The 144,179-nt window shown below is 40.0% G+C and overlaps 4 protein-coding genes and 1 non-coding gene across 15 annotated transcripts in view; 3 read left to right on the top strand and 2 right to left on the bottom strand.

Moving 5' to 3' along the window:
* Positions 1-26,890: 26,890 nt before the first annotated feature.
* LOC147995009 (uncharacterized) lies at positions 26,891-61,139 on the bottom strand. Of its 3 annotated transcripts, none has more exons than XR_015686111.1 (3): positions 60,965-61,139; positions 27,139-27,331; positions 26,891-26,934 (listed from the first exon to the last, which is right to left on the bottom strand). XR_015686111.1 is itself a non-coding variant. In XM_087659586.1 (3 exons), exons 1-3 carry the CDS (start codon positions 61,027-61,029, stop codon positions 26,913-26,915), a joined length of 240 nt encoding a protein of 79 aa, XP_087515712.1. In that variant the 5' UTR covers positions 61,030-61,139; the 3' UTR covers positions 26,891-26,912. The 3 variants fall into 3 exon arrangements, 2 of the variants coding, with proteins under 2 accessions (XP_087515712.1, XP_087515711.1); XM_087659586.1 differs by having other exon boundaries at positions 27,139-27,291; XM_087659585.1 differs by lacking the exon at positions 60,965-61,139 and having other exon boundaries at positions 27,139-27,525.
* An 88-nt stretch (positions 61,140-61,227) lies between these two features.
* Positions 61,228-80,043, top strand: Crbn (cereblon). Of its 2 annotated transcripts, XM_087656809.1 has the most exons (12): positions 61,237-61,307; positions 61,743-61,868; positions 64,671-64,786; positions 65,397-65,599; positions 66,257-66,406; positions 70,205-70,364; positions 75,610-75,672; positions 76,562-76,646; positions 77,023-77,138; positions 77,531-77,595; positions 78,190-78,321; positions 78,958-79,888. In XM_087656809.1, the coding sequence occupies exons 3-12, from the start codon at positions 64,703-64,705 to the stop codon at positions 79,136-79,138; spliced, it is 1,239 nt and encodes a 412-aa protein (XP_087512935.1). In that variant the 5' UTR covers positions 61,237-61,307; positions 61,743-61,868; positions 64,671-64,702; the 3' UTR covers positions 79,139-79,888.
* On the bottom strand, positions 77,584-91,304 carry Trnt1 (tRNA nucleotidyl transferase 1). 3 transcript variants are annotated; one of them, NM_001024261.3, is given in 9 exon segments: positions 77,584-78,377; positions 80,711-80,994; positions 81,134-81,387; positions 82,053-82,246; positions 83,985-84,111; positions 85,558-85,696; positions 86,669-86,862; positions 90,427-90,600; positions 91,135-91,304. In NM_001024261.3, coding segments are annotated over 7 exon segments (1,305 nt in total). In that variant the 5' UTR covers positions 90,575-90,600; positions 91,135-91,304; the 3' UTR covers positions 77,584-78,377; positions 80,711-80,745.
* Positions 91,305-92,026: 722 nt separating this feature from the next.
* Positions 92,027-92,137, top strand: LOC120102573 (U6 spliceosomal RNA). The gene has a single exon (XR_015687415.1). It is a non-coding gene; the product is annotated as a U6 spliceosomal RNA (small nuclear RNA).
* Positions 92,138-114,739: 22,602 nt separating this feature from the next.
* Il5ra (interleukin 5 receptor subunit alpha) overlaps positions 114,740-144,179 on the top strand; it is a 38,334-nt gene continuing 8,894 nt past the window's right edge. The window contains exons 1-12 of one of the 6 annotated variants that reach the window (XM_087655525.1): positions 114,971-115,107; positions 115,967-116,121; positions 116,816-116,964; positions 118,735-118,880; positions 119,260-119,338; positions 119,436-119,687; positions 121,162-121,301; positions 122,578-122,716; positions 124,760-124,913; positions 124,990-125,177; positions 127,082-127,227; positions 130,339-130,477. In XM_087655525.1, the coding sequence (XP_087511651.1) occupies positions 119,513-119,687; positions 121,162-121,301; positions 122,578-122,716; positions 124,760-124,913; positions 124,990-125,177; positions 127,082-127,227; positions 130,339-130,477 (1,081 nt within the window). In that variant the 5' untranslated portion in view covers positions 114,971-115,107; positions 115,967-116,121; positions 116,816-116,964; ... (1 more) ...; positions 119,260-119,338; positions 119,436-119,512. 6 annotated transcript variants of the gene reach the window in all.

The following is a 144,179-nucleotide window of genomic DNA, read 5'->3' as shown; positions in this document are numbered from 1 at the left end:
CAACAGAATATACTAGAAGAAAAACTTCAACGCAAAGAGGTTAACTACACCCAAGAAAACACAGAACATAAATTATCTCACACTAACAAACCAAAGGAAGGGAGGCAAGCACACACACACACACACACACACACACACACACACACACAAACACACACACACACACAGAGAGAGAGAGAGAGAGAGAGAGAGAGAGAGAGAGAGAGAGAGAGAGAAGGGGACAGAGAAAGACAGAGGTAGAGAGAGAGACAGAGAGAGACTGTGAGAGAGAACCACCATCATAAAAATAACAGAGATTAACAATCATTGGTTATTAATATCTCTCAATATCAATGGACTCAATTCCCCAATAAAAGGTATAGGCTAACAGAATGGATGCAGAAAACAGGATCCATTATTTTGTTGCATACAAGAAACACACCTCAACATCAAAAATAGACATGACATAGGAGTAAAATGCTGGAAAATGATTTTTCCAAGCGCAGACACACAAGAACCAAGCTGGAGTAACCATTCTAATATCTTAAAAAACAGATATACAACCCAAATTAGTCAATAGATGGAGAATAACACCTCCTACTAATCAAAAGAAAAGAAATCCACCAAGATGACTTCTGTTTTGACTGTCTATGCCCCAAAAGCAAGGGCACTAACATTTATAAAAGAAACATTACTAAAGCTTAAATCACACATTGAATCCCTCACATTAATATTGGTAGACATCAACATCCCACTCTCACCATTGAGAAGATTAACCAAATACAAACTAAACATAGAAATAATGGAAATAACAGATGTTATCAATCAAATGGATCTAAGAGGCATCTATAGAATATTTCACCCAAACACAAAAGAATACACCTTCTTCTCAGTACCTTGTGAAATATTCTTCATAATTGAGCAGGGTGGGACTGGGAAGGGAGGAGGAAGGGGAAACTGCAGTCCTGATGTAAAGTTAATTAATTAATTAATTAAAATGAAAACAAAATGTAACTCAAATCTACAAAACATTAAACATGAAACACCAAAGATTTCGGTCATCCTGCCAATAAATGTGCTAAATGAATGGAATAGAGGTTTCTTACAAGGAAGAAATACAAATGTCCTGGATGTATCTGAAGAATTGTTTAACATTCTCAGTGGGATTGGCTATTCTTGGTTGTCCCCTTGACTATATCTAGAATTAACTAAACCCCAAAATGGCTGAACACACTTGTGAGAAATTTTTTGCTTAACTGGATCATTTGAAGTAGGAAAATCAATTTTTAATCTTTGTCTTTGAATTAGAGAGACACACCTTTAATTAAGATATTTAGAGATGGGAAGACCCACATCTAATCTAGGCTGCATCTTCTGCTGACACATACAAAAAGAACATGGAAGAAAGATTTTCCTCCACCTCTCTCCCTCTCTCCCTCTCTCCCTCTCTCCCTCTCTCTCTCTCTCTCTCTCTCTCTCTCTCTCTCTCTGTGTGTCTCTCCCCGCCTGCTTCCTCCCTCCCTCCCTAGCAAGTCCATTCCTTCACTGGCATTAAAGCATACTTCTTTGGGATTCCAGTTTAAACTGAAAGACTAGCTGAGGCACCGAGCTTTGTGGGCTTAATAATTAGTTTTCTGGTGTTGGATATTTCCATTCATAGGCAGCCGCTGTTGAATTCACGGCAGCACAGTCTGTAAGTCATTCAAGTAAATCTACTATCCATATACAAATATATAGAGATTCTTTTTATAAGATCTGTTACTCTGGAAAGCCTTGACTAATACACTTAGTCATATGAAATGTAAATTAAGTTGCTTTGAATATCCATGTATCCTATTCTGAATAGATTTCAAACAGAAATCCAACAAAAGATATTTTCTCAATGGGAATGTAAGCTTATGAAGCCACTATGGAACTAGTATGGAGGCTTCCTTAACAGTTAAAAAAAATGGAGAAATCTTGTTTGATATACATTTACCATTGTGGATATATACCAACAAAAAAAGTCAGCAAATCATGAAGATATTTGCACATCTATATTTATTACTGCATTATCCACAATAGTCAATACACAGAACCAGCCTAGATACCCATAATTTGCTGAAGGTTTATGGAAAATGTGAAATATACACACAACAGAATTTTGTTTAGACATAATTATATTTGCATGAAAGTGGATAAAGCTGAATAGTATTGCATTAAGTACAATAATCTAACCCAAATTTTAAAAGACAAATATAACTTGTTTTCCTGAGTGTGTGTGTGTGTGTGTGTGTGTGTGGGTGTGGGTGTGGGTGTGGGTGTGGGTGTGTGGGTGTGTGGGTGTGTGTGGGTGTGGGTGTGTGTGTCATAAAGTAGAAAGGAGACTATGAAAGCAGTAGAAGAGGTCTGAAGGAAGGGAATGGGAAAAATCAAAGAGAAATGGGATGGGTGTGTCTTGAGAGATGAAGAGAAGACAATTTGTAAGAAGACAGAGCATCCAGAAGAGGTTTGAGGAAAAAAAAAACAGGACAAATAAGAACTAATATAAGGATATTTGTATGAAAATGTCATAAGTGCAATTATTACTTTGCATGCTAACTAAAAACTAATTAAAGTAATATCAAATAAAAATCCCACATATTCAAAAAGCATATTATCTACACATGTGATTTCTACTTTATCTAGCCACCTATACTTAGACTTTCTGTTGTTGGTTTTGTTTTGTTTTTTAATAGTTTGTTTGGTTTTTAAGATTGTTTTGGTTTTGTTTGATGTTGCTTAACTTCTCACCCCTAAAGCCTGTCTGAGTTGTTCTTATATCTGTTATCAATTTCAAAGTCTTTTTCTGTTAGTGCCAGGATGGTCTGAAGTAGTCATTGGGCCAGATGGCAGGGGTGATGGATAGTCCATCATATTACCTAGGTGTAGAGTAGTAATCATCAATACCACATTAACCAGCTAGGCTACATCAGGAGGATCAATGGAAATGATCCTTCCAACAGGAAGAAATTGTTTGCAGGTGCAAATAAGCATGAAATAGAACTCGGCTAATGAGTTTCCATTACCAGCTAAATGCATAATCAGATTATTTGGACCTTCCTATGACAGTGACAAATAAATTATTAGTGGTAAATCCTATCATGTGCATTGTCCTTCTTTGAATCATCTGACTCAGTCTATAATGAGTGAATGATTCAATTCTGCTAAAAGTGCATAATTATTAGTACATGCAGGATGAAATATAAAAGTAGCTGAATGCTTCTGAGATCCAAGGCAGCTGACAGAGAAGCCAAAACAATACAGTGGAAAAGAAGAAGCATCTTCAAATAATGGTGCTGGTCCAACTGGCACTCTGCATGTAGAAGAATGTAAATTGATCCATATTCATCACCCTGCACAAAGTTCAAGTCCAAGTGGATCAAGGACCTCAACATAAAACCATATATACTGAATCTAATAAAAGAGAATGTGGGAAATATCTTTGAAGGCATTGGTACAGGGAAAATTTTCCTAAACAGAACACCAATGGTTCAGGCTCTAAGATCAACAGTTTATGAATGAGACCTTCTGTAAGGCAAAAGACACTGTCAATAGAACAAAACAGCAACCTACAGATTGGGAAAGGATCTTCAATAATCCTACATCCAATAGAGGGTTAATAATCAAAATATTTAAAGAACTAACGAAGTTAGATTTCAAAACACCCAATTCAAATATGGGGCACAGAGCTAAACAGAATTCACAACAGGAATCTTGAATGACAGAGAAATACTTAAAGAAATGTTCAACATCTTTAGTCATTAGGAAAATACAAATTAAAATGACCCTGAGAATCCACCTTACACCGATCAGAATGCCAAAGATTAAAAAAAAAGAAAACACCTTAAGCAACAGTACATACTTGTAAGGATGTGAAGAAAGGGGAACATTCTTCCACAGCTGGTGGGATTGCAAGCTGGTATAGCCATTCTAAAAATCAATCTGGCATTTCCTAAAAGAAAAAGAATGAAAGAAAGGAAGAAAGGAAGAAAGGAAGAAAGGAAGGAAGGAAGAGAGAGAGAGAGAGAGAGAGAGAGAGAGAGAGAGAAAGAAAGAAAGAAAGAAAGAAAGAAAGAAAGAAAGAAAGAAAGAGTCCTAACTGAAGACCCAGCTATATGACTCCTACGCATATACCCAAAAGATGCTCCACTATACCACAAGGACATGTGCTCTACTATATTCATAGCATCCTTATCCCTAATAGCCAGAAACTGGAAGCAACCTACATGCCTCTCAATCAGAGATACAGAAAATGTAGTTCATTTACACTATGAAATAATATTTGGCCATTAAGAACAAGGACATCATTAATTTTTTAGGCAAATGAATCGAACTGGAAAATAACATCCTGAAAAAGGTAACCTAGACCCAAAAGGACACGCATGACAGGAGCCTAGTATGGCTATTCCCTAAGAGGCTCCACCAGTAGCTGACTGAGACAGATGCAGATTCAGTCCACCATTGGACTGAGGTCAGGGATCCCTCTGGAAGAATTAGGAGAAGGATAGAAGGAGCTGAAGGGAATGGCAACCCCACAAGGAAGACTAACAGTGTCCACTAGCCTGGACCTCTGGAAGCTCATAGAGCATACGTGGGCTGGTTTGAGGCTCCTAACACATATGTAACAGAGAACTATGGCCTCAGTGAGAGAGGATGTGCCTAATCCTGGAGGGACTTGATGCCCCCAGGGAAGGGGAGTGCCTGAGGGAAGGGAGAAGCACCCTCTCAGAGGCAAAGGTAAGGGAGGATGGGGTAAAGAACTCTGGGATGAGGGCCTGGGACAAAGGCAATATTTGGGATGTAAATACATAAAATAATTAATTAAAAATAGCAACATAACTTGACTCCTCTGGTATAATTTTATATTATGCCTAAAGAGTGAATTTTTCTTTTACTTAAAAAAACAATTTTATTCTATTTTTTGGTATTTATATATTTATTCATATATGTATATGTATATATTAAACAAAATGAAAGAGGCAATCAATTTGACAGAGTATGGGGGCTATTGAAAGGGTTGGAGGAATGGCAAAGGGTGAAGTTATGAATTAAATTTGAGTTTAAATAGTCAATTCAATTTAAAAATAAGGACAGAGGCATTCTTTTTTTTTACAGTATCTACATCAGAAATCCTGTAAGTGTGAATATTTCTTTTTTATCTTACCATAAAAGTTTTATTAATTCTTGGTGAATTTCATGCAATATAAAAATAAACATGTTTATCTTAAAATCTAGACATTGTTTTTTAAAAGCAATAAAATTGACAAAGTAAATATGTAAAGGAGACCAAAGTGATAGCAGTACACACCTATGGCCTCAGAAATCCACAGAATCAACTGATTTGCTTGAGGTAACAATGTTGGATATTGATTGAGGCTGCTCTTCTGACTCCCATCATAAGTGTGGTCTCAGCCCAAGGACAAATGTTACCACACAACCACGTTGATCAACATTTCTTTACAAGTCTTTTCTCAACCCATCTAAGACATAATTTAATAAAAATTATATATTCCATATTTTTAAATCTCTTTGTGCCATACTTTACAATTTTTAACATAAAGATTATGAAATTCAAAAAAACATGGTATATAGTGGTACAAATCTGCAATTCTGGCACTTGGGGCCAAAATAGGAAGAATGGTGATTTGAGAATGTGGGCTACAACCAAACTAGAGAAGATGGATGAAGCAAAGAAGTGCAGGCCAACAGGAGCCGGATGTAGATCGCTCCTGAGAGACACAGCCAGAACACAGCAAATACAGAGGCGAATGCCAGCAGCAAACCACTGAACTGAGAACAGGACCCCCATTGAAGGAATCAGAGAAAGAACTGAAAGAGCTTGAAGGGGTTCGAGACCCCATATGAACAACAATGCCAAGCAACCAGAGCTTCCAGGGACTAAGCCACCACCCAAAGACTATACATGGACTGACCCTGGACTCTGACCTCATAGGTAGCAATGAATATCCTAGTAAGAGCACCAGTGGAAGGGGAAGCCCTTGGTCCTGCCAAGACTGAACCCCCAGTGAACGTGATTGTTGGGGGGAGGGTGGTAATTGGGGGAGGATGGGGAGGGGAAGCCCCTATAAAATGGGAGGGGGAGGGGTTAGAGGGATGTTGGCCCGGAAACCAGGCAAAATGTAAATAAGAAATACTCAAGTTAATAAGATAAAAAAGAAAAGAAAAGAAAAGAAAAGAAAATGTGGGCTACTTAAAAAAATCCTGGGCTACATAGCAGGAAAACAAATAACAACAGTGATAATATAAACAAAAAGTCAAAATGGCAGGAGGCCAATAATAATAATTATTATTTCTTGTTCTCAGAGATGGAGAGATGGCTCAGCATTAAAGAGTACCTGCTGTTCTTGCAGCATACTCATTTGGTTTCCAGCACCAACGTTGGTGGCTAATGTCTGACTATAATTCCAACTCCCAGGGATCCAGTGTCTTCTTTTGTTGGGAGTGATGCCCTTGAAACCCTCCATTATTGATGTTAATATTATGGTTAGAGTTAAGTATGACTGCGCTCATGGAAAACCCCCAGCCAGCTGCAGAAGACTAATATAAATCTGGTGGTCAGGATTAATAATGATATGATAAAATTGTGACCTTGCTGAGAAATATATCTGACATCAAGATGCCCAATGTGATGACCTGTAACCTTTCTGAAAACCAGCATCCTGTTGACTAATAGATATGACAAACCTGTAACCTTTCTGAAAAAACCAACATCCTGTTGACATCAGCTGACCACACGAGTACTGTGTCCTTGGCCTGTGTAAATGTTTCCCACTTCCCCCCTCTCTCTGTTACCCCTGTTATGGTATAAATTCAGCCTTGGGGGAAAAAAATTGTCGCCTTGATCAGACTCTTGTCTTGGCGTCCTTCTTCGTGTCTCTTGTCCCCCATTCTCTTCCAGGTACCCTCTGAGCCCTCATCGACATTCTTTAGGATCTGTATGCACCTGTCCTAAGAACACACATCCCACTATACAGACAAACACATAAATATAATTTAAAATAAAGAAAAATAATGAGTATAAAGCATTTGTTTAGCCATCTCTAGATTTTTGACCACCTAGTGGCCATCAGATGCCATCATTTTTTAATAATGTCTCACCATGGATCCCTGGCTCTTCTGGAACGTACTATGCAAACAAGGCTGCCCTCAAACTCACAGGTATCTGCCTACCTGTGCCTCTTAGTACTGGGATTAGAGGCATGGAACACCATGCCCAGCAAGATCCTTTCTTCTTAACATTATTTACTACTTTTCTTATAAGTAATGCACCCTGAATCAACTCTTGCAAGGCCTAATATGACACCCACAACATTTCCTTGCCCTCCCCATTACTCCTTTGATGTAGACTTCTGTTTGCTTTCAGTCTGTATAGGATCCATGCATCTCAGTTCATGTGAGAGCTGTGTGGCAAACTCAGGTAAGAACAAAGACCTCACTAATGTTTCTCTGTGGAACTCTCATGAAAACACTATATAAAAGTAAGACAAAGTGACTCAGAATTCTATGGAGTTAATTGTTCAAATATGTGTGATATGGCCTTTATCATATGTAATAGTCTCACAGTAGACATGAGCAAATGATCTTCAAACTATCAATATAGAGACTAGAGGGAAAGCTTGGTTGCTTTGAAGAAGTTTTCAATAGAAGGTGATTATGGCCTGGCTTCCATTTGTGGATGACACAGCTGATTCTCTTAGCTATAGTGCTTTTCAGTTCAGGTAGGTAGGCTATCCACTAAGCACAGAATTGCAGTGCATGAGTGTTTCCTTCATTATTCACAGAATTATTGAAAAAAATCCTGGGCTACATAGCAGGAAAACAAATAATAACAGTGATAATATAAACAAAAAGTCAAAATGGCAGGAGGCCAATAATAATAATAATTATTTTCTCTTGTTCTCAGAGATGGAGAGATGATTTTTTTCATCAATTTTTTTGCAACTCTTATCTTCTGTTTCCCTGTATAACAATCCTGAGTGGTGATCATTGTTGTTCTGACTTTTGCCATTTTATTTATAAATTCTGTGTTTGTGGGGGTGGGAGTGTGAATACCCAAAAGTACTGGTGCCCATGGAAACCAAAGGTGTCAGAACTCCATGAAGCTGGAGTTACAGGCAGCCAACCCGGATGCTGGGAACTGTACTTGTACCCTTTACAAGAGTAGAACAGGGCCTTAACCACTGAGATATCTCTCCAATTGTTTGCTATTTTGATTTGAAAGGTGCTGAAGGCATTGTGTTATACAAGCTCAGATATCTCTTAAAATCTGAATTTAAGTGCAAAGCTCTTAGGTTCTGGTTTTTTTTTTCCTCTCATGAGCACATTTATTGTCAGAGAGTTGGGTAATGCTGACAAGAATATTATCTTTGCCACCCAACCCTGAACATTTCGTTCAAGTTCAAGTTCAAGGTTGTCTCAAATGCACACTTTTGACGAGCATGACATTAAAGATTCATTAACATCCAAAAAATATTATCAGGAAGAGCTTAGAGACTATTTGGTCTAACTTTCATTTTGTGGATTCATTGCTTATTCAAGACATGCTTTCTACAAACCTGCTCTGTGCTGGGTAACTGAGAATATTCAAGCCTCTGTGCCTTCAGACTTCACTACCGTGTAGTAAATGATAAAAATACAGATCATTAAAGTTATGACTATATGAGGGCTAGGATCTTAATGGATCTTAATGGAATCCAATGGCAAGTCATTCCATTCCGGTGTGAGCAGTGGGTGACGTCATTGTTTAGTCCTTAGGAGGATTCTAACGAAATAGTAAATAGGAGCTCAGAAAGAGAATTGAGTCGTAGGTGAGTAGGGAAAGATTTGCATTAAATATGTACAAAATGTGTCTAGCTAGAATCTAATCTGTCCTCCTGAGTACCACAAAGACCTTAGACCTATGCAGGCAGAACACCAGGTCAAGGTTATAATTATCACATAAAAAAGATAAACATAAGCAGATGCCTTTGGTGGGTACTATTGTAGCTTATATTTATTTCTCTATTTAATGTAGGGATTCAAAGGAATAGACAAATGAACAGTGACTACAATTGGCCTTTTGGGGGTTATGTAAACTTTCAGGGATGACTGGGAAGGAGGCAGGCACTACAGCCCAAGGAGTCTTTAATATTTTAGAGCTCTTCACTTGAGTAAAATTGGCTTTTTAGCTTTGCAGCAGGAAAGAATTTTAGGACAAACCACAAAGAAGCACATTCGTAGTTTATTAAAAACAACAGCATTTAAACAGACCTATGGCATAGTGATTTTTAGAGAGAAGCATATTTGGGAAGAAAGTAAGACACATAAGAAAAAATAGGTTGAGCTTCTCAAAGGAGTGTTCTACTTCAGTGACCTTAGAGTAGTCACATTGATGATGTATTTTAGTGTGTTAATCTTACAGTATTGCTAAGAAATTTGAATGATATCATGTTCTGAGCTACATCTAGATCTCACGGTTTATCAGATGTTAAAATATCTCCATTGTAAACAAAGTTAATAGTCTTCCCTGTGGGTGTTCCATTGAGCATCCAAAAGAGTAACATTCTTGAAGGTCACACAGGCACAGGTTTAAACCCGATCCTTCCTATTTGGCATAAAATCCCTCTATAGAAATGAAATACTGCACCCGTGTCAGTAATTTTCACAACCAATGTCAACTCTGCTGGAATTCTTGATTTTCAGCTCCCAAGAGGCTTCAATCAGACTCTGGAGTAAGGGTCTCCTTTTCCTTTCCTTGTCCTCATAATGTTCCCTTCCAGCCTATCCTGCTAATAGCCATCTATACTGTGTGCTACTTAACCTTTGTCAACTTGACTCAAGCTAGTTATTTCGGAAGAGGAACTTAAGAGAATGCTTCCAACAGATTGCCTGTAGGCAAGTCTGTAGGGCATTTTCTTAATTAATGATAGATGTGGTAGTTGCTGACCAGAGAGAATTGTATGTAATTCACCATAAAACACTCTCATTAGCTTACTTTTTCATTTTAATTGTTTATTTTTATTCTTTGAAATTTTCATACAGGTATAGTGATTATATTCACTCATTTTTTATTTTATATGTATAAGTGCTTCACCTATACTCCTCTGTAATGCATGCATATGCTTTATATTCATGTATTATATGTACCGTGTGCATGAAATGCATGTGGAAGTCTAAAGGCAGGATCAAAACTCTGACAACTGGAGTTAGAGCCTGTTGTGAGTTGCCAGATGGATGCAGGAAATGAATCCAGGTCCTCTGCAAGAGCTCTTAACTACTGAGCCATTTCTCCAGTCCCATAAGTTTACCTTTTATTGATGTCTTCAGAATGGGCATCCATTCAATCTGAGAGTATTTCAACTACCAAATCTGGATGCTCTGATAAGTTATGGTGGCAGGACTCAAACCCCTGCATTTCCAGTCATTATCTGAATACCTGCAGTGGGAAGTCAACTGAAAACTCGGCTCCGTCTGTGAATCTGCCCTCTCTCCTCGCTAATTCTGCTGTCTACCTTACAGGGATTTTCTCTCACATTTACAGAAAAAAAACTCTTTTGAATGGCTTGTTGAGTTTACTTCAAGGAATTATTAAACACAAAAAGAAGGGTAAGAAATCATATTGAGGTGGCTCTCTGAAGCTTGGGCATGCTTGTCAAGGTGTAAAAGAAGAGCTAAATCAAACAGCAACTCATAAGTTACAAATTGAGAGGGAGCTACAACAATTAAGAATAATGTAAAAATGCAAGAATCAACAGACATCACTTCTGAAGAGGTTAGTAATGTTCTTCAGCAGAGATGATTTTGTAGCTGCTTTGAATCTGGCTATGTTTCACAAGCACCAAAGCAGATGGTTCGATGCAACATTCAGCTTAATGTGTAGAGAAAGCAATCATTACGGAGTGAATCAGTTTCCTAAACTGTAATTCAGGGAATGCAGAGCATTTTATTAAATATAAAATTAAATTTAGTTTTATGGCTACTCTTGATGCACTAAATGTAACTGACATTTTCATTTCATCATTTAAAAATTCCTTGCCTCCAGATATGCTAAGAAAAAAATTAGACTGAGAAGAAAAGTTTAGAGTCAGTTTCCTTTATATTTTTGTTCAGCTTTTTCATTTTCTCATAATTATTTCGGTTTCTACCCACTTATTACTTATGTTGGAATCACAGAGAAGCAAAGCAAGTATATAATATTGTATTTCAGTATAGATGAGACAGAAGTAGAAAGACATAATATTAATTATCATTTTTGGTGGTTTAAATAAGAATGGCCCCATACGCTCATATATTCGAATGCCTCATGAACAGCGAGTGGAACTATTTGAAAAGATTAAGCGGTGTGGCCTTATTGGAGGAAGTGTGTCACTGTGGATGGGTTATAAGGTTTCAGAAGCACAAGTTAGGTCACGTGGCTTTCTCACTGCTGCCTGCAGATCCAGAAACTTCTCAGAAACATCTCTAGCACCATGGCTGCCTGCTGCCATTCTCTCCACCATGACAATCATTGCCACTCTGTTTGGCTTCATGAACTAGGGAGAGTGGGTCCTAAAATAAGGTGGACTAAAAGTCTCGTGCAACAGCTAACTTTGTTCAAGGTACCAGACAATGTATATTCTGAGAGCATTTTCAGTGTTAGGCAAGGGTATGTGAGCAAAACTCACTTGAGTTCAAGCTATGTACAGTCACAAGAGCAAGGTCACATGAGTTTAGACTGTATAGGGTTATGAGGGTAAACCATTCTTAGAAACATCATTCATTATAATAATGTATAACATGAAGGGTAATATGAAGTAAATCCTTTCCCAATTACTACACCTTGGAGGGGCACAAAAGTACATTCCCAGAACACATCCATGTTATGAAGGAACAGAGGTCAGAAGACTCTGTCTTGTTTACTTGGGGGTGTTCTCACAACTCTGAGAAACCTCCTCACACAGCTACATTGATTCATGCTCCAACAGATGACAATGGGCTGAACCGTTGAAGCTATAGGCAAGCCCCAAGGAAATGCTCTCCGTTTTAAGAGTTGCAGTGGTCACAGTGTGTCTTCACAGAAATTAAGACAGCCACCTAGTTCAAGGCTTGATCAGCCATTCATTGCTAATTTTGAAGATGGAAGAATGGGTCATTCTGAAATCTGGACTAGGCAAGGAAACAGATTCTCTCCAGAGCATCTAGAGGAGATTCAGTCCTGAGGAACAGCCTACTGTTCTCACAGGGAAACATTTCTAACTTCTAGAGCAGTATCTTATTTTAAGCCATTAAACTGGTGATAGTATGCTATAAAAGCAGAAAAAAAGTAAAAGATTCTGAGATTTTTTTCTCATTTGCCTCATTTTGTATTTCCTTTCTATTGTTATTAAAGCTCCTAATGGTAAATGAAATTGTCCTGATGGATTGCATTCTAATGTACATGCTGGAGGCACATCTCTCAAAGGTGATCTACCACTTATTGCTTATTACACATCCATGGCATAGCACTTATATACTTCATTTCTCTGGATAACAAACAGCTCTTAGAGAGATTAAATAACTTGTCAAAGGCAATAAATGTTATGATCAAGTGCTTCAATGCCACAGGGCAGACAGCATATGCATACAGGAATAGCCACATGGAGGGATGTCATGCCCTAAACCATATTCTAAACACTCTGGTAAATCTCACTGCAGAAAAATTTTAGCAAAGCTAAAATCATAATAAAATATCTTAAAGATTTATTTTAATTTGTAAATCTGTATATAGATGTACGCCTGTGGGAATGAGTGCGGGTGCCCACATCCTCCAGAGGAAGGTGTGGAATCCACTGGAATTGGTTATACAGGCAACTGTGAACTGCCCAGCATGGGTGCTGGGAACTGAATGGGGGTCCTCTGTCAGAGTCGTTCACATTCTCCATTGCTGAGCTCCTAAAACCACTCACAAAACATATAAAATATGCATTCATACTTTTTCAGATAAAACAGATATATTTCAGACTCATATGCTTCTATGGCTTCAAAATGGGCCAAGAAATGACAGGTTGAAGCAATCTTACCAAATAGCTTAATATCTATCTCCAGAGTGGCTTTGTAAAGTAAGCACAGTAAGAAAACCAAACGATTTTTAACTAAAGTTTTCTGCACCGTACGTGTAATAATTACAGTTTACAGGCAATTTGTTACATTATTTTCCCATAAACTTATTTTGTTCAAGGAACTACTAAGATCTTAAGTCATTTAGGACTACATGAATTTTTACCTTTAGAAAACAGAACGGTAGCCTGCTCATACTGGCCAGAAGAATGTGAAATGATGTATGGACTTCCTAATCTGACACTCTCTGCTCATTTCACAAAGGGGATACATAAACATTAAATGGGAATAACACTCGAAATGTATATAAGAAATACTCAAGTTAATAAAAAAAATAAAATAAAATAAAATAAGAAGAAAATGGCTTGCCGTTTTCTGATATATTTAACATATATATATATCACTCTACTCAAAAGAACTGAAAATGAAAAAAAAAACATTAAATGGGAAAGTTCCTGCTTACCACGTATGTATCTTTGGGGATGTCTGCACTGCTCCATATAAGAGGATTCATCATTCCTTTTCTGTCTGTCTGTCTCACAGGTGGCGATGGAGTCTTGAAACAGTTCTAACCTGTAAATTTCCTGAAGGAACTGTTCTACTGAAGTAACATCCAAAAGCAATTCTTGTTAGACTTCAGTGATTATTGGAAACACACATGCATGCACGCACGCACACACAAATTACACAAATTTAGCTCTTCAAATCCAAAGCCTCCAAAAATACCAAGTTGATTGCTTAAGGGAAGGAAGACAGACATGGAATCTGTTTTATGTTTCCCTTGTAGGAGATGGAGTCCCTCTCTGTGTGCTGAGAGCCTAAGGGTAAATGAAACAAGAGGCTGCTGAAGCTTTGCATGCACCTTGGTGTACATCTGGTTCATCTTTGTGCGATGCTAGATTTCTTGAGATAAGAAGAAGCCTGGATGCTTACATCTGCTTTAACACCCCTGCCACTGTCTCAAGATCAGTATGTATTAAAATATCTCAAACACTCCCCTCTGTAACCCCTGGACGTTAGCCAGAGGACGACTTCCTCTTAGTCACTCTGAGCCAAGTTCAAGCATCTGCTCAGGGAATATAATGCCAGAGCAGGTATGTTCAGAAGGAAGCTGTGAGTACTGAGATACAGCATGAACACCCAACCTGAGGACAGAACCTAGCATGAGACAGGCTTCAAATAAATGTTAAATGACAAAAGAAGACAGAGGAGGGCTGGAGAGGTGGCTCAGAGGTTAAGAGCAGTACCTGCTGTTCCAGAGGTCCTGAGTTCAAATCCCAGCAACCACATGGTGGCTCACAACCATCTGTAATGGGATCTGATGCCCTCTTCTATTGTGTCTGAAATAGCTACATTGTACTCATATACATTAAATAAATAAATCTTTTAAAAAAAAAGAAGAAGAAGACAGAGGACACAAGCTGAGGTACATATTCAAAATTCAGGGCATAGTGTTAGTCAATTAGGCCAAGCATGAAGAAAGAAAGAAAGAGAGAGAGAGAGAGAGAGAGAGAGAGAGAGAGAGAGAGAGAGAGAGAGGAAGGAAGAAAGGAAGGAAGGAAGGAAGAAAGAAAGAAAGAAAGAAAGAAAGAAAGAAAGAAAGAAAGAAGGAGAAAAGGAGAAAGGAGAAATCAGTACAGAAACTACCCTCTCTTTATAGTAGGCATCATTAGCCAGGTATTGGCATCAAATGCTGAGCATCACAAGGCAATAAGGATGGAGATTAACCAGAAATATGAATCCCATTTGCAACTTAATTGGATTAAGTCTCTTCTAAATCGTAGTTCCATCACTAATCAGCTGTGTGACCTTAGTCACATGCCTTATCTTTGTTTCACCTTCCTCATTTGTCAAATGAAGAGGGTAATAGAACTTCTACTCTCAAGGATGTTGTGAACAGTAAATGAGTTAGTATACGTAAAAGGATAGCATAGCACCTAGAATTTAGTACTTGCTGTGGTAGGCTGATAAAGAATTTAATTCCAATGGTATGTTTAATTTTGTGTGTCAATTTGTCTGGGCCACAATGTGCAAATATTTAATGAGATGTTTTCGTGCAGGTGTCATTTTGGATGAGATTAATGTTTAAATCTGTGTGTGTGTGTGTGTGTGTGTGTGTGTGTGTGTGCGCGCGTGTGTCTCGAGTAAAGCAAATTACATGTCATAATAAGGGTGAGCACTATCCCATCCTGTTGAAGGGGTTAATATGAAAAGCAGCTGAGTTCCTCTGAGCAAGAAGGAACGTGCTAGAAGGTAGACTTTGTATTTGATCTGTAGGTCTTCCCAGTGTCACTATCCTGATTACCTCCTTTATCATGTTTTAGACTATTTCAACCTCTACTTCCATAAGCCAACTCCTTAAAATCCTTTACTTTCACCAATACCTCTGGCTCCCTTACCTTCCTCTGCTCCCTTCACTTTCTTTTCCATAATACTGATTGCATTTCATCAAATCTGCCTCTTGTAAGAACTCTGCGATATTGCTATGGTCGTCCTCATAACAGGTCAATCTCAAGTTGTCAAATTAATTACCTTACAAAGGCATTTTTGTTGTGTGAAACAACATAGTCCAAATCTTGGAGTTGGAGTGTGAGCATCTTTGGGCACTGGCTAACATTAAGAATGATACAAATTATCCCACATACAATCGATGAAAATAAGAGACTAGATCGTGGGTCCAGGCTCCATCTTAGAGAACCTGACCTAAGGTTGAACTCGAGTTAACTAACAGGCCAGTATCTAGCACTAGTTTCCAATTACTCTCCAACAAATCTGCACCTTCAGGTTATAGGCCTGGCTCTGGCACTTCACTTCCTAACAACCATGAATTGGGAGAAAAAATAGAAGTTTATGATTTGGCTCCAAGCACCAGTCCATTCTGTTAAAGACAATAATGGCTCCCATCAAATGCATACCAGGCTAGATACCCCTTCTTGACTCTATAAATACCTGCTTAAAATTGAGGCCGCTGCTCCTTCCTGTTCTGCTGATCACAAATGGCAGTGTGGCCCAAGCTTGAGCTTGCACATAAAGATCCTAATGTGATTACACTGGAGTTGACTCAAGGTTGGTCTTTGGGGCTCAGGAACCTTTCCTGTTGGGATTGAAAACTGGTACAACTAGGAAAACAATTTGGAAGTTCCTCAGAAAACTGGAAATAGACCGACCTAAAGACCCAGAAATACCACTCTTTGGAATATACCCAAAAGATGCGCCACCATGCCACAGGGGCACATGTTACACTATGTTCATAGCAGCCATATTTGTGAGAGTCATGAAAAATGTGGTTCATTTACACAATGGAATACTACTCAGCTATTAAGAACAAGGGCATCTTGAGTTTGCAGGCAAATGGATGGAACTAGAAAATATCATCTTGAATGAGGTAACTCAGACCCAAAAGGACATGCATGGTATGTTCTCACTAATAAGTGGATATTAGCCAAAAAAGAAAAAAAGTACAGAATACCCAAGATACAGTCCACAGAACTCCAAAAGGTCAACAAGCTGAAGGGCCCAAGTGAGGACCCCTCAGTCCCCCTTGGGAGAAAGAAGAAAGCAACCACAAAGGGGGAGGGAGAGAGGGACAGGGGAAGAAAAGGGGATGAGGGTTGGGGTGAGAGGGGATCATGATCTGGTATTGGGTGGGGAAAAGGGACTGAAACCCTGAGGGCCAACAGAAAGAATGGAAACAGGTGACCTTGAGAGGAAGGAGGTTGGGAGGACCCTCCAGAACGTACCAGAGACCTGGTAAGTAAGAGACTTTCAGGACTCAAAGCTGGGGCAGGGGATCCTAGATGAAATTCTCTACAGTGTGGAGAGGGAACTTGTTGAGCCCACCTCTAGCAGAAAGACAGGGCATCAAGTGAGGGATGGGGTTGCTATCCCACAGTCAAAATTCTGACCTGTAATTCTTCCTGTCTGAAAGAAATGCAGGATGGAAATGGAAAAGAACCTGAGGAAAAGAAGTTCCAGCAACAGGCCAAAGTGGGATCCAGCCTAAGACCTGACACCATTACTGAGGCTATGGGGTGCTTACAAAAAGAGGCCTATCATGACTGCCCTCCAGTAGACCTAAAGAGGGACCTATTGCCAGGTCAGCCTTGGACCAGCATCTTTTTGTCCACTTGAAGCTGACTGAGCAATTGCCCTATCCAAAAAAGCTCAAACACCCCTGCTCCAGGAAGCCTCCCTGGATTGAGATGGCTTCTCTGAGTGTTGGAAGAGACCATGTTTTAGGCCTAAAGAAGAGGCTTGGTTGCAGTTCAGGAGAACCAGCAGCAGAGAGAGCCAGACTGAAAATCTTGTTACCATGAGGGAAGAAGGAATGTTCACAGTTATCCTGCCCCAGTTGCTGCTCAGCAAGCAGCAGAGGGAGTCAGATGCAGATCCATGCACCCAAGCAGTGAACAGAAGTTGCTGACCCCTCTGGTTGAATTAGGTAAAAGCTGGAGGAAGCTGAGGAGGAGGGCAACACTGTAGGAGGACGAGCAATCTGGACCCCTGAGATCTCCCAGACATTGGATCACCAATCAGGCAGCTACACCAGCTGAGATGAGGTCTCCAACACACACACATACACACACACACACAGAGAGAGAGAGAGAGAGAGAGAGAGAGAGAGAGAGAGAGAGAGAGAGAGAGAGAGAGAACGAACAGAGGACTCCCGGATCTGGGTTCAATCAGAGAACATGCACCTATCCCTCAAGAGACTGGAGGCCACAGTGAGTTCAGAGGTGTAGTGGGGTGGGTGGAGTGGGGATATCCTCGTGGAGAAGGGGGCTGGGAGCAGAGAAGAGGTATGAGATGTGGAACAGTTGGAGGGTGGACCTGGAGGGGAATAAACTCTGGCGTGTAAAAATAGATAATTAAAATGATAAATAAAATAATTTCCTAAAGATCTATAGGGAAAAGAACAAGGTCTAGAGAGGGCCTTAGCATCTGACATCACTGCCTTCATCTATCTTGACTTAAGAAGTCATAATGTGCAGTGAAACTTATTCCCTGGAGATCTCAGAATTACTACACAATTTTCCAGGGTACATTGAAAGGGACCTACCTACAACTTTTGCAAATAGAACTATTCTTGAGTTTACAGGGGACCAAGAAATGCCCAGAAGGTTTGTTATTCTTGCCAACCTGAAGAAGTACTAGCAATATTATTTTAAATGAGGGAAACATTTCTTCTTCTTTTTTTTCTATAGCTAATTATAGATGCCTCTTTGTATCTGTGGAGAATGGTTCCAGGACTCCAACTCTGTGGTATCCAGAAGTTAAGTCTCTTCCAGTATATTTTATAAAACTTATACACATCTTCCTGTATACTTTATTCAAGTCTGAGTTACTCACAACACCCCATATAATGTAAATGCTAAAAAAATTTTTTTTCTATAATTACCTTTCAAAGGAACTAAGGACAGGAACAAAAGTCTACATGTGTCAGTAGAAAACATTCTTCAAAATGTTTTCCTAGCAGAATTGGTCCAAACCACAGCTCCGGAATCTAAACCCTGACTTGATGTCCAGGGATACTAGGTATTGAAAGAAGAAAGAAATTTTTAGACGAGGTTGGAGTATCAGGTTGCCTTTTCTCTGCATTTGGGGACTAGAAAACACTAAACTTGAATGCAAAATTGCCACTAAGTTCCTTGGAGTCACATGGTGAAATGAAGCAATAGCTTGGTGAGGAAAGGAGCAAGTCAGCATTTCTCAAGAAAATACAACTTCAGCCTAGGTTATACATTTTAAAGCTTTGTGCAAACAGCATCATGATGAAATTTTCTACACCATCATTTTGCATTGTTCTAAAATAACCTTGCAAATATTCAGTAGCCCTGAGTCCATTGGCAAGAGAAAGTATAGTGCCTGATTGAATTCATGCAGTTGATTTAATGACATTAGTGCAGCTGAGAAGTATTTTGCTCTTCTGTTTTACATTTTGTTTATGTGACTTTCAAGGAACTTTGAGATTTTAAGACTCAGAACCTATCTTAACCTGAGAATAAATCAGCACAGGATGAAATGCTTAGTCGTACAAATAAATGTCTTTTCTGTCTCTGGACTTGCAGTGTCTGGTTTGAATGACTAGGGGACACTTAACAGAATGACAATTGCCAACTGCCCAACTATGTAAAGTAAATGAGACTACTAGTTATTAAGCCTACTCTGAAATTCATTTTTTCTTGGCCCAGTGTAATGGTATATACACCTGCAATTCTAACACCCAGAAGATAGAACTAGAAGACGAATTGAGAAAACCAGGCTGGGCTGCATAGGGAGCTTAAGACCAATATGGGATACATAACAACTCCCTGTCTCAAAAAATGGAAGAGGGATAGAGTTATGACTCAGTGGCTAAGAATGATTGCTGTTCTCCAAATTCAGTTCTCAGTGCCCAACTCACAATCTTCATGACTCCAAATTCTCGGGACTCCAACATCCTCTTCTGGGCTCCATAGGCACTGAATAGGCACAGGAATCCACATATGATGAAAATAAAATATGTTTAAAATAAACCCAAATTACTTTCTACAGAGTAGAGGCTGTGAAGTAACTGAATCTAAATGAATTACTAGATTCATACACCATACTATCTTTAGAAAAATCTAATTGGATGGGGTTTTTTCCCTTTTGTTGCAACTTCTTACTTCTTTTTCGTTGTGTGTGTGTTTGTGCGCGCGTTTGTGTGTGTATGTCTGTGTCTGTGTCTGTCTATCTGTCTGTCTTAAGTGTCTACCCTTATTTTCTTCCTGGTTTGAGACTGTTGTGTACTCTACAATAGGTGGCCTGTAAGCTTCCAGGGATACTCCTATTCCCATCTCCCATCTCTCCACAGGCTACTTAGGCTCAGAGATGCACATAACTGAATCCTGCTTTACAAGAGATCTGAACTTGGGTCCTCCACTTGTTCTTTTAAGTGACTCTTTTCACTTTTTTCCAGTTTTAAAACGAGCCTCAAGCAAGTGGATCTGATCGGTGACTTTTCATAGGTATCATTTTTAGCTTGAAAAAGAGCTAAAAAAAATCTCCCTGCCTATTCATCTGATTTTTATGTTTTAATTTATCCTTTTATTTGTAATTTATATTTTATTTTGAAAGTTCTTTCTCTAATGAGGAACAATATCTTGTGTGCTATTAGACACATTTGGTGTCAATATTTTGAGCTTTGGTTCTTACAAATGAAAAATGCTCATTCTGAAAAACTTAGGTCCATGCATGAAAAACAATATTATAAACTAATTACTTGAGCTCCTTTCCTAGTCTCTTTCTTGTGAACATAAGCTTGAGAAAATAAACTTGGACGCTGGAATGATATTAATGTTCAGAATTTTACTATAAAGTTTATCCTTTTGTAAGTAATTCTAATGAGTACCACTCAAATAACGATGGGTCAAGTCTGATTATTAAGTCTAATTGTTATTGTTAGACAGGAATGAAGGAATATTTATTGTTTTTCATTGTAGAATTACTTGAGTATTGTACAATATACTCAAAGACTGCCTCTGTTTTGGGTGGTGCTTCAAGAGTTCCATGTTTGTCAGTTTTGTGTTTCCTTAATGTAAGACTATATAAATGTTTGCACACAAATGCAAGATTTTATAAAACTTGTGGAAGAGGAAGAAAAATGGTCTGGTTCAACACAAGTCTCTTGTCAAAGAAACGACTAGAGTCAGATGATTAACAATTAGGAGAAAAATAGACAGGAACGATTATAAGGTAAATGCCTCAGAAGAGAAAGGTTTGAATACAAAAGATGAGGAGAGGTGCTTTGGGAAATTGACTGAGTCTTCACAGGCTTCTCTACAACAGTGTCCATCATGATTACCACACAGAGAAGTTCAAACATTCAATAAAGGATAGTGTGCTCTGTACCAGTCCAATTAGTCAGAAGAAAATCATGCTTGCCTCCCAATCAATCTCTGCTTGGATTCTGCTGAGTTCATTCTTATATTCTGTACATAGTAATGTTTGTAACTTAAATGTCGATAGCTTTGGAATAAAACTTTATAATTTCGATCTTTTTTTTTTCAAGAAAAAAATCTCCCATCACATACTTCCCTGCTTGCTATGGATTCTTGTTCCCTAGTTTAATTGTGTTTATTTAGGAATTTTTTCCAGTGCTCCCACCACCTTCTACAACAGGTGTTGTAGGAGACATCCTTCTCTTCCAGTAATATGTTGGGAGAAATTTCAAAAGCCATCACCACATTTTTCCAAGTGGGAAAATAAAGATCAAATGAGACCATTACCTATCCTGAGGTCACAAACTACACATAACAGTTTAGTGGTGTGTAAACTCACTCTGTGGCCAAAATAAACAGGACACTTCTTCTGAAATACTCGAATGGTGAAAGTAGTTCTTCACGTAAGAGCAGTAAGTTTCACAGACTTGGCCACACTGCTGTAGCCATGTGCTCGTACTCATATTCTCAGGGAGAAAATGTGAGAAGAGGGATTCTGAATTCCCCATCCGTCACTTTCTCAAGATTGTCCTTTTCTGGGGTTCCCACCGATCTCGATCTCTTCCAGCTCAGTGTTTACTTTGATTTTTCTCTTTCACTTACTGTAATCTGTGGTGGATCAGTATGTAATTAATTCAAATTGCCAACATATCATTATAATAATCTTTCCAAGTGCCCTGAAGGGGCTCTGATTTGACACATTCACTGTGGGTGACACAGGAAACTGTCTGGCTGCATCTGCTTTCCTTGAGCTTTGTAGAGGATAAAATGAGCTAAGCTCCTGCAATTCTTTCCCAGCTCCCTCTTTGACTCCAGTCACAGTGTAGAGTTCCAACCTTCCCATTTGGCCTACACTGGAGAGCCAGACAAGGACTATAAAGTCTTCTATCTAAACATGTGATTTTTAAAAATTTGAAGTACTGACTACTTAAAAAATGAGTTATTTTCTTATAAAGCTAGATTTCTAGTTTTTCTTGAAATAAAGGGGGGAAATGAGGGGATTGGTGAGGTGTCTTGGTGGGTGAATGCTTGTTTCACAAGTGTGAAGAATAGAGTTCAGATCTCCATGTAAGGGACATGTAGGCAGGGTGGACTGCTTGTAATGTTCTCTAGGCAGAGATAGGGTACCCCCAGAACAAGCTGACTAGGTAGACCACTTGAAACAACTGACTCGGGGCCCATTTGAGAGACCCTATTTCAGTGAGTAAAGTGGAAAACAATTGAGGAAATCTGCCTTTAGCTGTGGGCCTGCACGCACGCACGCACACACACACACACACACACACACACACACACACCACAACTTGTGCTTTTTTAACACAGGGAAGTTTTGGATCGCAAAAGTGTATAGGAAGCCTTCTGAACAATACAGGCATCTCTCTTATATTTTATGCATAAAATTTACCCCAGAAAGGTAAGGCTACATCATACATGTACATGCACACATACATGTATGCATGCTCACATCAACACACACAAGTGTACACGGCTTACACACATAAGTATCTGGATCTACTTATGTTCAGCTTCCCTCCTTCTTTTCCATGCTTCACACGAGCGTCCCAGGGAGCTGCCAAGCCTTCTTAAACTGATTCAATCTTAATAGAAATGTTTTGCCTGCTTTATCTTGATAACAGGACCCTAATGCATTTTTCTTCTCCCTAGCAAAGAAGTCTGCAGAATGTGCTATATATTGATAGTTTGGCCCTGTTCAAATGTTGGGGGTTTTTTGTTTGTTTTTGTTTTCTCTTTTTGTTTCTTAAAATATTATACTTCGGGGTTACACTGAGAATTCCAAAGGTCAAGTCTCACAACTATGCTCTAGTAAAATAAGTTTTTGAAAAGCCAGTAACCACCAGAATAACAATTGCAGCAAGAGGGTTAAAAGCTTCTTGGTATGTTTATCGCTGACCTTCATCTATTAACTTCAAGGAAAGGTAATGAAACCTAAGCCCCAGAGAGATGATATTATCTACTTCTTGATAAATCTGCTTAATGAATAAGTAATGAGGAAAATTCTTAAAGAAATTGAAACTCCAGGGGAGTCTTAGGGAAAAATTTGAACGTTGCAATTTGGGGATTTGTTTACCTCATAATTAGGAGAATGATAATAAGCCCACAGTTTCTGAGCTAAGAGGTTTCTTCTTTACTAAATAATTTACTACAAAGAAACACTCATATCCTGGAAGTTTGCAATGACTAGTATGAATTTCAAAAATCTTGGCTGCAGTGATTTGAATAAGAATGCCCACATACGCTCACTATGTGAATGCTTGGTTCCTAGTTTGGAACTGTTAGGAAAGGATTAGGAGGTGTGGCCTTGTTGGAGAAGGTATATTACTGGGGGTGGGCTTTAAAGTTTCAAAGTACAAGCCATTCCTAGTTTGTTTCCCTGCCTCCTGCCTGTGAATGAAATGTAAACTCTTAGGTGTTGCTGATGCCATGCTCCGCACCATGAGGGTCATGGACCCTAACCCTCTGAAACCATGAGCAACCAAATTAATGCTTTCTTTTATAAGTTTCCTTGGTCATGGTGTTTTGACATGGCAATAGAAAAACAACTAAGATGCTTGCCTTGCCTAGCCCTTATCATACTCTTAACACAATATCAAACAATAAGGAACACACGAGGAAAGAAGCATATAATAGAAAGGAACCAATTAAGAGTGACAGACATCTCTTCCTTCCAAATGATCTGTGGGATAATGAGAGGGATAGATGACAGTATCAATATTGAAAGATTCTAGTTTGTATGTGTGTACCTGTTTATACTAGGGAAGAACAGAAAGTAAATGAGAGTGCTGATTAACTCCATGGTAAACTTTATTAAAATGCTCTGTCTCCATCCCTAACCACTGCTCACTCAGAAAATGTGGAATTAGTTTTTATGATTACTGGCTTTATTGCTGTGTGTATGTGTGGCTACCTGTATATGAACACAGTGCCTGTGTGATGATCAGAGGGCAATTTCAAGTATCTGTCCTCCGATTTCACCTTATATTTTGTGGATTCAGTTCATTTCGTCAGGCTTGTGTAGGAAGCTCTTTCTCTTGTAGAGTCATCCACATTCTTGTGGGTCCCAGAGTCTAGGATGATGTCATACGGGTGAGGCAGGTACAGGTTGGAATGGGGCCTGTCTCTGGACAAGAAGGAAGGGTGGGTGGGAGAAAAGTCTGAGGGAAGAGGAGGAGACGGGAATGGAAGGAGACTGGAGGAGGAAGCCAATGAGAAAACATGGAGGCAGATGTTAAGATTCCACTCTGTACCATTACAGGTTGTTACGAATGTTCTTAAGGGATGGATGTGTACTGGGCTTTGTATGTTTAGGTGGGCGATTATATCTTACCAATTGGATCAGAGGTTATTGTGTTGTGTGTGTGGCGGCTGGGGCACTAAGCCGCCATGGAGTTGGGATGTGTGTTTCTGGCATGGTGAAACGTGCCTTGGGAACTAGATGGGTAGAGAGATTTCTGCCAGGCTCAGATAGAGGCTTTCAGCAGTGTGATGTGGGACGGAGCAGAGTGAATGAGAAACTTGGCTGACTGAGATTAAGATGTCTACCAGATATCTTGGGGCACTGTGATACTGGACCTAGTTGGGGCAAAAGACAGCATTTTATTTCTTATAATTTTACAACACCAAGAGCACAAGACTCAATCCCCACTCACAATTCATTTCTTTACTTTAAACTGGGTTTTCAACCATTCCCTTCAGGATAGACTAAATCTTAAAGGTTAAGGGGATGAGTTCAAATCTTATTTCTTTGGAAGCAGTGACCTCTGTCTTGGGAAGGTCATGGACCAGTGAGAACCCCAATATACAGAAGTATTAAAGATTCATTCTGCAACAGCATGAATGAATGTATCTAACACCACTAACCCATACTTTAAAATAAACAGGGTGGGGACTAAAAGGTGGCTCAGTGGGTAGGAACATTTGCTACCCAAGCATGAGAGCCTGGGCTCACACTGTAGCACTGTGATGTAAATAAAAATGACCCCCATAAGCTCATATATTCGAATGCTTACTCACCAGGGAGTGGACTAGTTGAGAAGGATTAGGAGATGTGGTCTTATTGGAGTGGGTGTGGCCTTGTTAGGGGGAAGGGTGTCACTGAGGGTGAGTGAAACCCAGGGGCTCTTCCAACCACTGCCTGTGGACCTGAATATAGACCTCTCAGCTACTTCTCAGTACCATGTCTGCCTGCATTCTACCATACCTCACTTTGATAAACATGGACTAAATCTCTGAAACTGTAAGCTACCCTGAATTAAATGCTTTTCTTTATAAGGGTTACTGTGGCCATGATGTCTCTTCACAGCAACAGAACACTAAGATAAGCTTCATCATGATCATGAGTGTGCTTATAAACCTATGGTAGGGGCAGATGAGAAGCTGGCTGGGAATTGCTGGTAGTCAGCCTAGCTCCAGGTTCAGTAAGAGACTCTGTCTCAAAGAAGTAAGCTGGAGATAGAGCAGAATATGCACTTCACACACACACACACACACACACACACACACACCACAGACAAACATACACACACAAACACACACACACACACACACACACCACAGACAAACATACACACACACAAACACACACACACACACACACACACACACCACCACCACCACCAGACAAACAACTCTTAATGTGAGCCAGATATAACAGCATATGCCTGAAATTCCAGTGATTGGAAATCCCAGTGATTGGAAGACAGAGGCAGGAACATTGTGAGTTCAAGGTTAGCCTGGGATACACAGAAATTCTGAGACCAGCATGAACCACATAGCAAGACCCTGTTTCAGAAAACCAAATGGAAAATAGTAACTAATTTTATACTATGTGTGTTGCATCATACTTTTTATTGCTTGTGTGTTATTTAGAGGTTCATGGATCTCTTCCAAAACTATAATCTCCCCACCCCCACAAACACACCAAAAATGTACTCATGGGAGCTTTATAAGTTTCACAACCCATAAAGAGTACGGGTTTCAGGTTGAAATTCCTGGGGGGGGAGCCTTTCTCAGTTCCATTTCACATCTCATACTCTGTGATTTACCTGGATAGATCTGAGGGGAAATGGGTATTTGCAGTGGAGAGGAGATAGCACCTGAGAGCTCTATGCTCTGCAAGCCTGTCCCCATGGGCTGTCAGCCTCTGCTTTTTATCAGCAATAAAACTTGCCCACAGACATTTTTATCATGTCCTGCTGGAAGAGATCAAAAACGTATATATCAGGTGGATTTATTTCCATATATTTTCAATGAGTTGGCAGCCTCTTCTTAACTGAAATACGGCCATGGTGATTTCATCGTGTTTGTAATGCAGCCCACTTTGTGCATCCGAATGATAAATGGGCGATCCACAAGTTGGTAAATAAGGAAACAGACATCTGCTGTGCCATATAGTTTACATGAATTAGTTTTTATGTGATGTGCCTTGCATCCTAGAGCTTGGAAAGAGGTTACAGTGCGTCTTGGTTACATCACTGACTCACGCGGGTGTTGGGGCTCTTGTGCTGCCTGCTACAAGTTTGTCTATTAGGAAAAACCAATCTCAGGTCTTTGTGTTAAACAGTTCATCTCAGGAAACCCAAACATCTCTTTCCATTCCCCAAGGGAGCATTTGGGAAGGCAGGGGTGAGCACTGCAGTCTGTATGCAGTATCTGAGATTACTACTTCAAACATATAATGTTACAATGTGTGAGGTCGGTTTGGTGGACTCCTTATGGGCCAGAGTCAATGGAATGTTACTTCTGAAATTAAAAAAAGGTCAAAGGTTATGCCCACCTTCAATACCTTCACTTTCAAGAATTTGTGTGTATCTCAGATAGACAAAGTAGATTGAGTGTTGGTTTCAGTCATAATCAGCTTTACTTGTCAACTTTGACATACCTGGAAAGAAGAAACATCACAAGAATTACTTCTATCAGACTGGCCTGTCACAGCTCTTGTGGGGCATTTTCTCAATTGGGAGTGTCCAACCCACTGTGGGCAGTTGTGGGACCGTGAACGGTAGGGTTATGGGGTCCTGCATCCACTCCACCACAGGGCACGGCCGTTCGTGGAGGCAGAACATGGGAAGTTGACTGCAATTACCTCACGCCGTCCCTGGGGCTGGTGTTGGATTGTAGCGAGGCCACAGGACACTGCTTCGAGGTGGTAAAGCGCAGTCTCTGGGCCTGCAAGGAGGCCAGGGCCATCTGGTTCTCAGTCTCTCGGGCATCCCATCCCGGTGCCTCGGTGGAAGAGCTGAGAACAGAATGGGGGCCGGTGGGCTTGTAGTCCTGGCCTAGGGGGAAAAGAGGAGGAGCTCCAGCTGGTCCAGCAGGGGGAGTCCTTGGCTTGGTGGTGGCTGTAGGCTTGGGCTTGGCTTGGCCCTGGTGACTGAGAGTGCAGGGAGACCTTTTATGGGAGATTAAACTGTGACTCCTTAGGTGAAAACCTTCTCCGTGGCTCCCCATGGCGGATCACAATGAAAAGAGACAGTCCAAGGTTTTAAGACATTTACTGTCATGGCAGAAAGTGGATGAGTAAAACCATACCCATTTCTCAGAGTGGACCTGAGGTTAAATTCCTTTTGCTGGGAGAAGTGTCTAGGAAGAAAAGCTTACTGGCTAAGACTCCAGGCCTTTAGGTACTTCATTAAAATGGAGATCTGTCTTGAACCTACATGACCTGCGGTCAGGTCCTCTACCTGTGGAGCGGCTTGGGGCATTGCCCTTACTGATGGCCACAAATCTATGGAGGGCTCTGTCTAGTGTCAGGATCTCGTTCCCCGGAAGTCGGGTGAAACACCTACTGTCTCTTCAGGGTTGCTGGGGTTTCCAGCCTTAGCTCAACCAGGAACCAGGCTACCTTTCATGGTCCCACAAGCAGTGGCATCCCAAGACATAAAAACAGTTAGATGAATGTAAGCCTGGATGCAGGCCAGTGAGCACTGTTCCTCCTTGGTCCCTACTTCAGTTCCTAGCTTATCGTTTCTGCCTTGAGTTCCTGCCATACTTTTCTGGATGAAGGATTGCTACCTGTAAGCCAAATAAGCAGTCTCTTTCAACCAAAGATTGTTTTGCTCAGGAGTAAGAAATGTATCATGGTATTACACAGAGGTTACATTTTAAATCTGACAAACAAAGCTTTCCTCTTGAAGTCTACAAATAAAAAACAAAAACAACAAAAAATTTAATAGCAACAACAACAACAAAAACCCACAAAAGATCTGGGACATGGAAAACCAAGATTTGTTCCTCAGAATGTCTACCATTACCTCTTATTTTCCTACAAGTTGAACTAGATCATGGTGATGACTTTGACTGAGCATTGTCTGGACTGGCATGCTTTTTGCTTTTCTATTTGGTCAGGAAAAGAAAACTGAAACTGAGTCAGGTGGCCCTCAGTGCTATGTCTCTTATGGTTGCTATACTTGGTGGATTCTAAGCAGTGTCCCTCCTTTTAATCAAGGTTCACTATGGGAGCCTTTCCATACACACTAGTATTATAAAGATCCATGCCTAGGTTGCAAAATGTCATAAGAACAGGTCCTTAAGGTGAGCATTAATAAAAGAACCAACAGGTCATTCTTGTCTCCATCATAGGCTCTTCCAGAGGACAGACCCATTGAACGGTATAGTCTATAGAATAGCAGATAGTATAGTTTATTGTATATAGTTTTAAAATAGTCTGTTAGTACTTCTTATTTTATCATTGGCTAAATACACTTTTAAGAAAGATTTCCTTTGATTTTGCTCCATTCGCAGAGATGTATTTCAGGCTAGTTTGTGAGACTGCTATAAATGGGCAGTCCAGTGTAAGAAGTTGATGTTGGATCACTGGGAGAATAGAAGTTGAAAAGGACCTGGGGAAAGGTGATGCTTAAATATTCAAAGACTGAAAGACTTTTTCTGCCAAAGGAAAGGACCAAAAAAGGCTTGCAAGTGGCTACAAGTTGCCCGCATCAAAGTACCACCATACAGCTTGTCTGTAGGCAAAGGTACAAAGGTTTGGAACCTGCAACTTCAAGTCTTGAAGACCACATTGGGGGGGGGGGTTAATAATTTTAAAGAGAATTTGTGGAGTTTGGTTTTTCAAGTGAAAGAGAAAGGACGAGCACTGAAATCTTACGAGTATTAGAAATAGCAAGTCAGGAGACTGATGGACGAGAAGCACAACTCCAAGATCACCAAGATGTGGAAGTATGAGGTGGAGTGGTAGCTTCCTAGTAAAAAAGTGATTTTTTCCATTCCTTGCACCCACATGAGGCAGCTCATGAGCCTGCATACTCAGCTCTGGGGAATGCGATGCTCCTTTATCGATTACTAGGGCACTTGCACTCGTGCAGTTCACATTCACACACGTACATATAAGTAAACATAAATTTTAAGTGGTGTAGAAAGAAAGGCAAAGAAAAGGAAAAGATATTCTGTATAGACAAGCACAAATTTAACAGTGAGCTGCAAGAATGAGGGACTCAGGAAGAATGGAAGGTAATTTAGGTTGATGTGTGTTTGTCTCTCTGGATAACATTTTGTGTCCCCAGAGAGGAAAGACTCTGCATTTCTGTCTTTTCAAGTGTCATTGGGATCCTTGGATCAAATCAGAAGGTAAACAAATGGCAGGCAGTGCTGTAACAACCCGCTCCCGCCCACACATCAATTTTCTGTCTGTTGCTGGAAACTGTTGTTTTGAGGTGGGAAGACTATAGGTCAGCATGACCAAGGAACTGAAGACTTTTTCTTTATTTCTGGGTTGTATTAACATGGATGACCAGTTAGACAGAAAAATGGAGAAGGGCATTGCTAGCAGACTGGAAAATTGGTTGGCTGTATAGGTAGCAGCTTGAAGGATTTCTATGCTGTGCTTTGCCTAGTTATTGCCTTTTAGTAGTTTGAAGAACAGAAAGCTAGAAGTGATCCTTTGATCCATCTTTTTAATATTATGAGACTCCATTACGCTATGGCTAGATTTTCAGGCTCTTTGCTTATAGCTTTCTGAGGTCAGGGGATCACTCTTCTATCATGCTTCGGCTGTTCTCACTGCTTAAAACTTCAGCAGCTGTTAGCTTTCTCTGTATTTTCTATGTCACGACAACACACAGAGACACACACATACACACAGACACACAGACACACACATACACACAGACACACACACATACACACACACACATACACACACAAACACACACACATACACACAAACACACACACACACACACACATACACACACACACTGTCTACTACCATCTTCCTACTTTTATGAGCCTTTGAAAACCTTAGGTTACTTAAATGAATCAAATGGAAACTATTGGAAAGTATCTTGGGAGATTTGGTTACCATGTCACCGACATGCAATTGGAATCACACTAAGGTCAAATCCAAGCCTAATTAGAGATGAGAAAACTTCCATTTCTTTATTTGCTTCCTTTCATTCCTCTATCCTTTTCTCTCTGAGGCAGACTCTAGATAGATATCCCAGGCTGACCCAAAACTTGCAATTCTCCAGCCTCAGCTTCCAGACCACTCGAATTATAAGGAATTCAGTACTAGGGCTGGCTGTCACATGAAAAAAATTAAGCTGAAATTTTAAATTTGTTGTAACTATCCCCAGTCACCATGGCAATTCACACAGCCAAAGGGACATGGGAGAGTCAAGTGTCGTCTCATGCTTTGGCGATTCTTGGTTTTTCACGTCACTGATTACCTCAGCTTGGTATTATTTGACAGTCTGCCCTTTACTTATCCCTGGAGTCATCTGGGGATTGGCTGATAACATGAAAAATAGCAGATACATCATGAAACATTTAGCTAGGGAGGAAACAATTATAAAAAGCCACATTGTAAATCTATCATTTCAGGAAAAATAATTCCAGGTCCTGTTGACATCTCCAACCTCTTCGCACAGATGATAGGGAAAGAAGCAAGAAGTAGAAAGCTTTCGACAGTTCTGAGTTCACTTCTCACACTGGGCCCTGAGATGGAAAGCGTAATATTATGCCACCTCATGCCGTAAAGATAAGAGATTATCCACCATATTTCTTTTCCCTAATATGAGGAAGTTACTCCCCTCCACAGCGGAGTCAGCTGTGACTTCTCTACGGCTTTCTTTGTCGGCTCATGCGTTCTCAGATCAGTCAAATAACCAGCTATTGGATATATGAGCATAATTAGGCATGGTCTCAGAATGGCCACAGTCCCCATATTGTTAGGTTTTCTAGATTTCTTGTCCCCTATCAGTACTCTGTACAAGCCCTGATTTATCACAGTCTCTGTCAAACTATAGTAGTTGTATCAAGCAAGCATTAATGTTAAGTAGTGAAATGTGGACACCTGGCATGAGCTACATACTGTGCTCTCACTAACAGAATCAGAGAATGTGTTGGCTTGCAGGAGCACACACTAACCATTTCCTGGTCCACATATCCATGGTACATTTGTGCAGTTTTATCGTTTGGACTTCAGTGAGAGTCTATATCTACATCCCCAGACAATTTTATTTTAGCGCTGAAAGTTCCTTAATGTTCTCTAACTTGTTAATAGCAAAATCCTATTTAAAGTTCTAAAGTGATTCAGTACCTAGCACAAGGTTCTAAGTTCAATCTCTGAACCACTACCATTGCAACAAAAAGTCCTTTTCAGGTGCCTGACACAAGCTTCTGATAGAGGACAATACTCCCCAGCCTGCCTGATGTTTGGTCAGTCCTGTAAGAAGGCACTTGATGTCACCATTGAGAGAATTTGGAAAATCAGCAATGAGTCCAGCATGAACAGAACACCTGACCAATATCTCCCTTCATTGTGAAAGGGATGGGACTTCACATCAGGCATTTAACTGTAACCATTCAGAACAGTTTAAAGATATAAATCTAGAGTTGGCCTCATAACATATCCGGGTTGGCTTAATACCTGGTAGAATTGGCTCACAGGATGCACTGCTCTGAGCCTGCTGTGGATGTTACATCCCCTGGAGGGACCAGCATTTCCATAAACTCATTCAAGGAATTTAGTGCTCCAGAAGCGCTTGTATTTTTCAAGCTTCCAAACTTGCCCCTGAGGTGCCATAAAAGATTAAGCTTCCCTCATTCGAAGGAAGTAGATTTCTTTTAAAATTCTCATTTCAAATGTATGTAATAAACCATTCTGATCTGCCCCGTGTGGAAAGGAGAAACAAAGAGAATAGAAACCATGAAACAGAAAATATTTTTTAAAAAATGCTTCTCCTCCAGTGTTGGGGGGGAAGGGAAGTCCCATTGTGTAATAATTATGTTTTCTTGATGTTTCCATAGTAAGTAGCCTGGCTCTTGCAAGACTTCAGTATTTTTGCAGTATAATGGTTGCTTTGGAAGGGATGAGCACCCATTATAACCAGAGAGGGAAGATCTCAGAAAAATGAAATTCAGAAAATGCAAGGAGAATGTACTTTCCATTGCTAATTTGTTTCATAGATGTCTTTGTAAAAAGAGAGAAAAGAAGAGCTTTGTTTCCAGCGAAAAACATGAAAAATGAAAATGAATTAATTTACAAGCATCCTAAGATGCAAATCCCTCAAGGTCTGAGCCTGTACTTGAGGTCTCACACAGATCCCTTGGGCTGCATGCACCTCTGTACCTGTGCCTGTGATGTAGTAAAGTGTATGCCATAGCACACAATCTCTGCACAGCATTAATGGATGCTGTCTGTCTTTTAAAAGTCCTTTTGGCAAGTAAATATATAAAATGCACTAAATTAAACATTAACCAAATCTTAACCCTATAGAGCCGCTCCTGCACATGCTAATTAGCCAACAGTTTTCCTCTAAAGCCACATAAGGAGTAAGAGAGATGGTGCAGTCCATAAAGTCATAAAGTGCTTGCTTCAATCATGAAGACCCAGAACTCATATTTTAAATAAAAAAAGGCAGGACATGTTGGTATACTTGTAATCCAAGGACTGGCAAGATGGGAAGCCTCTCTGAGGATCAAGGTCATCCAGACCAGCTGAGTCAAGAAGTTGCAAGTCAGTGAGAGACCTGTCTTTAAAAAAATATAAAAGGTGCCTTAGAATTGACAGTTGAGGTTATCCTCTGAGCTTTAATCACACACACACACACACACACACACGCACGCACGCACGCACGCACGCACGCACGCACGCACACACCAGGAGGTGGCAGGGAGATCACAAATACTTTGAAAGCAAGAACCTCTCATGTCAATACATTCAAGGATGGGTCTTCTAAAGACACCCTCTAAGAAACCCTGGTTTTGTCAACCCCTAATGTTAGCATCCTGTAACTCAGGATAAAGTTTCTTCCATTCTTCTGAGGACATTCAGGTGATGATTAAATAGGAATAAAACTGCAGATGTGATACAGCTGGTTCGTGATACAGCCCTTTCCCCCATCCCCATATATGTTCATTGCCTGCCTGTTTTTTAGAGTCTCCTGTGATAATGGCACCTTTGAAAAAATCCACTCTTTAAATATTTGAGAAATTGTCTATGAGGCCCAAGAGGTATGTAATACCCTAATTTATGCTTTCCATCTCCTATATGAATGTTACATTATTAGAGTGCTTATGTACTTGCAGTGTCAATACATCCCCATTTAGTGTGATTCAACTCAATGATTTTGCTGTCTTAGTAAAGGTAATGTGCGTTCCGTAGACACTACAGATGAAATGTTGAATTTTGACCTTCTCTTAGGCTAATAATATGTGGTGAGTACTCTCCTGAGATACTGGGCAGTCGCAGTCAGCCATAGCACGCAGTCAGCCACGTGAGGGTTCAGCTGACTGTATGCAGTTATGTATGTTTCGTGCTGCCAAACCTGGATACTGAGTAGAATGAGTATTTTGAATAGGTTGGCTTTATGAGCTTTTCAATGTCTAATGAGTTTAATGGGAAGCAGCTCTCTGATAAATTAGATGTAACTAGAACTGTATAAATAGATGTGACCCATTGCAATAGAGCTCGAAATCCTGATTGCTTCAAGGGTCATAAGTTAATGCCAAGGAAATGCAAGTTTCATGACAACCTGGGTTTTCTGTTGCTAGTTATGTTTTTTTTTTTTAAATACAATCATTAAGTTTAAACTTTGGTGCGGAGTTTAGATTAAAATATAAGATACACCTACGGGCAGGATGCAGCATGTTGACAGCCCATCTGTCTGTCACCGTTTAGCGTTTGAAAATTGGCGTGATTCTCTTTATTTACTCTGAGGGTCACAGTGGTGAGAAGACTCCACATTTCTTCAGGACAATCAGATATTCAAGAGACCAGGACTTAGCATTGTAGGAAATTGCAAAACTGCCTTCTAACATGTCTATACCAGTAGTAAGGAATAAACTTCCTAACTCTACCTGTCACTGGGAATGCCCTCACCAAGTAACTTGGTACAGAAAATGATTATATCTGGGCCCTGAGTCTCAGAATACCCAAGGACATGTATCTGGCCAATTTCCAGAGCCCAGTATCACAACGTAAGGCAGCTTCTCACAGGAGTTTGGCAGGGGACAACAGACCATCATGAACAATCTGTTCTCACTTTGTTAGGCAGAAATTCATTTCCTCACCACCATCTCTGGAGAAAGCAGAGCAGCCTAGACTGGTAAAGATTTCTCCTTCCAGCTTTAAAAAAGCTCAAAGCTTAATCTTTAGTGTTGGCATAGGAAAATTGATCTGAGTTCAGATTCAGACAGAACTAAAAGTTCTAAAACCTGAATGGTGGCAAACTATACTTTTTAACCTTTGTAACCATCTTTGTATATAGCTGATATGATCACACAGTTGAGATCAGCCTAGGCTGTATGACAAGACCCAGTTTCAAACATGGATTACACCAGGTGGATGAACTTTTGATCAGATTTGAAAAGTTATCAGGGCCATTCTCACATAGTCAGAAAATCTTCTCAGAACTCAGTCCCCAAGCAACTACAGTTTAATGAATTTGCAATCACCAGACCCCAATTTCTTACACGCTTCCAGAATTCACAGCCCCCAACTCAGCGGTTGTGATGCTTTGAGTATGTTTGGCCGAGGGTATGTCACTATAAGGAGGTGTGGCCTCGTTGGCATAAATGTGTCACTGTGGATGTGGGCTTTTATACCCTCATCCTAGCTGCCTGGGAGCTAGTCTTAGCATCTTCAGATGAAGCTGTAAGACTCTTATCTCTTCCTCCACCACGTCTACCTGTGTGCTACCAGGCTCCTGCCTTGATGATAATGGACTGAGCCTCTGAACCTGTAAGCCAGTTCCACTGAAATATTGTCCTTGTAAGTCACGGTGTCTGTTCACAGCAGTAAAACCCTAACTAAAACAGCACTGCTTTAAGATTTCTTTAGTTTTGCTGATATCTACAGAGACAATGAATGACAAGAGCTCTGTATGGCTTCTGGGTCTCTTGATCCCCACCAGTTTGATTGCAGGGCCTACAAAAAGATAGGACAACTCCAGCTGTCTTCTACACCCCCCAAAAGCCCCCCCAACACACACACACACACACACACACACACACACACACACACACACCAGGCAGGACGTCTGTCTGTTCTATACCTCAGGTTTCTGTTAATAATTATGATTAAGCATTGATCTCTTAATTTTGGTAGCTTAATATAGTCCAAATCATATACATTCTCTTAGCTTGTTTCTTTGTTGCTAAATGCATGAGGCAAATGGCCCACCTCCTTATGGATTTTTCATAAATATAAATAATAAATCAGTGTAAACAATCACAAGATGACCTCTAGTTCATTCTCCTAGCTGAACTAACAGTCTTCTGTTGACCAACTCTATGTCCCAGGTGCTATGAACCAATAGACTGTTGCTAATATCCCCGTTAAAGAACTAAGTCAACTCCAGTATTTCTTCAGGGTATCTTATTATTGGAATCCAATATATTATGCATGTGTGATTTGTACTGGTTAATATTAAGAAACAGCTAAGGCAGTAAAAAATACTCTTTCAGATCGGCATGTTCAGTGTCTCTTCTAGTACAGCCCAGTCTCCACACGAAATGCAGTAAGGAGGTGTACATTCAATTTCCTTCCTTCCTTCCTTCCTTCCTTCCTTCCTTCCTTCCTTCCTTCCTTCCTTCCTCCCTCCCTCCCTTCCATCCTTCCTTCCTTCCTTCCTTCCTTTCCTTATTTATTTATTTATTTATTTATTTATTTATTTATTTATTTTGGTTTAATACAAACTTTCCTTGAAATCCTTATCTAGATGAAGATAATCTTGAATCTCTGACCTTCCTGACTCAATGTCCCACGTGTTTGGTTTGAAGGCGTGTACCGCCACACCTGGGTTTATGCTATGATGCTGGAATTTGGGGCCTGGTGCATACAAGGCAAGCCACAATGCAGACTTAAGCATCCAATTTTATGTTTTTACATTTATGTGGCCCCCTTAGTGGTTACCATATGGGTCCATGCAGAGCTCCTAGAGCCTAAGAAGAAAGTAGTTCTGGCAGAAAAAAAGAATACAGGCCCTGAAGTCTTATTGAAGAGATGTCTTTGCAACTTGGCACCAGCATGTATTGGACTGTCTGTGTTTTTTTTTTTTTTTTAAATTTCATTGTCTTTCTGTAGTTAACCTTGGAATTTGGTGATTCCTGGATAAGCAACCAAAAACTCTTCCCTAAAATGAAGTGAGAAATAGTATCAAAGCCTTTGGTTCTTCAGAGTAGAATTATGTGTGATTTGCAAACAATGAAATTCAAAGATTTGTTAGACATGTTTTGTTCATTGGTGCTTAAACTTTACATTATGTATGTGTATGTACGTATGTAAATATGTTTGCCATGGAACACATGTAAGAGTCAAAAGACAAGGTGTGGGAGTCTCTTCTTTCTTTCCATGATATGGGGCCCAGGGATCATACTCAGGTGGTCAAACTTGGTATCAAATGCCTTTCTCACTTAGGTACCTTGAAGCCACAAATTGGATTAAAATGGTTAAAACCATAAGGGTATTCAATGAAAACAAATGCATTTCCTTCCAAGTGCTTCACTCTTGGGCTGCAGTGGTGAGTTATTGGGAAACAATGTATTTGGTGCCTTAAAGCCTAACAATTCCCTACAGCAGAAGTTGCTGAATGGAGCTATAGAGAGCAGGTTGGGACCTGGGCCTGGCATTTCCAACTTTGTGGCCTCTTATTCAAGCATAAAATAAAAGCCCACACAAACTGCAAGGCACTAAGGAAACTTTATTCAAAGTAAAACAATAGAAAAGATCAGAATACACTACAAGAAAGCAGTGTGGCCATGAGTGATGACACTCAAGGGCCCTGATTATTCTTTTGGGCTTCCTTCTATGAGGGTTGAAGAAGAGGGAGTTTGGTTATTAGGAGGTTTGGTTTGGAAGTTTCAAACTTTTGAAGCTTTATTTATTAACACATTAGATATTAGGTTTATATATAATATTAATATATATTTATATATAATATTTATATAATCTTTCCCCTACATGAAATATCCCTTCCATATGCATCTGACTTTTGACTATACTCTGCCTAATGATGTCTATGCATGAGACGGTAAGTAGGGGAATCTCCCTAATTTACTTTAGGACACAATTTTACCTTACCGTGCATGTACTCAAAACTAATTCAGGCCAGATTGACCTTTCCATCTTTGTACTTAGACAGGAATAGAAGATGACTAAATAGAATCTGTCTAAGTTTGATGGTTGTTGAAGGCAAGAGAAATGGAGTCCATTGTTCTGAGTGGAGTGTGTGCGCGGCTCAGTACAGGTGCTGACACCTGTATATGTGTGTGCATCCCGCTGCAGATGTTCCCATCTGTACATGTGTGTGCAGCCCGGTATGGAATCATGCTACCAGGAGTGTTATTAGATGAGGCATGTGCACAGCTCAAGCCAAGTGGAATCCGAGGTGACTATTCCCATGTCCTCTGCCTCAGAATGTTGGCTCATCTTCCTGAGCACTCGCACTCTCAAAGGCCTGGTATAACTAAATTGACTGGGAGCTTCACAAACGGTCTTTGCCAACCCAGAGCAAGTTTTACCTACCGTGCAGGAAAATGGTGAAATTTCTCTCCTATTAAAATGAAGTATCGTATGTAAGAGAGGCCAGTGTGCTTAAGATGTCTGCCCAGATTTGAAGCCTTGTTATCATTTCCATGTGTGCCTTTCACCAAATGCTCCTGGGCCTCGGTTTCTTCGCGCTCTAAAGTGTGGTCCTTATATCACTGCACACATTTATATAGATAATGTGCATAAGCCTTCCAGAGAGTGAGGACATGCAGCATGTTTCCTAATGCACTCTGACAAGAAAATAAAAACACAAATGAAAATAAGTACAATTCAATGGAAGATTATAGATTACGTGTTTTCCACTAGCTTAGAGTTGACAACTGCTGGGCAGGGATAGCTTGGTGTCAGGACTTCCCCTGTTGTGCTAATGAATAGGTTTTAGCCCATCCCAGGGTCTCAGTGGAAAGAAGCTAAAGGAGGCAAAAAAACCAATTCTGTCCTCCACTTTCTTGCATTTTCTCCTGGCTTCCCGCATTCCTTTGGCTTGTAGTCCCATTTCCACATCACATCAACTGTGCTTCTATGGAACCTTCTCCTTCCATTCAGACAGACAACCCTACCTGTCTGCTTTATTCAGAGTGAAGGTTCTTAGAGAGCAAGCAATTCAGGATAAGCATCATTTTGTAAGTACTCAATCTTTAAAACATAGAACGGGAAGCAACAGTACCAATGCACAGCTCCAGGGTACAGCTGGGGAAGGTGGGGAGTACACAAAGACCCTTTCCTGCCCTTGGGAGCAGCTGACTTGCGTTTATCCTTTGTCCAAGAGAAATGTCACTAAGATACCTATCCGTTCTTTGAAGGTTAAATTATCATTTTTAATATCACTCTGTATTTAACTTGTTCGGTCTTACCATTCTTTGAAGCAGGACTTAAAAGACGACTTGCAAAAGTCACTATGCCACTTAAACAGGATTTAAAAGATAAGGTGTTCATTCTAATTGTGTTGTCTCTGAGTAACTTTTACAGAAGAAAGGACACAGAATATGTAGAAGGGGAAACTAGAGGACTCATCCCTAGCCTCTACCCAGCCACCCTGCCACCTTACCACCAACACACAAGAGCAGTATACATAAGGTAGAAGTCAACAAAAAGCTGGGCAGAGATGGCACATGCCTTTAATCCCAACACTCAGGAAGTAGAGATGGGCAGATTGGATCTCTGAGAATTTGAGGCAAGTCTGGTTAAGTTTCAGGACAGCCAGGCTATTCAGAGCAACCCTGTCTTGAAAACAAGAAGCAAACGAACAAACAAAATGTCAACAAAAAGTATATAGGAACTATATAGGAAAAGGTTGTGTAAAGTACATGTCACCTAGTTACCAAATTATAAAATGCTAAAAGCAAAGTGCTCTCTAGAACAGCTTGACTTTCTAGAGGCCTCAGAGGACTCAGAGGGTCACCAAAAGATCCCATAGAAAATATCGCAATCGAGACTAGTGGCTACATTCCACAGTGTGCACTAGTCAGGTGAACTCCAAGATGCCAAGTAGGAATTATGAGCTGTTTCAGACCCTAAATCAAGAAACTTACCCGCAAAAAGGTTCCTCGGTGTGAGGAGAATCAGTTAGCAAAATGTGAAGATTTGGTTATTCACTCTACTGCCTGCATGGAATGGAACTGAAATTTACAATTTACAGGAGGTACATCCAGAGCAAGGGAAAACATGAGAAGTCCTTGTACCTCTATAGGGATGACGACCTGCTGCTGGAGGACAAGATCATGAAAGAAAGAAAGAAAGAAAGAAAGAAAGAAAGAAAGAAAGAAAGAAAGAAAGGGAGGAAGGAAGGAAGAAAGAAAGAGAAAGAAAAAGAAAGAAAGGAAGAGGGAGGCAGGAAGAGAGAGAGAAAGAGAGAGAGAGAGAGAGAGAGAGAGAGAGAGAGAGAGAGAGAGAGAGAGAGAGATGAATAGTGGCAGTAAGCTTTATGATGCCAACAACTAGAGCAGGCTGTGTTGGTTGTGTTGGGAGAGGGATGGAGGCTCATATATACAAAGGGAGACCACACAAAAGGACTGGTTGAGGAGCAGTGAACAAATCTATATGCTAAATTCTAAACACAAGTCTAAAGGTTCCAGAGAGTTATCTACAGAAACAAAGAGGGAAAGAGCTCACCACGACAAAAGCAACCAGTTAGAGTGAAGAGCAGAACAAGCATCTCATTCCCTTAGTGAGAGGTGACAGGGAGAGTGTTTGAGCAGGGAACTGTAACACAATACCAGTGCATCCAGTGCAGTGTGGGGAAGGGGAGCCCGGAAGGGGCTGAAATCAAAGGCACAAATTTGTTATATTTTGATCTATAAAAAAGATATTTGTCAAAGGGCAAGGTCACTAACAGCCAAGCTAGTTTCCCTGTTTTGTTTCTTTGTTTGTGAATTATTTAATCATTTCACTAAAGAGAAAGGAGACAGGTTGTACAAGTGGCAAATGAATTTTAGAAAAAAAGAGGAATTCATACTATTCACATCATTTTGTAAAGTCAAATTTTCGAGTAGAAATGGCTCACACAATTAACACCGGTTTTCATGTACAAGTTTGGGGGTGTTTCCTTTTTTAAATTTCCAGGTAAGTAGTCTTAAAAAGGAATTCATTTTGTTGTATACTTTCATTTTGTTATCCATTGAAAGAAAGGGGAGGGGGGATGGAGGGAGGGAGGAAGGGAGAGGGAGGGAGAGAGAGAGAGAGAGAGAGAGAGAGAGAGAGAGAGAGAGAGAGAAGAGGAGGAAGAAGAAGAGGATAAGGAAGAGGAGGGGGAGGGAGAGACAGAGATCACAGTCCTCAAAATGTTACCACTACACACACACACACACACACACACACACACACACACACACACACACACACATATGCCTTTCTATGTAAATACCAACCATGCCATCTTGTGGCTTGTAGATCTCTGCATTCCTGATTTAAGTCACAGATTGGACTGCGCACACACTAAAATTTCTCATTACCTTCAATCATTAAATCAAATATGAATTCAGATATGATGAACATTGAATCTTGTGCAGTGTTAATGAACTAGATTCCTATTGTAAAATATTTATTGAGAAATGAAGGGCAATTACAACGATAGCAGATACAAACCCTTACTAGATATTTATGACTTAATATGTGCTCATGAACTTGGAAGCAATTGTTTTAAGTTCAGCCTAAAGCCACTTCATCTTCTCTGCCTCATCTCCTCTGCTTCTTTGTGATTATTGCTTATGTATTTTCATTATTTTGTTTTCCCCTCTGGTCTATATTAGAGCTTAATAGACTACTTGAGTGAGAGATTTTTATTTGAGTGTTTCACCATTACATACCCTACACCTAACATTGTCCCTGACACATAGCAGGCACTCAACAACTATGTGTCAAATTATGATAATTAGTAAAGAAAGCTAAATAAATAAAACTTATCTTTCAAATAAGACTAATGAGAGCACTTTATAGGAAAGTACAAATTAGAAAAATCTCTGTGACTGATGTGAACTGATGTTTGCTCAAAAAATTCAGTAAAACTGGTTTAAATACATACCTCTAGTGCTTTCAAAAGATGCAGCAATTCGGGGCATGTTGCTGGAAGCGAGACTGTTAGGATAAGGCATTCGTTATTCAGTGATGTGTCTTTAGTCATGAGAAGCCCTCTTACAGAAGCTGTGGTCTTTACCAATGAACTGGTACCTCACTGAATCAACAGTCAAGTCAGAACATCTGGGAAATTCACATTTTGATGTTTGCCAGAGTCTATGGGGTTATTAAGTGACATTTGGACAACCGATTTAAGCCCTGCCATTGGGAGGCTTGTTATGACTGAGCCGACTTCCATGCATAGAAAGAAAGTGCCAGGGTCTGTCTTCATGAATATGAAGTGAGATCACATCGAACATGCCTTTAATGGTATCCGATTTATACTTTGAATTCTGATTAGTGCTGTTTACACGCGCGCGCACACACACACACACACACACACACACAGAGACAGAGACAGAGACAGAGACACAGGGAGACAGGGAGACAGAGAGAGAGTCAGAGAAAGAGACAGACAGAGAGACAGAGAGAGATAGCAACAGAGACAGAGAGTGGGGGAACATAAAAAGAATCTATTTGTGAGCAAGAGAACATGATAGAAAAGTTTCAATGGGAAGGGTGGCCCTTGGTCCTGTGCAAGCTTGATGCCCCAGCATAGGGGTTTGCTACAATAGTTAGTCCCGAATGGGTGGATGGAGGAGTACCCCCATAGAGGCAGGGGAAGGGGGAATGGGATGGGGGATTGAGGAGGGGAAACTGGGAAGGGGAACAACATTTGGAATGTAAATAAACAAAATAACCAATGAAAAGGTAAAAACAGAATCGTACATAGGTTCAAATTTGACGCTGCATAGAATTTCAGCTTGGGTGGACTTTATTGCACTTAGGGTGTTTACAGGTTCCCAGATGTTCATTAAGGGAAATGTTCACTTCATTAGTGACATTGGCAATCTTCCCAAAGAAAATAAAGCACAGACAGTTGGAATGAATCCTTGGAATATGAGGGGGCATGCCCTAATTGGCTGTTTGTCCTGCTCCTTATCCTCTCCGAACTCTTGCTCAGGATCCCAGAGAACTGTGCAGAACACAGGAATGTGGTGACCACCAATCAAACTGTTGCCTCTAAAACAGTAGGTCAATATCATCCTGAGAGCTTGCTGAATCGCATATACATGGTTGCTTCTGTCTACCTCTGTAGATGTGTAACTGCAAAGAATCTGACATTCCTGGTGTCCTGGTGTAAGTGAGCTTCAGGAAACACTTTTGTGTACCTTGGTGAATTTATATAAATCATGTAAGAGCACACAGTGTCTTTTGTTCATCCATAGATCACAGGGCCTCCTGACACACAGTCTGTGTGGGTGAGTCACTTATGGGTGTGGATGATGGATAAAAGGTTACATATTCACACACTTGAAGAATGGACAAGAGCAGAAGGCAGAATCTTAAATGTCCCAAGGTCCAAAGATCATATTTTGAGCCCCTCAATTTTGTGCGACCTTTTTTTTTAAATACCATGTCCCTTTGGCAACTGAGTAATTTTGTCACTTGGGATTAAAATGGTTATTTTGTAAAATGGCAAACATTCTTGACATTTCATCTTCAAACCTTTTAACAAATTCCTATTCTCAGAAAACTATCCTTCTAGGAGAACAGAGATGTCTACCTGTGGTTTTATAAAACAAAACTCATTTATATAGTGAGCACCCATTCAGAGGAGCCACAGAAGAGGAAGCTATATGAAGAAGCTTGGGTGCCTGGGTGACTTGCTGAGCAAGGCTGAGCAAGCCATGCACTTCCCCGAGTCCCACTTTCCCCATGGGAGAAGTACTTCCCCATGGCTCTCTGAGCTCTGTTTATTTTTTATCATGGAAGTTTTAAACTTTCCTCCCACATCTCATGTCTGATGTAAAAAGGTCCTCCTACAGACTTCTACTAATGATAGTGTCGAAATCCTATTTTACCAAAGGTATCCACACTGTGATCCTCGGAAGCCATGAATGCCTTTCCTTACATAGGGAACTTCACTCACTCAGTGAGGTCACTCCTCATCACATCTAATTACGAAACTAGAGAACTGTTCTCAGCTGCAGCCTGAGGGAGAGGAACGCAGGTGGACGGAAGAAGGGTCAAGGAGAGGCAACATTTGGTAACCTTGAACATGGAAAAGGACAACTATAGTCCAAGAAACATGAACAGCCTCTCAGAGCTATAAAAGGCAAAGTCTTTTATTACATTTCCAGAAAAGAAAACTACCATCACTTTTATTATAGCCCATTCAGACTATAAGATTATAAATTTGCAGTGCTTGAACTTATAAATCACGGTTATTTCTTATGACCATAGTAAAAAAAAAACTAATAAACAGGTACTAAAATTAAAAGAAATAGGCTGGAGTTCAGTACTGTGTACCATTTACTGGGCAAGCCAGGACCTACTATAAACACTATCAACAGTGTTGTTTGACCTGAGCCTCATACTTATGATGGTTCCAAAATTTAGATTTTTAGTACTTATTTACAAGTAATTGATTTAAAACATGTATACATATAAACTGTGTGCATAGAAATATATATAGTGTATGCACATATGTATGTAAATATACATGAGTTTAATCCCCAGAACTTCACATTTAAACAAAATATAGGCATGGTAGTATATATTTATAATCCCAGCACTAGAGAGGTAGAGACAACTGAATTTGTGAGACCTAATGACCAGCTAGCATAGCCTACTAGGGAGCTCCAGGCCCATAATAGACATTGTTCACAAAAAGTGACAAGGAATAAATGCATCTTGAGGAAAGACAACTGAGGGTGACTTGTGATTTATACATACTTACACGCTTACACACACATAATCAAAAATAGAGAGAGAGAATAGAAAGAGCTTGGAAATATCTCATGACTGCCTTCATTAAGAGACTCAGAGGGTCAAGGGACACTCCAAACCACACTCAAAGTACTCTCACAGCTACGGGAGTTCTTATCATTCAAAGAGAAGCAGGATTGCTGGGTAAGCTTATGTCAACAGCATTTTAGAATTTGTATTATTTGAGCTTGTCTTAAAAAGCAATTAGTGTATCAGCTTTGGCAGGCTTTTTAACCAAATGAAGAAGTTAATTCTTATTTCGAATATATCAAGTGGAAGGGAAGTATCTTTTCTATTGCTATAACAAAATACCGTGACTAAGGCAACTTATAAAAGAAAGTTTAATTGGGCTTATGGTTTCAGAAGTTTAGTCCATTATGGTAGGACACAGGCATAACAGCAAAAAGCTAGCAGGAATCAGAAAGCAACCTAAGAATAACTCAAGTGTTTTGAAACTTCAAAGCTGACCCCTTAGTGACACACCTCCTCCATCAAAGATACACTTCCTAACTGAAGCATATTGAATCAAAATGGCCCCCAGAAGCTCATGTATGGAATCCTTCTAATCCTGTCAAAGAGTTGTTGTCGTTTAAAAAACAAAAAGCAGATTATATACTTCTAACATACAGTGGCACAGAATATACATTAGCATTGCAAAAGGAAGGAATCTGGGAATAGTGAGAAAACAATATACCAAAGAAGAATGAAAGCTCCAGGGAAAACTCCAAATTCTGTATCTCCATGTCTGATATCAGAGAACTTAGATGGCTTTATCCTAGCTTTGGTACCTACAACATACTTCTCTGTCTTAGGATGGTACCACTTCCTGTTCTCCTTGGAAGACATCCCACAGATCTGTCACCTCTAAAACCTTAGAGTTTTAGCACAGCTCTGGCTTCATTTTCATAGTTTCACATAATGATCCCTCAGGGCTTTTATTTAAGGACTCCTCTTCCACACTGCTAGCCTCAGCACCTCCCCTCATCAATGGAGGAAGATTTCAGAACCTCTTTACTTATGTATCCTTTATGACTTTAAAGCCAACAATTATGCAGAGTCCTGCCAAGTTTAGTGGATTGCTTGGGATGGAATTTGCCCTCCTTTTTATTTGTCTTTTCTTGTTAAGATCTGAAATTTTCTTAGGCCTTTTCCTTTCACAGGAGGAAAGCTTGGGTGGATGGTTCTTGCCCTGAGTGTGGCCCTCCCTGTATCCCGATATTAAGCCTCCTCTTAATTTTTCACATCTTTCAGCATAAGCTTTGCTGACAGCATTAAATTTTCTAATATTCTTTATCTCTTCAGGATCTACAGTTTGAATTTCTCTTTTCCCCTACATATACCTTTTTCATTGTAGATCTGTATAAAAATGATTACTAATAATCTCATGACAGAGTCATATTAGGCTATCTTTAAATCTCATCTACCAAAGAAACTAGTCCATTACTTTTAAGTTTACCATCAGAAAAGTTATTAAGCACATTCTTTTATTCTTTGTAAAAATATCATAATATTTCTCATAGCTTTCTCTTCTGAAACCTCTTAAGCTGGTCCTCCATAGTCCACATAGCTCACAGCTTTTCTAGTCCAAAGCTCAAAAGCCTTGCACATCCCTCCCTCAAATCACTTGGTCAGGTCTGTCACAGAAATAGCCCACTCCCTGACACCAACTGTCTTAGGTAATCTTTGATTTCTGTGATAAAACTCCATGACCAGGGAAACTAATAAAGAACGAGTTTAAATTTCTGAAACTTATGGTTTCAGAGGTTAGAGCTCATGATGGTAGAGTAAGGGCATGATGACAGAAATAACTGAAAGCTCACAAGTATCCTGAGTCTTTTGAAAGCTGAACGCCTACCGCCATTGACACACCCCCTCCAACAAGTCCATACCTCCTTATCTTTACCAAACAGTTCCACAAATGAGGACCAAATATTCAAACACATGAACTGATGAGGGCCATTCTCATTCAAGCTACCACAAGAAAGCAACAAATACTAATCTAAACCATAAGTTCATGCCTCCTCATACAGAGGAAGGTACTCTCATCACGAAATAATAGGTATAGTCTCCTTTAAAATATTTATCTTAATATGTTTAACTTTTATTGTTATTATATAGAATAAATAGATTGATATACCACACATATATACATATATAATTATGTATATATTGTACAATGCATTAATGTGTAATGTATATATGTATAATTATATAGCACATAAGCAAATATATAAAATATATAAATATTATATAATTTATTGCATGTTTATGCACTACTTGTTTGCCTATTATCTACAGAGAACAGAAGAAGGTGACTTATCTCCCTGAAATTGGAGTAATAGATAGTTGTCAGACACCATTTGAGTGCTGGGAATCAAACTCAGGTTCTTTGCAAGAGCCACCAGTGCCAGGAGCCAAGCCCACTTATACACACTCTATTTCAGGAATGTTCTCAGGAATGTTTCGGGAATGTTCTTCTGGAAAGAACATTGAGAAGGTGATGACAGTAATGAGTTGGCCTTGGGCCCTGTGTGACCTTTCCACTTGCTTGCCATTATAAGCCACTGCCCTGAAATAAAGTTTGAGAGCTTGATCAGACAATGACTTGCTTTCCTTCTTTGTGCCTCCTGTCCCTCGTTCTTTCACCCCCTCCTCAGGTTTCCGCTGAACACCCGCGCAGGTTGGGGCACACCAGTACTCTTAACTACTGAGCCATCTCTTCAGACCCCTCCTTTAAAGCATTTTACAATTCACTCCATCTTAAATTATTTGGCTAACTTTTATGTTATCTCTGATGTATTTGTTGAACCTACTGAACTTTACTGTCTTCTATGATGTTAGAACTGAGAGAAACTTGGGTTACCTTATTTTGCTACAAAATTATACAAATGGAAACATCCTACAAGGTTAAAAGTTGGACTTAATAATACAGTCAGAATGTCAGGTGTTTGTTAACTCTCAGTCCTGGGATATTTCTCCTTTGTTCACTCTGACTTAGATGATGCCTTCTTTATATCAATATCTTAAAATTTTCATAAACTGCATTTATAACTCGAGACCATGCACAGCCGTTTTCTAACCTCCAATCTGAAAGTATGCTCACTAGGTGAGAGTACACGGTCCTGAAGGGAAGAAATTATATTCTCCCTCAACTCCGGTGACTAAATGGAAGACAGTCCTTTTTCTTTAAGGAGAAGGAGATAAAAGGCCCTCACTATTTGCTGGTGCTCTGACAGTCTCCTCACCTGCACTTTATTTGAAAACTATGGATCTCTAATTTTCTTCACATCTACCATATACTACCATATTATCAAGTTGTCAGCAATTACTCAGACACTCAGTGTAATATACGTAATATTGGATAAAGTTAGTGATTCTGAGCCATTTTTATATTAAACTTAACACAAAGGTATCATTAAAACACTTAAGCCCCCAAGACTTTGCTGGGGCAATTTCCTAGACCTTTGTTCCTGATTTCTACAAACTCAGTCCTTGGAAGAAGAAGCAAGCCAAATGTCTACCTGTCAAGTGACACAGTTGTAAGAAAATTCATTTCTCCGTTGATACTCCAGGGACAATGGAATTTCAGATTGAAGGCATTTGCATTCCATGGGGACACTTGTTATTTGTCCCTGTGCTAATTTTAAATCTCATTCTGGAAATGCAATGTGTAACTAAGAAGAATTGTGTTAAATGATTGCCGCACAATGAATAATCACTTGCAAAGATTGATCATTTAATAAGCTAACTGGAAAATGTGAAAAATACAGTGTAATTTTTCTTTGATGATTCTGAATTACTTGAAGACTGTGCAATGCCTTGAAGTCATCACAGGAGACAGAACTTTGGAATTGAAAGGGTATGTGTTGGGTTATATCATTTATGGCAGACAACCAAGCTTTGCCAACTTATTACTCTCTAACTATAATTCATTGTGTGCTCTGGTCTACTAAGCTGAAAGTTCTAATGTGTTATTGATTAGAGATGTCTACCTTGGATAGAGACAGATTGACAAGCTGGTACAGAAGTTACTTACTTTCCTTCACAGTTCCAGACCCATCCAATTTAAGGATGAGTATCTTAAAGTATGTATTTGCCAGAATAAACCTGTGATCAAGCTGACCTGGCAACTACTATCATTATCACAGCATTCGAGTTCTGAAATTATCAATAAAAGCATCCCGAAGATGGAAAAGCAAATGACTTTATTTTCTTAGATATCTAAAAACATTTGCAGCAAAAAGTAATTTAAGCAGAAAAATGGATTTGGAGAGTGGCATTCATTACCTAGAAAATTAGTGAAAGTTCACTGCCTAGTAAAAAGAATGTAAAGTCAGTTTTCCTGTGAGGCACCATGTAGCTTAAACTGTAATTATGGTTTCAGAATTCATTTTCAAATGCTCAACAAATATGTTTGAATGTCTTCACTGTACAAGATATTATATTAAAGAAGTGAGAAGAGTAATGAAGATATTTTAGGTAAATATTCCCTAACCTTCACTCAACAGACATTTATTGAGCATTTGCTGGAATCAGGCAATGTCTTGACCCATGGAAATTCAAAACCAACTAAAATCCCTCAATAATAAAGCTATAGGCTTGCTTGGCTATATGTAACAAGGAACTAATGAATTAAGCACTTTGTTTTGTGACTTAGACTTATAGGAAGGTGGAAGAAACTAATGACAGGCCTCACATTCTAAAGAAAGTTAAAACTTAGTAAGAGAGAAACTTCGAAAATAAATTTTCAAAATAAGTTCTGAATGAAGTTCAGAAATGTCAGGCTTTAAATACTTTAAAAACGTTTTATTGAATTTAACACATACATAAATCAAAATTTTAAAAGTCAATGAATTATTATATAATGAATGGAATCATTACATCTATGAAACTATCAATCTTGCCTAGAAATAGAATCTTATCAACACCAATGATCCCTTTTCCTCTCCCACTCAGTGCCCCTTACACCAGGTCAAGGTTAACTACAATGTTGATTTTCAATACCAGACTCATTTTTCTTTATCTTCTTTTCTTCTCTCATACAATACATTCTGACCATAGCCTCCACTCCTTCCACAACTCCTAATAACCTGATATACACCTTCCCTCTCCCCCAGATCCACTGTTGCTCTGTTCCCCTTGTTTCCCTTCAAAAGGGAGCAGAGCTCCCAGAGATTTCAACTGAACATGGCATAACAGGATGCAGTAAGACTAGGCACAAACCTCATATCAAGGCTGGATGAGGCAATCCAGTAAGAGGAAAACAGCCCTAGGAGCGAGAAAAAGAGTCAGAGACACCCCTGCTCCCACTGTTAGGAGCCCTCCAAACACCCCAAGATAAACAACTATGGCATATATGCAAGCACAGTATGTACTCAGAGGACCTAGCACAGACTCCTGCAGTCTCCATAATTGCCACTTGAGTCTCTGTGAGCCACTATGAGCTATTCTTAATTGGTTTTGTGGGCTGTGTTCTTCTGGTGTCCTCAACTCGTCTACCTCCTATAATCCTTCTCCTACTCTTCCACAGGTTCCTCAAGAACTGCCTAATATTTCAACATGGGTCTCTGCCAGATTCACTGTTTTAAGTTTTTAAGTTTCCTTTTAGACAGAATTGTATGTACTGGTCTTCTTATTATATGAAGTGCTGGCTTCTTTTACTCAACAGTATTTTGTCCATTACCTACACTATGAATACTTGTAGATTGTCTATTGTTTTTGTCATTTAATGTCACAATGTACATGTGTACTGACTCAGTATTTCAGTGAGTCTGAAATAACATTTTTCCATATTACTAAGGAAGTGGCATATCCACTCATATTTTGGGGGTATTTAAACATCATCTCTTATAAGGCTTTGACTCAGTTTTCAAGTCTTTCATTCAATTTTCTGTATTATAGTCTCATTTCCCTTAACTGTTTTTTGGTTGGCTTTTATTCAAAGTAAGAGCTTATCCTTGGAAAGCACACACATACAAAATACAAATCAATCAGGATAAAGACTCAAAACACTTGTGCTATTCTTGCTATGTGAAAAGAGAGGTTGCATCAGGAAGAGTGGCTAGATATATGCTAGATATATATTTTTAAGTAGGTAAGTCAAAACCAAAATGAAAACATTAAGACATATTGGAGGCAGCATTTTTGAAGAAGTAGCTGCCTCCAAGAGAACCAAATCGATGATACAGAAGTCAGAAACTTTAAGTAGGGGCAAGTTGAGTTGAATTTTGGGCCTCAAAAGAAGGGTTACTAGTCAACTAGTGCTAAATCTCTGAGGGAGTGCAAGTCAACCTTTGTGAATATTCAAGATAGTTGCCTAGAAAACACATTGGCACTATTGTGAAGCAAATGAGGAATTAGACTGGTGCCTCCACATGCTAGATGAAGACCAGAAAGTTTTGGAGTCCTTTCCACCTGCAAGTTCCATTTTAGCACCTTGTAGGAGCTCCAATGTCACAAAATAAAATGGGTGTTAGAGCAGAGAGACCACAGCTTAGTTAGTGGCAAGAGAACCAAAAGGCAAAGCAAGTTCGTAGAAGAAGTATTCATTCAACAGGGGATAGCTGTTTAGCAGTTGCTAATATCTAAACTTTGATGGTGCCTGCTTTGTTCTCCTCTACATTAGTGCATTTCCTGCCACAAGCATCCTGGAAAATATGAACCACCCAGGAATTGGGATAACTCAGCAACCCAGTGGAAGAGTCCACAATAATCCAGCCTACCTCTATCTTAAGCTTAAAAGCCATAAGTTCATCTTTATTATGATTAAATCTCTGCTTTTCAAGGAGAGGCCTATGTCCCTCCAGTAATCTTAACTGCAAATGGTTCTGTACTACCTGTTCCAGGAAGTGACAACTGTGCCGTTGTCAAAGGATTGTTATGATTACCTGCTGTTATGACAACCTTGTTATGACCAATTTGCAAACATGTCTTGGTTTCAAGATGTGGCTATGACCAACTTGTTAGGCTTATGCTGAGTCTATAACCCCACCTGTTTGCCAGCTAAATTCCCCATTTGGAAACACCACCACCCTAAGTGTTCTCTCTCTCTCTCTCTCTCTCTCTCTCTCTCTCTCTCTCTCTCTCATTCCCAATTATAAAATCCCTAATCTTACCAATCTATATCCAATGCTGATCTCTTAAACCCCACCTTTAGGTGGGAGGCAATCTATCCCCATATATAAAAATAGATTTATTTAATTAAATTGCTTGCTTTAATTAACTTGGCCATGATAATTTGGATCAGTGCTCTTTCTCCTCGCTCTTATGGGGTTAATACTGCTTAGCATGCACAATGCATTGTGCTCCATCCTTATCACTCCCTACCCTAAATCTGAAATATCATTTCCACTGAACATTTTGATGAGGAAACAGAGACCTGGGGTTAAGCAGCCTGTCCAAGGACATTCAGTCCAGAAGGATCAGATACAGCAGATAACTCAGATAAATTTCACTCACTTTTATCTTTATGCTCATATTCAAAAATAAAGGTGATTTACTGTTTTAAAGTGAGTATTAAAATATTTGGTAAATGAGAAATTTAACAACAGGTTTCCTGACTTAAGGGAATTTACAGTAGTCAATACTTTGTGGTCATATGAGTTCATCGATACATGTTTAATTACATCAACATATTTCATCCTTTACTGTCGGTGTAGTCTCTCTCAGCATTTACTTGGTATTTAGGAATCTTTGTCACTGCAGTGAGAATAACCACAGACTCTGTGGATGTAGATTGTGCTTCCAGACAGCTTTTCTTTTCTGCACTTGGCTGTTGCGGACAATAATCATCTTTGAGTGAGAATTTTTCTTTCCGTGCTCTAGAATCAAAACTTAAGCCCAGTCTGCTCCCAATGCATGGGCCAGGACTTTGTTCATTTCCCATGTGTGCTAGGTTGGTCACAACTTACCTGAGTGTAGGCGCACTCATAGCTTTGCCCAACTCCCTTTTTTGCTTACCTGTGAGCACTGATTGATGGGTATATGGGAAAACTCATTTGCTCCTTTCTGCTTCTACTATAGGATAAGCGGAGGTAAAAATACCTTTTAGAAGTAAAGGTAAAAGATCTCTTTTAAAAGTCCCATTAGTGGGACTTTGAATCATGAACAATGAGAGGATTCAGCCAAGTCAATATTTGGATAGAGAAAGACATGTTTTTGAGCATACAGTAAGAGAACAGTAGGAGGGGTAATGTCAGAAGAACTATGTGCTCCAAGAATGTGAGGCTGTAGGTTTTATCTGGTAGTTACCTTCCTTTTGGAATAAGTTTTCTCATGACCTAATTCCTGACAACAGACATACCAGGAATGAACAATATTTGATTCTTGGCAGAGGCAGAATTTGTAGTTAATGGGCATAGTCACATGATTCCTCTACTTGTAGTATAACTAGAAAACAAATCCTGGGTTTTTTGTTTTTGTTTTTGTTTGTTCATTGTGGAAAGGATAGCTCAAAAATCTGGAAGCTTTTGAGAGACACTTCTTGCCTTGCAACTCTTGGCTCCTGGTGTCACATCTCTGAACCTGTTTCTACCATCACATTGTCTTGGACTCTCTCGCCGTCCTGCATCCTTATAAGGACCCATCAGACTACATTGAGCTCACCTGGACACCAACTCGAAATTTCCAATTTGGCACATTTGCAAGTCCCCTTCTGTCATGAAAGAGAGCATATTGATAAGTGAACATATATACTGTAATTCTCACCTCTCTTTCCTTTCATACAACTTCCATGGAAGAAATTCATCTTCCTACCCTGACTGTTTTTCCTATCCCATATTAATCCCTTTCACTATGCTCAGTGGTTGAGGGCTGCTTTATTTTGGAAATAGCCTGGCCTAGATTTGCTTTCTCAGCTCTGTTTATTCAGCTGTGCCACCCTAATCATGGGATATCAGCTCCCTGGTACATTTAAGTTGATTTATAGATGCGTCTCTTCTGGACTACCGGCATCATTACATAATATTATGAAAAGAAGTTTCTCCCAAGGCTTGACAAATAGTATTCTGTGGATATAGTTTATTATAGCCATTACCTTCAGTGTTTCTTTTGTTCTGCCCCAGCTTGGATTCCATAGGGCCATACTGACCTGAAAGATGGCTGAGTCTTCCCTTCCTAGCTTGAGGTAAATTCAACCATCTCCTATCAGCATCCTATGCTTCACCGTTTACTGAACATGAAAAGATGAATAAAGCATGATCTCTAGCCTCACTGCCCATTCTGCAGAGCAAGACAAGTAGAAGAGAAGAATAAAGTTTCATACGGTGTGGAGGCTTTATGCTATAAGTCCAGCACTCAGGAAGTAAAGACAGAAGATCTTAAACTTGAGGCCATCCTGGTCTTTGGAGTCAACTCAAGAATAGCCTGGACGATAGAGTATAATCCTGTCTCATGAAACAAAAGAAGAAAGGAAGAAAAATATAGGAGGAGGATAGATGAAGGAAAAAAGAAAGAAATTCAAAATAATATAGGGAATATCTTTCTTCCTTGAAAAATATCAGAAAAGATTTCCAGCTAAAAGCCTATTAATCTGAGTGAGGTAGAAAGTAACTTTTTGGGAAAGGGGTTAAATAATAAGCATTTTGTAGTCTCTGTATTCATCGATTATATCCAATTTCTGTCATCAGCAAGATTTCAGCATCAGTGTTTCAAAATAATCTATGTCTCACCAATGTTTTTTTTTTCAACTCAAGTCTAACAAGGAGAAGGGTTGTGAATGGAAAGAGTAAATTTCAGGATGCTCTGCTTTGCCTGTGGCAGTGTCTTATTTTTGGTTTTGTTGCTATGAAGAGATACCGTGACCACAGCAAGTCTTATAAAGGGAAACCTTTCATTGGGGCTGGGTTATAGTTTCAGGGGTTTAGTCATGGTTAAAAAAAAAAAAACCATGGCAGCCTGCAGGCACACATGTTTAGAGAAGGAGCTAAGAGTTCTACATCTGGATCCACAAGAATCAGGAGACTGTGTGACACAAATGTGTCTCAATTTGAGCATGTGAGACTTCAAAGCCTGCCCTCACAATGACCTACTTTCTCTGTCAAGTCCATACCTACTCCAACAAGGCCACCCCTCCAAATAGTGTCCGTTTCTATGGGCCAATCATTCAAATACATGAGTCTATGGGGCCATTCCATTCAAACCATCAGCCTATGGAGATGCCAGATGACAAGAAAATGGTCATATGGCAAAGCTCAGAAGACATCAGGCTGGGCTGCAAATCACAACTCTCTTATTCTCTGACTCAGGACAACAGAGCAGTAGCTCTAATTCATCCTGTGCTGTGCATGCTGGCTCTATAAAGCAAAGAACCTCTAGAAGACGATGGACAGGATAAGTGCAGCACAGTCTCTGAAAGTCAACCCCCTCAGTAATCAACCCAGGCAAATCTTTGTACATTTTCAGCTGCATCCAACAAGAACACTAACTAAAGCCAAACCACCTTAGGACTGCGCCGATGCTGGAAAAGTAAGAAGTGCCATAGTAGAGCTTTCTTCCAAAAAGTGTTGGGAATCTCTCTGCTTCATGCTTGTACATTCTCAGTAGATTTATAGTATTGGTAAAACATTGGGTGGCTGCCAGACTTCTTGACAGACTGCAAAATTAAAGTCTGTGGCAAACCTTAATCAAGCCCTAATTTAATTTTGTAAAAACCAAACCATGAGCCTCTGCATTTTTACAATTCACTAACAAGTAGTCTTTAGATAAACATCAAAACGATAACCTATGACATCTTCTATGTATTGGTCACTTTTGCTGTTGTAATCACATAGTACCTGACAAGCAGAGTGAAAGAAGAAAGAGTTTATTTTGCCTCATAGTTTGAGAAGACATCCCATAGTGATGGGAAAGTCATGGCAATAGGAACACGAGGCAGCTGGCCACTTTGTATCCACAGTCAGGAAGCAGGGCAAAATGAATGCTATTGCTCAACTGAACCCTAGCCAATCAAATGGTGCCATCCATAGTGAAAGTAGGTGTTCCCACTTCTGTTAATAAGAAACTCATATTCAGAAGTCATCTCCTGGGTGATTCTATATCCCATCAACCTGACAGTCCGTTAACCATCAACGTGTACAATCTTCAAATGAAGGCTGAGAGTTCACTCATAGCCTATTGTGGTTTGGCTACACACACACACACACACACACACACACACACACACACACACACACACGTGCGTGCACATGTTTTGACACTTGCTCCCCAGGTGGTAGTCCTGTTGGGGAGATTTTGTAAACTTTGGGAAATTGAGCCTACCTGGAAGAAGTAGATCACCAGGTGGCAGACCTTGAGGTCCCACCTTTTCTGGTCCCATGTCTCCTCCCAAATCCACATAGATATGATCAATCAGCTCCACTTGCTCCTGAAGTCGCAGCTGAGAGATGGTCCCACCATATCTTCTCTATCATGGTGGATTGTATTCTCAATCCACTAACAAAATAACTTCCCCCAAGGGACTTCTTGTTGGGTCACAGCAATGAGAAAACCAACTAATAGTTGAGACAAACAAAACAAAACAAAATGTACAACAGTGATTTGAGTGACACCAACACTTGTGTAGTATCCAGGGCAGGGATAAGGAATGGCTCATAGGGCAACAAGAAGCAGGAATATGGTTAGCACATCCATCGGAAGAGGAGGATGCTGATGGGGTTGATGTAGACAGTTGAGCGGGATCCAGTAGGATAGTTCAAAACTTAGGAACACAGAGTGAAGAAAGATGTAAGGAGGCTGAGAAGGGCAGAGGTGTAAATACTTGGACCTTGACTGAGATGTTGAAAATCCTTACCATCTTCCTTACATGGAAACTGACTTGAGATCACAACACGCTGGGATAGGCTGAGAACAGACCTCTCAAGAATGCCATAAATTCAAAGAAACCACATACAAAGCCCACATGTCAATCTTGAATTAATCAGAGTTAAGTGTTTAACAAACACTTGCTTACCGGTGAGTGAAAGACCAGGAGTAACCCTTCTGATTTAAGACTCAAGTGCTTGCCTGGCAGTCGGGAATCCCAAATCCGTACCGGCCTGCTGGACTGCTTTTGTTATAGTGACTCATGAAGATATGATGTAACTGAAGAACTACTGCCATCTAGTGATATTCCAATGTCATAGCACAAAACTTTGCTCTTGACAACAGGTCAGATCACCAGTGTAAACCAGTGCACTGACAGTCAATTGTTACATCTCTAATAGACAACTGTTGCATTGTATATTACTGGTTTATATTTACTGTAATATACATTAACAGACACTTAAGACTGTATTCCTTCTACTTGTTTTTTTTTAATTAAATGTAAACAGCTCCAGGCAGGTCCTTCTCAAAGACTTTGTGATCACAGGTCACACTCCAAATATTATGGCCCCGAGGACCCTCCAATGGGACATGATACAGAAAATGTAGAGCGCAGTGATAGTAAGCCTGACCCTATTTAGGCATCAGCTAGTGTGTGTGTGTGTGTGTGTGTGTGTGTGTGTGTGTGTGTATGTGTGTGTGTGTGTTTGTGTGTGTGTGTTTCTTAGTTTTAGCCCAAAGAAAATAAGCTTGGAAAATTTAAATATATATTTTAAAATATAAATGTAAATAAATAAAATCCAAATTTAAAAAATAACAGTGTATGGTGATACCATGTGTTTCTGTATTTAGATACAAATACAGAACGTTTAAAAAACGTTTAAAAAATAGCTCTTAAGGTAAACAGGTTTCAATATGGTAACCTTTAATTACTGAAGCAAATATTTTGTATAACGTTAGAATAGCCTGTGCATATTGTGTTTACAAAGTCCACAGAGCTGTGCACAAGCTCTCCGGTCTTCATATACATTCATCACTCACTCGCCAACTCACCCAGAATAATCTCTAAGTGCTGGAAGCTTCACTCGGGGAATTGCCTTTGCATGGTGTGCCAGTTTTCATCCCTGGCACTATATCCTCAATATGGTTAGATCCAAAAGTACTTAACATGTACTAGGAGTGCCTATCAAATTCAGGATAGCAACATGCTGTGGAAGGTTTAGCTTAGGAGTGATGGATTAGACCACATAGTCAAGGTGTGTGTGTGTGTGTGTGTGTGTGTGTGTGTGTGTGTGTGTGTGTGTGTGTCATCCTGAAGCGAATGTTCCTGATACGACCAAAGTCCACTTCTGTTATTAGAATTATTCTATCACGACAACTTTGACAGAGTCCTAGGTTTAGTTTTGGACAAGTAAATATGAGTAGAGATTGTTAGGTTTCACTCTGAACAGAAGACATTTAAGCAACAGTGATTCATTCTCCAGCTAGTGACTGTAGAAGAAAATTCCAATGGAGAGTTACTGGAAGTGGAAAGTAGCCTAATGGTTCATCAACAGAGAAGAGTCCCGGAGAGCCCCCATCTCCACCTTAATTGAGCCAAAAGTAACCTTCTGTTGCATGGAGCTGGTGGTATTGTGTCATTGTAGCAAGATATGGAACCACTTGGATACAGTCAACAGTTACAGCACCAAGAAAACAGAACCAGGAGAAGGATGGGGAAATTATGATCCAAAATGTGAGGAAGAAAGTAGAACCTAAAGTCACTTTCTGTTTTGTGCTCAACTTTCTGCCCTGGTCCTCAGCTGTGGTGGAAGGGTCCCATGCCATTGGAAATATCCAGGTGAGTCATGAAAACAATTTTGTATGAAAGTCTAAGAGCCATAAATTGCCCGACATTTTACCATCTTGCAAAAATCTTCTCTACTTTACCTGTCAAGTCAGAGATGGATGCGGTGGTAGGAGGTCGAAGTAAATTGCAGCCCTAAGTATTGTCCCAAACAATCATTTCTCACAAATAACACAACCTCTGTGGAACCTCGATACACTCTGGAGGACCAGAAAATATTACAGCAGCTGTGAAAGCTGCATATAACAATTTCTTCAAACCCTGTATTATTCTACATATAACTGAAATATGAGAGTCATTAATAAAATCGTTGACACTGAGGAGACTATGAAAGATACCCTGCCTCTGATTATATTTCTGCTTACAGAACAGGTTTCCCTCTTTTCTCCCCTCTAGACCTGTGTAGAGCAGACAAGATCTTTTATCCACCTGTAACTGGGATTTACTGCACGAGAAATGGAAGTACACATCTCAGGGCAATAGCTGTCAGACCCAGCATTTGACAGAGTACACTAAAGAAAAGATGCCTTCCTACCTGACTTACTACACACACACACACACACACACACACACACACACACACACACACACACACACGCAGACTCACATGTACATGTACATATACACTCACTCACGCACACATGTGCACATCCATGTGCACACCAGTATATGATCATGGTTCTTATTTACTTCTAGTATGTAGGGCTTTAATACAAGAAGCATGCTTGCTTGTGTACTTTTTTCCAGTAATTTCTTGTGATCCTTACTGAAAGGTGAAGCTATAGATAAAGGAGTTCATGTTAGAAGGATGAACTGAAGAATGAAAAGAACTGAGTAGTGAATTTGAAAGGAAGAGAGATAAAAGACAACTGAGGAAGACAAACATATGAGAGCTCTGATGACACTGGAGCTAAAAACAAGAGAGGGGAGAAGGGAGAGAGAGTGAAGGAAGAGGGGAGAGGGGAGGAAGAAGGGAGAGAGCAAGCTAGAGAAAGGGAGAGGGAGGGAGGGAGGGGAGAGTGAGAGAGAGAGAGAGAGAGAGAGAGAGAGAGAGAGAGAGAGAGAGCAAGAGTCATCAAGTGAGAGCACTTTTCTAGGATTCAAATGGTTCTTTCTCTCCCAGACAGTTAATCGAAGAGCACTTTTGAGAGAAGCCTAGCAAAGTAAGAGCTTCCTTATTTAGAAACTAACTACTTAGGGTTAGGGAAGTGGCTCAGGTGGTAAAGTGTTTGCTATGCAAGCATGAGGACCTGAGGTTAATCTCAAGAATCTATATTAAAATACACTTTCTAATCCAGTCGTGGTGGTAAACTTCACTTGTAACACCATCCAACGCAACAGAGGCAGAGACAGTGGATCCCTGGGGTTCACTGGGGAGCCATCCTGGCCTAATTGTGTACTCCCAGGCCAGTGAAAGACATGGCCACAATAAACAAGGTGGACTACTCCTAAGTAATAAAAGTCTAGGTTGATATTTTGGCCTCCACACTCACTGACACACTTGCTCCCCTGTGAACGAAAAGATGTGAACAACACATGCACAGACAGACATACAAAATAGAAATCAGATGCTTGCTGTATATAGAAAATTCTGCAGCTAAACAATTTATTTAAATTGTATTTAAACTGTACCTAAATTGATCCAGCAACAACAAAAATACATAATATATGTGTAGAGCTATGCACTTTCTTTTATCACTTGGTTGAACTTTTTGTTCTTTCTTTACTAGCTGCCATCTATGCCCAGTGCTCTATGGTGGTATAGAACTGACTCGTCCTCTCTCTAACTAGAATAATACCTTAACACCAGTTACTCATTACAACAGCTCATGCAGCCGTTTTAACTTGAGGATATAAAATTGGCTTAGACAAGGCCAGAATGACTCAGCGACAGAAGGCTGAGTGATATGGAATTGATTGTGTTAGTCTAGAACCCCTGCTCATCCCCTGCACAAGCTGGGAAACCCTGCCTATCCTCCTTCCCATACCACCAACCACAGAGTGAAAACTCTGGTTAACACATCAGCGTCTCCTGGAATCCACCCATGTGTACCCGACCAGGGGCTCAGTTTTTCACCAGGTATGGGCACAATCCCAGCTCCTAGCTGACAGCTCATCATCATGTTCTATAAAATCACATTGCTTTAGCATGGATGTTTGACTTCACTGACCTCTACCTGTGAGATCAGTGAACTCACCTTAGAGCTGTCTCCTAATAAACAAGTCTTTACCTACTTTTAAGCTGTCCTAAGCTGTCCTGAATATATGTAGGTCACCGAGGGAGAGCCTATCATATTGAGCTACCATTCCAAAATGTTTTCAGATTGTGACTTTTTTAATGCAGCAATTCTTCTTGTGGTAAACTGTCTTAAAACTTTATTAGTTTACTGTTTTCTCCTTCCCCTGCCTACTGAAATTACTTCCTTCTTTAGATATCTTTCATCATTCCTTTTTTTTTTCAAATTTTCTTTCTTCAATGTAAACATGTTGGAAATACATTGTATACACTCTTGAAATTAAAAAAAAAATTCACCCACGATTCCAGTGCTAGAACAATTTTCTTTCTTCTAGCATATTGTAATTGTTTTACGCTACATTGATCCATTTTTCTCTTAGTGAAGCCATTATGACTGGGCTAGTTTATATACTGACAGTTTTATTTTCCAGGTGATTATGAGCCTTTTTCTGTTCTTGTCAGTCGGCTTCATATTGATACATGTTAATTTGAGGCTATATACGAGGGCTACTGAAATTGTTTTAAAAAGCCAGCTATGGCCTCTGGATCAGTCTATTTTTCCAGACAACAGGATGATGTATAAGGAGGTGTTATTTGCTACAAGTGGACACTAAAAACAGACTTGGGTTCCTCACCTGTAAAACCGTCTTCGTGGCTGGGAAGAGAAGAGAGCTGTATAACCTGTGTAAGGCAGTGTCATGAATGGCTATGGATAGCATTGGGTCTCTTGTTCCTCCTTATACATGATCATCCTCCATGCCTTCAGATCGCTCGGCTGTGTCGCTCTCGGCTCGCCTCGTTGGAGCCGCCAGGGGGCGCTGTGACCCGGGAGCGTGGCGGCAGCGTTGCGCAGATCCTCCCCCTGCGTCGCGGCACCGCCCTTTCCCAGGTTCCTTTGCGGGTAAACAGACATGGCCGGCGAGGGAGATCACCAGGACGCTGCGCACAACATGGGAAACCACCTGCCGCTTCTGCCTGGTAACCTCGGGGACGGGCGCCTAGTCATGGGTGGAGACCAAGACCCGGGGCCGATTCCTCAGGGAGGATGGGGACAGCTACCCTGGCTCAGCGGCCAGTGGGAGCCTCTCGTGAGCCTCCCCCGCCGGAGCCCTGCGCTTTCCTCCCGGCCTGTCTCCTGGGCTGTCCGGGATGTTGGGGCGACGGTCTTTCGTTGCCCAGAACAGGTTTCCCATTCCTCTCCATCTTTCTCCCAAGCTAACGTCCGTGAAAATATTCTGGGGCTAGGCGAAGTTGGGAACCGGGTCACATTAGCAGCCGTTAACTTTTATTGCTCTTATGCCTTTGAATAAGACTGACAGCTAACGTGTAGTAGGAACTTGCAGGTCATGGGCCCCCGCAGTGAATGCTTTGCATGCATTTCTGCTTTTATTTTTACACCTGTCATCTGTCCAGAGCCTTGCTCGTAGAGGAGAAACTTATCGACGGATTACTAAATGTGTACCATTCAGTGACGTGGAAGGTCTGCAACACAGTTGCAGAGCGAGGGCTCCGCAGTGGACTGGTCTGTCATCACAGCTGGTATCTCTTAATTGTCTCTCTGTGGGGGCACTTATTTGGTAGTTTTTCACAAGTCTGCAAATAATATACTCAAGGGAATTAGTATTACCGATTTCTCTTGCTTTATATGCTTTTGTGGTGTTTGACAACGTATGTTGCAATACTGAAGACTCACTGAAAGGTCTTGAACTAGTGGTACACACTGCTCTTAGAATGCTGTAGACAACACAGACTATGTCAGAGCCCTTTGGTTATGGCTATCAGCCAGGCAGTGTGTTAACCGTTGTATGAAAACCGTCACTGTGCTACTTTGAGGAGGTTCACAGTTAGGGTAAGTCTGTTGAGAAGAATTACAACCCCAGGTGCAGTTCACTTAGAGCGGTATAAGCAGCTGCTGTTAGGGTGTTCTGGGTTTGTATTTCTTTGCTGGATTGGAACCAGGTACTCCCAAATCCTCTGAGCTATGTCTCCAACTCCTGTGATTATTCATGGGTAGGGATAATTCTGGAATTTGGAAATCTTCTGATGGAGACTTACTTAGGATACAGTTGTGGACTAGGTTAGTCCTGAGTAGTTGAAAACTTGGCATCTGTAGTCATTTCAGTTAGGAACTTTTTTGTGGGATAGTTCAGATTTTGGTTAGTTGCCTCAGGAAAGCTGTGCTTCTGCTGTTGAGTCTGTTCCTTGGTAGTAGTGTAAACAGAGGGAGAGAAATTCTGGATGCAGGGCCAGTGCTTAACGTTCTAGGTGTGAAGAGCCTATATTGGACAAGATAATTGCTCAAAGATAAACAGAACCAAGTGGGAGAAGTGAATTTTAGCCTTGTTAATAAAATGGCCACCATACAGAACAAATTCTTTTAAAGAATAAACATAGGAAATTTCAGGTGTATTAGACCTTGAGCTAATAGCAGGTATTTTAAACTTGCTGTAGTAAAGAAGAGATTGTGTCTCTCCAATTGTCAAGTAAAATATATATTCTCAGAGTTGTGAGTGAAAAAAAATTAAATTTAGAATGTTTTTCTTATTTTAGTTTTGTCTTTATCTTTTGATAAACTTCCCTAATGTCAAGAAAAACGTTTTCAGAAATGTTATACATAAAAACTATATGCATACAACTTGAATTACATTCTTTCTTTGACAGAGCCCTATATATAGGAATTTATAATAAAAATAAAGTGAAATCTTTGTGTATTTGTTAACCTACTTACAGATAACTTGATATAAATAATAATTTCCATAAATCGGAAAGCTGACCAATTTATAATGAAACCTTATGCATTTAAAAAATTTTTGGAGGTTTTAATCTTAGATTAGGTCATAGTTTCCCAACTTTGAAACTGTCACCCTTTCAGGCTGAAGAACCCCTTGTTATAAGGTGTATCTTAAACAGTGGCATGTTTAAGAGCATGCCTGGATGACTCCTAGTCTGGATTACCAGGGCTTTTATAGTTGTGACAGTCAAAGATATCTTCAGACAGTTCCAAACACCACAAGGGACAAAGTCATAGAGTGGGAAATGAATCCACAGTTGGCAGGAGAACAACTTGAACTTGTTTGAACACCACTTCTAGAAAGTCGTGTGGTATGTTTTGATTTTTTTCATCTCTGCCCTTCATAGCATCAAGTTTTCAAGTGGATCAGCTTAGCTTTCATTTCAAACAAAAAGTACAGTTCTTAAAGACATCTCTTTTAAAATATATTTTCTTTGTGCCAACTTTATTTTTAAGTTTAAAATGACGAAGCAATGTTTTATGAAAATAATTGCAAACATTTCATTTTTAAATATGATAGTACAAGCCAGGAGGGAAGTCACTGGAAAAGCAGCGCCCTGAGCCAAGTTTAAATGGTATTTTTCCCCCAGTTTCATTAACAGACCTTTCTTGCCTGCTCATTTCTTTCTTGCTTTCTTTTTCACAGAGAAACTCCTTGTAGCTAAAGTTTGAAAGAACCTCAGAGATTATTTTGTTCAAGCCTCATATTTTTTTTTCAGATGAAGAAGCTAAGCTTTAATCAATTGGAACTTATTATGTAAGGTGTCAGAATTCATAGTGATAGAGAAGATAAAAATCATGTATACAGGAGATTGGCGTAGTTTATCTCTTGTTGGACTGGACCTAGTAATCTGCTTTCTAATAATGTAGCATGGATGGGGTGGGGAGGATTTTTACAGTGAAGGAGGTTGGTGGCTGTTTCTGATCAAAAATCAAGGGGAAGAAACATTGCTGTCCCTCAGCAGAACTCTGAGAAAGAACATCTAGTCTTCCCCTATTGAGGGATGCTTTGTTAAGTCCTGATAAAGAAGACAGAATAACCAGCATGCACCTACCAAGGCAGCACAAGAGCCATGGCACCTAAATATAATGTGATGTCCTGGAGGGGTAATAGGAAATGGAGAATAAATAGCTGAAAATCTAAGGCAATCCAAATAAAATAAGGAATTTAGTCAACAGTAATTTGCCAATATTGATAACTTAGTTGTGACAAGAATACCAGATGAATGTACTGTGCGATAGTCTTGACATGCTAGAGTTCTATTTTTCCAGCATTCCTGTAAATCTTAAAAGTGTCCTAAACTAGTTGATTATTAAAAAACAAGAAAAAAGAAGGGGAAAGGCAGGAGAGGACAGGGAAGGGCAGGGTGGGGCAGGGCAGGGCAGGGGAGTAGTACCATGGCAGAACAGTCACCGACCCAGCCTCTGCTGCTGTGTCTATCAGCTTTGTCTTTCCCCAACTCAGGGTGTGTGAATGGGAACAGAGTTGGCTTTTTTTTTTTTTTAATTATAATGAATCTCATTTTTTTCCCTCTATTATTCTACTTCAGCTGACAGTGAAGATGAAGATGATGAAATTGAAATGGAAGTTGAAGACCAGGACAGTAAAGAAGCCAGAAAACCAAATATCATAAACTTTGATACCAGTCTGCCAACCTCACATACAGTATGTACTTTAGTCAGTGAGCAAAACAGTAGGTGGACCTTTAACTATGGCTAGGATTTTCTCAAGGGCTCCTGAATATTAGCTGATCCTAGAACTCATGGATGAAAACAGACTTAGTTTCCAGTGCATAAGCATGTAATTTTAACCATGGCAGCAATGTAATACTGTATCCTCATGTGATTCTTACTATTTTCTAATATGTAAACATAAAACTTTAATTTTTAAACCTATTGTGGGTAGGACTCTTTGAGGAATTGCCTTTTGAATGGTTCTACTAATAAGTGAGGTATTAAGTGTTCTTAATGTCATCTCAGAACTGTTGAGATGTGGGGCAGTATTCTCGGTACTAAAATTCTGCTCTGGCTTTGCCACCTTTGGACATAGAGAAGTTTTGGTTAAAATATTTTGAACTACAACATAGTGATAGATTCTTCATAAAAATGGGAGTTCTAATAGGAAATACTAGGTAAAAAATTAGAGTTTGATGGAGGCCTGCATATGTAACCAAGTTTATTCAAATAAACGACAGCTCTGTCTGGTCTCCTTACTTTGCTTTATTCTTTAGTGGGTTGAGGTGTAGTAAGTGTGTGTCCACTCTGTTGTTGACCAGTACCTGGGAGCTGATATGGAAGAGTTTCACGGCAGGACTTTGCACGACGACGACAGCTGTCAGGTGATTCCAGTTCTTCCTGAGGTGATGATGATCTTGATTCCTGGGCAGACGTTACCACTGCAGCTTTCTCACCCGCAAGAAGTCAGTATGGTTCGGAATTTAATCCAGAAGGACAGAACCTTTGCAGTTCTTGCATACAGGTAAGAGATGAGACAGAGGCGCTTACCGCACTTCCAAGGTCGGTGTGGCAGCCAAGGCCAGCTGGGATTCTGCAGATGCTGGACAGGGGTATGAAGCAAACAGCCTTGTTTCACACCTGGGTTTCACTACTTTCACAGCTTAGCTGTGTCAAAAGCTGCCCGAAATCTGAGTGCAGAACTATCTTTATTTAAAGCTAGCTAAGCTTTTAAATTTTCATGTAAAGGTTACTTTTCCTTTTCAAAACTCATGTAATGCCAGTACAAAAACCGTACTGCACTGAAGCAGTTCTTCAAATATCCTGTGGCAAATGGGGGAAACTGGTGGAGGCAGGAGATGGAAACAGGAAGCCTCCCACCACTCCCCTGCCCCTCCCCCACATATGCACAGTACTGCTAGTTAGCCTATCGAAGCGAAAGAATGCTCATTTTGTGAAATAACAATTTAAAACTCTTTAGCCCTGGGTTATTTCAGTGAAACCTAAAAGTCTACCTTTCTTCTAAAATGCACTGTTTGCCTTCTGGAGCCTTGTGTGTTGGCTTGACAGTGAGGGTTGGCTGCTGTAAGTTGCTGAATTGTTTGCCCTTCTGTGTGGCTTTGTCCAGTTTTGCATAATTATAAACCCACGCTAAAAACTCTGTACATTTTTGTCTTGGAAGTAATGTGCAAGAAAGGGAAGCACAGTTTGGAACTACAGCAGAGATCTATGCGTATCGAGAGGAGCAGGAGTTTGGAATTGAAGTAGTGAAAGTGAAAGCAATCGGACGGCAGAGGTTCAAGGTCCTTGAACTTCGAACACAGTCAGATGGGTAAGAAACATTGAACATCTTACGGGAAGATGAGCTTGTCTAACTTACTGTTTATAGTTTACTAGTTACCTTATAACTTCATCAGTTGTTCTCTTTGCCTTCTAAGGTGAAAGCCCATACAGAGTTCCAATGTTGATGTTTACCAGTCGCCTGTCAGTAAAACTGTAGAGGCTTCACTTTCATCTCGCAGTCCTGAGTGTGACTTAATGTGCAGTGAGGCTGTGGCATCATTTACAAATATCTTTAGGTGATTGTAATGCCACTCCAGGCTGGAGAACACTAATACAAACCCCAAAGGTAGTAACGCTGGGGGAAAGACTTTGGAATTGAAGAGCTCTCTGCAGCATATGAGAGTCTAAGGCAGGCAAGAAGGCAAAAGCTGTAATCAGTATGATCATCAGGACAGGTGTGGGATTGGCAGCGTTCCTGCGCTGCCTGAAGGCCACACTGAGTACACTTGCCAACTGCTACACTTCAGCTGTACCAGCTGTGGAGATCTGTGGCTGTTTGCAGTGTCAGTTGTATATCATCCCAAGATGTCTTTTATATGAAGAATGAAGAAATGCTGTTGTTTCTTCTCTGTGAAGCTTAGAAGTTCCCTCGAGATAGCAACAGAGTTAACATAGCTTTTCATATGATCAGGAAATATGGTGTCCTTTTCCCATCAAATTCTGCTAACTTAACCCATCTTCTTAAAGAGGAAATGAATTAGAAGCAGGCATTTGTCTTACCTCGTGTCCTGTCTTGTCTCTGGCACACAGGAAGCACCTGTTCTGTCTTAGGAGACAGCCTCTAGGTTCCATCTGTTTCTGGGGAATCGTTCACTAGTGTGTGCTCTGGCAGACCTCTTTATTTCCTGTGGTATTCGAGCATAGGAAGGCTTTTGAAGATTGTAGAAATCAACAAGAAAGCAAACTGCTTGAGGACAAGATTTACTATCCACTGTGCTCATATTGTACACAGTGTAAATATTAAGTAACTGAAGTAGATACAAGACAGGCAGCAATTTGGGACAAGAAATTGTGTGAGATGATGTCACAGGTGAGGCAGGTACAAGATAGAAGGAGGTCTGTCGTTGGACGAGAAGGAAGGATGTGCGGGAGAAAAGTTTGAAGGAAGAGGAGGAGACTGAGGAAAAAGGAAGAAACAGGAGAGAGGAGAGGGGAGAAGCCATGGCAGGTGATGTTAAGATTCTGCTCTGTGTATTTACAGGTTGTTATTAATGTTCTCAAGGGATGGATGTGTATTGGGCTTTGTATGTTTAGGGTGGGCCATTATATCTTACCAATTGGGTCAAAGACTATTGTGTTGTGTGTTCTTTTATGTGACGGTTTGAGTGTAGGAAAGTGTGCGGCTGCTGGAGACACTGGGCCGCCTCTGTGGAGTTGGGATGTGTTTCCGTCAAGATATCTAGCAGAAATCTTGGGGCACTGCGGTGCCGAACCTAGCGAGGTAAAAGACAGCCTTACTTTTTTATTTTTTTATATTTTTACAACAACAAAATTGTGTAGGGTATCCAGTGTTGAGTGACTTGGTTTACTCCTGGTCCTTCTTTAGAACATTTTATTGAATCTGTATAAGATTCAAAACCTTGATAAAGTTCTATGCCTGAGTCACTTGGCAGACAAGCTGGTGGAGGAGTGACTGAAGCTTGTGTGGTCTACATTTGGGCTAGCATTGTGTGAGTGATAGCAGCAGTGATCTATATCGTAGTAACTGGCTGCTTGTTTTGTTACTGAGGATTTCCTTGACACTAACAATTTTTAATTTACTTCCTGTATACATCTTGATACAGATTGGTTACTTTTGAATATTACTTTCTAGAAGCTACAAAAGAAACTGACTTGGGAGATAGTGTATTTCTGTATGTGACTTGAATGATTAGTTGTGTAAAACTCTAAAACATAAGCTAGAAGTAGTCACTGTCAGAAAGTAAAGCAAGAAGCATGGTTAAAATCCAGAGAGGATTGGCATCACACTGGCATGCGGACAGGCCTCGGAGAGGACACTCATTTCTAGTACTCCATATTCCACTGTGTACTGTCTTCTCAGAAGATATGTCTCCGCTAAGAAGCTCTCTGGAATAAGAGTCTGTAGTCCCACTTCCACCCTTGTCCACTGTCACTTAAAATGGTCAAATGATAGAACACCTTCAGGTGGTCTAGGACAGTCTTCATTTGGAAGTGAGTAAGCTTAAGTACCAGAGAGGTTATTTACTCAAAATTATAAAAGTAAGTAAGAAATAGCTGGTTTCTTCTGTATTCTGACTTTCAAACTAGTTTTTGACCATTATACCAGAATTTCTTTTTAGCATATTGGAAACTTAATCCTATGAAATCTGTAGTTTAAGATTCAATTTTTGTGGGGTTGGGGATTTAGCTCAGTGGTAGAGCGCTTGCCTAGGAACCACAAGGCCCTGGGTTCAGTCCCCAGCTCCGAAAAAAAGAAAAGAAAAAAAAAAAAGGTTCAATTTTTGTTTTTGTTTTTAGCCTAAATTACACTTCATATATGAAAAGCAGTGTTACATTCTAGTCTTCCCTGTTAAAAGTCTGTTTTTTATATATTATATATTATATATAATATATAATATGATAACATATAGAAGGGTATGTTTGATTTAGAGCAGGACTCTTCAGAAACTTTCTTAGAAGTATACAGAAAAAGAAAAATTCATATCCTGCTGGAATTGGAAGATTTCTTATCTGTCATATCTGAGATAAGTAATTTGTAGTTAAAAACTTTGAACTATATACATCACAAACACTTCAGCTGAAAATTAAAGTAGTGTAACATTTTGGTTTTGAAGAGACGGTGTTGTTTTCTTTGAACTACATTTGTCGATCCATTGAGATGTAGGTAGATGCTCTGGGACTTTCCTTATACATTAACCATCTACACTTGTAGTTCCTTATTAAGTGTTATAAAAATAGCCCCTCGTCAGTGTGAATGCAAAATCCTAAAGTGTTCAGATTTTCCTTAGTTTCACACGCTTTTATAACCTTTGTCATAAAACAGTGTTACTATAATCATAAAAACTGTCATAAACACATTAGGGAAAACCAACAGACCCCCCCACACACACCCTCACCTGCATGCATGCCCACACCCACAGACATGTTGAATAGAGACCATGAAGGCTCTCTCATCTGCAGTTTGGAAAGCTGGTGCTAGAAACAAAGGTCTGGGATGATATAGAAGATGTTGGCTCCACAATGTCTTTGGTACAATACATTTTTGTTTAGGAACTGTGTGTCTGTGTCTGTGTGTTGGGGTGGGGGTGGGAGGGTGGTATGCTATAGTCCTGCTGTCCAGAGTACATTTGTGTGAGATTTTGTCCATTCTTTCTCTACCTGTGTTTGGCCTGTGACTCTCTGGATATTAATGACAAATAATGAGTGTGAGGCTTCAGTCTAGAGATTAGGGAATGGAAAGTTGTATTGTCTAAGAATATTGAAGAAATTAGATGTATCAAGATAACCTGTAGCCTATATGATGAGTTTTTAAAATAAATTTTGCTTCATTTGTGCCTGCATATTTATCTGAAATGTATAATCTCTTGATTATAATTCTGAGACTGAAGTCCCTATCTAAGACATCTTATACTTTATATTAAGATTTATTAAAATTGTGCTGAGAATATATATATATATATATATATGTATTACCATTTGGTCAATTTGCTTACTAGGGGGAACTTGGAAAAATCTTAATATTTAAAATGATCCTATGTCAAGAAACTTACAGTTTAACTTAGTGCATCTTAAAAATGAACAACATGCTTGATTCTCTTTATTTTAGAATCCAGCAAGCTAAAGTGCAAATTTTGCCAGAGTGTGTGTTGCCGTCAACCATGTCTGCAGTTCAGTTAGAATCACTCAATAAGTGCCAGATATTTCCTTCAAAACCTATCTCTTGGGAAGACCAGTATTCATGTAAATGGTGGCAGAAATACCAGAAGGTGAGATGCAAACTTCTTATGCGTCTTCTAGATCTGAAGACAGATTGCTTTTAAAAAAGTCACAACTCTTATGTCATTGTATAGACACTGTAGCTCCCTTGATTATAGATGGATTTAAACATAATTCCCCAGCTGTTATTTATGAAAAGTAGCTTACAGGAGTGGTGAAATGTCACACAATTGTAAGACGTTCTTGATTTTATGCCTATCACACATGTATTAATGGCCTGTGGCTCTGTTTCCGTAGGAACCAGAGTTCCTATCATATTTGGCTTTGAGTTAAGTGCTGCATAGAAGAAGGGACAGAATTACTTGGGCTAGCATTCAGTGGCAGTAGGAAGGAATGCTGTCCTGGGACTTTTCAGAGGAATGATTTTGTCAGTTGTTTTTCTCCATGCTTCCTGCCACTCAGAAATTGACCTGAGAGTTGAAGGTGTTGCTTCCTTGCTGCTGGAATGTAGCTCCGTGGTTGAGGTCTTGCCTAGCATGTCCAAGGCCCTACATTCGTTCCCAGCTGAGGAAACCCAGCTGTGTTTGCTTGAGCATTACTTCTTGTGTATTTCTTTGGCTAAGTGATTTCACCTCTTAGGACCAAAGTGAAAGCTCTTCTCCCTCATTGGTGAGGCACTAACCTCACTGTAGGTGGACATGTAAATACAACTGTAAGTACAAAACACGCTTCCTAAATTTACAATTTCCCCAAAACTGAGAAATGTACTAATTTGGAAGTTGAAAATAAATTTTTTTTAGTACTTTGTAAAAGTACAAAAGTATTATTTCCATTATAAAAAATTCCATGTTTGTTGTTAGTAGCTTAGGGAAACTTTACATTTTTATATAAGTAGCATGGTATCATAAACTGATTTGAATTAATATGTAATTTTTCTTTTCACTATTCTCTCACATTTAGTGTTTAGTTTCTAGAAAAGTTTTGTTTGATTGTCTCATAACTGTTAGGGTATACAGTTAACTTTTCTTCCTGTCCTCCATTCTGTTAGCCATTCATGAATAATACTTTACATAGTGCTTTACGTAGTGTTTCTAAAAAGTATAATTAAACTTCTTAAACACATGAGAAAGGATAACGAAAGTAATATATTTTGAAACTTTGACATTGTTATTGCCTTGAGTCATAGGCAGCTTTTGGTTTATCTGCACAGCACTTACTTTTCCAAACTGGGTATAAAGAATTTCAGTGTATCTACCCTTTTAAAAAATAACAGTGGGGAATTATGTTCACAATGGTTTTAAAAATAATTCTTAGACTAAGTATGTCAAAAGATAACTCTACCACGGAGGTTTTATTTTTCATTAAAATTAGGCTATTTAATGCTTACTCGTGTCTCTGCCTCTTGTTTCCTAGTGAAGTGGTTATGTGGAAAACTCCTCCTGTCAAGACGCATGCTTACTGCATGCTATGCCCATATTTAGTTGTCCATTCAATGGCTCCATACTCTTTCAGGAGGACTTACATTGAGATTTATAATTCAAACTGGGACGGTAATGGGAATCCTTAATTATATTGATTTTCTAAACTAACTCTTTGGAAAGTTCTGAGTATATGTTGGGACTGTGGTTAATAATGGATTTGTTGACCCTGTGTAGCAAATCCTGTCCTGCCCACAGGGCCTTGACATTCTAAACTTGAACTTCAGTTAAACACATAACACAACTTAAGAACTTGAACTTTTCTGTTACTTATTGTTTAAATTCTTCATATTCTATGGCAAAAGTTCCTTGATATGTTTACATTGAATACTGATTTTTTTTTTCCTGCTACTGAATTGCTCACTGGCTCAAAAAGCAAAGATTGGTTTCTGCTCGTCTGGGGACAGATTCATGACATTACTGCATTACTGAGTGGTCTTCTCTGTCATCCCGGACTTGCCCTCAGGAGCCCTTTGCTGATTGTCAGAGTTGCCAAGCCCTCAACAGAAGGAAGTGTGTGTGTGTGTGTGTGTGTGTGTGTGTGTGTGTGTGTGCGCGCGCGCGCGCGAGCGTGTTTGGGGGGGGTGTGAGAGGTTTTAAGAGAATAAGAAAAGAAAAAGAATCCTTCAGGTTTTGAATTTTTCAGATTATTTCGAAGGTTTCTTGGTTCAAATAAAAAAAAACTTTTTAGAAAATGACTTGTAAGCTCTGCTATACCTCTTAGACCCATTCTGTGTCTAAAAATTATAGACTTTAGAACTGGAGTGCTCCAGGGAAGGGTAGTCAGCACTTCCTGTTAAGTCCGCCTCCCGCGCTTGTAAGTAGATATTCATTACTCTGAAATGGTGTGTGCGACTGCTGGCATGATTTGAAGGTAGTTGTCATACCTCTTATAAGGAAGATGAGGATCTTGGAGAATATGGTCTTCCTGGGATACAGTTAGTTAATCTTCAACATATATAAACTACTCCCTCAATAGTGTTGAAGCTTCCATAAGTATTCTATCTATACAATGTCCCATTGTGACAAGTGGCAGACACCTGATAGACATACACACTGCAACATGGTGGATGTTGAGAAGGGGAAAACATTAGCTAAGTTAATTGAGAAACACTTCAAGCTCATTCTACTAGAGAATTCATTCCTGATATGTGGGCTTTGAAACCAGCGTTTACTTTTCTTTTCCTGTTACATTATGGCACCTTTCTGAGCTCACTATAATGTTTGGAAGAGATTGTCTCAGATGACAAACTTGAATTTACCTCTCTGTCCTAGCTTATCCATGTTATTTACAAGAGTTCACTGAAATAGGAAGTAAGTGTAGTACTGGATTCATCCACAAGGTTGTTCCTATGCATCCCGTACAGCAGGGTTGTAATGGGCACTAACAAAAGCTTGGCCTTCAAGTATTCTCCCAAAGGCTAGCTTTTAGTCCTCTAGAGTTTATAAATACAGGGAAATTGGTTGTTGTTCTTATACATTATGTAAAAGGATAGCCACTCTCCTTCTCTTTGCTAACAGTGTCTTTCAGGAAACTTTTCTGTATCCTTTGATAGACATGGTCTTCCTTTTTTAAAGCTGCAGCAGGCTGCTGTGTGGTTACATTCTAACAACACACCAAGGCCTCCTTGACCTGCACTAAAGGGACAGATTCTTTTTGCACAGGTACATATGCTCACCCTTAGTGGTGAGTTGAAGTGACAGCAAAGGCTTGGGGTTGACTTTAACAGCTCCCTATGAAAGAGGTTCATACTGTTAAATATTCTTTGTTCCCATGGTTTCACAGTACACAACCACATTTGTTGAACTGATAAATGTGCCTTATGAATTTAACTTGCATAATTAATTACCTTTAGCATTTTATTTAAGGGCCTTGTGTGTTTGTGAAGTTTCTGTTTAGATTTTTCCTACTGGCTCTCTGGCTTCTGAGAACTTGTGATTTTTGTCATTGTAATCACACTTGTTTCCTCTCGGTTGTCATCAGGTATTTTTGTTTTGGTGTGTTATTTTACAGGGAGTTTTTGATTTTATGTAAGTATAGTTTAGTGTGCTGCCTTAGTATTCTTCATGTGAAGATGGCCCTTAGCTTTCTCGCTAGTATTACAGATTATTAAAGGGTAAGCCTTTTACAGATTAAACCTTAGGAACACCCATGAACTGCTGAAGGTTATCAACAGCACTGACACGAGAGGAGCCACTCCCTTTGCCAGCAAATCAAGGACTCATGGATGAGTGTTGAGTTCAGGCAGTTGCTCTGTAAGAACTAACAGCTCTCCCTTCTGTTTGTGTGATTGCTGTTAAAAGCATATTAAGCACATTTCAGAATAAAGATTTTTAGAAGTCCTTTGCTAGCTTGTTTATACATCGGGGCTGTACAGAAGGATGGCATGGTTCAGTGTATCCCCATTACTTGTTAAGATGCCATCTATCTTTTGCTTATGATTATGTGAATAAATGCATTGAGCTTGTCTTTATCTTGTAACAGATTACACTTTTGCACTACACTTTATAATGCTTGCTGCTACAGAAGTGATCATCTCAATATGAAAGTATGTTTTACTACCTAGTTGGATGTGTCAGCAACTCCAACAGAAACTGTTATTTGTAATTTAAAGAATTTCTAATTTTAGGAAGTAGACTTCTTTCCCAAAAGTATAAGTGTCATGGGCTGTGATTTACTTTTTTATGTTACTTATAGATGTATAATATCCCAAAGATACAAAAATGATCAACACATTGAGTAAGCACAATCCCAGCTGCTTCCATTACGACGTCTGTGACCTCCTGTGCTTGGGTTTACTTACCTTCAAAATGGAGACCCTTCTGGTAGCCGTCTGGTATTATAATACATGAAAGTCTTGCCATAGTATTACTAGTTTTCATGGCGATTACTCCTTAGTCATGTGTTATTAGTAGCACATTTTTAAAAATCTCTAATTGAACTATGACAGTAACGCATGGCCTTAGAAGCAAAGGACAGCTTACTGGAGAGGACCTAAGTTTTTGTTGTGGCTCATTAGGCTAGACCCCTGAGCTAAGCATGAGTAGGAAACCGTCCAGATCACTTTTAGGTAGGCTGAAACAGAAGTTTATACCAAGCTGTATTTTTTTTTTCCTTTTGAGTATCTACTTTGAGATGTAGTCCAATGGGTGCTTCAGAAAATCTATACCATGTGGTAATTCCTAAAATATTTGCAAACAAAAATCGTGTCCTCTTGAAATACACCTCTAAACCCTCTACTTGAATTTATCTTGGCCAAGATTGCTGAAGAGAATAATTTATATATTTAATATGTATTACATATAGTCTATAGCAATATTTAGACAGTAATAGCCTAGGTTTCCTTATTCCTTCTCCCCCACCAGAACAGTTAGTAGTTCTGCATAATCCATCCATGGTAAAGATCCCTTATTAGCACATCACTTATTCTTTTATACTTGTTAAAGCTTAGTTTATAATACACTCTTGTGTTTAGTTGCCTACCGTATTCAGTACATAGCCATGGGAGCTTGTAGTCTCGCAGCAATAGCGTGTACCATGCAGCATGGGTGTGTGGCTTCACCGCTCAGGTCATGTTGAGTGTACTTTGTGAGCAGCATTTCTCAGAGGGGATCCTTGTCACTATGGTATTCAAAGTATTTATATCTCTATAAGAATAAGGATTCCAGAGATCTAGTACATAAAAGTATAACTGTCAAGCATTTCAGATTGTGAATACATTTCAGGTAATTGTTGGTGATTATCTTTTTAAAATTTGAAGTGTTTTGTAGGACTAATCATTTTCAGATTTTTAATAAGTGACACATTTTGTTTCAGAGGAAGTTTCACTGTGCAAATCTGACATCATGGCCTCGCTGGCTGTATTCATTATATGATGCTGTAAGTAACTTGACTGAAACTTGTATGTTTCTTTAGTATTGTAATTTATTAAAGTAAAAACAGGCAGGTGTTTCTGGGAGTTGTCTTTTGTTAGAATTTTCATAGTCCTATAACATAACTTAGCAAAGTATGATGACAAACTTTGGTTACTGACATTATAGAGGGTCATGTGAAAGTAAGAATATAAGAATTGTTACATCTCAATACTTATTTCCCAGGAAGTATATTCTTGCATATCTCTGGCAAAGGCTTGTGTTTGTCAGGTAAAAGCATACACTGCCACTGCTTACAAACACTCTAAGAAACAATACTAGGGTAACTAAAAGAATCGTGATTTGGAACAGACTGCCTTCAAAGCCCAATGTCAGTTACACAGAGTAAGCACTAAACATGTTGTATTTCTTAGTGAATCCCTACCAAGCAATCCAAAACCTAGGCAAAGTGAACAAGGACTTTGAGCACGTATGCTGTGACATACCACTGAAGGGCAATGCGTGGCCTCTGCCTTTCTCAGCAGGCTTTTGAGTCATCACAAAGGCTCAGATGCAGTCTGTGTAAGTGTGCTAATGACTGGGAAAGGGCAGAGAGCACCTTCTATAAAAACTAGTTGTCAAGAGAAGTCTGTAGATAGCAGCAGATGTTACTACAGGAGCACACTGCCATTTGCACTACGTCAGAAAAGGACTTGAAAAGTCAGAAGAGGGACCAGTCTAGAAGAGCATCCAAAGGCTTTTACAATCATACTCCTTGGGATAGATAGCCTAAAGGCAAGAAGCCTGGGAGTTAAATTCAACCAGTTTTACCTTAAAAATACAGACCTAGTCTTGGGTTTACTACCAGTGTATGTTTTTAAGGGCTGAACCTTATTGCGGCTTTTGTTTTAAACTAGGAAACATTAATGGATAGAATTAAGAAACAGCTACGTGAATGGGATGAAAATCTCAAAGAGGACTCTCTTCCTGCAAACCCAATAGGTATGGCAAGTACTTGGCTGTCTCTGGCATGTTGTTGAAAAGGGGGAAAAGCCTTAAATATTACTCAGTTTAAACCAACCTTTGAATTCTGAAAAGGTATCTACATTTCTTTTACTTTGAACATCTTTTTCTTAAATTAATATTTCAAGCCACAGTATCTAGTTATTTTTCTAACTTGAATTGTAGAAGTGACTGTCATGTAGATACTTCCTGTTCTTTACAGAGCCTTTACAAGTGAAGCTGGCTCCAAGACAGCTTTATATCTTATCTCTGTTTATAAGTCAGTTCAAGTATGTTTGACTTAAAGGAAAATATCTTAAGTGTATAATAATGATTCCTAAGTTTAAAGCCTGAAAACCTCACTCTGCCTTTTAAGACTTTTCTTACAGAGTAGCTGCTTGTCTTCCTATTGATGATGTATTAAGAATTCAGCTCCTTAAAATTGGCAGTGCTATTCAACGGCTTCGCTGTGAGTTAGACATCATGAACAAAGTGAGTAAAGCATCCATGTCTGTCGCTTAGATGTCAGTCAGGCTACATAGACAGTTGAGATCACAAGATACCTCAATTCTGTAGTAATACAGCCTGATACTAGAAATACTTGCTTACCTGCTACAGTTTTTATTAAAACATCTCTATCTGAAATGCTCTGTAACTTATATCATTTCAAGTTTGATGAATTAGCAATATATAAAGAAAGTCTTGTCCAACTTTGAATAAGGTATATTCAGTGTGAAAATTTAAACCATTTCATATTATTTTTGCAGTCCATAATGTAAATTTGTCTGCTTGCAAGTGTGACCTACAACTCAATACATTAGTGCCCTAGAGAAATTTATTCATCATCTGGGTAACATGCCTACTTTTCCCTTTCACCTTTTTAGTGTACTTCCCTTTGCTGTAAACAATGTCAAGAAACAGAAATAACAACAAAGAATGAAATATTTAGGTAAGATCTTTATTGCATTTTAATCTGTCTCAATATATCTCCATCTTCCCTTTCAGAATCTGTGGTTCCACTTTCCATATTTCCTCCAGTGAGGATGTAATATCCTCAGTAAAGCACATAAACACAGGGAGGCCACCTTCCAGCCTGGAAACATCTCTAATGTCTATATAACATTTCCCCTCAATTTATATTTAGAGATAGCCATCTTCAAGCAAACGTGAATGCTTCAATTCACATAACAATTCACACAGGACCAAAATTGAGTGGGTCTCGAACTTGTGCCAATGCTGTTAAACATAACACTTAGTTAAGGAAACTGACATCTGGGGAAAGTAGCTAATTGTCCAAAGATAAAAACGTGACCTCACTAGGCTTCATAAACACTAGAATATTTCCCTTTGAATCATCAAAGAACATTTGCAAGCCAACAGAATATCTGCCAACCTCCTGTACTGGTCTTACATTTTGCACAAAGTACTGTATAATACCTAAAATTCAAAGGTTAAAAAGTATAACTTATATCCCAAATAAGTAAAAATCTGGAATTACTATTTTTCTTTTGTCTTATTCTCCACATTGTTTCTTTGTTTGTAGCTTATCCTTATGTGGTCCAATGGCAGCATATGTGAATCCCCATGGATATGTACATGAGACACTGACTGTGTATAAAGCTTCCAACCTGAATCTGATAGGCCGGCCTTCTACAGTGCACAGCTGGTTTCCCGGGTAATACGGCTGTTTACTTTTTTTGTTGACTCTTCATTTAGTGTTAAACGAAGCGTCTAGAAAGGATACAAAACAAACAAGACAGGAATAGTTTGATCATTTCATCAATAGATTAAAGCAGGGACATATGAGATATAGAAACCGTAAATCCTGCTTTTCTGGCTTGTTTTTTAATCTGTGTCTCCCTTTTACTTTGGAAGTGGCAGAAGAATTAGTGACTTATCCTTGCTCTTGAAGAAGAAAATCCTCTTATGTGGCCTCATCCTTGAGGACTATAAAGCTAGCATTGGATTTAATCTGCTGATGTTAAGTGCTATATGCACAACCCTTCACCTGAGAAAAATAGTAACTTAAGAGCAAAAAGTGCCTTGTTTTTGAGGAGTTCATGCTCTCCTTTATCTACCTCACCTGCATTTCCAACAAAATGTAAAAGAAAGCAGTGAGCTGGAGCAAAAGGCAACATAAAGATGGGTACAGTAATAAATTATGAAATCATTAATATCAATACAGTATCAAATTATATATAACAAGGTAGTTTTATAAATTTGAGGTTTAGGAGAAATTTCATGACAAGCCTAGACCAAAGGTTAAAACCAGGTAGGCTTCATTAGCTTATGTCTTTCCTTCCTTTTATAGGTATGCATGGACCATTGCCCAGTGTAAGATTTGTGCAAGCCACATTGGATGGAAATTTACAGCCACCAAAAAAGACATGTCACCTCAAAAATTTTGGGGCTTAACTCGCTCTGCTCTGTTACCTACAATTCCAGAGACTGAAGATGAAATAAGTCCAGACAAAGTAATACTTTGCTTATAAGTGCACCTGTAGGAGTGACTTTCTGACATATTTTCTCAAATCAGATCTGCCCAGACATCACTGCCTCTGATATATATGTATAATGGGTTACAGCATTTGGCTACCAAGTTCAAGAGCAACCTGTTTAGGGAATGAGAAAGCAGTATAAAATGCAAGGTTGGATTCAGAAGTACTTGCTGTTAGTCGCTTGGTCCCAGTGATTATCCTGTTGGATATATGTCATTGATAGGAAAAGAATACACAAGTGAAATAATGGGAATGGCTATGGAACAGGAAAAAAGCATCGCTGCTCTAAATGATGAATGTTCCAGAAGCTGGTTTGGTAAGCACAAGACAGAGGCAAGGCAGTGTAATTGTAAAAGGACTTTGCTCCTTTCAATTTTCTTTAGCTTGTCTAAGATACTGATTTGTAAATTTTGAAAATATTAAAGAGTAAAATAAGCAGTTTGAGCAGAAAAAAATAATAGCATTCGGTGTATTTGCACTATTTATTTGATGAGCCTGTCATGTGCTAGATCCCTTTAATGTATATGTCCAATTTGCATTTCATTTGCAAATATAAGTGAATAGTATATATTTCTAGGATTATACCATTCAGGAAATAAAGTTAAAGCAACTGAAGGGCATTATTTAAATAAACCTGGCCAACACTACCTATATCCAAATCTATTCTATTTAGGTGAATTATGTCAAAGTAATCAGGTAAAAATACTTAAAGTGTAAGTACAGTAATAAAATGTAACTCAAGAATAGGCTTCTCCTCAATGTCATTTTTTTTTTAAAGTTCTACTTCTCTACATTGAAGCTGCAGTAATGAAGTGGGGGGATTATGCCTTACTGCTGCAGTATGACCTGAGGAGATCCACATGCTGGTTACCATTACTTTCAGATAGTACCATTTAAAGCAATTTTACACAACAGAGCAGCTTTGATGTCACTCCATCTGTGCAGATGACAAGGCAGGAATGCCATAGTTTAAAATCCTCCAGGTCTTTACTGACCTGGGTGAAGTAGATTTTGACACCCCCTTTTATACAACATAACCCTATTTGACTTATAAGAAAATTCAAATCCAAAAGCTGCTGTTTGCTTACACAGTACACAGATATTTACGAGTGGCTATGCAGTAAGTAGAGTTAATTATAAATTATAAAATATCAAAAATCTAAGCCATATCCATTTAATTAGTAAAATAAACTGTGTTCACTATCTGTGGCACCTGATAGTTATAAAGGCAGGAGTCTCAACACCACCCTCCTGTTATTCCTGCAACTTTCTGAAGTCAAACAATCCTGTATAAATAGATGTCATTATGGACTACTTAATTTTAAAATTCAGGAAACAGCTAAGACAACATTTAGCACACACATTTTTTCTTCTACAGTTCCCACATTTTAAGATCAACAGTCTAAATGAGTTATGAAATGAAAGCTATGACTTTCTCACGTGGCACTGGCAGTTGGAAAATTCAGTTAAGCTGTATTAAGAGAAGGCAGGCTTGAGCTTAGTTTGTCTATGTATACTCGTGCTGTTTCTTAGGGTTTCAGTAAGACAGAAGAAAACCAGTCTTACCAAGACTTCCCACTGTTTCATACGGAGCTCGTTTTTTATGTCTTCTTTATGTAACTTAGTAGTTCATCTTTTTCCATTTGGTAACCACTTTTCTTCCACTGTTCACGCAACTGCTGTAACAGGGCCCCAATTTCCTTCCCTGAAGAAATGCCCACTTTTCTGATGTCGTGTCCACTCACAGGGAATGGCGGCACAGACCACTGCTGCATCTCCTTGAGAAGAGCATGCTCTCCTTGGTACTTCAGCAGCTCACAAACACGGGCAGTTGCATCCGGTTCCCTAGACTAAGTGACACAGTTTTATCACATACTAAGCACTTACAACTTCATTCTACTATTTAAATACTTACATCAAATCTACAGTTTAAAAAATTACTTCTCTCCAGTGAGAACTATTTTCTGATCAAACTTAACACATACTTACATCTATAACAAAGTCTTGATATGGTTTCAATGGTTCTGAACTATCTGTTGCTTTAATCAAATCTTTCCTGTTTTTAACTATAAATAAACCCAGATTTTTCTCCTCTTTTGAAATTTTCAATCTCAAATCCAGTTTTGTGACATCATCTTGTACTTTGAATAAAGAGGCCAAAACAGTCATTGGTTTCGGTGAAAAGCCTTCAACATTTTTACTGACTTTGTTAAATTCTTCTAAATTTGCATTAGCAGGTAAACCTGTATTAAAAAAGGAAAAAGTCATGTTTTTGTTAACTACAAACCTCACTCATCTCTTCAACTATGCAGACTTTTAAGAATGTACAGTGTTCTTTCTCCACTGCCCACTATCAGCCCATTGGCCACTCCCTTAACTCCTAGAGAAAATCTTATGTTCTTGTGTCCCACAGCAAAATGTAGTTCAAAGCTTAGGAGCTGTGATCATGGCAGGTACACAACATATGCCTTCTTCGTCATGGTCGTGTCTGCACCCATTCCATACTCAGTAATTTTATGTTCTTGTGAAATAGTCAAAGTTACTGTCTAGAATATATTGGCTATAATTATGAATCTCCTTCCTATAAAGTATGCTTGTAAAAGCGCTTATTATGCATTAACTTATTGCTTCCTCCTCCTTTCTGTGAAGTAACTTTTATTTTGGACCTTTTGATGATAAACCAACCCGACCTGCAAAGTGGCACAGCTTCATCAAATTCAAGTGTTCTCTCAGCTATTCTTTACCCATAAATAAACAGTTTCCATCCTTACTCCCCAAGTTTATCTCAGAATTTCATTTCACTACTTTAAATTCCTTAGGTATGTAACACAAAACCCAAGAGTAAGAGTACTCTTTACACTAAGTATTTTGTTGCTAGAAATTCACACATTGTATAACCCGTTCTCACCTATGTGAGAAGCCACATCAAGATCATAGATCAGGTGGATCAAATGGTTTACATGGTCACCAGTAAGAATTTTCTTCAGTTCTACCCAAATCCTCTCTCCTGATATTCCAGCCAAGCCTTTGGCATTTTCTGCAATTGCTTCTAGAGTCTCACGGTCATGGTCACCGGGTTTGTCGACAATTCTGCCATAAAATCTGTAAGACATTTGATGTGTGACTTTTAAGTTCATTACAAAGAAAAGAGATATACCCTCAGAGTTTTGTTACTTCTGTGCACACCTGGATCACAACTTCCAATATTTTCCATTTTTATTAGGGTTGTCCTCTCTAAATCTAGGTGAGGGATCCATCAACCAAGCATAAACAGTGCTACACTTTTAAGCCTTGATGTTTGGCCTGTTTAAATAGACTGTGTGCATAGACTCAAGTTTAGAAAACTTGGACTTATTGACAAAGTATGCTGTACTACATGGCTCTGAGCTCTCAATCAGTGACAATGAATGTTCTTAGGTGTTTACTAGCCAGGAACGGTTTGTTTTTTTTTTTTTTTTTTTTTTTTTTTTTTTTTTTTAAGGGGGAGGGTAGTTCCCTTAGAATTTGGATTTAAAAAAAAAAAGTTATTGGTAAGAAACTATCAAGATCTAACTTAAAAAATATGTTTAAAATGGTACATCTGATGAGGCATTATTTATACAAGAAACTCAAATGCACATGAAATTACAGGATCTTATTCCAATAAGAATAGCTGTTATCAAAGTTAACAAGTTCAAGAGAAGTGGGGTTCATACAGAAGCCCACTCGCAAAGCTAACCAGAACTAAACTAGTACAAGCACTGTGAAAACTGGGGAAGCTCCTCTGAAGACTGAACAGAGATGCACCCTAGAGTTTAATATAAACCAAAGGAAGTCAGGTCAGTGTCGGGGGTGATCTGCCTCTCCTGTGTTCACTGTGGCCAAAAAAATGAAAATGGACTGATGGTCAACTGACAGGAAATGAAACACACCAAATGTGGTGCAGTGGCCTCAAAGTCAGTGTGTGGCCAAGGCTGGTGTTGACCTTCCTGCCTCAGGCTCCCTCGGTGTTAGGACTATAGGCACATCTACCACTCTAGAAGCAATATCCTGTCGTTGATAACAATAAACAAAGTTAGAGATAAGAGTTAAATAATCAAGACACGAAAAGCTAAGTAATGCATAATGCACATGCAACCAAACTAGGTTAAGCTCACAAGCCGAGGACTAGGATGTTAGGTGATATATTCATGAGGACAGGGACAGGGACACACGGTGACATTCTCATCACTGCTGCAGAGTAGAGGGACTATAGATAACCAAAAAGTTCAGAAGGGGATTGAATGCTTTTGTCATAACATGATAGCTTTACGGGAAGAGATGTGCTTACCTTCAATTCCAATTTATCAAGACAGTAAGTACATACACATGTATAGCTAGTGTTTATGCATCAGTTAAAAATCTACAAAAATTAAAACCACTAACAGCTACACAATTATCAATGCATTTCACACTTAGCAAGTTTATCCAACTTTTAAGTATCTTTATACTCTGATTTGTTGTAGCACTCACTAATAGCATCTCTTTTTCTGTGTTACTTTGTGGTGAGGCAGCAGGTATGTTCTAGAGCATCTGGACTCTTAAGCTTGTGAGGGCAGACACTTTAAATCATTTCTCTGTAATCAGAGCACCTAGCACAGTACCTGGGCTGTGGTAAGGACTCAAGCCACAGGATCAATGAACAAAAAAGGCATTAATGATTTAAAGCTTTTATACAGAACATACCACAAAGATTGGTTTAATTATGTTTACTTCAGAATAAAAGCCAAAGGGTGCTACTCAACACTGAAGACAGAGACTTAGGGTGCCTCAAGAAGTGATACGAAAAACAAATTTTCTATTGAAATTTATAAGTTCTTACCTGAAATACCTTAAAATTCGAAGATAATCTTCCTGAATTCTCTGCTTAGCGTGTCCAACAAATCGAACCTTTTTATTCTTTAAATCTGCATAACCATTAAAGTAATCAAACAGTGTACCATCAAAACCTATTCATCAGAAAAGAGCGAAGAAACATCATTAGCAAGTATTTAGTGGGAAGAAAAAATCATCTGAAAACTACCACAGCAGTAAAGTTCAATAAGAGTAAGACTTAAAAATGAAAACCTAGGTTGTAACAGTATTCAAGTATATTACTACTAAATGAGAGACAGAACCTTCAAGAATAAACAAAATCAATTTACCACACGTCTGTAAAGTAGGATGGAGGGGAAGTTACCAGATAGACACAGAACATAGGCAGCAATAGATGATCTTCTAAACATAAGACTTAATATTCCTAAAATAAGAATACCAGGAGAGACCCTGAATAGGTGGAAGTAAAGCAGAATGGTCAGTGCCTTTCCCAACCTCTGCACACACACATCTGCATACACTAAGAAACAAGAAACTCTTAAATCACTGGAACAGACATAGTAGTAAAAACATCTACCCCATCTCTGACCTGCTGGAGCATGTGAACAGGCTGGTCCTACAAAACCAAGGCTGCAAGATTTTCATGACCCAAGGCAACAACAGGATTTCCAAGAGGAGTCCCAGTGGGGTTTCAGTATTGATGGTGCGGCACAAGCCAGAGGCCTTGTACCAGACCAAGGAATCATTGGAGTGAAGTGTGGATAAAACAGTATACTGTGAAACAGTATAGCTTCCACGAGGTTTTGTTTTTCCCCCTCTGGTTGAGAGGTTACAAGGGTGGAGGGCTGATATAAGGTGAGGGGGAGATGAGTAGGATTGGGGTCCATGATGTGAAATTTACAAAAAGAATAAAAAGGTTTAAATTTTTTTGAAAATATAAATGAGTTTATTGGCAAAAAAAAAAAAAAGGGAAAATTACAAATATCTCAGTACTAAGATACTAATGGTTAATTTCCCTAATATGCAAAAGCTATTTTGAAAAAAAAAACAAAACAAAACAACAGACCAAGATGGCAAAACATATTAATTCAGCATTCAAGACACTGAGAAGAGTTTCTAAGATAACCTGAACACATTCAAAATTCAAAAACAAAAAGCAGACCATATAAATAAGATACCCAGAACTCAAAAAATAACATTTTAGCCTTAAGTCAAAATACAAGTTTTTGAAAAATTTTTCAGATTTCCCTCACTCTGGGTTCCACTGAACTCTGTGAGCCTATTAAAATCTCTCAAGCAAGCAATCTCTCTCTCTCTCTCTCTCCCTCCCTCCCTCCCCCCTCCCTCCCTCCCTCTATTCATCTCCCCCTCTCATTAAGCACTGACATTTGCTTAGTCTTCACTATAGTACTAAAATGGAAACTGACCAAAACACTCCATTTACAGCTAGTGATGTTCACTTCAGCCATCAGACTCTGGTAAGTTCAGCTTATTAAATGTTGGATAACATCTTCATAGCACAAGGTTAACACAGAAAGGAAGCACTCAGACAGAGCTGTCCCATCTTCTCAAGAGATTACCTAGAAACATGGAGTTTATAGTGAGGTCTCTTCGTTCGGCATCCTTCTGCCAGTCAGTTGTGAACTCTACCTCCGCATGTCTTCCGTCAGTGCTAACATCAATCCGGAGTGTAGTAACCTCAAAATTTTCTTCATGAAGCTATAATTAAACACAAGTTTTTGTTGTTATTGTCTGAACTTTTAGTTAAGTATCCATGTGCATGGCACAGCCAAGGTACCCAAATCTGTTGTCTCCTTCCACTACTGGGGTTCTGGGGACAAAAGTCAAGTTGTCAGATTGGGGAGCAGGTGCCTTTCCCTACTGAGCCACGACACTGGCCAGCACAAACTCTTTACTAGTTTCTGTATTTACCACACTACATTTCTTACAGTTACTTTAATGTATATCAAATGTCATTCATTTAAAAAGGAGATATATTCTAAGAAAGTTGTTGTTAGGCAATGTCATATCATTTACTTAAAACTTTTTACAATCGTTTTTGAAACTTAAGATACAACTATAAAAAGTTTATGTCCTGTTGTAAATCATACTCCCTCCTTTTAAAAAAAGCCCAGATTGGTTTAATTCTATGGGGAAGGAAAGAGTGGAGAGGATCAGCAGCATCACTGCGGCCCAGGGAAAGGTCTTATGGAGTTATACAGTTGGAGTTGTCCTTCCCACGATAAGAATAATGTCCCGTGGAATGGCCCAGGAGACCTGCCTGAATACATTTCCAGAATGCAACTATTAATAACTCATCATAAATGCAAACTCTGAACCTGAATTAAAAACTACAGTATCAATACCCTAGAAAGATGGGCAAAGGGGAACTATATGGGCTTGCTGTGGAGAAAGGGGTGGCAAGGAAGCTAAATCACAGGAATGAAGAGCATCTTCCAACCTACAAATTAAAAACATAATCTACAACAGAGAACTTACTTGGTTTTTCCTCAGAAAATGTAAAAGTGAGCAAAGTATCAAACTTACGTAAGTAGCTCCAATGGAAGAATATGGAAGATTCCAGAGGGTAGGTGGCATGCACATTTCTATTAAACTTTTTAGAAATTGGACAAAAACGTTACACTTCAATAGTCACAGACTAGCACAGCCAGTGAGGCCAGCTTCACTCACCCTGGCAGTGATGGTCCCATGCTTCTCGCCTTTGTTGTTTATCATGCGAATGCCAGCCGCCTGGAACATCTCCTTCATCTCAGTAGGGGTGGCAGTGGTGGCGAAATCCACATCCTGAGGCTTCACCCCATTTAGTAAATCTCTCACCGCCCCTCCTGCTATTCTTAATTCATGATTCTCTTTGGCAAATAATTCTGAGGAAAGAAGGATTTTCTGGTTTTTGTTTTGTTTTAGCACAATGTGTGATTAAAGACTAAGAATCATATAAGGACAAGGTCTTGTCATATATTACAAGTAATCCAGATCACTGAACTGAGCAGTCTGTGTGAGAGTGAAAGCACGTCCTATCTCCAGAAATGGTTCTCCTTCTGTAGACTGGCCCTTAGAACTGCAGGAGAGGTCTTTGAGATTTCTTTCTTATTGGGAAGACAGTTCAGAATTCCAAGAGGCCTTAGAATCATCACTGTAAGTATGATTATCACAGCAGAAAAAAAAGCAATGAAAACAATTGCGCATGCTTCTCTATGGTGTATGTGTGTATATACTGCAGAATGGAACTCTTATTTCTCTTTGAGACAATGTAGACACAGTACCCTTATGCAGGAGACCTATGAAAAATATTATAGCAAAGAAACCTTAAAAAAATCAAACTTTAGAGCTGGAGAGATGGCTCAGTGGCTCAGAGCACTGACTGCTCTTTCAGAGGTCCTGAGTTCAAATCCAAGCAACCACATGGTGACTCACAACCATCTGTAATGAGATCTGATGCCCTCTTCTGGTGTGTCTGAAGATAGCTACAGTGTACTTATATATAATAAATAAATAAATCTTTAAAAAAATCAAATTATGTATTATTTGAAACCAACATGTACTTGTTCTATGTACAGTGGGAACAGTATCCAAAGCATGCCTTGCACAGTTCATGAAGGATTACCCTGGCTTTCTATTCAGTTTTAATCTGAGTTCTCACCATCCAGCTACAAGCTCAAGACAGCCTACAAAGCAAATAGCTTCTATCAATCCAAAAGCTAAGAATGCCATCAGATAGCAACCTGGTCCTATAGAACAGCTCCCCTCAGTTCATTGTAGCTATGAAAAATACATCAGAGGATGTACACCCATTGTGTGTATTTTAAACTTGCATTGACTTATGACTTTCTCTGTTCTATAGAACTATAAAACTTCATGAACCTGCTTCCATGTTGAAATATGAACTTGGGGTAACCTAAATCTGTTTTTCTCAGATATGGACACTAAAATGGCTGCCCTTTAGAATAGAGAGCTGTAGATTATAAGTTGGTAATCAAAGATAGTCTCTACTTTCTGAAACCATAATGCAGATTCCACTTCCGAAATTCTTTTCAAAACAAACTAATCTAGGTCCCAATGTTGTAAAGTCAGTTCCAAAGCCTTCCTGTGGGCCGGTGTAGGCAGCATTCGTCTTTTCCTGCGAGAAGCAGCTTGGTGTATCCTTGGGGATCATGCATTCAGCCTAACCCTTCCCTAATCACAACTCACAATATAATCCTCAACGTGTGTTGTTGAATCCTACTCTTCCACCTACTCTAATCAAACTGCCTCCCTCTGTAGATTTTCTAAAATGGCTTGACTAAGCATTCTTGCCTTAGGTAAACAAGGGCTCTGGTACAAGGTAACACTTCCATAAGCTCTCTACAATAAGGGTTCACGTCCCCTCAATTCCCAATCAAGTCTCACAACCCATTCCCCAGTTAAGAGTCTTTAAAATGTAAAAATTATATCTCCAAAGTTCATAAGATTAATGAAGACGTTCATGTCCCAAACAACAGAAAAGCTGTGCAAACCTTTAATTCCTAGAGCAGTCTGCTCCCCTCTGCTTATTCTGATCCAGAGCTCTCGGTGTCTTCATTTACCTCCTTGCTCCAGCACCAAGCCACTGGCCCCTTAACTCCAGCCTCCATGGCTGGCTTACTCTAAAGCCCCAGAGTAAACACGCGCAAGTACTTCTCCCACAGATTATCACTGCAATGTCTGAGTTCTCCAGCACAGTAAACAAACGCTCCCATATCCAACTTCTGTCTCCTCTCTCTGATCTTTGCTTCGCACTTTACCTACAACAAACTCTCCCTGCAGTTCACTTCCAACTCTGTTGGCCTTGAGTACTTCACTCTAGGCAGCCTTGTTCAATCCTGCTCACTGGCTAGTGGTCAAACTTCCTGTCCAGTAACATCAACTACTTACAGAAAACAGTGAGATAGTGTTTAAACGTATGGCTCCTGGTAAGATAAATACATGGGCAGCACAAATTGGAACTGATGGGTTATTTTTAAAAAAGGAACTTGGGAGAAAAAACTAAGAATTAGTTTCATTCTGATCAAATTGTATGAAACTTTCAAAAAAGGAAAATATCTTTAAAAAATATTCAAGAAACTATAATATTTAACATCTTAAGTATTGTTTCTAAAGGGGAGGCAACAGAGACTGGGAAAACTAGGGGCTGGGAGAAGATATGAAAAAAGTAACAGGTTTAATTAGCCCAAATTGGAACTGTTATATCTGTAGGGTTTAGGCACTGCCAACCACTTATGGTTACTCAGCATTTGAAATTTGTCAGTCTGATGGACATGTTATATGTGTTAGATATATTCTACATACACTATTAATTTCAGTCATTACTTTTTAGTTTTCTATTGGACAGAGAATTTCTGGCATTTTCCACCCTGATTAAAACACAGTGTAAACGGCATCATAACCTTGCATAGAAACCCTCTACTTCATCTAAAGAACTTAAATGTTCTCCTCACTAGGTACCTAAAATACCATTATCTCATTTCAAGAGCAGAAAAGTAGTCTTGGGAGTAGCCTAGTCCTAAAGCAATGTTTTCCCCTAGTTTTTTCAACATAACTAATTTATGGAGCAAAACCGAAGTTAATAGTTGTTCATCCTTCTAAGGGGCACTGGAATCCCAGCATTTGTTTTAAAAGTACTTCAAGGGCCTAGGAGATGTCTGAGTCCTTGTCACCAAGGCTGATAACCTGAGTTGCATTCCTGGAACACACATTCAGTGGAGACTACTGACCCCTACAAATAGTCTCCTGAGCTCAACACAGAACGTGCACCCTGCTCACCCCAGTAATAAAAAGGCAACTCAAGTGCATGTAAGTCTCTGACACAACCACACAATATATTTCTGGAAGCCATTTTTGACATACCAGCAGGCTTTAAATTGCAGCTGTAGGCTGCTTCAACATCATTTGACCACATAAAAACCAAATGCTGACCAAACGGTGACAGCAGCAATTTTCGGTTTGCTTCACAGACAAGCTTTATAGGTGCATATACAGAAATAGAGGGAAATTTTTTTCTATTTCCTTCTGTTCTCTCAGAGAGCAATTACACAAAGGAAAACAGCTTCTATGTTAACAAACTGTATGACAGACTCTGTAATTTAAAATCCAAGTCCTTCAATGAGTTATTAGGGAAACAGACAAATAGATAGACACTTCACTTTCTAAGCATGTGTTTCCTCTTCCATTCAGGAGAACACATATCTAAAGGTGTTGGATCTCATTACATAATGTATGGTAAGCGGAATTTTTGAGGGGACACAGAAAAGTCGTGCTTCACGCTACAGTCAACTTCCCACTGTTTTCAATATATCGTAAGTCTTTCTTTCATTGGTGCCACAAAAATATCTCAATGTTGGCAGAAAAGTATCTGCCTTTAATTTTCTGTGGTATACAATTCCAAACCCCGGAAGGCAACCTTAACGTCTCACCTGTCAGGCTCTTCAATCCTTCTGTGAAAAGTGACTGGAATTCTGGAGACTGCAACTTCATTGTAAATAGGTATCGCTTTAGAAGGCACAATCTACTCCAACTACAGCTCAGGACCTGCCTGTGCCAAGGGTACAAGAGGCTCTGCATCGGGAGACAAATCACCAACCACACATCTACAATGCAAACACACGGGGATGCTAATTAAACTCCAAAAGGAGGGCAAACAAATGCTGTCAGGCAGCTCAACTAGCAAGCTCATCTCTGCGTACAAAAATATCAAAGTGATCCTTTAAGGAACACTACACCACTTCGATGGCAGCTATCCAAGTACTCTTACTACGTTTACTATATCGGAAGGAGGGGCTTGAGTGCCAGAAAATAAAATACTGGATTGGCAGGAAGAGCAGGTTTCCAGAACACATCAGTTACATGTGCTCATCACCCTCCTCCCCTACCCAACGTCTGCCTTTAGGTTACTGCCCCCCGGTGTGGAACTTTGCGGGGTTGCCTCGTCAGTTCTCGCCTTCTGCTCGATCTCCAAGAGGTGGAAGCTCTTAAAGGACCCCAAGGAAAGTATGGCGCCGCGAGGACAGCTACCCTCAGGCAGGTCTGAACCACCTGCTTTCTCTAACTCTTGAAAACCGCGGGGAAACGGCCCTGAGATACGACCGCCGCCCACGGTTCAAAGAAGAGAGACCGGGCATCACCTAGATTGGGGAGCAGCCTCCACCTCCCGCCATCTCCCAAGGGCGCGTTAGGACGCACGCTGCACAGCGGGGTCGCAAGGTGCCTTAGAAACGTGGCGTTCCTATTCTGAGGACAGGCTTACCCGTCCGCTGTCCCGGCCGCACGCGCACTTCCGGGTCGCGGCACAGTGACGTCTACACGCACTAAAGAGCCGCAGCGAATGAGGCGGCACTACGGGTCCCGCCCACTTCCTCCGGACAGGGCTCGGTTTTACTAAGTGGCGCCAGATCCTCCTGCGCCTGCGTGAAAGAGAGGCTGCGTTTCCCTACCTGCCCCCCCCAACCCCCCCCCAGGTTTTAAGGAGAGAAAAGGAGCAAAGATCCTCTCTTGGTACTTGAGACACAGTCAAAACGCTTCATCCAAGCAGTTAACAGCTTTGCGTACAACGTGAAGAACTTGAATTTTATTCAGTGCTATGCAGAGTGGAGAGACTGGCAGAGAATGGAAAAACAGACCTGTGATTTAATCTTCCTAGTTTTCCTTGAAAAAAACGTGCATACGCCATAGTATTTCTGTTTCCTATTACCCTGTCTTCAGGGGACATGGGTGTCTTAATTTTTGAAACGACAGACTGCTTGTCCAACTCTGATGAGACAAAGTCCAAAGCCTGAAAGGAAACTAAGTTCAGATCCCTTGGCCCAGCACACTTAAGTGGATATTTGGGTAAATTCTACAAAAAGAGATAACTGTACGGATATAACTTAAAATGTTTAACAATCTCCAACTAATATCAACAAATAACAAAAATAAAATATTAGCAAACCGAATTGCACAACATACAGAGGATTTGTTCTTAATATTATTTAGGAGTGAATCTAAGAAATACCAGTTGGACTTATTGTTCAGAAACCAGTGCTCGCTTTGGCAGCACATACACTAAAATTGGAACTATACAGAAAAGATTAGCATGGCCCCTGCGCAAGGATGATACAAATTTGTGAAGCGGTCCAGGTCCATATTTTTCATGAACTGGCAGGATTAATATACTAAAAATGGTCATTTTGCCAAAAGCAATCTACAGATTCAATGCAATCCCCATCAAAATTCCAACTCAATTCTTCATAGAGTTAGAAAGAGCAAATTGTCAATTCATTTGGAATGGCAAAAAAAAAAAAACCAAAATAGCGAAAACTATACTCAACAATAAAAGAACTTCTTGGGGAATCACCATCCCTGACCTCAAGCAGTATTACAGAACAATAGTGGTAAAAACTGTACAGTATTGGTACAGAGAAAGGCAGGTAGATCAGTGGTGTAGAATTGAAGACCCAGAAATGAACCTACAACCTATGGTCACTTGATCTTTGACAAAGGACCTAAAACCATCCAGTGGAAAAAAAGATAGCATTTTCAACAAATGGTGCTGGTTCAACTGGAGGTTAGCATGTAGAAGATTGCAACTCATCCATTTTTCTCGCCCTGTACAAAGCTTAAGTCCAAGTGAATCAAGGACCTCCACATCAAACCAGATACACTGAAACTAATAGAAGAAAAAATGAGGAAGAGTCTCAATCACATGGACACTGGGGAAAATTTCCTGAAAAAAACACCAATGGCTTATGCTCTAAGATCAAGAATTGACAAATCAGACCTCATAAAACTGCAAAGCTTCTGTAAGGCAGAGGACACTGTCATTAGGATAAAACAGCAACCAACAGATTGGGAAAAGATCTTTACCAATCCTACACCTAATAGAGGGCTAATATCCAAAAAATACAAAGAACTCAAGAAGTTAGACTCCAGAGAGCCAAATAAACCTATTGAAAAATGGGGTACAGATCTAGGCAAAGAATTCTCAGCGGAGGAATATCGAATGGCTGAGAAGTACCTAGAGAAATGCTCAACATCCCTAGTCATCAGGGAAATACAAATCAAAACAACCCTGAGATTCCACCTCACACCAGTCAGAATGGCTAAGATCAAAAACTCAGTCCACAGAAGATGCTGGCCAGGGTATGGAGAAAGAGGAACACTCCTCCACTCTTGGTGGGATTACAAACTGGTACAACCACTCTGGAAATCAGTCTGGAGGTTCCTCAGAAAATTTGGACATTGCACTGTCGATGCCCCCACCAACATGGTACCGAGAAACAGGCGAAAGCCTTCGGGATTAAAGAAACACACACACACACACACACACACACACACACACACACACACACACACACACGGTTATTCGTGTCAAGCCAAAAGAGGAAGGGGCTCCTGCTCCTGTAGCTTTATTCACCAATTATATATCCCAAGTTCACCAGGTAGAAAATATCTGGGAAGCGCAGTGGGAAACCCTGACTTGGGACTTCGGTAACAAAAGACCGACTACATGCCCTGATTTAACTAGGGAGAAATCCAGGAAGACCAGCCTAAATCTCAAAGACAAAGACCGAGACGACAAAAGGTAGGAATGAATTGACCATTGCCCAGGTGTGTTGGTACCAGGCCCAACTACTCCGTTGTTAGGAACAAAAGGCTTCCACATGCATCAGCAGGGCTGAGCAGGGGTCAAACCCTGCAAGAGACCCAGAAGGGTCTGACAAGGGGGGTGAAACATTGCAGGGGACCCAGGAGGCTCTGACATTGCATTACCTGAAGACCCAGCTATACCTTACCTGGGCATATACCCAAATGATGCTCCAACATAAAACAAAGAGACATGCTCCACTATGTTCATAGCAGCCTTATTTATAATAGCCAGAAGCTGGAAAGAACCCAGATGCCCTTCAACAGAGGAATGGATACAGAAAATGTGGTACATCTACACAATGGAATATTACTCAACTATCAAAAACAATGCCTTTATGAAGTTCATAGGCAAATGGTTGGAACTGGAAAATATCATCCTGAGTGAGGTAACCCAATCACAGAAAAACCCACATGGTATATACTCCCTCATAAGTGGATATTTTGTATACAAAAGCTCAAATTACCCAAGATACAATCCACAGACCACATGAAGCTCAAGAAGAAGGATGACCAAAACACATATACTTTACTCCTTAAAAGAGGGAACAAAAGCTTCCATAGGAGGGGATATGAAGGCAAAGTTTGGAGCAGAGACTGAAGGAACCTGCCCCACATGTGCCCCCGTATATATACAGCCACTCAGGCTAGATAAGATTGATGAAGCTAAGAAGGGCATGCTGACAGGAACTGAATATAGATGTCTCCTGAGAGACACAGCCAGAGCATGTTAAATACAGAGGCAAATGCTAGAGGCGAATGCTAGCGGTAAATGCTAGCAGCGAATTGCTGAACTGAGAACAGAACCCACGTTGGAGGAATTAGAGAAAGGATTGAAAGAGTTGAAGAGTCTTGCAACTCCTTAAGAACAACAATACCAGAGCTCCCAGGGACTAAACCACTACCCAAAAACTATGCATGGACTGACCCATGGCTCCAACTGCACTTGTAGCAGAGGATGGCCTTGTTGAGCACCAATGGAAGGAGAAGCCCTTAGTCCTGCCAAGTTGGGGAATGTTGAGGGGAGAGGACAGGAAAGGGGGATTTATGGGTAAGAGAACACCTTTATAGAAGGGGAGGTGGATGGGATAGGAAGCTTTTGTCCAGGAAACTGGGAAAGGGAATAACATTTAAAATGTAAATTAAATAATATCCAAGTTAAAAAAAAGTTCAGAAACCAGTTGAGGTAACTCATCATACCAACAGGTGCTAAAAGAAGAGCCATTAAGTCTCCCTAGAGACATAAAAGAGCTCTTGTATTTTGTTGTAAGACCCCATAGTGGCCTTACCTCAGGAGCACAGATTGACAAAGTGACTGCTGCAATAGCATGAGGGCATAAGGTTTTTAATCCACATACATGGGGTTGCTCATCCTTGCAGAGAGAGGCAACCCAGAACCCAAAAAGCACACAACTTTTATTCGTTACAGAGGGCAGACTTCAGCAACAGGGTTAGCTGGCCTATTCTCATTGGTGGTAAACAGGACAAAGGATCTGGTCAGGTATTGGCTGACCTGCTCAAGGGGCTGTTCTTGGCTCAGTTTGTCACTTTTCCTCACCTGACCTTGGTGAATCACTGGGAAAGGGCTAAGTTGCCACATCCATTAGAAGGCGGGGAGGGGTGAACTGGGTGTTCAGGCAGGGTCAGGATGACATCTTGTAGTTTTCGGAATTTACCACAGGGAGGGGTAGGGGGGTCTTTCTGAGAACAGTTGGTTTTTTTTTTTTTTTTTTGTTTTGTTTCATCTTGTCCTAATTAGCATAGTCAGAATCTTGATCACCAAAACTTTATCATATCACTGGGCATCGTGATGTCAGATGTATCTCTCAGAAAGGTCACAAGTTTGTCATAGGCATCCTGACCAGATGTATTTCTCAAAACCTTGTTTACACAACTTTGTTTTTCATATCTATGAAACTATGAAACTTTATTTCTTCAATTTTTATACATTCACTCAGAAAATTAAAATGAAAAAGGACTTCCACAGTAAAGTAAAAGACAGCCGGGTAAATATCAACAGCTCACATCAGATTAGGGAGAATTTGGATCATGCTTCCCTTAATATTTGGAGCTTAACAACTATTCAAGTATAAGCATTGATTTCTATCATGTTAATTTCCCGTTAGTAACAGGAAGAAAAATACTCGAGCTCAACAATATAGAGGAAATTATAATTGTCTTGCCATACGATAGGGAGAAATCAGTGCTATGATTATATACAAAAGACCTTAAAAATCCTATTAGGAAACTCTTGCAACTAATAAATTCTTGCAGCACAATGGAAGAGTATTGAATTAACATTAAAAAAAAAACAAAAAAAACCAAAAAAACCATGTCTGTATATGCCAATAATGAACACAGAGAAGACATCATGAAAACAATATCATTCAAAATGGTCTCTAAAAGTACCTAGACTAAAACTAACCTAGGAAGAGAATGACAATATGATGAAATCTTTAAAACACTCAAGAAAGAAATGGAAGAAAACACAAGATGGAAAGACCTCCAAGCTTTTTGGGTTGATAGAATGAACTTTGTGAAAAATGGCCATTTTACTAAAAATAATGCAAACCCCATCAAAATGTCAACATTCACAGACATAGGTAAAACAAAGTGAAAATGTGTTTGAAAACACACAAAAGAACTGAGACAGCTAAAGGAAACTTCAGCAAGAGGAACGATGCTGGAGGCATTCCACACCTGACTTAAGTTACACCTCAGAGGCAGTTATGAAAACAGCAGGATACTAGTTCAAAAATAGACGTTTAGTAAGTTTAAACCTGGGACAAAGGATAAGGTGCCCATTTAACTATGAAACTGGACTTGTCCTCTAGGTTCTCCCAGCACCCCTCATTTCCACTTGTAAAGGGTGTGGCTGACATACCAGAATTCTCCAGGGACTGGGCTGTCCTTCCCTATATAATCTAGATATTTTGGCTATCCTCCCTTTTTTGTATGTTTGGCCTCCTGGATGCTGGACCTGGTTCCTTTGATCTCCTCACCTTTTGCCTCCTGCTCTCCCCACATGGCTCAATGGTCTAACCACTCTGGACTATCCCAGATGTCTTTACTCTAGCTGTGCTCTTCCATATATCTATAATAAACTTTCTCCTCCAACATACCAGGAGCAATTGTAGGTTGATGTCATTATGTAGGTGAAGGCAGACATAAGATAAAATGAGGCTTGTCATTGGAGGCAACATGGAGGCAGATGTAAATGATCTTCACCATACATCTCTACATAGATACAGGTTGTTATGAATATTTTTTACGAGCTGGATTTCTATAGGTCAATTTATCTTATCTAGGTGGGAAGTTTATATCTTTATCATTTGGTTGTGAGTTTATTGTGTGGATGTATTGTGGATTGAGAATTTAACATATAAACCTAATTGTAAAATTACAGCTTATTGAGTCATGATTTCACTGGGTAGTTGGGAATTTCTATCTTAAATATCAGGGGGCAGTTGTTGGGAACATGGGTAGAGTCCGTGGCAAGCAGCTACGATAGGCCAGCTGCTGCCGGACTTCTAGAGCCCTAATTTTAGGTTAGTTCCATATGGCCCTTTCCTTTCCTTCTTTTTTTTTTCTTCACAAATCTAGAATGTAGAACAAAATGGAAGACCCAAACATGAACAATCACAGCTACAAATGCATTGTTTTTAACAAAAGTGTTGGTAATACTCACAGGAGAAAAGACAGGCTCTTTAACAAACAGTGCTGAGGAAAGTGGATATCATAAGTAGAAAAAAATGAAACTAGATGCTTACCTCTCATTTTGCACACACACACAAAAAAAAAAAAAAAAAAAACTGACTGTAAGTAGATCACAGATCTGAAAGCGAAAATTCCAGAGAAGATGAGCAGGGGCAGGATGCTAGACTGTCATGGTCTCTGAAGTGAGGAAGGAAGACTGGAATCCTTTTGGGAGCCTGGAGGCCAGCATTTGTTTTGTTATGCTAATAGGCACCATATGTATTCATTTGTCCCTTCTCCCAGTGATAGTTTTTTTGGTATGGAAAGACTGACCTCACAAGTTTCTGAGGAATGCAGGTTTTTATCTCACCACCAGAAATCTTCCTATAGTTTAGGTTGATAGCATTTCTGAATGTTGGGACTGCCTTTTGGAGTTTGGGGAATTAGAATCTTCTTTGGACCTAATACTGCTCAGTATGTTTTATCACAACAACAACAACAACAACAACAACAACAAAAGGGTGGGGGGACTAATACAAGGTCTTTCATGTTTTATTACTTATGTAAAATGAAAAAAAAAGAAATCATAGAAAAGAACAACAAAAAAATCTAAAATCACAAGTAATATGTTAGGTCTCAGGATACAAGCTAACTATATAAATATGATGTTACATTCTAGCAGCAAAATGTATACAATGAAAACATCCACAGTTTATTTATAAATAAATATGTAGAACTAAACATATAGTTAATGTGTACAGATATTCAATATCATCAAATTTCTAGGGAAATAACAATCATACAGAGTCACTGTTAAAAATGTGCATGATGTTTAAAATTGAAAAACTTGGCATTATCATGTATTGGTAAGGATTTGAAATGAGCAAAATTCTCATGCATTGTTGAAGAAAACAATTTGTTTACTACTTTGGAAAAAAGCTTAGTATTGTAAGATAACTTATAACCCCCCCCAATACTAAGATGTGAAAAATCTGTTCACAATTCAAAGAATTTTTCAATGGTTATAGTTTTATATATAATATCCCAAACTAAGTATCCCAAATTTCTTCCAACATATAAATAAACAGGCAAACTTCAGTATGTCCTTAATGAAATCATACTTGGCAATGAAGAACATTCTACCAATACCCCCAGCAGCACATTCCACTCTTAAATGAAGACAGCTTACTGCAGGATATTTAATCACACCGTGAACTGTGAGATTGTGCTATATACTAGAAAAAAAACTTGTTTCTAGCTGCGGAATGGCTCAGCCTTAGCTCACACCTTTAATCCAAGAGTTTTCTGTTCATTGTTAAAAACATTAATACATAGGTGAACCATAGGTCAAGAGGCCCAGCAAGCAACCAGTTGACATGGAGTGAACATAGGATAAACCATAGAGAGTAAGAGGAACTCAGAAGGATGAATAGAGAGCCGCACAGGAAGTACAAAGGAGGGGCATTCAGTTGGAGGGGTTTTTGAGACAGAGAGAGAAAGAGAGAGAGAGAGAGAGAGAGAGAGAGAGAGAGAGAGAGAGAGAGAGAGAGAAAGAAAGAACTTCTTTTTCCCTTGAGGACTTCCACTGAGAAAGGAGGTCAGTTGAGTACTTTCTCTGCCTCTGAGCTAGCAGGCTTTGACCCCAGCATCTAGCTCCTGGGTATTTGTTGGGAAAATTGAGCTTTTGTGATTTCGTTAAAAACAATAACCGGATCCAGGAGGCTACACACGATTCTATTCACACGGCACATAAAAACGAGAAGGTTGGAGACAGAAACGAACCGTTTGTTAGTCAGGACTGAACATAGAAAGGGAGTTTACTACAAAAGAACAGGAAAAAAATTAGAGGGAGGGAAAGGAAAGCACTGTCCTAGGGATGACATAGCTTGTGACTATATAACTTGTCAACACACACAGAGTACACTAAAAAACGATTTTGAAAAAAGGTAATTTTTCAGTACATAATCATACATCAAATAACTTAACTCCCCAAATATCTTTTTATGTACTAGAAAAACAATTAGAACATAAAATTCCACTTGAAAGAAAATGCTTGTATTTCAATTGAAGTGTCTACAAAAGCAAGATCAAGAACTCTGAGGCTATTTAATTAAAAGAAACTTTTATGCATCTAATGTGCAATTGAACTATCGGGATGCTATGAGGATCTCTGAAGATCCAAAACTCTCTCTTTCCCAAAAGATATTTACTATGATCTCTTACTACAAACCAACCTTAAAGGAAATGGAAACTCCATAGTCAGAAGAATTGGCATTCAGTACAGAAACAGCCCAGGAAGAATTCTCTCTGAGTTTGTGCTTTATACTCTGAGATAAGTATGGTACAGAGTACAGTGTGTAAGGGTCTGTGTAAGGTTACTATTTCAGACACAAACCACGGTCAAGACTACTAATCATCAATTAGAAGACAATATGTAATAAAAGCCATCTAGACATATATATGTGTGTGTGTGTCTACCATTATATATAATATGTGTGTATATACTTATATGTGTACACACATATATTCATATGCACATATATATCTACACCTACACATATATACATACACATACAGATACATATACATATATACATATATACATACACATACACATATATACATACACACATACGTTACGTGTGTGTGTGTGTGTGTGTGTGTGTGTGTGTGTGTGTGTGGAATTACTTACAGACTATTAATCCAGCAGTGGAAGGTCTAGTACTTATTCAGGTCATTAGGCTGGATGTCTGTATACACCAGCTGGTCTTCAGGATAACAGAATTCCAAAGAAGTAGGATCTACTAACAGTGAAAAAAATGTACTTCCCAACTATAGAGACAGCAAGCAGAAGCTTCCTTCTTCTATGTCATTTATATAGGCTACAAGTAGATGTTGGGACCTCTTTCCACCTCAAAAGATCCAGATTAAGGTTTATCTTTCTACCTCTAAAGATCCAGATTAAGAGTCTTCCCATTTCAAATGATTTAATTAGTAAAAATCCTCTGCAGGTTTCAGTAAATTTCAGATGTAGTCAAGTTGACAACCAAGAATAGCCATCACAGACTTCAAGTGGAATTTTGGATTCAAACATTCTGATTCAGAACTGTTACTCAACAATGATTACATAGGGGGAGGCCACAGAGATCAGATCAGACAGGATGACACTGGACCTATTTTTAACTTTCATAGTAAGCAGTTGATGGTTTTACTGAAGTAGGGGTTTCTATAAACCCATTTGTGTTTTCCCAAGGGTGATCACTGAAGCATGGAGGCCCAGGAAGGAGGCTGAAGCTGCTATCTTTATGTACATGGGCCATGTTGGTAGCACTGGGGAGGATGGCGGGGGCGGGGGGGGATGAATGGTAACTATAAGAAAACTGAGAAAAGACAAAGATGAACCGAGGAGAGGAAATGATTGGCAACCGCTGCATTAGCTTCCCATGGCTGCTGTAACCACTACTCAAAATATAAGACTGAAACCACATAAATATATATATTTCATGTCTCTGGACATCTGGGTTAGTTACTTTCCTTCTGCTGTGAAAAAGCACCAGGAACAGAAAAGGTTTATGGAAGGGGAGTTTATTTTAACTTATGGTTTCAGAGATTAGCCTCTGTCACTGTGGAGAAGCATAGCAATAAGAGGCAAGCGAGGAAAGCAAACTATAAGCAGGGCAATGTTACCAAGTCTCAGTGCTGGTTCCCAGTGATGTACTTCCTCCATCAAGGCCACATCTCCTAAAGTTCCCCATACAGCACTACCAACTGCAGACCAAGGATATAAATGTCTGAGCCTCTGGGAGACTTCTAATTCAAACCACCTCAAAGTCAAAACCCTAAAATAAGTCCATTGAGTGGTGTTCCTCCTGAGTACTCAGCAAGATTGATTTTTCTGGCTCCAAGAGAATTCCTTTTTCTATCTTCAAAGCTCAGGGCACAGGGTCATTCCTCCCTGCTTTTTTCTGCCACCAGGCCATGAGGATATTAAAAACTGGATTTGCTTATCTAGATATCATAAGATCAATCTACAGAAAATGTCTCGCCTGAACTGTGTTTTACAAAAGGAGGGTGGTCTCTGGGTTCTCCTATTAATCAGCCTGCTACATTTTGAGTGGCTAAGCAGATGGGAGGACAAGAACACCATGGGAAGATCCACAAAGGTGCAATACCATTAGCCACCTCAGATAATACTGAGTACTTTCCCCTTTTGGCTTTTAGGCAGGTTGTGTGATTTCCAGTACAAATTTGGCAGAAGGAGTGGGAAAATAGTTCAGTTGGTAATATGCTTGATATCCAAGCATGGGGAACTAAGTTTAGAACCCAGAACGCATATAAAATGAAGCCAGGCATGATCACACACATCATGCCTTGTAGTACCAGAACTGGGGAAGGAGAAATAGGTAGATAACTTTTGGCTTACCCATGATCAATCAGGGAAGTTTGAACTGACAGGTGCCAAGCTAGTGATAGACACTATCACCCCAGATTAGATGACAAGGCTCCTGAAAACACACACACAACACACACACACACACACACACACACACACTCCTCTCCATGTGTACCTTTATATAAAGACAGACAGACAGACACACACACACACACACTCCTCTCCATGTGTACCTTTATATAAAGATAGACAGACAGACAGACAGACACACACACACACACACACACATACTAAAACAAAATACAGCTAACTGTAGAACTCCCCACTGACTGTTCACTCAGGGACACGCCCTTTGTGCACCCAACCCCCTCACTTTGCCATCCTTGCTAGAAACATCGACATCTTTGAACACTACAGAGAAGGCAGAAGGAGTCTTCTCACTGTGTGAGGAGATAATAACATTGTCATCCACTTGAGGAAGACATTTTAGGCAATATTTAGATAAGTCATGAAGAAAAGATTGTGACCTGATGTGACAGTCTGCAATTCAGGAGTTCTGCTAGTCTCCTCCCCTACCCGTTCCTACTTTGGATCTTTTCTTTGTAAGTGGAACACCCTAATTTGTTGGGGGTGGGGGAGTTCTGTTTCAGGTATGTGTGCTCCTTTGTGAAACAACAAAACGTACCTGCTTGAAGGAAAAGTCATTCTCTAGTTTTGTTCTCATAAAAGTTTAATAGAAGCCAACTAAAGTTTAAGATCTCCCAGAGGACAAATAAAGATATTTCTCAGCAAATGTAGAATCGCAGTTTCCATTGGTGCTGGGGGATTTTACACACAAATGCAATTTTATTTTACATTTAAAAGAGGTAAGTAAATAGACAAATCAATTTTAGCTGCTCTGAAATTTCATACCGGGTCATTAATTTTAAAAGATGGGACTTCAATAACAGTTAAGAGAACAGAGGCCCAAGGGTAAAGACTGAAAATAATCACCTTCAAAATTCTGAGTTTTCTGCAGCCTCAGATCAGAGAAAGAAAGAGTCTAAAGAGATTCTTAGTGTTGTTCTTTACTGCATTGTTTAGCTCTAAGTGGAGGTTCACACGAGACAATCTACTGCCAAGGCAGAAACCACCTCCTTCCTTGCAGTTCCCAAACCTGCTTTGTGTCCCTTCTCCTAGCAAAGATTCTGAAATATTGAAGCTGGACTAAAACAAACATGATCCACCCAGAGTCGAGACAGGATGCAGTGGAGACAGAAGTACAAACATCAGTAACAACACAAAATAGAAATGGACAAGCAGCAGGTCAGTGAGGAGGAGGGAACCAAGAAATGGCTTCATGGACGAGAGGGCATTCAGACTGAATTGTGAATTAGTGAATTAGTCAGAGGGTTCTCAAGAAAACTTACTCACCAGCCATTACTAACTAAATATTCCTTCTAAATCAAACAGTTATCATCTTCTAGAACAACCTCAATACTTGTAGAATTAATATTTCTGCCATTCCAGGCGATGGGATTTGGGAGGCATCACAAAGAGGCTGTGCTATGTAAATTCTCTAAGCCTCAGTTTACACACCTGTAAAATGTGTTTATGGGGCTAGAGTGAGACATGCACAGCAATGGACAACTTCAGACACAAAAGAGCTTCTTCACTGAAACAAAATATTATGCTTTGTTAAGAGTGTTTAACTGTACAGCTTTTGTTATGTTTTTCCTCTGTATGATTGTGTACTATGTGTGTTGTATGTGCATATGTATTGGGTAGGTCAGAGGAGAGTGTTGGGTATCCTCCTGTATCCTTTGCAGCAAAATCTCTCCCTAAGACTCACATTTTTTCAGCTAGGCTGTCAGCCAGCAAGCCCTAGCAGTTCTCCTGTTTCTAACTTCTGCAACACTGGGGTTTGCAGGCACATGGAAGACCTCACTCAGCCTCTGATGTAAGTAGAGGTGTCCAAACTCAAGCCATCACAGCCGCACAGGGAATATGAATACTCTTAGCTGGGAGTTATCTCTCCTACCCATTCATTGGCTATTAAACAATCTGGCTGGTTTCCTGTCTAACTTGCAAAGCCCTGGCTGCTGTAAAAAGAACTGGGAAGTTTCAGCTCCTGGGAGTCCCTGCTGAACAGAGATGAACTTTGAATTTCAGTGAAACCCAGTGAGCTTACACACACTAAGCTTACACTATACAGGTTTTCCAATAACTGCCTGGGATTTTGATGAAATTTTGTTAGCGAGATCTTTCTTGCATTTTTTTATGACAGTTATACTGGCACATAATTCATGTCATAGAATTCATGGAAAGTATATAACTCAATGAGTTAAGGAAATCGGTTGAGTTGCTATCACCACACAGTATAAAATGTTTTCATTACCCCAAGAAACTAACACTCCATAGCAGTTACTGCCCAACTGCAAACGTTCTCCACTCTCTTCCCCATTGTGTCCCCTCTACAGCTGAACTCCCCATCATTAGCTGATTTTCTTTCTCTATAAATTATCTTGTTTTGGACACTTCATATAAAGAATGGATTCACGCATTGGTCCTCTCTGACTAGCCTGACTTAGCTTCCTGTTTTGAAGGTTCATCTATTCTATAGCATGGATTAGTTCTTCCTTTTTATTAGTAATCAATGTGCCATTGATGCTCATACTATATATTCTCTCTCTCTCTCTCTCCCCCCCCTCTCCTCTCTGTCTCTCTGTCTCTGTCTCTGTCTCTCTGTGTGTCTCTCTGTCTCTGTCTCTCTGTGTGTCTCTCTGTCTCTGTCTCTCTGTGTGTCTCTCTGTCTCTGTCTCTCTCTGTCTCTGTCTCTCTGTATCTCTCTGTCTCTCTCTGTGTCTCTCTGTCTCTCTCTCTGTCTGTGTCTCTGTCTCTGTCTCTCTCTGTCTCTATCTCTGTGTGTGTCTGTCTGTCTCTCTGTCTCTGTCTCTCTATCTGTGTGTGTGTGTGTGTGTGTGTGTGTGTGTGTGTGTGTGTGTGTGTGTGTTTGGACTGCAGGGGAAGGTGTGAGAGGGGCCTGAGATACCTACACCACTGTAGCCTTGTGTAAGGCAGAGGTAGCAGTCCTCATTTTCTACCTTGTTCCAATCAGAGTCACTTTTGTTGTTTTTCTGCTGTATATTCCAGGATGGCAGGTTGCAGGTACTCTCCTGCCTCTGCCTCCCATCTTGTTCCATTACTGCTGGGATTATAGACACTATGCATTCAGTTGATTTAAGAGGGGTCTATAGATTTAAATTCAGGTCCTTGTGCTTGTTTGGTGAATCATCTTCTCTTTTTTTTTTTCAGTTACTACTGTACTTTATTGTGTTCAACCAAATCACCATGTTACAAAAATAGCAAGCTGCCATAATAAAAAATAAGGCTCCTCTATCCAGCACCAGATAGCATCATTTTACTTTCAAGCCTAGAAATTGCACACTTGTATATAAACCAATCGAAGATGAGGATTGAGAGTTCATCTTGGTGGATTTTTCCTTTGATGAATATGAAGTGTCCTTCCTTATCTTTTTTTTGATGACTTTTAATTGAAAATTGATTTTATTTGATATTAGAATGGCTACTCCAGCTTGCTTCTTCTGACCATTTGCTTGGAAAGTTGTTTTCCAGCCTTTCACTCTGAGGTAGTGTCTGTCTTTGTCTCTGAGGTGTGTTTCCTGTAGGCAGCAGAATGCAGGGTCCTCGTTGCGTATCCAGTTTGTTAATCTATGTCTTTTTATTGGGGAGTTGAGGCCATTGATGTTGAGAGATATTAAGGAATAGTGATTATTGCTTCCTGTTATATTCATATTTGGATGTGAGGTTATGTTTGTGTGCTTTCATTCTCTTTGTTTTGTTGCCAAGACGATTAGTTTCTTGCTTCTTCTAGGGTATAGCTTGCCTCCTTATGTTGGGCTTTACCCTTTATTATCCTTTGTAGTGCTGGATTTGTAGAAAGATATTGTGTAAATTTGGTTTTGTCATGGAATATCTTGGTTTCTCCATCTATGTTAATTGAGAGTTTTGCAGGATACAGTAACCTGGGCTGGCATTTGTGTTCTCTTAGGGTCTGTATGACATCTGTCCAGGATCTTCTGGCCTTCATAGTTTCTGGCGAAAAGTCTGGTGTGATTCTGATAGGTCTGCCTTTATATGTTACTTGACCTTTTTCCCTTACTGCTTTTAATATTCTTTCTTTATTTTGTGTGTTTGGTGTTTTGACAATTATGTGACGGGAGGTGTTTCTTTTCTGGTCCAATCTATTTGGAGTTCTGTAGGCTTCTTGTATGCCTATGGGTATCTCTTTTTTTAGGTTAGGGAAGTTTTCTTCTATGATTTTGTTGAAGATATTTACTGGTCCTTTGAGCTGGGAGTCTTCACTCTCTTCTATACCTATTATCCTTAGGTTTGAGCTTCTCATTGAGTCCTGGATTTCCTGTATGTTTTGGACCAGTAGCTTTTTCCGCTTTACATTATCTTTGACAGTTGAGTCAATGATTTCTATGGGATCTTCTGCTCCTGAGATTCTCTCTTCCATCTCTTGTATTCTGTTGGTGAAGCTTGTATCTACAGCTCCTTGTCTTTTCTTTTGATTTTCTATGTCCAGGGTTGTTTCCATGTGTTCTTTCTTGATTGCTTCTATTTCCATTTTTAATTCCTTCAACTGTTTGATTGTGTTTTCCTGGAATTCTTTCAGGGATTTTTGCGATTCCTCTCTGTAGGCTTCTACTTGTTCTCTAAGGGAGTTCTTTATGTCTTTCTTGAAGTCCTCCAGCATCATGATCAAATATGATTTTGAAACTAGATTTTGCTTTTCTGGTGTGTTTGGATATTCCGTGTTTGCTTTGGTGGGAGAATTGGCCTCCGATGATGCCATGTAGTCTTGGTTTCTGTTGCTTGGGTTCCTGTGCTTGCCTCTCGCCATCAGATTATCTCTAGTGTTACTTTGTTCTGCTATTTCTGACCGTGGCTAGACTGTCCTATAAGCCTGTGTGTCAGGAGTGCTGTAGACCTGTTTTCCTGTTTTCTTTCAGCCAGTTATGGGGACAGAGTGTTCTGCTTTCGGGCGTGTAGTTTTTCCTCTCTACAGGTCTTCAGCTGTTCCTGTGGGCCTGTGTCTTGAGTTCACCAGGCAGGTTTCTTGCAGGGGAAAAGTTGGTCCTACCTGTGGTTCCAAGGCTCAAGTTTGCTCGTGGGGTACTGCCTAAGTCCTCTCCGCGGCGGCAGCAACCGGGAAGATCTGCGCCGCTCTTTCCGGGAGCCTCGTGCACCAGGGTTCCAGATGACGTTTGGTGTTTTCCTCTGGCGTCTGGATGTGCACAGAGTGCAGTCTCTTCTGTTTTCCCAGGCGTGTCCGCCTCTCTGAAGGTTTAGCTCTCCCTCCCACGGGATTTGGGTGCAGAGAACTGTTTATCTGGTCTGTTTCCTTCAGGTTCCGGCAGTGTCTCAGGCGCAGGGATCCTGCCGCCCCTGGGCCCTCCCCTACGGGAGCCCAGAGGCCTTATACAGTTGCCTCTTGGGCCAGGGATGTGGGCAGGGGTGGGCAGTGTTGGTGGTCTCCTCCGCTCTGCAGCCTCAGGAGTCCCCACCTGATCAGGCGGTGAGGTGTGAATCATCTTCTAAGCTCTATACCACATATTGTTTATTCACTGATTGATGTTTGACTTGTTCCCATTTCTTGGCTATTACAGGTAATGCTGTGCATAATCGCATAAACATTAATATGTTTGTGATGGGTCTTTGAGAATTTCATGCATGAAGACTGCATTTTGATCACATTCATTCCCTTTCCTCCTTTTAACTCCTCCAAGATTCACTCCCATGACCCCACCCAACCTCACATCTCCTTTTTTGGTAACCTTTGTGCTGCTGTCCATATACTCCTGGGTATATGGCCATCTTCTGGAACATGGCTGACATATAAAAGTTTACATCCTTAAGGAAATGGAGTCTCCCTCCAAAACCTTCCATCAAGAGTCACTAGCTCTTCAGTTATGGGTTGGGGATTGTAAGCTGTCCCTCAGTCTGTGTTGAACTGTTGCCTGGCCTGATTTTGCAGGCTTTATGCAGATAATCAGAGCTACTATGAGTTCATCAGTGGAGAATCCTGTAATGTTCAGATAATACTACTTTGACCTAGTCTTCCCTGACATCTGGTTTTTAAAATCTTTTCACACCCCTATTACATAATGGTCCCTGAGCATTGGGGATAAAGGGTTTAATTCCAATGTGATAAACTCTATGGACACCTTCTCTGCACTTTGAGTTTCTGCATTAGCCATTATCCACAAAAGGAGAGAGAGAGAGAGAGAGAGAGAGAGAGAGAGAGAGAGAGAGAGAGAGAGCAGAGACAGAGAGATGGAGGCCGAGAGACAGAGGGACAGAGGCAGAGAGACAGAGAGACAGAAAAGGGGAGAGAGAAAGAAAGAAAGAAAGGAAGGAAGGAAGGAAGGAAGAAAGAAAGAAAGGAAGAAAGAAAGAAAGAAAGAAAGAAAGAAAGAAAGAAAGAAAGAAAAGAGAAAGAAAGTTAGTTCTTTAATGAAATCTGAGAGTGTCACTGTTCTACCACATATAAACCTTTGACTGTATACTTTCCACTCTCTGGGTAGGGTGGGTAGGTGTCTGCCTGGGAACACTGAATAAAAGGCAGCTGATGTTTTCTTTGTGAGGAACTGCTAGGCTATAGTCCAAAGGGGTGGGTGGCACTATTTGCAATCTCAGGAAAGATATTGGAAGTTTTCATCCACACTTGTCACCCTCTTTATCTTAGCCATCATAGTGGGTGTAAAGAGGTTGTGTCACTGTGGTTTGATTTGAGTATTTCTCATAGCTAATGATCTGAGAATTTTTCATATGCACATTGACTATTGATAAATTTTCTCTAAATATATATATATCTTCAAATTTTTTAATGAGTTCACACAGATGATTTTTCTTTTTATTGATGTGTTTACATTTGTTCATATTTTAAAATTGTAATTATAAATTCTCTATTCTTTAAAAAATTTTTTTTAATTTTATTTTATTTTATTTTTTTTATTATTAACTTGAGTATTTCTTATATACATTTCGAGTGTTATTCCCTTTCCCAGTTTCCGGGCAAACATCCCCCTCCCCCCTCCCCTTTCTTATCGGTGTTCCCCTCCCCACCCTCCCCCCATTGTCCCCCTCCCCCCAACAGTCTAGTTCACTGGGGGTTCAGTCTTAGCAGGACCCAGGGCTTCCCCTTCCACTGGTGCTCTTACTAGGATATTCATTGCTACCTATGAGGTCAGAGTCCAGGGTCAGTCCATGTATAGTCTTTAGGTAGTGGCTTAGTCCCTGGAAGCTCTGGTTGCTTGGCATTGTTGTACATATGGGGTCTCGAGCCCCTTCAAGCTCTTCCAGTTCTTTCTCTGATTCCTTCAACGGGGGTCCTATTCTCAGTTCAGTGGTTTGCTGCTGGTATTCGCCTCTGTATTTGCTGTATTCTGGCTGTGTCTCTCAGGAGCGATCTACATCCGGCTCCTGTCGGTCTGCACTTCTTTGCTTCATCCATCTTGTCTAATTGGATGGCTGTATATGCATGGGCCACAGTCTCTGTTTGGTGTTCCTTCAGTCTCTGTTTTAATCTTTGCCTCTCTCTTCCCTGCCAAGGGTATTCTTGTTCCCCTTTTAAAGAAGGAGTGAACCATTCACATTTTGATCATCTGTCTTGAGTTTCATTTGTTCTAGGCATTTAGGGTAATTCAAGCATTTGGGCTAATAGCCACTTATCAGTGAGTGCATACCATGTATGTCTTTCTGTGTTTGGGTTAGCTCACTCAGGATGATATTTTCCAGTTCCAGCCATTTGCCTACGAATTTCATAAAGTCGTTGTTTTTGATAGCTGAGTAATATTCCATTGTGTAGATGTACCACATTTTCTGTATCCATTCTTCTGTTGAAGGGCATCTGGGTTCTTTCCAGCTTCTGGCTATTATAAATAAGGCTGCAATGAACATAGTGGAGCACGTGTCTTTTTTATATGTTGGGGCATCTTCTTTAAAAATTCTTGGTGGGACTTTTCTAAGTACAGACCCTGTTATATTTGGTGAAATCTCAGAAAACCTCTCCCTGTTTTGTTGCTTGTAGTTTTATGATTTACTTAAAATAAGTAAACAAACATTGTGCCATTCAAGCTTTTGGTATGGATCACTGTTCTATTGCTGTAAAGAGACACTATGACCAAGGCAGCTCTTATAAAACAAGGAAATTAATTGTAGGGGACCTGCTTACAGTTTCTTAGGTTTAGTCCATTATTATCATAGCAGGAAGCATGCTGCCATGCAGATAGGCACTGGAACAGTAGACAGGGAAAATGTAAAATGACTTGTATCCTGATCCACAGGCAAAGGGGTGGGGGGGAGGGAGAGAGAGAGAGAGAGAGAGAGAGAGAGAGAGAGAGAAGGGAGGAGGGAGGAGGGAAGAGGGAAGAGAGAGAAGAGAGAAGAGAGAAGAGAGAAGAGAGAAGAGAGAAGAGAGAAGAGAGAAGAGAGAAGAGAGAAGAGAGAAGAGAGAAGAGAGAAGAGAGACATTGGACTTGTTATGGGCTTTTGAAACTAAAAACCCACCCCTAGTGATAGACTTCCTCCAACAAGGCCACACCTGCAAACCCTTTGAAAATAGCACCACTCCCTGATGATTCAGCATTCAAATCTATGAGTTTATTGGGGCAATTCTTATTCAAGCCACCAAACTCTGGCAACTTATGCTTCTTTTCTTCTGGGTATTTTGTACATTTTCCTCTTTATTAGTCAGGGTTCTCTAGAAGAACAGAACTGTTAGACCTGATTGATGGTAGGTAGGTAGGTAGGTAGGTAGGTAGGTAGATAGATAGACAGACAGACAGATGATAGATACATAGATAGATAGATAGACAGACAGATAGATAGACAGACAGATAGATAGATATAGATAGGCAGACAGGCAGGCTTTATTGGAGTGGCTTACAGGTTGAGATCAGGGTAGTCTCACAATAATTGTACACAAAGGAAAGTCCCAGAATCCAGTAGTTGTTTCGTCCACGAGGCTGCATGTCTCAGCTGGTCTTCGGTATAGGCTAGAATCCTGAAGAATGAACTTATTGGCAAGATCAAGGGCAAGCAGGCAAAGAGCAAAAGCTCCCTTCTTCCGTGTTCCTAATATAGGCAGCTACCAGAACTTGTGGTCCAGATTAAAGGTGGATCTTTCTGTCTCAAAAGTTCCAGATTAAAGGTGAGTTTTTCTGGGAGGTAGAGGCAGACAGATCTCTCTAACTTAGAGGCCAATCTGGTCTATCGAGGGAATTCTACGACACCCAAGGCTACACAGTGAAACCTTGTCTTAAAATAACAAAAGAAAATAAGGAAGAAAGGAAGAAAACAATCTCATACAGGTGTACCCAGTGCTTGGATTTTAGTTCATTCCATGTGTAGTCAAGTTGAGGCTAACCATCACACCTCTTATGGTCACGTCTTTTAACTCTATTCAGTTGACTTTTGTATATGTTGTAAAGTAAGTTCAATGTAGTTCTCTGCCCTTTATAGTGCACTATTTGTAGAAAGAACTAGTCATTCCTGATTGAATTGTATTAGTTTCCTTCTCAAAAATCACTTCATGAGCAGGGGAGACAGCTTTGCATATGAAGTACTTCTTGTACAAGCAGGAGGACCAGAATTTGGAGGATAAGAGTTTGGATCCCCCAAACCTACATAAAGGCTGTGGGTGTGGTGGTAGCCACCTGCAGTGCCTGTACATTAAGGTGGACAGAGAGCCCTAGGGCAGGCTGGCTCGTCAAATTAGCTGATTGTTGAGTTACAGAACTCATTTGGGAGACCCTATCTCAATAAATAAAGTGGAAATTAATCAAAGACAACACCAGATGTCAATTCTGAAGTTGCACACACAGATACATGCACATGGTCACCCATAAATGCATACCATATACATCATATGCAAAAATATTAATTGATTATAAATCAAAGAGTTTACTTCTGAACTGTCAGTTTTATTTTTCTGATCAGTATGCTTTCAATATTTTTAAGTAGATCAGTGTGTCGCCAATATTTTTAAGTAATTCTTGTTCATGCATTTGTACAAAGCATTTGTATTATATGTATTATATAAGAAACATAACTAAAGCAAAAGAAATATTAATCTTGCTGTATCAGAAGGATTACTTTACTTCTTCTGTACATTCTGTACATCCATGTTTTTTTTACCTTGGCCTGACAGGTGTGGATGACAGAATACACTTTAGTCGTGAGACTTTCAATTCTGGTTTTTATCCTGCTGTATGTTCTGAGACTTAGAATTAGGCAGATACTCAACATGAGCGCAAATGGTTGGTTTTGCCCTCTGTCACTTCTGCTATCCTTGTAACAACACTATGCCTAGGGAAGTCCTACTCCAAACGTCCTGTAGGTGCCTGAATCAATCCTGAACCCATTATGTGACCTGGAACCCAATGCAAAATAAACTAGACTCCGGTGAAAAATGAGACATGCAGGTGAGAAGTAGGTGCCTTTCAGTGATGACCACTGCTAAGCTAACATGCCTGTTCTGTGTGAATAGCTAAGACACCTACAACTTAGATATAACCTCCCATCCTTCATCTGACTAAAACAACATTAAAAATGTGTGCGTGAGTATGTGTGCATGTGTGTGTGTGTGTATGCACGTGCGCATGCGTGCGCACGCACACATTCTTTTCCTATAATAGCTACTTATTAAAAGTCCTTGATAATAATGGGAAGAGTGCTACATCTTTGTAATCCCAGAATACAGAATACAGAAGGAAGAGACAAGAAGATCACAAGTTTGAGCTTATCCTTGGCTATGCAGCTAGTCTGAGGCCAGTCTAGGTTGCACAAGACCCTGGTTAGACAAACAAATAGACAGACAAACAAACAAAAACCCATAAAAAAGCTGACCACAATCATAATCACCCATTTTATTATCCACACAAGTTAAGATTAAGAAGCCATATGTCTTTTACCTATCCCTATATTTCTTTTCCTGCAATGTGTTTCAGTCTCTTCTGTATAAACCTTGCTCTATAGATCACACTTTAATAAGCTCATTTAGCCAGAGCTCAAGGAGAAGTCAGTGAATCTTGCTTCCTATATAATTGCAATTCAGATTTCACCTAAGCCATTTGGCTAAATCCTCACTATTTTCCTTCTGAAGGAAGGAGGAAAATTTAAAAAACAAAACAAAACAAAGCAACAATAAATTTTGTGAATTCTTTTAGAATTTTCCACTATGTCTTTGGACACTAATATTTTATCTTAAAGAATGAAACTGATGTCATAAAATATAAACTATGCAGATTCTTGCCTTTGTTTATTTCCTTTGGGTTCACAGGAAAACATGGGAGAATTATGAGCATATTATTCGTTTTTATTGGTATAGTAAGTTAAAATATCAAACCATACCCCTGGAAACAATGATATTCAGAGGCATAGCCAGAATAATTTTCTGAAAGTCTTCAGAGGGTCTGGCATTATGTATATCTGAAATCCGTAAATACATTTCGAATAAGCACGTGTAAGAAATACAGCAAATGTTAAAAGTAGCACTTTAAGGACACAGCATTCTGTGGTCACGATGAGTAACAAGTATTTCCAGTGTTCTTTAGTAATGAATGTGGTGCATCTAAACTAAGACATACGGTACTCTGAAGAGCGAGCCAGATGGCTGAAACTCTGTCTAAACTTTCCTGGACAGCTCTCAGCAAAGAACGGGATTTCTTTTTTTTTTTTTTTTTTTTTTCTGCTTCTTGTTTCACTTCTTCTTTCCCCGAGGAAGATCACATTGTTCAGGTCATCAAACAACAATTGATCTGGTTTCATTTTGGCATCTCTTTCAGATGGTTACCTTGGGAACCCCAGGCACACACAGAGTACTGTACTTACACTATGCGGACACTGAACCATGTGGCAACTTCCTTCCGGGGACTTATCATTTATCATCTTACAAACAGAAACATTGATCTAGCCTCCACAATGGCCTCCCTGTATCTGCTCAGAGGGGATGGCTGCCCCCTCTTCTCTGAAAGGCTTCAGTATTGGCTTCTCTGGGGACCAGGAGTCCTGTACCAGGTATTGCTACAGCTGAGCCTGCAGCTGGCCTTTGGGAGGCAGGTACCATTATCCGGCTCAAATAATAATGCCCTGAACACACTTCTTGTGTACTCTTACTCTAAGCCAGTGCTTCTTAGACCTGTGGGACGTGACCCCCCACAGGGCTCACATACCAGATATCTTGCATATCAGATATTTGCATTATGATTTGGAACAGTAGCAACATTACAGTTGTGAAGTAGCAAGGACATGATTTTATGGTTGTTGTTAGAACCATTGCTCTAAGCTATAGTTAAAGGGGAAAGTATTTGCTCTGCTAGTCACTCAGCATGAAATTCCCCAGACTGAGACATCCAGAAAAAAAACAAAAGGCAGGAGATTTGAAGTGCATCTGTGTCAACCTAAGCACCACAAGGAGGCCAGGGTGCCACACTGGGCACTGAGATATGATTCAGGGAAACTGGCGCTGTCAGCACTTAGGAAGGATGAGCTGGGTCAGGCTAGATAGACTAGCAATTCATTACAGCCAGACTCCTAGGCACTCCTCTCCCCACAGGTTCACTTAAGGATTCAGAACTTCAGGACAAAGCAGAAGGAGTCGGAGGGCCTGAGAAGCACACTTCAGGATCAGGGTGGAGGGAGCTGCCCATGTGTCAGGCCCTGTGACCTATCAACTCACGAGCCGACTGTTGGGATAATGACTAGATACAGTACCTTCGCTTGTGTGTATGTGTGTGTGGGGGGGTGCAAGCTTTTGACAGTGAACAATGTGATCACTAAGACTCCAGTGTGGGCCTGCTTTGATAGGCTGCTTTCCTGGGAATCTTCCTCCAAAGAGCAGTCATGTGGTCTTTCCATTGTAAGAGAAACTGCAGGTGTCTTCTTAACTATGACAGCTCTGATGATGAAAGAGTAAAAAACTTGCCTTCAAGTCAAACACCGGTATACCCAGAGAGGAGGTGCACAGCTGCTGGCTTACATCGTGACAGCCACTTCTCAGTAAGCAGGAATAAAACTCAGTAAGCTTGACTCACTGTGGGGTTGGTGGGGCAGATAAATACCTTTTTCAATGACTAGGCTGGAGACAACACCCAGGACCCCCCACCAAAAGGAGGGACAGGAAAAGAGAAATAATTGGTAAACACAGAAAATGTTTCAATAGAGAAAAGAGGAAACAGAACACTTTGTAGCCCTGTTATCAGCAGACACAGAGCTAACACTGGGGATACCAAACTTGAAGAAGTTCACTGGACAGGTCGGGGTATGCAGTTCAATTTTTGGTGGTGTTTCTTCTGTATCTAATGTGACTTCACCCAAGGTGAGTCCTATTAAAGTAATGCCTTGTGTTTTGTCAACGTCCCTGGAAGTAGAAGACATGTGCTTCCTGCTGCTGTTGAAGAGTTTACAAAATTAAAAAAGTAGGTATCTAGTGATAAGACTTCTTCAAAAATATATGAGTTTAGAAAATAGGTTATTGATGTAGTTAGAGTCATGAAGAAGTTTCAGGGTTAATTTCAAAAGTTACAAATTCAGAGACAAACAACAATGAGGTAATGATGTCATCATATAACAAGTTATTTTGTTTCTGGTGTCTGCTGAAATTTCTTTGGTATCTGTGTTTTTAATTTTATCTAAAATATACAAAAGGCTGATGAATGTCTCCTTTGGCTTTACGCTTAGTAACTAGGTACCTATATCTGGGAAGATATATGTTCCATATACACAGAAAGCATGAATGGAAAGGAACCTAAAAAAATTAAATTAAATTAAATTAAATAAATAAATAAATAAAATAAACAGAAAAAGAGTGGAAAGACAGGAAAAACCATAATTCAGTGAATTATAATTTTGAGCATTTCATTACCTGTTATTTCTGCATGTTCATATGCTCTCTTCAATAGTTATCTGGTGATAAATCTATGTCGTTGATTACTAAACATTTATATTTTGAAATATAATCAAGTTTTAGAAATCAAACTGTCTCATTTGTTTAGCATTACTTAACATGCATGTGGGGAAATCTTTAAGTAATGTATGCAAGAAGCTAGGCTTGCTAGGCGTTCCCCACACAGTCCCACAGCTGATCTAAGCCATCTCTTTGTTGATGTTGAACTGACTTGCCTTGCCTCATTGGGGCTGGGTAATAATGACTTGTCCCCATTCTTCACTGGACCAAGTCTATTAGGCATGTGCCCTGGACCCGGTAGAGTGATACACGCTGGAGCTATGATGGAAAGCCAGATACCACAGGCAGTGGCGGTTCTCAACTTCTAATGGTTCTCAACTTCTAATGTTGAGAACCCATGGAACTGAAGGGATCATCTGCAGACAGGTATGCCCACCAATGAGGAACCATCGATGTGGATAATACTTAGTGCCAAATGAGATTGGTGGGAGGGAGTTAGGTATTTGTAGCAAACATTTTCTCTCTGTACAGAATACTGAGGGTGGCAAGTATTTGAGTCTGGTCCTATGGACTGTTTGTGTTTATGACCACAACTTAAAAATGAGGGTGGTATTTTAGTATAGTTTAAAAAATTATTCAGAAGTCTGGTGGTGGGAAAGATAAAGTGCTGTGCGGGTCATCTCATTTCTCATTTATATTTTTATGAGTATGTCCAGTTTTTTACTGTGGGGTAACCTGGTGTACCTAGCTAAACACATCCTTTGTTTTATGTCTCCATAACCCTCACTAAAGAATTGGCTGACTACGCTGTACAGGCTTAAACCGCGGAAGCAAATCTTTCTGTGTAACACACTAAAAATGCATGAATCTTTCTAGCCGCTTTTCGATTTCTGCCATTCGGGTTGTGCTTGGAATTAAACATCACCACAAGTCACACACAAAGGCTCTAAAAACAGGGCTGCCAATACAATTTTGGTTGTAAAATGAATACTCTGGGCATAAAAATTAATTTGAAAGGGAAAAATCGTATTTCTGAACTTCAGCAGAATTTGACTGATTCTCAGGAACATTGGGGAAGTCCATCATTAATGGCTAGAGCCTGACTCAACTTAATTTCTAGAAACATCTGTCATGAAAAAGATCACACTCCTTTGGTCTTCTAAATTTCAAGAAGGGCTCTCAAGAAATTTAAGATCACTCACAGAAAAGTTACGTGAACAAGTTCCTTACAATCACCCTCAAAGATAGAGCATGGATTTCTGCCAGTAGGTAGGCAATCTTTATTCTCTTTAATCTGAATTTGCACTAAAGTTTAATAATGTAATGGGTTTGGATTTCATTTTAATTGGTAGCCAAGAGAAAAATGAGTTAGGCATATTGTCATCTTGAGATTGTACAAATAAATAAGTAAAGCTACCAGATTAACTATATTTTAATATGACGACTTACAGCTCATTTGATAATAGTATAGAACTTTGAATGTATGAAAAAAAAAGCTTAAATCTTTTTCCCTAACTAAAGATGATGTCTCTTGCAGAAAACTCATGTGCTTTAAAAAGCCACAAAGAGACCAAACCTAGAGTAGCTTGGGGAAACAGAGTTAGCTAAGCACAGGAAACAAAATATTCAGATACCAAAGCTCAGGTAATATCCAGCCTTTGCTGAAATTTATCTGCTCATTTTTGAGATATCTGCGACCTATTTTGGCACCTTGAGATGTCCAATATCTCAAAAGGATTGCCTGAGGCATAAAAAAATCGGGAGGTACGAAAAATCATGTTGCTGTTAATGGCCAAAACTTAGTTTCAAAAAATGTTTTAGTGACCAAACTTGAAAGAGAATTCTATTTTCAGCCACTATAAAATCAGAAGACAAGGTAAATTCTAGAGGAGAGTGCTTACTAATATAAAATATTTAATTACTTCCCCACTGAGATATTCAGCGGAGTCATCATTTACTTCAACAATTTAATTGCGAAGGATAAACAGATGTTTGTTATTTTTACAAGCACTGTTAAGACACTTCCTGTTTTACCAGACAGTAAAAGTCATGACAGTGTATTAATGTGAGGGGGTTTTTTTCTGACCTAGAACTCCTGTTAATGGAAAGCAGGGAAGGTAGGACATATAGAGCATCATGTCAGGAAATGCTGACATCTAAAGATGCCGCTTTCATAACTCGAACCAGCAGTTATCTCTGTTGTTATTAAGGGTATGTTAGCTGAGCTTCTCAGACTTACTGCGTTAGAAATGCTTCCCTTTAGCCTGAAATGTCCGACTTGTTGAAAATTTAGAAGACTAATGCAGTGTCTGCTTTCATGGTCATGCCCATGATCAGTATAAAAATTCACTTATATAGGGAGGAAATGTCACGGAAAAGGAAACAGGATTGTTTTGATGAAAACTGGCACAACTCTGATAAGTTTATTTGAAAAAAGAAAGGACGAGAGAAAGAATCGAATACCTTCTATATGCTGTCTGTTTACAGCTGATGTGTTAGTCCTCTAACTTGAGCGGTAAGAGCAGTGTGTTAAGTAAGACTTTGTAAGATAAGATAAGAAGCAAGAGTATCTGGTATTGATTTTCAGAAATTATCCATTTAATGAAGGTCTTTCCTTTGCCTGCACTGGAGTAAGACTTGGAAAATATCTGGTCACCTAATTTTTTTTTTTTAAAGAAAAGCTTCATCGTATTGATTAATTTAAAAAAATATTTATTTGTGGAAATGCTAAGGTCTAATCAGGGTCTTCCATAGTCTAAGGAAGTGTCTCTGACTGAGCTACATTCCAGCCCTGTAAGTCGTTTTAATTACTGCCAAGATGCAAAAGCATTTTTTTTTTCTGAAGACCTAAGGTAGGTCTTCACACAGAAACACACACACACACACACACACACACACACACACACACACACACACACACACACACACGATAATAAATACGTGAGGAGGCACATGTCAGGTTGAATCCACACACACTGCTCATCTTTAAAGTTAAGCTTGAGAGTTTCTGAGGGAAACCTCCAGGTCTCTTATCTACAGGTCCTAGCAGGAACGATTGCATACCCCGTTGGACTCCAGGGATGTGATTGTCTGCTTGTCCTCATTCACTGAACCTAAGATTCTATTCCCCTTACATTGGATTGCCAAGCTGTTTCCTGGAAGAAGAAATATTTACCCTTTTCCAGGTGTGTGACTATGCTTCTTTGTCCTCCCTTGGCCTGTTCTCATCTGAGTGCTTCGAAGGGTGAATCATCTTCTCCCAACCTCAAAGCACCACAGACTGATCTTGGAATTGTAAAGGCAATTTATATTTCTCACATTACAAATTGTTATCAATCTAAGTTTCTTACCATGCTGACTTCTGGGGGGAAAGTGGTGGAGATAGAACCTAGGACTTCCTATGTGACACTCTACCACCCTAATTAAAGCCCCTAATTTAAAAACACATGAGTGTGAGTGGTAGTGTTTGTGTTTGCTGTTAATTGCTTAGAGCTTTTCCCATTCCAAAGACTGTTCTTATGTCCTGGATACTGATCCTCTCCTCTTTTCTTCCCTTTCTTCTAGCTCTACACATTTGCTCGCTGGATTCTAAAAGGAAGACCCATCTCTCCTTGTGTGTCTTCTGAGCTTTGGTTCTTCCTTTGTGAGTCAAATAAGAAGTCTGTATCTATTGTGTCCCCAAACACATAGTGGGAGCACTTTCTCAATTAATTGTTTATTTATGTCATTTGTTTCCAAAGACTATGATCTGCAGCACAATAGCACTGTTCCATATGCATGCCTTCCTAGCATGTAGACAGATCATGGCATTTGCTAAATGACCAACTCTCTGATCTACTGTTGGAGAGTAGCTGCCAGCTTTCCTTACAAACGACAACACAGTGAACTTGGACGTTCGTCTTCCACGTTTCCGACCACCATGGTGCCTGTGTTACTAATTCTTATGGGAGCTTCGGCAACACTGCATGCTGACTTACTTTCTCCTGAAAAGTGTAAGCACCATCTATTCAATAATGTTTGGTTTTGTTAAAGTACATTATAATATAGGTAATAGAGTTTTCTCCCAAATAAGGATTCAACTGGGAAATTTTTATAAAACCGTATAAGCTCTTGAGATTTAAGAAGGTCGTGTGGGCAAAAATGTAAATTCTATGCTTTAGTGGGAAATTCAATTCTAAGAGTACAAACGGAAGAAAGCAGCCTCTGGAGGCCACATTTAGGTCTTCAACCTCCACCGGGAACTTTACAAAAGGCTTCAAAAGAAGCAAGAACAAAAGTTTACCATTTCTCTTTTCTTCTCTTCCCCAAAACTTGTTGATCTAAGGGTTTAGTATGAGAACGGAGGTTAAGAGAGGAAAACTGTCTGAAGACACCAGCCCAGCTCTGTCTAGAATTCTCTATAAAGACCACGTTTTACCAAGAAGTTGAAATACACCCAGCACATCTAGAGCAATGGACTTTGGGGTTTAGTTAGCTAATTTAGAAGGGAAAAGCCATAATAGCCAGCGGCTGCTGGAATAAACGTGAACTGCATAGACAGTCCTGGAAACCCTTACGTGTCAAACGCAGGTGCAGAGTCATGAAGAGCCTTGAAAGGTCAATGGAAAGGACTGGCAATTTAGTAAATGAATAAATTAAAGATTGTAATATGTGTATCACAATGCATAGTGTACCTTGGTTTAGGTAAGAAAGTTTAAGAAGTTATTTAAACATATGCCCAGAGAAATATAACAAAGTGAGATGCCTACTGAAATGGTTTTCTTTTCCTTTCGCTCATTGTGCTTTACAGCACCTGTACAATGATGCCTCTACAATCAGTGGGTACTGATTTTTTTAATTAAGTGAAATATTTTAATTTGAAAGCAAATCCTTGTTTAGACTCAAATAGCTTTGGTGATGGCTCATAATGAGAAATGCATGTATTTTACTTTGTGAATTACGGGTTTTATAATTAAGTAGGTACTTCTATGCAATGGAAACAGACATTTAGGAGACAACTGTTGTCATGTTTGATATAACCCCTATTCCTGGTGTCTTCTACTTATCTTCTGTACTACTGTGAAAACAATGGGGTGGAGATTAGAACTCCAGGAGTTGTCATACCCTTTCACTGGTTATGAGGCTTATTTTGAAACTACAGCTTCAATAACAATATGGTAGGCGACTCATACTCAAGAAAAACACGTGAAAGTTACAAATAACACTTGTACGACGAACTAGCAATACTTTTAAGGAACTTTTTTGCCAAATTATTTCAGTATTATATATCTTAATAAGTCACGACAAACCACATGTTATTTAATAAAATGATTAAAATATGCTCAGCATGAGGACTGTAGCTCATGGTAATATGACTGTCGCACACACACCAACTCTGAGTTTCATCTTCAGCACAGTACGTAAAAGTGTTCTTTATGGACAACGGCACATTGTATCATTGACTTTCCTTTTGTTTTTATTCAATAGTTTTACTTCTGCCACCTGTCAATTTTACCATTAAAGCCACCGGATTAGCTCAAGTTCTTTTACACTGGGACCCAAATCCTGACCAAGATCCTGTGGATCTAGAGTACCATGTGAAAATAAATGTTCCACAAGAAGACGAAGTACGTGTCGGGTCTGATGACAATCATTACTGAGAGTGAATATTCATTTCTAAACTGCATTTTTCCTCATGAAGTGAAATTCGTGATAAAGAATAGCCAATTACTAAAGATCTTGTTGTGTTACCAGCAGGATCTGTAAATTAGACTGATGCTTATTACTCAAGATGAAACAGTAGCATAGAAGGCTTTATTTCAAGGAAAATTCTCTCCTTCAAGAAAGAATATTCTCTACTTCCTCCCTTTTTCTCCCCGATTTTCTCCTTTCTCCTCCCTCCACCCCATGTGTGTGTATGTGTGTGTGTGTGGGAGCAAGAGAGAGCATGTGTTTGTTACATACGTATTAGTGTGGGTGTGTGCACACGTGCAGGCAGGAATGCACGCAGGTGAGGCCCACAGGTCGATACTTTCCTTAAACACTCCCCAAGACCTTATATTTTTTTGAGAGAAGGCTCTCCCTGAATTGCAAGGCTAGCAATAATTTTGCTAGGATGAGGAGCTAATGACATTTGCGGATCCACCTGTCTCTGCCCCATTCTCCTCAGTGCCGAGGTTAAAGGTGCATGCTGCCATATGCCACTTTTACATTTATTGTAAAATGTATTGACTGAGCCATCTTAACAGCCAGTGTGCCAACTTTTGAAGTGGAATGTATTTGTATTTGATAGCACTGTTTACATACTTCCTAAACTGTTGATAAAACCAGAACAAAGTAGTGAGCAAAATGGTACAAGGGTTAGCAAAGCCAAGGTCAAGGCCAAGTTGTGTACTATGTTATGGGTCTTGAGTTGATTTCTTAGGGTCTCAGATTTGTGATATGGATGTGATAACATGACCACCATGTATTACATTTATAGTAAGGCAAAAGAAAGGGAGATGTCATTTGTATTAACCATTTTGCAGTAAATATGAAATTTTAAAGAATTTCATGTCAAGAAGTTGCTCCAGGAGAGGAGACTGGCATCAAAGTTGAGAATAAAAGGCCACTTGGGAAGCAGAGGCCAGTGGATCCATGAGTTTGTGGCTTGCCTGAACTACAGAGCATGTTCAAGAAGAGCCAGGACTATCCAGAGAAACCCTGTCTCAAAAAACCAAGAAAAAGAAAAATGAGGAATATGTTCATGTGTCACTGAAAAACTGTTAATTTTAAGATGGCTCTTTTCTAAGAAGATTACTTCATTCCATTTTACTTCTGAATCATTTTCAAAGTAGAGTCAAGGGCCTATTTGATTAATGTTGTTTTTCTCTTACATGCCATGCTTGGCGGGTTTTATTTTAGTATGATACTAAAAATACTGAAAGCAAATGCGTGACCCCACTTCATGAAGGCTTTGCAGCGAGTGTAAGGACCATTCTGAAGAGCATCCACTCTCCCCTGGCCAGCAGCTGGGTTTCTGCTGAACTCAAAGCTCCACCAGGTAAAGGACATGAGACATCAAAGTTTTGTAGCTTTTACCTTTCAAAACAGGAAAGAAAAGACACCTTTCAATAACCCAGCACCATGCCTTCCAATCCCCTTCAACGGCACCCACATTCCAACCACACCTGTCTTAGGCTGTCCATTGTCACCCTAGGATATACCACTTTCCTAAATCATATGTGTCCTAACCCCACATATGTTACTGTTTTCATGCCTTTCTCCTATTCACTTCACTGAAGAAGATTGTGCCTGTATTATTAGTCAGCTTTCTTTTTACTATAACAAATATGTAAGATAATACATCTATTTTGGTTTCTGGTTTCAGTGGGGGTTTCCACCCCTGACCTGGCAGTCTGTCAGTTTCTAAGCTATGCGATAACACAGCACATTACGCCAGAATCAGGTGGTAGATGTCTAAAGCCAGGAAGCAAACAGGAGGCATAAAAAGGACAAGGGTCCAACTCTCTTTAAGGATGTATCCCCGAACACTTCCCAGAAGGCCCCAACTCAGAAAGGGTTTCCCACTTCTCAATAGCACCAAGAACTGCAGAACAAAATCTTTAAAAATTAAACCCTGGGGGCTCACTTAGCCAAAAATCTCCAGACTGTATTGGTGACAACATAGATGCTTGCATTAACTCATAATTCTTCAAAGAGTTCCCAACAGGTTTCAGTTTAAGTTAGGATGGTACCTCAAAGAATACAGAGGAATATAAATATGGGTCATTGTGTGCCATTCATTAAGCCATTATTCTATCTCTTAGGAACAATTGAACTTCCTTTAAATGATATTTCTTTCAGTATTAAGTTTGTATAGTTCTGATAGTTTCCTGAGTACCCCCAATACATGTTGACAATAAGTGTGTATAATTTATGCCACTAACCAAGTGAAAAGTCACACTGAATAACTAACTGTGAGTTGGAACTGAAAAGCTGCTTTGACCTGACATGGACTGTGTGGATGCTTACTATTTGGAATATACATACATGAATACATGCATACATGTACACACAGAGTAAAGGGGGGAAGGCCTGAACCCATGGACTGCATATTCATAGATTCAACTATCAAAAGTATTCTAACACAAAAGCATCTATACTGCTCATGAACAGACTCTTTTATGCCACTGTCTTCTAAATAACACAGTGTAACAATGATTTTTAGAGCACTTATGTTCAATATTCTAAGTTATGCAGAAAGGATTTATATTGGACCAGAGGTTGTGTAAGTTACATGCAAGATGACATCATATAAGGGAGCTGCACGTTGATGATTTTAGCATGGGGTAAAGTTCTGGAACTCATATCATAGATACAAAGGCATGATTGTATAGACACATGTGTATATGTCATATATAATGTGCACATGTGTGTTATAAGACAAACCATCCAGTCAGTTTCCTGTCTCCAACATTTATATGCCAATATTTCCCAAACATAATTTTGGAAAATGTGGTACAAACAAACATTTGAAATTTCAGATTTTAAGTCACGGCATGTTAAGGAGACTTTTGCAAGCTGTTGGACACTGGCTCTCTAATGTAAGGATAAGAGTTCTGGGCATTGCCAAAATGCATCTCCTGAGCAGTAATCCATGTAATTCACAAGACATGGATACCAAGGAATGGCTCATATGATTGAGGAAGAAAGGGGACGCTGGAGAACTTCCTTGATAAAACCTCTCATTTACAGCCAGAAAAACTGGAATCTAGACATCATATGAGGCAATGCCTGATAGTCTGGTATTGATAAACATAGCATTAGAATGCTGAAGTTGTTGGACACATGACACTACACTTGAACTTTCAGACATTCATCTCACTGACACATATCCATATCTGCATCTGAAGTAGCGCAGAATTTCTTCATGTCAAGGCTTTATAACTCTAGTTTCATTTCTTCAGTAGATTTGCCCTTTGCAAATGAGTTTCTATAAATGGATGCTTGTGGTCACTCATAGTCAATAGTATCTTAAGTAAAAAGCACAAAATTCAGAAGCTATCAAGGCAATGTTTTGTCCTTTGTATTTGTGGTCCTCTAGGATCTTCTGGCACCTCGGTTATGAATTTAACTTGTACCACAAACACTGTCAAAAGTAGCCACACCCACTTCAGGCCATACCAAGTTTCTCTTCGTTGCACCTGGCTTGTTGGCAAGGATGCCCCTGAGGACACACAGTATTTCCTATACTATAGGTCAGTATCTATTTTTACTTATGCAAATTATCCATTTCCTCTTCCCTTATAAACACTCATGGGTATTCCAATTTAGGTTTAGTGTTTGGACTGAAGAATGCCAAGAATACAGCAGAGATGCACTGAACAGAAATATTGCATGCTGGTTCCCCAGGACATTTATCAACAGCAAAGGGTTTGAACAGCTTGCTGTGCACATTAATGGTTCAAGCAAGCACGCTGCAATCAAGCCCTTGGATCAGCTGTTCACTCTATATGCCATTGGTAAGAAAGACTTATCCCAAGGTGGGAATAACGGAATAGCACAAACTTGGCACAGGAAAGAGTGTTTCTACCTTTCAAATGTTAACTACCTAACCAACATAGGAAAACCACTGGGGAAGGGTTCCTAAGTCTACATAAATATCTGGCAATGTAAGAGACTACTCTGGGCATAGCAAGAGGTTGAATTGCATTCTTGGCCCCCATCCATGAATTATCCAACTTGTATCTTCTACTGGTTCTCCTCCCCTGAGGTGGGACCAAATCATGACTCAAACATATTTTTTTGAGGGTAGAGTCCTCCCTGGTAGAGAATGGTTGCACTAGGAAAAGCAAAGCCACTCCTTAAGAGAAGTCACAGCAGTACTCATCTGCTCTGTTTTCATGAAATGTACATCCATGGGTCTTGTAATAGATTGTACCCAGAGTCATTCTGAGCCTTTCCCCCACAGTATGGTCCCTCAGCAGTCCAAAGGTATCCAGGTTTCCCATCATGTGGCTCTTCTTTCAAAGCTAACTTTCTCTGATCCTCATTTATCCTTCCCAGTGCTTTGAACTTATCTCTATGCTTTTAAACAAAATGTTGACAGGTCTCTCTCCTCTCCTCTCCTCTCCTCTCCTCTCCTCTCCTCTCCTCTCCTCTCCTCTCCTCTCCTCTCCTCTCCCCTCCCCTCCCCTCCCCTCCCTTTCCCTTTTCTCCCCTCTCCCCTCCTTTCTTCCATCTTCCTCTTCTCTTCCCCAGCCCTTCCTTCACCTCTCATATGTGTGTATGTAGTGTATATGTATTGGTGCAGGTGTACTTATCCATTAACATCAGGATAGCATCTTCAATTGCTCTTTCACTTTATTTGGTGGGGAGTAGAAAGTTTCAATAGATCTGGAACTTGCCATTTTGGCTACACTGGCTGGCTACCTAGTGAGGACCCAACTATTTCTGCACAATAAGTAAAACTGCCTTCTCCTTTCACTCCTCTCTCTCTTTACTGCTTTCTTAAGGAACTTCCATTTCCTCTGTCTTCTTGTGAGAGCTTGGCGTACCCTATTCTGTAAGATCTTTCTCTGATTTGTCACTTTGCCTGCCAGTCAATTAGACATCACTTCCAAACATCAGTGCTTCCTTCTACCAATTAACTTTACCATTATTGTTTGGGATTAAAGATGTGCACTAAAGACAGGTCTGTATTCCAGTCACAGGGATGAATTCGATATGCTAAGGGCTGGGCCATGCCACAACTAGAAACTTTTTTTCAAGTAAATAACACAGTCTTGAGGTTCACAATGTGGTCAATGTGGTCAAATATCCTGCCACACCCAACTGCTACCACCAGCTTTTGAGTTACAGCTGTTTTCACTTGGATTTTGGGAATCTAAACTTGGGTCCTGGTGCTAATGTGAAAGCACTTCGCTCCTGTAAAGACTTATTTGGTCAATGTGTTCTTTATACACAGAAGCTTCTTATTCTATCTGATCAAACCAAATCCAAACAAAACAAAAGAACAATAACAAAGAACAAACACTGAAGCCAAAAGGAGAAGTGCTTACCTAGAGTTGTCCCCTGCTGGAAAATGGAGGTGGGGCACATGGTCCATGTTCTCACCATCAGCACAAGATTAACCTGGAAAGTTTAAGAGCTGCTGGGTATACCTTACAATGAGCCGACAGGGGAAATGAGTCAATCAATCACTTTCATTGTAGTGATTTCTGTTCTTCATTTGTGTAAGTCTATTTGGTACAGCCATACCAAGAACCTCATGAGAAGCTACTTGCTTCCTGTGGCTTTGAGATTGGTTGATTTAGACCTAATGGTAAACCTCGGAAGACCATATCTTAGAAATGGTGGGTTGGGACTACCAGCCCTGATCGATGATTGTAAAGACTTGCCACTGACCTCTCTTCCTCTTACCTAGATCAAGTGAATCCTCCAATGAATGTCACAGTGGAAATTGAAAACAATTCTCTCTATATACAATGGGGAAAACCACTTTCTGCCTTTCCAGTCCATTGCTTTAAGTATAAACTGAAAATTTACAACACAAAAAATGGTTACTCTCAGGTAATTCTTCATATCATTCTAGTATTCCATGAGAGACATTCATTATTTGAAGAATATTTAAAACAGTGGCTCTCACTCTTACCTTTCTAATGCTGTGATATTTAATATAGTTCTTCATGTTGTGGTAACTCCGAACCATAAAATTATTTTTGTTATTATTTCCTTAACTGTAGTATTACTACTGTCATGGATTGTAATGTAAATATTTTGGGGCATAGAGGTTTGCCAAAGGGATCACAACTCACAGGTTGAGAACTGTTGACTTAAAAGTTTCAGTATTGACTGCTCTGGGTGGTTTTTATGTACCAGCAAAGTCAATGTTAACTTACATCTGCCCCAGGTATTACAGAAATAAATAAAATCTTACAGGACTTTCATATTGGAAAAAAAACAAACTTCGGGTTCAAAATAATACAAAGGATAAAATGAAACTCATTTGTAAAAGCTTTGATAAAAACACAAATGGTACAACTACTGGGCAAGTAGGAAGGCAAGTTTTCCAAAGGTTAGGATTATCCTAGGAGCCTGTAATTCTATCTCTAGGTAGATATGCAAAAGACTTCAAAACAGGGTCTCAAAGGGTGCTTGAACCGTGATTACAATAGCATGACTCACTATAGCCAAGAACTGAAGCAGCCCCAATAGCCACTAACAGATGAATAGAGTCAGGCTTGGTGGCACACACCTATGTGTGATTCCAGCACCCAGGAGGAAGGCTGAGATAGGAGGAATGTTATAAATTCAAAGCTAGTCTAGGCTGCATAGCAAGATTCTTACCTGAAAACAAACAATCTGAATCCCCAAATCTCTCTCTCTCTCCCTCTCTCTCTCTCTCTCTCTCTCTCTCTCTCTCTCTCTCTCTCTCTCTCTCTCACACACACACACACACACACACACACACCCACCAAGAGACATTATTCAGTCTTTGAAAGGAAATTCTGATATGAATATCATATTCATATCATATTCTATGATATGAATGAACCTAAGCAAGCAAAGGGAAATAAACAAATCGCAAAGAACAAATATGAATAGGATATGATTCTTCCTTTAATGAGATGCCAAGGGTAGTAAAACCATATATAAACAGAAGGTAGTAAGTATCCCCACTGCCAGGAAATGGGGGATGGAAAATGAGGGACCATTGTCTAATGGACACAGACAGATTGTGAGGCTTTCATTATTGAGTGATGTGAACTGACTAGAGGGTCTCATGCATGTAGAGAATGACACATTACCCCCCCCCAACCAGGAGCCTCTCATTCTTGCAAGATGAAAAGTATGTTGCAGTCTGCTTGCACAACAGCATGGCTGTTTAACAGTTTTGCCCTGCACATTTGAAAACAGTACGTATCTTATACCCATGGAGTTTTATTGTTTTATTTTATACATTGTCCATAACAACTGTTGCATAATTATATTTACCATTGTTTTAGCAATTTAAGCTCCACCCCACCCTACCCCACCCCACCCCCCAAAGGTAAATAACTTCTCATAGCCACAAAGCTGAGGAGTCAGGATTCCACCTCCTGTCTTACAAATAAAAGAAATCAAAAGTCTGTGAGGCTGCTCAGCAGGTAAAGGCACGTGCTGCTTAGAACACTTTCCTGAGTTGATTCCTGGAGCCCCCAGGATGGAAGGAGAGAATGGACTGCCTCAACTTCTCCTCTCGCCTCCACAGGCCTGCTGTGTCCTACACCCACGAGCATAAATAAATACTCCTAAAAATAATTAAAAGAGACAAACTAAACACAAGGAAACCAATATCTACAAATTGGCTGCTAGGGTTAGCACGTAAGGAGAGATAAGGCTTTGTTTTTGCAGTCTGGATTAAATCAAATCCTATGTCTTATTAATTTTAAACCATGTGGCAAATCAGGACTGGCTTTCTTTTGTAAAATTCTAATCTACCGTAAGTTAGCACTTTCATAAAGTAAGTTAAAAAGGTTCAACTAAAATTTTATATATATATATATAAATCTATATATAAATCTATATAATATAATCTATATATAATATTATATATATATCTCCAAAGATATGAGAATACAAGCTAATTTATATGCAAGCACACGATTCACATGCTTGTCTGTCACAGCCGTGTCCAACGGCTCTGCAGTTTGGAAACTGTGCTCTCACTGACTGCATTGATCTTATCAGAGACCAGTAATCAGCACTTCCTGACCCATACCAGTCCACAACCACATTACGCCGCCTGGTAGGGGTGTGAGGAAAGGAATAACCCAGAGGCACGCGAGGCATGCTTTCTTCAGCCAAGTGGTAGGGACTGAACTGGCCTGAACACAAGGTGAACAATAGTCTTATAACCATGTACCTTACATAGGGATTTAGAGTGGCTCTGTGGGGTTTATATTAAAAGCCAAACAGTTCCTACATTAAAACTCCAGTCATGGACAATGGGCAGCACGCATGGATTTTTCATGATAGACAAGTGTAGTATTTACAGGACAGAAGGGTAATTTTTTTTTCTTTTTTCTTTTTTCTATTCTTCGGAGCTGAGGACTGAACCCAGGGCCTTGCGCTTGGTAGGCAAGCGCTCTACCACTGAGCTAAATTCCCAACCCCCAGAAGGGTAATTTTGCTAGCAGTGTGAAAGTTGAATGTAGGGGAGAGGGGGACCATGTGTACACAGGGATATGAGCTACTAGGACAGTTGAAGGGATAGACCAGGAAAGCCCTCACAGAATGCGGCCATTGGGCAGAGCAGGATAGGTATAAACTACATGCCTTTTAGGCTTATGACTTACCAATGTGGTAGGGCAAGGTAACAGAGATTATGTATGTTGTTGAAACTGACCAGTTTTTCCATGTGAAACATTAATTTGTCCACACAGCATCAACTGACCATTTTATTTATTTATTTATTTATTTTTGTTTTATTTATTTTAGTTACAAGATCACTTTCTCCCATGGGGTAACTGCCAACTCTGCCAACTGGGAACTCTGTTGAATAAACTCATGACTATGCCCTATTGATTTTAGATTACTTGCTAAATAATGAGTCAGACTACCCACACGTGACCTCTCAAGCTGGTATTTCACATAAGTTACATGACTAGGCATTAAGATAATGTTATTTTTCCCATTTAGATGGAAAACCTGGTCACCAATAAGTTCATCTCAAAAATTGATGATGTTTCTACATATTCCATTCAAGTGAGAGCAGCTGTGAGCTCACCTTGCAGGATGTCAGGAAGCTGGGGCGAGTGGAGTCAACCGATTTATGTGGGTGAGTCCCCGCTGTGTATTTAAAAGCAGTGGCAACAGATAATCTCAGAAAATGTACATGTTCACTCGGGTCTTGAAATGGCTTGACTCTGCCTAATCTTCCATCCACCTACTGTGTCTGCACGGATGTCCTAGGAACCTGGTTGTCCTGCTTTTCACCCTAGCACAAACCCTTGCCGGGCCTATTTTATTTTGTGCAATTCTTGCTTTTATTTAGATGTTTCTGGTTGTGCTTCTATCCGTACTGTGTGTCTCTGTGTGCATGCATGAATGAATGCATTATGCATATGTGTATATGTGTGTGCAGGTTTAAGTACTCTGTGTGCTCACGGAAGACAAAAGGAAACATGGTTATCCTGTTCTATCATTCTCTGCTTTGGTCCCTTGAAGACACGGTCTCTTGTTAAACCTTGAGCTAAGCAGGTATCTAGTAAACCCCAGAAGTCCTCCACCCTCTGCCCACAACAGCGTTGTACTGATAGGTCCTCAGGCAGCCACACCCAGGGTTTCACATGGGTGTGAGGAATTTGAACTGAGCCTCTTTTGCTTGTACAAGACACACTCGAGCATGCTAAGGCATCTTCCCAACCCCTAATTATTTAGAGCAGATTTTTCTATTTTCAGAGACTTGCAGAGTCATAAGCTGTGGTAAGAAATGGAGGTCCAGTCTTCTTTTTAATCTAGTTTTTCTCCCTATGGTAACATCTTGCAAAATCTCTGGTATAATTTCAAAACTACAAAATTGGCACTGACCCCCCCCCCCCCCGTCCTCCTTGGAGCGTGTGGGTGTAATGTGTCATTATTTGTGTATCGTGGGTCTTATGCATTCTTAGCATGCGTGTCACAGCTCAATCAAGATGCCAAGCAGTCCATCGTACAATGGTTCCCTTTTTCTTTTGAAAACACACCCATCCTCTTTTGCTCCTCATCTCTAGCCTTTCGAAAGAACTAATTCAGTCCCCATCACTGCAATGTTTCTATACTCGGGTGTGAGTTCATACATTTGTTTCCCTTTGAAAAGAATTTGAAATTGAATAATTTTAAGGTCCGAGAAGCTGGGACCCATCCCTGAAACTTTAGCTTATCAGACACTATATAGGTCTAGGAATTGAGGCCTCTCTTGATCATCTGTGTTGGTTTTCCACCTATTGTTATTTATGATCAAATTGACTGGGTGCCATTCATGACAAATAACAGCGAATGGGTAGCAACTGTGGATGAGGGGGTGTATTTCTTGGATAAAGAAAGTTACCGGTACAAGTAGACATTTGCAGGATAGCATCGTAGATGATATTCATGTATTATCTTAGCTAAGTCTATCAAGAAACTCATTCTTCAGATAAAGATGTATATTTGGAAAGCTTAGATCATTTGTTTACCTCTGTAAGCATCAGGGATGGGGTGAACTCCAGGTTAACTCATCCTAGGGCCCAGTCTCTTAGCACTCTGTCATGGTGTGATACGTCCCTACATGTTGAAAAGTACTTAGGAAATTAGACTGGCATAGAGAACTTTTTGGTTAAGGCTGGTTCTATCCCCTCTCACAAAACCTATGGGATATCCAAGAGCAATTTAGGTAGGATACTTAAGGAAACAATTCTTTCAGGCACATGCTAAAATTATCTACTAAAGTAGTAAGTCATTCACTTGGGCTAAAGGGTGTTGATCCATGGGAAATTCTGGGGTCTGATCTATGCTCTGTGTGGTCTGAGTCAGAGCTGGTGGTTATCAAGTACATTTCCAGGGAGACAAGAATAGTGGAAGGGATCAAGACGTGGAGCACAGATCTAGGTCTGCATGAAGGCTGATCATGCTGCCCTGAACTCCTACAGGAGAATGTTGGCCCGATTGAACCAGTACCCAACCCAAACTGCCTTGTGCTGTGCCATGGCTCTGATAACAGTGGGGGATGGGGACATGGGCTCAGAGCAGCACCATGAGTTTCCTGGGGAGAGGAACTGAAAGGAAGATGTAGGGAACTGAAAGTTATACGGACTCACCTACTTCATAATTTTGCTGAGGTGAGTCTTCCTCTTCCTCCCTCTCTCCTCAGGTTGACACCCAACTAAAGGAACCTGACAAGGCACATAGAGGGCCTCTCTCAAAAATGCTTCTTTGCACAAATAAAACTCACTTAGTGTCCCAAGATTGAAACAAGACTCATCAGTCTCAGGCATTTTTAACCAGATAATTACTGTTGTCCAATCATGTGCCAGAAGCTTTGGTTATTGGCACTCTACAGAGAGTTTACGTTGGTTTATGGTTTATGTTGTTTATGTTGTTTCTCAAGAGCACAGATGTCATTGGTCTGAAACTACTGATGTTTCTCATTGTTGTCCCAACATTGCAACATAAACAAATATAGAAAAATATTAATATCGACCAAAAGACCTCAGATAAATATGGTAGAGACCAAGATCAGAGTCTTGGGTAAGAAGTTAACTGTGTTTTTTGTCTGCTTGAGTTTTGAAGTTCTAATCAATGTTGACTATTGATACTATAGGCTGAGGAAGCAGAAGTAGACAAAAGTCAGATCTGGATTTTAGCCAAGGCTCTGCCAATTGTGGTTCAATGAACCAAGTTAGAGAACACAGTACAATTTGGAGAAGAATTCTGAGAATATACTCAGGTTGTAAGTGGCGGTGATGGTCTCTGCCACCACATGTCTGGGACTGAGTGAAGTACCATGCCAGTCTGGGTTCTACTACTCTGACCTAGTACCTGACAGCTAACCTTTCTGGGCATCAGTTTCCTTACCTGTAAAGGTGACTGTTTCCTGGTTGCTTCTCTGGCTGCCACTCTTGTCACTCCACTCTCCAACATTCACCACCAAAGGACTGTAAGACTGTGTGAGACATCTCAAGAGTTTACCTTATATTTGTCTTTAACTTCACTTTCCACTCTCCTGCTCTATTACCATTTCCTAAATAACAGCGTCCTAGCTTGGACCTGGCTTCCTTTTTTTTTTTTTTGGTTCTTTTTTTCGGAGCTGGGGACCGAACCCAGGGCCTTGCGCTTCCTAGGTAAGCGCTCTACCACTGAGCTAAATAACCCAGCCCCTTGGACCTGGCTTCTTATATCCGCTCCCGCCCCAGGTGCACCTCATTGTTATTTGCTACTGCAAATCCTATTTCATTCATTGCCACCTAGTTCACGTTGAAGACCTGATTAATATTAGTGCTTACCTTATAAATCCATCCTTTCTGGAATTTACTCCTGTGCTCAGTTTGGGATCATTAGTGAATTTAATCAATGCAGATTCTCCGTTTTCATCAAGATGATTAATAAACATAATAGGAAGTCCAAGCCCCTCAGGGATATTTTGCATGGCTCTTCCTTATCCCTGGAGAATGTACTACCAATTACGCCCAGCTTGCAGTCTATCAGGCAGTTTTGTTGTTAAGTTCATTTTCTTCAAACTCCCTTCCTTCTTTTCTACATTGCCTTACAAATGGCCCCTGGGAACTCTCCTGGATTTTCACTATCGGGTCCAACAGGAATATCACCCATTCCTTTGAGATAATGTTCACCCCCATTATTTTAATTAAGGAAAGAAAATGAAAGCCTGGAGATATTAAATGACTCAGTCATTGTCAAATAGGCAAGAAGTAGCTATTAATGGGTAATTTCCCCAAATAAGTGACATATGAACCAATTAGCAAATTAGAATAGTTTAAATTAACTAATTAACCCATTATAGCCCAAGGTTGTTTCATAAAGAATGAGACACAGAAGAATGTGGATTGATGGTGTAGGGAGCTTAGGTAGGGGAGGTGACTTTTTCTGCTCTAGTGGCAAGGTCCTTTATCAGTCCAATAGGCATGGGGGATAGATAAAGGGAACAGCAAAGAACCTCTCTCTATCTGCTTGAGATTTTCCTTGAATCTACCCTGTTGCTCTGAGATTTTCAGAGCATGTATTTCCTCCTCCCCCCTCCTCCTCCTCCTCCCTCCTCCTCCTCCCCCCTCCTCCTCCTTCTATGATAGTGACCGTTTTGTTTTTATCAGTGCTCGTTATCAACTGTTCTCGATCAGCTAACTTCTGCTTTAAGAGCTGGACTTCCCTATTTCAAATGTTTTTCTCCTTCCCAGTCTTGAAGTTCCAGCTTCTCCTATTCTGTTGTCATCTCCGCCATCTCCTGTTTCCTGAAAACTTCCATGTTCTGGACCCCGGTCCCTGAAGCTTTGCTGTTTCTCATGCCTTCTTTTCTCCTCTACTCTGGGACATTCCGTCAATAAGTGTAAAATAATTTAATTCTAGAAATAAATGTTTCTAGGCTGCATCTTGCCCCCCCCCTCCTGAGAAATAAGAATGTTGACTGTGTTTATTTGTAGCTGTACCCCTTGTTAGGATCGGACCTGTTTCTTGTTAAGAGGTTAGACTGGACTCAACAGTGGTTCTCAACCTATGGGTCATGACCCCCCCCTCCCAGGTCGCAAATTAGCTCTTTAGCATATCAGATATTTACATTACATTTCCTAGTAGTAGCAAAATTACAATTATGAAGTGTAGTGAAAAATTTATGGTTGAGGGTTACCCACATTATGAGAAACTATATTAAAATGTCATAGCATTACAAATGTTGAGAACCATAGCTTTATGTGAACAGTGAGTTTGCTCCACTCTCAGTGAAGACTGTATCTGCCACTCAGGACCTGGTATTATTAGAAATAAGTGAAAAATGTGTTCTTCTAAAAAGCTTTCTTTAGGCTTAAGATAAGTGGCACTTAACCTGGGAGCAGAACAAGACTCAGTCACCCCAGCTTTCTCATCGCTCAGTCAGCAGCGTGGTCACCATTTACAGCGTGACTGCTGCTATCTACTGGGACAAGTCCTTCGGCAAAAAAGACATGCTGCTCATAGGAGATTTTGGCCTTCACTTTCCTGCTATGATATGAGCGAGGGTGTGTGTGTGTGTGTGTGTGTGTGTGTGTGTGTGTGTGTGTGTGATATGTGTGCAGGGGAATATGTGTCCTGGGGTGGGTGTCAGAGCTAAGCAAAAATCAATATGGCATGTTGAGGTGAGGTATTATCATGCTAAATTTGCTAAATTATACACCCAAAGTTCTGGGACTGAAATCTCATGTTTACCAGATTTTGTTGTGCAAACATTGTTTCTTAATTTAAATCTATTGGTTTAATAAAAATGGCTACAACCAAATACTGGAGAGACTAGAGATAGGCAAGTTTTTGAGTTATGTGGTTACATAGAAACATAGGGTGGGGTGGGGTGCAAAATGAGGGAGAGATGAGAAGATGCCATGGGAAAAGGGATTGTGAACGATGGCCATGAGGAGGGCTGGCCAGTTGGAATAAGAGTGGCCCAGGCAAAAAAAAAAAAAAAAAAAAAACCAAAACAACAACAACAACAAAAAAAACAAAAAACAAAAACAAAACCATGGCAAGTCATATCATGTGACTATTGAAAGGGTAGTATATACTAATAACTTAGAGGGTACATATCTGCCCTCTTTTATCTAGGAACTGAATGATCAAAGGCAGGGTAGAAATATCCCAACTGAGATCAAATAATGACTGCAACAGTGGCACATAGGCATTTGTGCTGGGTGGAAGGAGGGCTTTTATTCTTTGACTTCCTTGACTTGGTGTTCACGATAGAAACGCAAGGCAATTTACCTCTACCCGAAGCTTGTAGATGCACGAGCTGGGAGGAGACGGGGTTATCTTGAAGATCACTGAATGTACTTCTTTCGTGGTCCACAGTCTATCAAAGGCTCCAGCTTTGGCCCCTTCTTTCCTCTGCGCCTCTAGATTTCTGGCAGCCCTCTCTTCATCTGTCTGTCTGTTTGCCCCTCTCTTCATCTGTCTGTCTGTGTGCCCCTCTCTGTCTCTCTTCTCTGCTCTCTCCCCTTTCTTCTTAAACTCTTAAACCATTGTGAGACAAGGTACAAACCAGAATAAGGAAGAGGAAAGAGAAACAGGTAGGAGGAAAGGGGCAGTTTCAATTTCTCTGGGCTTCGAAAAGAATTCTGTCCATTTACAGTGTTAAGAGGTGAGAGAAGGGAGGCCCTGGGTCAAGACAGGGGAAAAATGCTTGGAAAGAAAACCAGGTGACCCCTCAGCAACAAGGAAAGCCCCACTTAGGCAACTGTCACAGCTGCCACTTTTCTTTGCAAGTGGGGGATTTCAGCTGGGCAGACATAGTAGTTGAATCAAACTGCTTCTTTGACTCAGGCTTCTGTGGTTTCAAGGTTGGCTGGATCTTGACCTACGACAAGCCTCAGGCCAGCTCACCTCGGCTCTGTGGGCTGTTCTACCATCTTGAAGGAAGGTTGCAATAAGCTTTCAGGCTCTGTTCCCTAACGCCAACAATTTTATTTTATTTTATTTTATTTTATTTTATTTTATTTTAATTTCAGGTGTAGCCACTTCTCTTGGTGGCCATACCAATCAGTCTTCCAAGCATAATAATTTAGGCCAAAGAAGGACTCTATCCCTGACCTTGGTCCTGTGCAAAGCAAGTTTAACAGTATCTGGGATATCTGTCTAAAAATCATTTTCTTACTAGACAAAGAATACCCAGCAGCAAGATTACCTATTAATGCTGACTGATGTTCTAGTCCCAGTTGTTATTGTGTTCCAGCCAGAGAAACTGAGGCAAGGAGATAGACCTTGCCAGGGCTGTAGACTGCTACCGAGAGGTGAGTTTTTGCTAGTTCTTAGTCTGCTCAAGCTCCATGTAGGCCAAGCAATTGAGATATTTACATTGAACTCGGCAAGCAGTTTTTGTCTAAATACAGCATGTTGTGCATGTCACTTATTCTGTGCCTCTCTGTGTGTGATATGCCAGTTCTCGTGTGTGTGTGTGTGTGTGTTCATTAATAGGTTTTCTCCGACATCGAAACAAGTCAATTCAAGCTAAATTGAGAGTATCAAGGCAGGTTTATTGGAGGCAGCTCTGGGTTTGTGTGTGTGCGTGGGGGCGGAGCGGGTACCCTTATCTCATAGGAGGAACTCTGGGAAATTGAGATGCAGATGGGGAGACAGTGGAGTGGAGTAGAGAAAGAGAGAGTACATGCATGCACAGAGAAGGAAATGAGAGTGGGAGAGAGAGGGAGTTTGCAAAATGTCTGGATTATATAGAGAAGAGCCTCTGAGGGAGAGGAAGCCCAGTCCTTGGCTGGAAAGCTCAGGATAGAGGGTGGTGTGTGCCAGCCATACCTTGTAACTGGTAGGGACTGAGGGATGCTGGGAGAACCTGGAAGTCAGTTCCACTTGATATGTTAAACAGGCATCCTAGCCTCCTGTCCAGGGTTCGAAAGTCAACATTCCTAAGTGTATGAGTGTGGGGGTGCATGCTCCTCAGTCCACTGTGGAAGTCACAGGACAATGTTTGCATCTTGACTCTAGCATTTGTCTTTGTGCAGTTGCTCAGATCAGGCTAGCTCACGCTCAGGCTTCTACAGATCCTCCTAGCTCACCTTCCCATCTTTGGGCAGGATTTTGCCAGGATTCAAAATGCCTGTACTTTTGTCTTAGACTTTTGTGTGGGTTCTGAACCCAGGTTTTCAGATTTGTAGGAATAAGCCACCTCGACAGCCCACTGTAATGTTCATCTCAACTCATATCCTTGAAGTATGGAGGTGTGGGATTAACCATGATCTCTGACTCCCTTCTTCCTTTATACCCAGAATACCTGGTATTTGTGTCTCTTGACCTGAGGATTCAGACAACACTGCAATTGTGCTTTTGTCCCCTTGAGGATCTAGGGAAATTAACTCAACGCTTTCACTCTGACACAGTGCATTAATCTCCACCATAATTACCACAAACACAGACTGATCAGCTACTGTCAGCTTGCAGAGATGCTAAGCAATTTGTAGGTATTAACTCATTCCCTCCTGCCCCAGCCTCAAAGCAATACACAGTGAAACAAATACACCGCTCAAGGAAGGACACCTTGGCCCCAAGCGACAGAACTCGACTTAAGCCTCTCCCTCCTGTGTCTACTGGGTACCAGCACCCTCTGCAGCCAGCCTGCAGTTACTTCAGCAGATCCACAGAAAAATGGCTCCACGGTAGCTCACAGGAAGAAATCTGGGTTTGTGGGAGCTCTGAAAGGCACTGGTTCTTTGTGAGAAGCCTGCAGAGAAGGAGAAAACTTTCCCTATTCTGATCCATCCAGTCTGGGTCTGATGGGAGTTATGAAAACCGCCTGCATCCTCTAAGTTAGGAGCTTGCCAAGCCATTCATGTACACAGTGCAGTCTCCATGGCTTTGCCTCACTGTCCTTCGCCTGAGCCCAATTTCACCAGAACACCAAAGCTATGTGCATGTTTCAGTGGGTCATCATTTTATGCCTCTACCCCTTGTCCCCACCCCTTGCCTCCTTAAACCAGTAGATCTCTCAGAGTCCACCTAAAAGCTGTGACAGAAAGCTCAGTCACACAAGGTGACTTTTGACTTTTGTTGAAATTGGGAACCTTTTGTGTGAGACACCACAGCTTTTCCCTCCAACCAAAGGAAAGCCACAGGAAGCTAGTTAAACCCTGGATCATAGGCTAACATATTGACGCCATCTGAATTATTCAACCCTGTTGATGCCATTTAAACTTTTCCCATCACCTGCTGCTTTCAAAACACAGCAGGGCTGCTTTATTTGAGGGGCTCCATCAATTTGCTAATTAGTCCTTTTACTTGAGACCTATTGTTGAATTGGAGTCAGATTCAAAAATCAATACTGGAGCAATGAAAGTACAAACTTGCATGGACCAAGACTGCACAGGTCTCTGAATCAAATCCACTCTTTAGAGCTGTCAGTCCCAAATAATAGATCACAGAATTCTAGAGCCAGAGAGACTGCAATACCAAGGTATGGAGCTTTCAGGGCAGCCAAAGACAGCTAGCTTATCATCACGTAGAGAGTTCCTGACCTCTGTTGTCACCATCCCCCCTCCATACAGAACCACATGAATGAGGTTTCTAAATCCACTGAGTTAGTAAGGTCTTCAAGACACCCAGACATGAGGTGGAGGGGCTGGGGCTTTTCCATATGTAGACTATGACACTTCCCTTCTCAAAAACTGTCTGTATAATCAACGGAGAATACCCAACCATTTCTTAAGAAACACCTGCAGCTTCATGGTTAATAGCATGTAAAAAATGCCCTTTAAGTCAGACAAATGATTCAAGTTAACTAGAAATTTCTCCTTTTATTTTTTCTTTTATTCTTACCTCCCAACCCCAGCCTCAGGATTGAGTTTAGAGCCTTGCCCAGGAGATTAGAAAAGAAAGCTCTAAGGTCACGTATCCCAGGACATCTAAAGATATCACTCAACTTTTAGTGGACTGACACTCTTAATAACTTTGACTCCGTGTGTGTGTGTGTGTGTGTGTGTGTGTGTGTGTGTGTGTGTGTGTGTGTGTATGCCATTGGTAAGATCTGCTCTCTGTTCCTTATTCAGCCAAAGAAGAGAAGGTTCCTGCTTGGATTCATCTTTTTATATACTCATTAACTCTCTCTCTCTCTCTCTCTCTCTCTCTCTCTCTCTCTCTCTCTCTCATTTATAAAACAACTGGTAAGCAGGTATAGGTTCTTGCTGTCAAGCATAATGACCTGGTTCAATCTCTGAACCCCACGTCGTGAACAGACAGAATCCACTCCCACATGTTGTCCTTTGATGTGCACACATGTACCTTGTGTTGTCTTTTGATCTACACACGAGTACCTTGGTGCCTACAACCTTCTATTATAAAATAAATAAATGGTGAAGAAAAGTAGAAATAAAATTTTAATCACTGGATCGATAGTAATTTACAAGTCATTTTTACTCCACAGTATGTGAACATGATCTCTTGCACTAAATTTGCCTATCAATGTATGTTTTCTTTGAGGCAAGGCTCACAGTGCTTGGGTCCTTGAGCATGAGTTCTACTCCTCATGTGGTCATATGGGAGGAGAGCCTGGACAGGCTAGGTTAACTCCTTGTAAACACTGGCTGTGAATAAACACAGTCATTTCCATGTAGTGAGAACTTTTTTAGTTGGATAAACTAAAACAAGTTGCCCTCCCCTCCATGATTTTTGCTCGCTCATTGAGAATCTTCACTTATCTACATAAGAGGTAAGGGGACTATGCCAGTTGAAAAGATTTTTGTAATCATGGTCAGAGGATAACGGTACTGTTATCAGGACTTGGCATATCAGGCTAGTGGATATTGTACAATTTGAGCCACAAATGACTGAGTGTTTGACCACGATAATAGTTACTTTTTGTTCTTTTCATAGGACTCAAAGTTTTGCTGTGTGTCTTAGTAACATACTTATGAACAAATAAACAATATAGTTAATGATTTTCAATGCCTTTTCAGGAGGAGTAAATAACAACAACAACAACAACAACAACAACAACAACAACAACAACAGTAACAACAACCGTGCAGTCCTGACTAGTCTGTAACTTGCTATGTTGATCAGTCTGGCCTGTGACTTGCTTTTATCTTCCTGTTTCTATCTCTCAAATGCTGGGGTGATAGGCACATTTCACTATTCCAGGGTATGCAAATGCCTGCATATAACAGACACAATAACATTATAAAAAAAAACCTTGATATTTTAAAGATTTTTCCTAAGTAATGTAGCTATGTTTGAGTATATGTTTATGTACGTGTGTGTGATACCTTCAGAGACCAGAAGGGCTCAGAGCAGTTGAAGTCAGAGCCATAAGATGATACTATGCATCCGCATGTGGGGACTAGGACACAAACTCCAGAGCTCTGCAAAAGCAGTCTAAGTGTTTAATTGCTGAACCGTCTCTCTAGCTTTAGCTCAGGATTTTAATAAAGTGCGTCAGTGCTATAGCTGGGAATGTCAAGGACACAGGACGTTTGCAGAGCGGCCAACCTCAACATAGTCTTGGCCAGTGTTTGGAAGGCGTCATTTGAGTGGCCAGACACAGTGTACACCTTTAATTTACTTCCGGAGCCTAGCCTCTCCAGGCTCCCTCCCCATATGACCATGTGAAGAGTAGAACTCATGCTCAAGGGTATAAGCATTGTGAACCTCGACTCAAAGCAAACAGACATTGACGGGTAAATTCAGTGCAAGAGAGCACATTGCTCAAATACTGTTGAGTAAAGAGGCTTCAAAAATACACATGAGACACAAAACAAACTTTAGTGAGGTAAAAGTAGACTCAGCCACAGAAGTGATGATGTCCAGGGGTTGCTCCCTGATAACAAAGACACACCTAGAATAATTAAGTAATTAAACACTAGTATATGACACGTGAAGAACTCCTGGGATACACTCTGTAAAGAAGAAATGCCAGAATATAGGAAGTGAAGCAGCAGACATAGCACACCCTCAGTTTTACAGAGGGAGAGAATTGGACTGGGAACCATACATTAGATTTACGGATGCAGTCATTGGTTAATCCTGGGCTTTGTTCTTGTTGCCCTGAATGACAGTTGTGTGTCCCCGTTGACTTCGCTCCCTTTTTCTGTTTCCATTTTTCTATCTTCCTAGGGACCTCTGGGATTAAATTAATGGTGTACACTGTGTCTGGCCACTTAAAAATGTACTCATAAAATATGGGCACAGAGTAAGTTTTTAGTTAATCCTCATGAGTGACGACTTTTATATTTTTGTACTTTGTAACTTCCAAATTATTACCGGTAAAAATATGCTGCTTTTGTAAAGTTAGTCTTGTTTAAAGGACACGTAAGGAAGTGATGGTAGCCTGGGTAGAATAGATATTAGCAGAAAAAGAAAGATGTCAGGATTGTGGCAGATTTGCAGGATCCTGTGTTATAACTTGGTTTGTGGTGAGACTACCAAAATGTCCAGCTTCACTGCAAGCTGGGTCTGGAACCCAGGTCTCTAGACTAAGGAAGGACAGATGCAGGAGTCAGAAGCATAAAGCCTTACATTTATGATTATTCATAGGAATCAGGCATGCTGAGGGTGTGAATAAGGAACAGGAGCTATAGAAATTGGAAATAATCTGAGTCCCCAAGGATACAGTTTGGGTCTTGAAAGGACAGAGACTGAAATGGAGAAGCTGGTGAAGGAAGTAATTACTGACTGCTTTCGCTTCTTTTGTTGTTTTCAGACAGGTTCTTACTTCTTATAGCCCTGGGGGAAGGGGTGTCTCTAACTTGTCCTCCTTCTACCTTAGCATTCAGAGTCTGAGATTACAGCTGTGCAGCCTCAGGCCTGGCTGACAATAGGTTTGATGAAATGAAGAACACAAACTTGGTTGCGACTATTCTCAGGTTCGCAAAATACACAAGTGAGTTGGGGATGTGGGGAATTTATAGTCTAAGACTAGAGCTACAAGTCAGGGCAGTGTCAGGAAAAAGAAAGACTTTGGGGGTTTCATGGAATTAAAATGTGAAGGTGTGACAAACACGCTTGTCAGTGCTCAAAGAACAGACTGCGATAAGAAATGGCCAAGGGAGGCACTGAAAGGGAACCAGCTGCAATTTTAAAAGAAGGAAGTGCCATAGAAGAATGGGATCCTTTCAGTAAAGAGCCATGGTTTTGCTTAAGTAAACGGTGGACAGTTCGAATTCCAAATGGAGATGGCAGTGGTGTGGCATATATGTGTACATATATGAAAGGGCACAAAGGATCCTATGACTTTTTGAGCAATTGATACATGCTAATAACATTTTTAAAAGGATGGGGAGGGGATATGTCTCACTTGTCTGGTATGCAATGGATTTAATCCCCAGCAGGACATAAAGGAGATGTGGTAGAGCACTCAGGAAGTGGAGGCAAGAAGATCAGAAATTCAAGTTCATCGTTCACTACACATTGGGTTTGAGGCCAGTCTAGGAGTACATGAGACCTTGCCACAAAACTCATTTTAAAGAAAAAGAAGAAATTTAGGAGATCAGAGAGCATACAGTTAGGACAGAAATCAAACAATGGGTCTTTTGGGTTTTTCTTTTTTTAAAAAACAATAATTTATTTAATGTATATGAGTACACTGTAGATTCTACAGGCACACCAGAATAGGAACTCAGAGTCCATTCCAGATGCTTGTGAGCCACTATGTGGTTGCTGGGACTTGAACTCAGGACTTCTGGAAGAGTAGTCGGTGCTCTTAACTGCTGAGCCATCTAGAAAGACATTTCCAGAGACTTTTAAAGGAATTTCTGAGGTATGAAAATACAGAAGCTTGAATCATTTTTTCCATTATTTATTTATTCATTTTATATCCTGATCACTACCCACCTCACATCTTTCCCCTCCCCATTCCCCATCTCCTCTGAGATGATGGGGACTCCCCTGGGTATCCTTACTGGGGTACATCAAATGTCTGCAGGGTTAGGTGGATCTTCTCCCACTGAGGCCAGACCAGGAAGCCTAGTTAAGGGGAATGGATTCCACAGATACAAAAGCCTGAATCTTATTCAAGAAACCAGACACGGCAGTTTGAGAAGACAGTATTTGATGATAGCTACTGAAAATGGCTGAGCAGGGTCATAGCTTAGTCAAGATAAAGGATTCTATGAATATTTGAAGGCAGAAAGGAAGAGATTAAAGCTTTGGAAAAGTGGAGAAGAAACAGGGAGATGAGGAGAGGCAAGAACCGCCAGCATTAAATCCAGACATCTCTCTCCTGTGATAATTGAACAGTTTGTGGGCTTTGAATGACTTGAAGATTTTTTTTGAAAGCCTTAGGATATTCACAAGTGCTCAACAACCCTCATTTACATGCATTTCTTGTTTTA

The sequence above is a fragment of the Rattus norvegicus genome, chromosome 4, assembly GCF_021556685.1.
Source record: "Rattus norvegicus strain SHRSP/BbbUtx chromosome 4, alternate assembly SHRSP_T2T, whole genome shotgun sequence".
Taxonomy (NCBI): domain Eukaryota; kingdom Metazoa; phylum Chordata; class Mammalia; order Rodentia; family Muridae; genus Rattus; species Rattus norvegicus.
This window is presented reverse-complemented; position numbering and strand designations above follow the sequence as displayed.

What these genes read in the sequence shown, in the direction of transcription:
- LOC147995009 (XM_087659585.1), bottom strand. Translation starts at nt 27,503, where the DNA reads ATGGGGAGCCACGGAGAAGGTTTTCACCTAAGGAGTCACAGTTTAATC. An exon ending in AGCCCCAGGGACGGCGTGAG is followed by an intron (nt 26,935 to 27,138) that starts GTAATTGCAGTC and finishes TCTTCTTTCCAG; the next exon opens with GTATGTCAAAGTTGACAAGT.
- Trnt1 (XM_087657566.1), bottom strand. Translation starts at nt 90,574, where the DNA reads ATGCAGAGCCTCTTGTACCCTTGGCACAGGCAGGTCCTGAGCTGTAGT. An exon ending in AGGATTGAAGAGCCTGACAG is followed by an intron (nt 86,863 to 90,426) that starts GTGAGACGTTAA and finishes TTCTTTCCTCAG; the next exon opens with AATTATTTGCCAAAGAGAAT. An exon ending in ATCAAGACTTTGTTATAGAT is followed by an intron (nt 80,995 to 81,133) that starts GTAAGTATGTGT and finishes TGTGTCACTTAG; the next exon opens with TCTAGGGAACCGGATGCAAC.
- Crbn (XM_087656809.1), top strand. Translation starts at nt 64,703, where the DNA reads ATGGAAGTTGAAGACCAGGACAGTAAAGAAGCCAGAAAACCAAATATC. An exon ending in TGTATTCATTATATGATGCT is followed by an intron (nt 75,673 to 76,561) that starts GTAAGTAACTTG and finishes GTTTTAAACTAG; the next exon opens with GAAACATTAATGGATAGAAT. An exon ending in TCTTCCTGCAAACCCAATAG is followed by an intron (nt 76,647 to 77,022) that starts GTATGGCAAGTA and finishes CTGCCTTTTAAG; the next exon opens with ACTTTTCTTACAGAGTAGCT.